This window comes from Drosophila obscura, unplaced genomic scaffold, assembly GCF_018151105.1.
Source record: "Drosophila obscura isolate BZ-5 IFL unplaced genomic scaffold, ASM1815110v1 contig_181, whole genome shotgun sequence".
Classification (NCBI taxonomy): domain Eukaryota; kingdom Metazoa; phylum Arthropoda; class Insecta; order Diptera; family Drosophilidae; genus Drosophila; species Drosophila obscura.
In genome coordinates this window covers 1311895-1433790 of record NW_024542769.1, presented here as the reverse complement: position 1 = coordinate 1433790, position 121896 = coordinate 1311895, and the positions used below count along the sequence as shown (strand labels likewise).

General features: G+C 45.1%; 25 protein-coding genes and 2 long non-coding RNA genes across 40 annotated transcripts; 17 read left to right on the top strand and 10 right to left on the bottom strand.

Moving 5' to 3' along the window:
• Positions 1–207: 207 nt before the first annotated feature.
• Positions 208–10651, top strand: LOC111067769 (proton-coupled amino acid transporter-like protein pathetic). Of its 2 annotated transcripts, XM_022357070.2 has the most exons (6): positions 208–405; positions 5576–5650; positions 5734–5798; positions 8878–9124; positions 9204–10118; positions 10185–10651. In XM_022357070.2, exons 2-6 carry the CDS (start codon positions 5636–5638, stop codon positions 10350–10352), a joined length of 1410 nt encoding a protein of 469 aa, XP_022212762.1. In that variant the 5' UTR covers positions 208–405; positions 5576–5635; the 3' UTR covers positions 10353–10651. The 2 variants fall into 2 exon arrangements, with proteins under 2 accessions (XP_022212762.1, XP_022212763.1); XM_022357071.2 differs by lacking the exons at positions 208–405; positions 5576–5650; positions 5734–5798 and adding an exon at positions 8743–8813.
• Positions 773–2612, bottom strand: LOC111067770. Its single transcript, XR_002607140.2, has 3 exons — positions 2527–2612; positions 2257–2423; positions 773–1261 (listed from the first exon to the last, which is right to left on the bottom strand). It is a non-coding gene; the product is annotated as an uncharacterized LOC111067770 (long non-coding RNA).
• Positions 10652–14177: 3526 nt separating the features above from the next.
• LOC111067803 lies at positions 14178–15958 on the top strand. Its single transcript, XM_022357112.2, has 5 exons — positions 14178–14684; positions 14748–14900; positions 14979–15228; positions 15303–15490; positions 15586–15958. The coding sequence occupies exons 1-5, from the start codon at positions 14583–14585 to the stop codon at positions 15652–15654; spliced, it is 762 nt and encodes a 253-aa protein (XP_022212804.2). The 5' UTR covers positions 14178–14582; the 3' UTR covers positions 15655–15958.
• Positions 15959–16255: 297 nt separating this feature from the next.
• Positions 16256–17241, top strand: LOC111067900. The gene is made up of 3 exons (XM_022357241.2): positions 16256–16466; positions 16741–17078; positions 17142–17241. Exons 1-3 carry the CDS (start codon positions 16407–16409, stop codon positions 17239–17241), a joined length of 498 nt encoding a protein of 165 aa, XP_022212933.1. The 5' UTR covers positions 16256–16406.
• A 1220-nt stretch (positions 17242–18461) lies between these two features.
• On the top strand, positions 18462–19839 carry LOC111067880 (F-box only protein 28). Its single transcript, XM_022357214.2, has 3 exons — positions 18462–18630; positions 18708–18835; positions 18892–19839. Exons 1-3 carry the CDS (start codon positions 18544–18546, stop codon positions 19601–19603), a joined length of 927 nt encoding a protein of 308 aa, XP_022212906.2. The 5' UTR covers positions 18462–18543; the 3' UTR covers positions 19604–19839.
• Positions 19840–20720: 881 nt separating this feature from the next.
• On the bottom strand, positions 20721–29800 carry LOC111067871 (serine/arginine repetitive matrix protein 2). The gene is made up of 4 exons (XM_022357202.2): positions 28965–29800; positions 21449–28226; positions 21215–21373; positions 20721–21150 (listed from the first exon to the last, which is right to left on the bottom strand). Exons 1-4 carry the CDS (start codon positions 29084–29086, stop codon positions 20839–20841), a joined length of 7371 nt encoding a protein of 2456 aa, XP_022212894.2. The 5' UTR covers positions 29087–29800; the 3' UTR covers positions 20721–20838.
• Positions 29801–29807: 7 nt separating this feature from the next.
• LOC111067879 (ubiquitin carboxyl-terminal hydrolase isozyme L5) lies at positions 29808–31394 on the top strand. Its single transcript, XM_022357213.2, has 2 exons — positions 29808–30025; positions 30131–31394. Exons 1-2 carry the CDS (start codon positions 29950–29952, stop codon positions 31027–31029), a joined length of 975 nt encoding a protein of 324 aa, XP_022212905.1. The 5' UTR covers positions 29808–29949; the 3' UTR covers positions 31030–31394.
• Positions 31395–31483: 89 nt separating this feature from the next.
• LOC111067872 lies at positions 31484–44627 on the bottom strand. The gene is made up of 7 exons (XM_022357203.2): positions 41770–44627; positions 36489–36658; positions 36343–36416; positions 33383–33882; positions 32917–33086; positions 32782–32861; positions 31484–32720 (listed from the first exon to the last, which is right to left on the bottom strand). The coding sequence occupies exons 1-7, from the start codon at positions 43093–43095 to the stop codon at positions 32488–32490; spliced, it is 2553 nt and encodes an 850-aa protein (XP_022212895.2). The 5' UTR covers positions 43096–44627; the 3' UTR covers positions 31484–32487.
• Positions 43411–46069, top strand: LOC121404045. 6 transcript variants are annotated; one of them, XR_005967670.1, is made up of 5 exons: positions 44845–44990; positions 45050–45247; positions 45332–45662; positions 45751–45819; positions 45882–46069. It is a non-coding gene; the product is annotated as an uncharacterized LOC121404045 (long non-coding RNA). The 6 variants fall into 6 exon arrangements; XR_005967666.1 differs by having other exon boundaries at positions 44850–44990; positions 45050–45289; positions 45356–45819; XR_005967665.1 differs by having other exon boundaries at positions 44851–44990; positions 45332–45819.
• Positions 46070–46289: 220 nt separating this feature from the next.
• On the top strand, positions 46290–47775 carry LOC111067876 (queuine tRNA-ribosyltransferase accessory subunit 2). The gene is made up of 2 exons (XM_022357209.2): positions 46290–47435; positions 47503–47775. Exons 1-2 carry the CDS (start codon positions 46375–46377, stop codon positions 47693–47695), a joined length of 1254 nt encoding a protein of 417 aa, XP_022212901.2. The 5' UTR covers positions 46290–46374; the 3' UTR covers positions 47696–47775.
• On the bottom strand, positions 47713–49145 carry LOC111067877 (GDP-D-glucose phosphorylase 1). The gene is made up of 2 exons (XM_022357210.2): positions 48677–49145; positions 47713–48611 (listed from the first exon to the last, which is right to left on the bottom strand). The coding sequence occupies exons 1-2, from the start codon at positions 49055–49057 to the stop codon at positions 47757–47759; spliced, it is 1236 nt and encodes a 411-aa protein (XP_022212902.2). The 5' UTR covers positions 49058–49145; the 3' UTR covers positions 47713–47756.
• LOC111067878 (germinal-center associated nuclear protein) lies at positions 49088–50546 on the top strand. The gene is made up of 4 exons (XM_022357212.2): positions 49088–49287; positions 49339–49512; positions 49572–50108; positions 50163–50546. The coding sequence occupies exons 1-4, from the start codon at positions 49220–49222 to the stop codon at positions 50530–50532; spliced, it is 1149 nt and encodes a 382-aa protein (XP_022212904.2). The 5' UTR covers positions 49088–49219; the 3' UTR covers positions 50533–50546.
• A 671-nt stretch (positions 50547–51217) lies between these two features.
• LOC111067873 (polycomb protein PHO) lies at positions 51218–53765 on the top strand. The gene has a single exon (XM_022357205.2). The coding sequence runs from the start codon at positions 51218–51220 to the stop codon at positions 53327–53329; it is 2112 nt and encodes a 703-aa protein (XP_022212897.1). The 3' UTR covers positions 53330–53765.
• A 477-nt stretch (positions 53766–54242) lies between these two features.
• LOC111067882 lies at positions 54243–55235 on the bottom strand. The gene is made up of 3 exons (XM_022357216.2): positions 55060–55235; positions 54936–54981; positions 54243–54804 (listed from the first exon to the last, which is right to left on the bottom strand). Exons 1-3 carry the CDS (start codon positions 55123–55125, stop codon positions 54659–54661), a joined length of 258 nt encoding a protein of 85 aa, XP_022212908.1. The 5' UTR covers positions 55126–55235; the 3' UTR covers positions 54243–54658.
• LOC111067881 lies at positions 54910–56086 on the top strand. The gene has a single exon (XM_022357215.2). It carries the CDS (start codon positions 55367–55369, stop codon positions 56084–56086), a length of 720 nt encoding a protein of 239 aa, XP_022212907.2. The 5' UTR covers positions 54910–55366.
• A 103-nt stretch (positions 56087–56189) lies between these two features.
• On the bottom strand, positions 56190–60157 carry LOC111067874 (TOM1-like protein 2). Of its 3 annotated transcripts, none has more exons than XM_022357207.2 (6): positions 59987–60157; positions 58428–58879; positions 57607–58361; positions 57403–57544; positions 57091–57141; positions 56190–56872 (listed from the first exon to the last, which is right to left on the bottom strand). In XM_022357207.2, exons 1-6 carry the CDS (start codon positions 60051–60053, stop codon positions 56657–56659), a joined length of 1683 nt encoding a protein of 560 aa, XP_022212899.2. In that variant the 5' UTR covers positions 60054–60157; the 3' UTR covers positions 56190–56656. The 3 variants fall into 3 exon arrangements, with proteins under 3 accessions (XP_022212899.2, XP_022212900.2, XP_022212898.2); XM_022357206.2 differs by having other exon boundaries at positions 56191–56872; positions 57394–57544; XM_022357208.2 differs by lacking the exon at positions 57091–57141 and having other exon boundaries at positions 57394–57544.
• Positions 60158–61239: 1082 nt separating this feature from the next.
• On the top strand, positions 61240–62917 carry LOC111067757 (NADH dehydrogenase [ubiquinone] 1 alpha subcomplex subunit 9, mitochondrial). Its single transcript, XM_022357052.2, has 4 exons — positions 61240–61389; positions 61497–61938; positions 61995–62360; positions 62419–62917. Exons 1-4 carry the CDS (start codon positions 61350–61352, stop codon positions 62810–62812), a joined length of 1242 nt encoding a protein of 413 aa, XP_022212744.2. The 5' UTR covers positions 61240–61349; the 3' UTR covers positions 62813–62917.
• A 216-nt stretch (positions 62918–63133) lies between these two features.
• LOC111067736 (C2 domain-containing protein 3) lies at positions 63134–74430 on the top strand. Of its 4 annotated transcripts, none has more exons than XM_022357009.2 (5): positions 63229–64376; positions 70604–71413; positions 72281–72726; positions 72793–73368; positions 73435–74430. In XM_022357009.2, exons 1-5 carry the CDS (start codon positions 63443–63445, stop codon positions 73996–73998), a joined length of 3330 nt encoding a protein of 1109 aa, XP_022212701.2. In that variant the 5' UTR covers positions 63229–63442; the 3' UTR covers positions 73999–74430. The 4 variants fall into 4 exon arrangements, with proteins under 4 accessions (XP_022212704.2, XP_022212701.2, XP_022212702.2 ...); XM_022357010.2 differs by lacking the exon at positions 63229–64376 and adding an exon at positions 69904–70009; XM_022357011.2 differs by lacking the exon at positions 63229–64376 and adding an exon at positions 70183–70536.
• On the top strand, positions 65099–66502 carry LOC111067738 (hippocampus abundant transcript-like protein 1). Its single transcript, XM_041592552.1, has one exon. The coding sequence runs from the start codon at positions 65103–65105 to the stop codon at positions 66468–66470; it is 1368 nt and encodes a 455-aa protein (XP_041448486.1). The 5' UTR covers positions 65099–65102; the 3' UTR covers positions 66471–66502.
• Positions 66631–68014, top strand: LOC111067740 (hippocampus abundant transcript 1 protein). The gene is given in 2 exon segments (XM_022357013.2): positions 66631–67476; positions 67478–68014. Coding segments are annotated over 2 exon segments (1314 nt in total). The 5' UTR covers positions 66631–66639; the 3' UTR covers positions 67955–68014.
• Positions 74431–75210: 780 nt separating the features above from the next.
• LOC111067741 lies at positions 75211–79316 on the bottom strand. Of its 2 annotated transcripts, none has more exons than XM_022357014.2 (5): positions 78833–79316; positions 76534–76805; positions 76379–76455; positions 76140–76316; positions 75211–76070 (listed from the first exon to the last, which is right to left on the bottom strand). In XM_022357014.2, exons 1-5 carry the CDS (start codon positions 78870–78872, stop codon positions 76019–76021), a joined length of 618 nt encoding a protein of 205 aa, XP_022212706.1. In that variant the 5' UTR covers positions 78873–79316; the 3' UTR covers positions 75211–76018. The 2 variants fall into 2 exon arrangements, with proteins under 2 accessions (XP_022212706.1, XP_022212708.1); XM_022357016.2 differs by lacking the exon at positions 78833–79316 and adding an exon at positions 77782–77812.
• Positions 79317–80497: 1181 nt separating this feature from the next.
• LOC111067778 (transcription termination factor 3, mitochondrial) lies at positions 80498–81719 on the bottom strand. Its single transcript, XM_022357084.2, has 2 exons — positions 80840–81719; positions 80498–80775 (listed from the first exon to the last, which is right to left on the bottom strand). Exons 1-2 carry the CDS (start codon positions 81624–81626, stop codon positions 80498–80500), a joined length of 1065 nt encoding a protein of 354 aa, XP_022212776.2. The 5' UTR covers positions 81627–81719.
• LOC111067779 (vesicle transport protein SFT2A) lies at positions 81711–82935 on the top strand. Its single transcript, XM_022357085.2, has 4 exons — positions 81711–81950; positions 82131–82300; positions 82370–82487; positions 82581–82935. The coding sequence occupies exons 1-4, from the start codon at positions 81879–81881 to the stop codon at positions 82710–82712; spliced, it is 492 nt and encodes a 163-aa protein (XP_022212777.1). The 5' UTR covers positions 81711–81878; the 3' UTR covers positions 82713–82935.
• Positions 82934–86034, bottom strand: LOC111067777 (phosphatidylserine synthase). Of its 2 annotated transcripts, none has more exons than XM_022357083.2 (6): positions 85346–86033; positions 84681–84939; positions 84049–84614; positions 83774–83984; positions 83625–83706; positions 82934–83098 (listed from the first exon to the last, which is right to left on the bottom strand). In XM_022357083.2, exons 1-6 carry the CDS (start codon positions 85639–85641, stop codon positions 83061–83063), a joined length of 1452 nt encoding a protein of 483 aa, XP_022212775.1. In that variant the 5' UTR covers positions 85642–86033; the 3' UTR covers positions 82934–83060. The 2 variants fall into 2 exon arrangements, with proteins under 2 accessions (XP_022212775.1, XP_022212774.1); XM_022357082.2 differs by lacking the exon at positions 82934–83098 and adding an exon at positions 83138–83232 and having other exon boundaries at positions 85346–86034.
• Positions 86035–86431: 397 nt separating this feature from the next.
• Positions 86432–87930, top strand: LOC111067790 (cytosolic Fe-S cluster assembly factor NUBP2 homolog). Its single transcript, XM_022357096.2, has 4 exons — positions 86432–86637; positions 86712–87154; positions 87233–87490; positions 87780–87930. The coding sequence occupies exons 1-3, from the start codon at positions 86527–86529 to the stop codon at positions 87465–87467; spliced, it is 789 nt and encodes a 262-aa protein (XP_022212788.1). The 5' UTR covers positions 86432–86526; the 3' UTR covers positions 87468–87490; positions 87780–87930.
• On the bottom strand, positions 87509–99378 carry LOC111067788 (spore coat protein SP96). The gene is made up of 2 exons (XM_022357094.2): positions 99273–99378; positions 87509–89785 (listed from the first exon to the last, which is right to left on the bottom strand). The coding sequence occupies exons 1-2, from the start codon at positions 99334–99336 to the stop codon at positions 88377–88379; spliced, it is 1473 nt and encodes a 490-aa protein (XP_022212786.2). The 5' UTR covers positions 99337–99378; the 3' UTR covers positions 87509–88376.
• Positions 94206–96100, top strand: LOC111067791. Its single transcript, XM_022357097.2, has 3 exons — positions 94206–94291; positions 95030–95374; positions 95893–96100. Exons 2-3 carry the CDS (start codon positions 95105–95107, stop codon positions 96049–96051), a joined length of 429 nt encoding a protein of 142 aa, XP_022212789.1. The 5' UTR covers positions 94206–94291; positions 95030–95104; the 3' UTR covers positions 96052–96100.
• Positions 99379–121896: the final 22518 nt, after the last annotated feature.

Genomic DNA, 121896 nt, shown 5'->3' with positions numbered 1-121896 from the left:
ACTACCAGTCAATGTTTAAATACTAATATATATGCTATGTTATTCTAGAAGCTGTTGGGACATTTTTCAATCACAAAATGGAAAAGTTCCACAACATTTTCGCTGTTACAATAGGTTTTGAATTCCCGCAGTAAAAGAGCTAAATTGGTATCACTATGATGGCTATATAAAAGCAACTCACTATTGAGCTCTTTTGAGTTGCTCTTCGGCGTTTCGCGCGTTATTTTCCCGTTTAGAGTGGCGTGGCTGGCAGTGCTACTTTTGAACTGTTGGCATTAATTGAGTCGCGAATTCTGGAAAATATTTTATATTTATTGAAACAAACATATTTTCGTGCAAGCCGGTCAACCAAATAAAAGTGTTAATATCTCTGTACAGTACACACGGAGAAAAAGGAAGCGCAAAGTAAGCAAGAAAGAAGGCTGCGTGTTCATGAAACCAGAAAGTCTATACATAAGTTGGGAAGAAGCACATGGCAGAAAATTGGGTTTGGTCTGGTCTCAAAATAGCAGGGTGCAATAGAAAATGTTATGTATTCGTATTCGAAAGAATTCAGAAAAGAAAAAACCGCTGTAATGTCACACAAAAAAAATGCTTTACAACCAACAAAATATAATTATAGATAAAGGGCTTCAGCAGTGGCCCAATGTCAATTATAATTAAAAACCCTCGGAAAGAACCAAAACGGAGAGCAGAAAACTGAAAGAATCATTTTTGTGGGACACGCGTGCAGTCTTGGCGTAGACGTCGACAGCGACGTCAATTTGCCAACGTTGCACCTGTCCCGTTATTTGCTTTACGTTTATTTTTTGAATTTTTCATCTGCATCCCCTGTCAATTCTCTTAAGTTTTTGGAAACTATTTCCTTAAAAATCATGAATGGAATATAATCATTATCGTAATTGCGCGCGCTTTCTAATTACTCCAAGTTGTGTGTGGTGCTGTTGTTGTTGTGCCTGCTTGAGTGTACTATAGTTCAATGGCTGGGAATAGGTTTTTCCCCATTTGACTTGCTGATGTTCCACGTTTCTTCTACATAGGAATACGTAATTTAATAGTAATTGAGCATTTAATCCAAGGGAAAGTTCACGCGATGTGTGTGGAACGGAGAGACAGGCTGACTGGTGACTATGATGGTAAAGACCAGGGCCAGATCTACCTAACTGCGTCAATGCACACCCACGTCCACCCACACTCCCTGCCATTAGGGCTGCTGACTCATCCAAGGACAAACGAAATGCATAATCAACCTCGAAAATAGCTGTAAAACAAAAACAAAAATAAAAAGGTTAGAGTGCAAAGCCTCCTCTAACAGAGGTGTGAGTGTGTGTGCGTGTGGTCCTTATCTCACCCGTAATGTGCGATTTTTTTTAGTCTGTTATTGATTTTAGTGTTTCTGTGCTGTTGTTGTTGCGTGTAATTAACAAAACAGAAATTTACAAGCCTCAAAGCTAAAGACGCAGTATAACTGTGACATCAGAGACTGGAGTCCAACCAAAGAGCGAGAGAGAGGAAGTGTGTGGGAGAAGAGAGTGCGTAGGCCGAGACTGCAACTGTTGCTTGCGTGGGAGCAATGTCTTGACAGTTTGACATATTTATGCAGACAAAAGCGAGATGGAGATACAAGATCCTTTTCTAGTGAAATTTATTCCCTCAATATTCCATTTGCTTAAAAGAACTTCCATTCGAAGCATGGCAAAGCTTGATGTAAGGGCATTTAGCCCTCGGTGCCTATCACCCTTTGTTTTTTACCTCTGTTCTTGTTGTCTGTCTGTCTCTTCCTTTCGCTAGTGTTTGCAATTTGCGCAATTTGTTACACACACACATACAGGCACTACACTTGACCGCCTTCTCAACGGTAAATGTCGTGGCTACGACAGAAGAACCCACCCAGAACTGTCGGAAATTGATTTGTTTTAGGCATAACCAATTTCCGTACCACACACCTTAAAGAAGGTTGAAAAACTACCGGAAATCGATTGAACCATTGACCATACGGTTAAAAAAGTACAGTTGATACAGTTATTTCCCATCAAACGGAATGAAACTGCCCAATAATATGCGAAAGCAATATGTACGATTGTAAATGAGCATTATCGAAAACGATAAAGTGACCTTTTCATATACAAATGTAAATATGTATGTATATAATGTATTTGTGGACTGTTATCAGAACCAGAAGTTATGCAAGGACCACACGCCACACTTCAACATACTGCATTTAGTTTTGCGGCCTTTTCAGATAACACTACTTACTACTTATGGCACTATCTACGGGGACTTGCCAGAGGCCTTTCCACGTGTCTGTATTGGTAATAATAATTTGTACTTCCAGTAGTAGAATATTTGAACAGCAGTTTTTGTTTGATACATTTTCTCCAATGACGTCAAAGCTGACAAGGTGTACATATGTGATCTTTGAGCTGCCACACAATAGAAATAAGCTTCTTAAATATTTTTCGATCTCCAAAATGGCATCATTAAACTTTGGGACATCCATCCTCTGATAAAGGCTAAAATGTATACCTTTGATAACATAAATTGCTTTTAAGCAATGTGTTCTATGCCTCAACCTTGTCACCTTCCAAGAACCAACTACAAGTTCACTATCTGGAAAATTACTACATAAAGAACCACAAACGGAACTTCAAGGTTATTATCACATCGCAGTGCTGAAACGTCAAGCGTGTCGTGTTTCCCTGTAAAAATCTCCAGAAATAAAGAAGAAAGATAGGAAATACAATACTTTTGTTTGTTGATCAGCAGATAACATAAAAGACTCCTGCAATACCTTACGTTTGTTTGCCAAATGCATTCCGTCTGTAATCCTAAAATAATGAAAAAGGGGGTTTTCCCCCCTGTATTGGCTGATGAAATATTAGCTGTGCTTTTCTCTATGCCGCTGACTGATGTTGAACTTGATATAAACACATGTTGAGGAGTATTTTCTAAGAATAGTACATATCGTATTAGTGCTGACGCAGAATTCGCGTCAGACTGAAAGGGCGGACAAATTCCCCCATTCAACCGATTACAGAGCAAAAGTTTATATGAGTCAAACACAACGATATCTGGTATCTTGTAGGGCCAACAAGTTTTGGGGTGCAGCTTTCAGGCAAATAATTTCAGTGGGAAAACCACTTAACACGTGGTTGCTTTCCGTCTGTGAGGGGCTCGACCGGGTGGTTTTATTAAATGGTCATCTCTACAGCGAGAGAGAGCAAACTATATTTATGCCTATTATTTTTGGCCAGATGTACATACGAGTATTTGGCATGCGACTGCGCCTTGTTTTTCTGTCTGGCGGCCTTTTCTCAAATATTCTCACGGTACAAAAATTCGTTGCCTTCGTTCTTGCACAATAATACCCAACCACTCGGACGGAATCTTAAACCCTATTTATAATAATACCTTTGTTTTCTCGACATGCATATGTACATACATATGTATGTACATATTACACATTGCTAAAATGTCAATTTCAAGGTTTTCATTCGAATTTTAGTGATCTATCACGTCTTAACGAGACAGGTGATAATTGGCTGAGTGATCTTCAGGCAGTTCTAGAATAGATCTACAAAGAGAGGGAGACAGTAGACGAAATGTAGAAGTCTTAATGATGCTAATGAGAGCTTTAGCAGAAAAGAGAAACAATACATTGTATTTATTTTATCAGGGTAAAATGAAGTCTATTTTCTATAACAACAAAAAATATAAAAAAAGGAAATCAACAGACACAGTAAAACAATACAACAATACTACATCAATACGACATACTATATCAAGTTATGAATCTTTATAAACGAAACATATGTACCTCTTTCTTTATTCCTTCCATTTACAATGTTTTATCAATCAATTCAGTGAAAAAAATCCTAAAAATAGTTGGATTAGTAAATAGACACGCACCCACGCAGCGAAATTTCAATTTAAATGATGCAATCGGTATACATACATATATATTTTTTTTGTAATTTTCGATATAGTCATTGCCCTCGAATGTAGGATCAGTGGTCTGGTCTTTTCTTGCTGTTTGTTTGTGCTTTGAATCGATTGGCTTTTGGCGCTGTCATGCTCTCTCCCTGCTCTCGCTCACGCAACCGAAAGGAATGATAATACTTGTATCTTTCGATCAATCAGCATGTAGCGAAAAAACCAGTTCAGACTGGTTGAAAAACTATGCGATAAGGGCAGACAGACTATCACTAAAAATAAATACATGTCTCAAAAGTAAATCACACACCCAAAAAATAAAAGAGCACAAAACTAAACAAAATGTGTGCCAACTTTTCTGTGGGTGCCGTGCCGCTCACTAGGTGAAGGTTCTTTTCGACCAAACTGTGTGTGTGTGTTGCCAAAATATGATGTTCCTCTCTTCTGGGAGAAATACTCAAATTTTAATTCATTCATTGAGTAGCCAAAATATTGGGTAGGAGCTGGTTCTCATATCTTATCGAGTTGTACGAGTGCCATGTGCGTGATTTGATGACGATGTTAGATAATAAATAATACCTACATACATATGTACATATATGTACATATATAAAATGTGAATCGATTTCAATGTCAGATTTTATTGCAAGACAATGTAAATGGCTGGTTCAGGGAATGCAGCTTCCCAGACAGACTTCTCGCTGTGCGGGCGACCCCTGGGTGAGAGGTCAGGCCAGTTCATTCAACCTTGTTGCGAAATATACCAAATATGCGGCATGAAACGTGGAACGTGACGACAAAAAATGGCTAAAAACTGTTTACGAAGCGTCTGAAGAGAAGGGAAAGCAAAGCCAACACCTAACACGGGAGCAAGCCGCAAATATATGCACATAAATATATCATTTATCTGATCCGACTCGACACCGACTTCAGCGTCGCAATTTAACCCTTGAGCGGGGCTCCTCTTCTGTTCTGTTCTATTCTGGAATTCTTGGCAGCAATTTGATGACAAGGCCAGACCACTTAGAACAGAAGTCGATTTTTGGGGCGAGGGCAAAGTACAGGCCATACGACACGCCACTCCCACCCACAAAAAAATATCTTTGCATATGAAATGTGAGTGTGTGTGCGTGTGTGTGAAAACTTGCACATGTGACCGGGATTTGACGGATGAATAATAGATCTATTCTATCCTAGGAGGCCCACAACAACCTGAAAGAATTAACCGAAATGTGTCATTGAGGAAAGCAAACATATTGCTAGATCTAAAAATAAAGACTCATTAGAGCAGCAGGTTGAAACAAGAGAAGAAACAGAAATCTAGAGAAGAAAAATAAAAGAAAGGCTCTTCCATTTTTATACTCGTACAAATTTATTTGCATAAATTGATTCAAACTGCATCGAATTGAAATTGAGCAGCACAAAACAATTAATCGGGAGGGCGGGAATGCGAATGGGAATGGAATTGTAAATAATTTAACGACACGAATCGCAGTCAATCAAATCGAATCAAGTGAGAATGTCTGGCTCGGAATTCTATTAGTTTAAGGCTCGGCGGCAGTATCTTGTCTCAATTAAAATTCATTATTAAATCAATCAACAAATTGTGTTCTCAAATCGTTCTCCCTTTGATTTCTTGCAGTCTCTGTTGTACACTGAGGAAAAGCCACTTGAAGAGCAGACAGACAGCACAACACCCAAAATGGTGAACATTGTGGTAAGTAATTTCTATCTTTTTCCATTCATTAATTGTCTACATTCATTCAATCGCTTGAATTATTTCTTTGTGCTGCTCTACAGGATAGCGGCGCCAAGCATGCGCCCCAGGAAATGGAGCAGTTCCTGCCGGGCGAGGGAGGAATCAAGTGAGTTTTGTCGTTTGCTAAAAATAAGCAATGTATTAAGCGATTGCTCATGTGGCATGTGTTCGCCAATTAAGGGATAGTCGTGCTAATTGGTTCATAATGCCGCCATAGGCAATTGACTAAAAGCTGCTGACATGCCCTGGCTCCGACTTTGCACCGACTTACTTTTGAAGCTGCTGGAATTTTAGAAGCCACGCAAGCGTGCATCAGAGATTGATTTCAATTACTATCTGCCCGCTTTAAAGCGGGGGCTTACATCATGGACTTAGTGTTAGTTACACATTTGATAACGAGGTTAGACCCTAACTAACTGTATAATCAAATAGTCTCTTGCCTTTTTAATAAGCAACAACTCACGTAAGAGCCTCGACCGTAGCCCCTAACGAGTACTAAAGTCAATATAATGGAAATTGCAACGGTAGTACGCACATAGAGAAATAAATCACCTTACATGAATGCATACGAGTGATAGGGAAGTTCAAGGGGTCTCTCAAAATATAGGTATACCATACATTGCAGGTACACTGGCATTATCTGCAGCTGGCAAACGTTTATTGGGTCGCTTCTGTTTGCTGATCTGCCTACCAGATGCAAATGAGATTGTCATGTAAATAAACTGAGAGATATACATAAACTTTAGTTTTGCTCGTTTAGATCGTTTAGATACCCTTCACGAGTCCAGGAAGATGCCCTTCACGATGAACTTTGTTCAGGGGAATTGAGAGATTCTAAAAGAAAAAAAACACTTATACGATTATTCTATGGTGTTTGTTTGGCATTTGCTTGTTTGTTGTTTGGATGACGCTGCTGTATATAGATTCGTATTCAAATTATATAGTATATAGATTGAATCAATGAACTATAGCTGATAACCCCAGAGACGTTAGCACTTCAACTGATAGGTATAATCATATATTAATAATATACGAAAGTAATGTCAGTCACAAATATACAGACGTTTCAGACATGGTCAGTCACGAATATCAACATACTTACTCGTATGTATATCAGTTTAAGTTAGCAACTGATGGCAAAAAATGTGCCGTCATTCAAATTACTTACATCCGGCACTTAAAAATATGATTACTATAGAAATATACGCAGCTGTCATGGAAATTGTTTATAAATTTAATATTAGCATTAACTATTGAATCGCTCTGAACAGTCCGTGTCTGCTCACAGGGCCATGAACTTGGATTTCTTTCAATTGTAATCTAATTTCTAGTTGAATTATGTCTGAAGATTCTATGCTCCATACATAGACACATATTAACGTGTCTGTTCATGTGTTCCTGGGCAATGAATGCCAAGAATTAACCATTCAAAAAAATGTGGCATTACTAGCGACAAATCTCCACAGTTCCGAGTCTATTTCTGGCTACTATCCTTAGGATATTTAGTGAAAGATCATTCTGAACAATCAAGCAGATTCATTAGATTAATAAAAAGGCAGGCCACGCCCAGTTTGGAAAATAGCAAAGGCCAAGAAACACTCAAATGTTGATGCTAACGAGAAGGAACGTGTGAGTCGTTTCTGGGGACACGACTCTACTTATACCCGTACTCAGTCAGTATATACGTTATTGAGCTTCTGATTTTTTAGAATTTTAGAAAAAAAAAATTTTACATTTTACATTTTTTTGCTACATCTGATATCTACATATACATATACAATGTCAATTCTACATCTAACATGTAGATTGTACATGTTCCATTCATATTCTACATCTCCTCCGCTAGGGGTTGCTCGCGCACTGAACGCGGTAGAGTGTGCGAGCGAGAAGGAAAATAAGTTGCGTTGTCGTTTGCTGGAGGGGGCAGGGGAAGCGACTGAAAATTAATTTCTTCATTCTGGCTATAATTATGATCCGATCTGATTCAGATTCGGCAGTCTGGTAGAAATTGTCATTCTCTACGATAGTGCGTTTTTAGTTTTATCGTATCTTTAAAAATGTGCCTGCTAAAGATTTTCGTCTTTTGTATGGGCGGAAGGGGGCGGGGCGAAATTTTGAAATACACTTGTAGCAGTGGGATATCACATGAGTCTGGAAACCAAATTTGGTTACCCTAACTCGTATAGTCTCTGAGATCCAGGCGCTCAACAAGACGGACGGACGGACGGACAGACAGACATGGCTATATCGACTCGGCTATTGATGCTGATCAAGAATATATATACTTTATGGGGTCGGAAACGTTTCCTTCTCTGCGTTACACACATCCACTTTTACCACAAATTAACTTTTTTAACTTAACTCTTTTTTGAGTACGGGTATAAAAATGAATTTGACGTCCTACTTACATGTCTCAGTGGCGACATCTGACGGCGCCTGCATTCGAATTCTACAGCAAAATAAATATGACATGTATTTGTACATTGCCAATGTGGCGCCACCTAGCGGCTTAAGAATGCCATTTAGGTGGGGGGTGGTTTGTGGGTGGATGGCTTATCTCCTCTTTATTCTGTGTGGAAGAAAACCCACCCACACCATTTCTTTGAGAGGACTAAGAGGAGTACAGCAGCTCAGAGAGTGAGTCGATCGACCTATGCGGTTGCTGCTTGACGCTTGACGCTTTCGTTGGCAGTTTTCTTTATGGCTGATGCAATCGAAACGGCAAAGCGAGTCAGGCGTGGAATGGAATGAGATCCCATAGATTCATGCGATCAATTGGCCCAAACAACGCCAATCAGAAGTTGCCTCACCAAATTCGGGCCGACAACAACAGCAGCAGCATTTTTTGTACCCGTTCCCCTTCTTCGGTCCCCCGACATTAAATTACAAGTGTAGTATTATGAGCCCCCCCGTGACATACGAGGCGAGAGGCGGCAGTTGTAATTGCAGACGCAGCAATTCCGTTGCAAGAGAATTTCACTGTCAGCATACATATAAGAAAACGCGACACTTTCGAGGCGAGCTTCAGTCGGGGAAGACAACAGCCAAACGATCCACGATCCACGAATAGCAGCAGCAGCATGAGAATGGACGATCAAGAACTTACGAATGTGGAGATGAGGTTCCCCACGAAACAAATTTGAAAGTGCAAAAAGCTAAACGCTGCTGTTCTCTTTTAATTACAGATACCATATACAGCCACGGAAATCGGACAACGAGCAGGCCCTGGGCAACACTGAGTTCGATCCGTTTGCACATCGCGACAATGAGCATCCCACTAGCGATAATGAAACGCTCACGCATTTGCTTAAGGCCTCCCTAGGCACTGGCATCCTGGGTATGCCCATAGCCTTCATGTACTCTGGAATTATCATGGGTATCTTTGCCACCATCTTCACCGCCTTTGTGTGCACGCACTGCAGTTATGTGCTGGTAAGTGCTGGCAGGCAACCCGACGGTTGTTTCTTCATTCGTTCAGCATAAATCATAAATCGAATGGTACATCTTTCAGGTTAAATGCGGCCACAAGCTGTACTACAAGACACGTCGCACCAAGATGACATTTGCCGAAATTGCCGAGTCTGCATTCCAGAAGGGCCCCAAGTGGTGCCGGGGCTTTGCTCCCGTGGCCAAGTTCTCGATATTGTTCGGTCTATTCCTCACGTACTTCGGCACCTGTTCGGTGTACACCGTGATTGTGGCCAAGAACTTTGAGCAGTTGATCGAGCACTGGACGGGATCGGCGGTTTCCTCGCGTCTGCTCATCTGCGCCCTGTTGGTGCCATTGATCCTGATTGCTTGGGTGCCGAATCTCAAGTACTTGGCCCCCGTCTCGATGGTAGCCAATGTGTTCATGGGCCTGGGACTGGGCATTACCTTCTACTATCTGACGCAGGATCTGCCACCGCTGGAGTCGCGCAATTATTTGGTGCTGGGCACCTTGCCGTCCTTCTTCTCCATCACCATCTTTGCGATGGAGGCCATCGGAGTGGTGATGCCGCTGGAGAACAACATGAAGACGCCCCAGAATTTCCTCGGCCTCTGCGGAGTGCTCAGCCAGGGCATGTCCGGCGTGACACTCATCTACATGCTGTTGGGTTTCCTTGGCTATCTACGCTACGGTGAGGACACGCAGCAGAGCATCACCTTGAATCTGCCCGTCCACGAGTGGCCCGCCCAGGCGGTGAAGGTTCTGATTGCCTTGGCCGTTTACTGCACATTCGGACTGCAGTTCTATGTGTGCCTGGAGATCGTCTGGGATGGCATCAAGGAGAAGTGCACCAAGCGGCCGATGCTGGTCAACTATGTGCTGCGCACTGTCCTGGTGACGGCTGCCGTGGTCCTGGCCATTTCCGTGCCAACAATCGCACCCTTCATGGGCCTCATCGGAGCTTTCTGCTTCTCCATTCTGGGACTGATATTCCCCGTAAGTTTTTCACCGAATTTAGTTGAAAGTTCTCTTGATCGAACTCCGTTTATTCCTTTGTTCAAGGTGCTTATTGAGATGGTCATCCATTGGGACACTGGATTCGGTAAATACAACTGGATTCTGTGGAAGAACATTGTCATCATCATTTGCGGTATTGCCGCCCTTTTCTTTGGCTCCCTGGCCGCCATCCGAGATATTATTGAAGTCTACACCCAAGTGGCACCGCAATAAGCGCCGCCCCCCACCCGCCAGAGGAGGTAAAGGATTTGAGGAGGATCAGGATGCCATGCCCCGTACTATACCAATCGGGTATAGGAAGAGCCGAAGCAGCGGCTGTGGCTCCGCTTCCTAGAAATCATCTAACTATTGTTAGATGTAAAACCAGCGCCCACATTTTGTACATTTTTCGTCTGTTGCTTAGTGTCTGTTGATTATTTCGGGACCTGTGGAAGCGTATCTACAATACACTGAATAAGTGCCTACTACAACACATACACAGCACCAACTATGCCGTTATAGCACGTTTAGAACACTTGCAATTATATAGAGTAGAGAGTCCAGACCACCCACACCAAGTAATCTAAGGTAGTTGATAGGTCTCGAGGCAAGGAAATGCCATTTAGCATGCATTTAGTACACATCAGATTTCAAGTGATCTCATAATGTACCACAATGTTGCAGAATCCACTGAAAACTGCACCAAAATGTACTAAATGCACTTGATGAGCAAGCAAACATTTTCGAATTGTTTTACGTACGATTTAGTACAGAGCTAAAAAGATGAAACAAAAGCAAAAAAAAAAAACTTATATAGCCCTGCAATCTCTTCAATTAGTTCCTCCTTGCTAGCCCTCACTCCCTCTTCCTCTCACTCTCTCTCTCACTGTTCTAAAAAATGAGTATTACGAAAGCAAGAAACCAAAATTTTAATTCATCTTTCACTCCCCCCATTTTTGTCCTATTTTGCCCCCGATTTTTTTATTTTGTTGTAGCAAAAAAGACGTGCATGTTGCCTACATGAGTTCTTAGCATGTTTTAGTTTGTAAGAAAGCGTAAGAAATACGTTAGTTAGCGAGAAGATGGATGCCTTTGGCAATCGGTACGAAATATTGCATGATCCGCTGCTAAATTACTCAGAGAATACCCATTTCGATACAAAGCAAAGCAAAGCCTGGCGCATAACAGAGTACATACATACAATACATACATAATATTCAATTGCCTCGATATTCACTGTACTACAATATTTTGTTGTTGATGCATACAGTTTTTTTGTATTTTAATTATAGCTTTACAAAATCAATTACGTTAGCGAGAACCGAAATCTAGCGATTGAGTAAAAATAAAAGTTGAAACATTTTTTTATATAAAAATCCGATTTTATGTCGCATTTAAATTCCTGTGAAGGCAACGAAGCACATTCATTTGTTAGCCGTAGACTTCTGTCTGTCAATTGTTTATGCATATGTTCAAGGAGCTCCAAGTACATATGTATCTGCCCCAAAAAATAAAAAGTATTTAGAATTGAGACTTGTCCATATTACATAATCGGAACAACAAAAATATTGATATGAAAGTTTACTTTTTGAAGAGTGTTCAAATGGAAAAATAAATTGAAAATTGAATATACAACGTAAATATACATACATAAATTACAATACAAATAATGTAAACTTAAAGCAAAACTAACCTTTGATTTTATTTCTATGTAAAGTCTAGTATTTCTACGTTAAATATTCGCACGCCCTTGAATTTTTCCTGTCAGCATCTGAGCAGAGAGCATCCCAAACCTGCCCCCCGGGTTCAGCGCGTGGCTCTTGCGCGTATCGTTTTGGAATATCCGTTCATACACTGCCCGAAAAACATGCTCGATCAACTTCAATTGCTAATGGTTGAAAAGTCATTTGTTAATTGGTATTGAGTGGACTGGACAATGTGCTCGTAGAGGGGCGCAACGAATTAGTTTTTGTATTTGCTGGCCCACAAATTGAATTGCAATGGAATTGCTTCGAATGCCTAATCCCACACACCATGTCCGAGGGCAAGCCGAGCCGAGTTCAAGCGGAGAAAGAGAAACAGCGAACATTGCGGGCGCTTGAACTGTACTGTACTGGACTGGCCGTTTGGGCCAATTAGGTAACCTCCGATGGGTCGCTCTCAATGCGAAGCATCACTCTTCAGAGACCAGCACAGACACAGACACAGACAGAGGCACTCTGTCAGAGATCGTGGTCGTGGTTGTTGTCGTGGTATTGGCTTGTCATCTTTTGTGACAAGATGCAAAATGGAAAGGCATGCCAACGTGGGAATACGGGGTACGACACTGTCTGCGGCCGGAGAGGGGCCGCATCGCATCCTTGACATCGCATTGGACCATTTGTGATGGGTTCGATGAGATGAGAGATGAGATCGAGCGAGCGAGCCCCTCCAGGAAGCTCGACTTTGAGCAAATTAGTGGAAGCCGAAAAAATACAATAGTTGGCGGAGTCCACAACGCCTTTTGTCGAGACAAATTATTGGTTGGGGGTGCCTGGAGTTGTTTGCCGCGTCCAAGGCTGGCGATGATTTAAAATAATTAATCTATGCCCTGCTACGAGTATGCTCTGCTCTGCTCTGCACTTGGTCTGGTCTACTCAATGGATGGGACGATGATGATGATGTTGTTGCATTTTGATTGAGCCAAGGTCTGACTGTTTTGACTGCAGAAGTTGGTTTACTTTTGATTTTCTTTTGTTGCTCTGTGGTTTTCATTTCGGGGTCTTGTAATTTGTATTTACTCGTAATGTAAAACCGTTTGCTGCGCCGATTGTGCAATTACATGTTTCTTATAGGCTTGTAGGCTCTTTTGTGCCCTCTTCCGCGTAGCCGTTCTTATCGGTACACCCTATCGCACTGGACTCGTAATGCTCGAGCTCGGGTACTTTCTCCAACTTTCGCATAAAGCATTTATTATGGGTCTACTTCTGACACGCTCGTCCCATAGGAATTGTCAAATTTTATTGAAAAATATATGCAAGGTGAATATCTAATTGATGGCAAACAGAAGCGTGGGAATGTTTCCGGCTTCAGTCAGTCCCTGTTGGAGGCCCAAAAAGTGATCCAATGCAATGGATATATGGACCCTATCCAGCATTCACCTAGTCCTCGATGACTTTCACAACACCTTCAAGGCCCCCGATGCCAATTACCCTTTCTGAACACCGAAAAGAAAATAACAAAACCCCCCCATTGAGACCAATTCAAGAGCAAAATGGCAGTGCAAAAGCAGGCAGAAACAAAAATTACACAAATATTTACAATAATAACTGAACTGAAGAAACAATCAATAAAAATATGAAACGTTTAAGAAAAGTGTTTTGACTTGAGGGCGCCCAATCAGCTGAGCAGCAGCAGCAGCATCAGCAGCATCAACAAAAAAAAAGGCTAAAAACAAAAGGTTCAACAGGCAACCATTAACCCATTCACTTTCAAAAACAAGAAAAAGGTTGACTGCGATCTTCGGAACAATGAAAAATCGCCCGTGTCCAAGGGAGCATTGTAATTATGTATAACAAAGATGTTTTTGAGCAAACCAAACTGTAGTGTCGTGTTAAAGTTTCAACAACTAACCGTAAAACAGAAATACTTTCAAGTCAAGTAGTCCATCCATCTGCGGGTGGGCAGTGGGGGATGTGATCATCCATTGGGATTAGGTATTCGCAGAAACAGAGGTCAGGTTCACCAACGAGATTAATTGAGGTAATTTTGGCAAAATGATTTTGCTGTCACTTCCAGCTAAAAACCGCAAATAAAACTAATCCAACTACCAAATGTGTGTGCTGTGTTCGAAACTAAAGTAAAAGCAATGGCAAATCATTCAAAGATTGCCCAGAGAGTTCACATTCACAGTCTTTTGGAGTGATGCCCAGAAATGAGAGGATGATGATAATGATGATCGTGCTAGACGTTGGCAGCAGACGCCTCGCCACCATTGCTGCTGCTGCTTCTGCTGGCAGAGGGCACAGGCATAGTTATGGGCACCCGCCTGATGGAGATCGGTGTTTTGTGCATTTGCATTCATTATGTTTGGCACCGTCGACGCGACCACAACGCCACCGCACAACGCAAATCGCTCACCTAACTGCTCATCGAAGATCGGAGTTCGGATTCGGATCTAGGCACTTTTTGGAGTTGTTGCTTCAACAACCGCAACCTGATCGGTTCGCTGTCAATCGTTCTTTCTGCTCGTCATTCATTTGCTGTGCTGTGGTTGTGCTTTGTTGTGCAATTTCTTGTCGAAAAATGCTTCCAATTTGGATTTGTGTACCGAGCTCTTAACGTTTGTCTTCTGTCTGTGCATCGCGTGAGTGGCCTGTTGTCTCGATCAACTTGACCTTTCTGCGCTCTTCGATCGTAGATCGTAGCTCGGGAAATTGCTTAAGTTCTTTTCAAATTGTGTCTGCCACCGAATTAATTCGGAAAATGCCATCACCATATGTGATCGCCTTGATCACGCTCCTCTGTCTCTGTTTGAGTCCGGCCACCATTGCCCAAGACTCGCAGTTTGCGGAACGCAATCATAAGGTGTGTACATGGAATGCCCTCACCCCACCCCCTTTGTAATTCTTTCGTAAAACCCATTTCAAGAAACGTCAAATCTATCGCGAGCAAGTTCTGCCACATGCGGGTGGTAAAGTTCCCGAAACCGCCTTCGAAACGGATCGCCTCTTTCTGAATCGCCTACAAAAGGAGGGCATAGCGGTTCCCGACGGAATTGTGCCCGAGCAGCGTAGTCCGCAGGTAATTGACAGCACAGATCCCTTCCTGGAAAGGATATCTATCCATCCATAAATCGGTATCGTTCTGTTCCCTTTGAAGGTCTATCAATACTACAACAAACCCACGCGTACCGTCTTCCACATCGCCCTCAGCTCCGATGGAAGGTATACGCCCCGTGAGGGTCGCTATCAGTACCGAAATGTGCCCACCGTGGAAACCACGTATCTGTACCCCCAGGCAGTGGGTCGTCAGCACGTGCTGGTGCCCCCAAAGCACGCCCTACCCGTCTACAGGCAGCTCCAGCTGCACAATCCCTTGCTGAATCAGGTGAAATTGCAGCCCAAAAAAAGTGAGTGCAAATTAGGGGGTCATTTCTTTGCTTCCTTCATGCTACATGATTCTTCCCCTTCCGATGGCTCTTAGTGCCCAATTTTCTTGACCTGGCACCCACCGTAGGCAAGAGCCACTACTCATCACTGGCAGCCGGTTCGGCCAAGGCACAGTCTTATCAGAACGTAAATCTTCTGCATGGTCACAGTCCAGTGCTGACCGCCTTCAAGAAGACCGCTCGCGGGAGCAAGACCTACGTGGACAGCTATGGAACAACTCATGTGAGTAGAGGGCTCTTGGGCTCTTGGGCTCTTGGGGACTTGTAATCGCTGCTTAAATGATGTAATCCTCTTCATATGCCTGCCTCTCGTTTCAGCTCTTCAGCGAGTTTGACGATCTGTTGAACAAATTGGATTTGCATCAGACGGCGCAAAAGATTTATTAGGATTTTAAGACCCACCTAACTTTAGTAGAATTTCCCCATTCACAAAATGCAACATTCCCCATTTATCTAACTGCATATCATTTCAAAACATTGGCCATATAAAAATGCATACATAATGCCACACTCCGCCCCATACACCGATTCCCAGCCCAACCTATCCAGCCCAGCCACCTCATACCACCTTATGCTTAGTGTATTATAGTGTGTAAGCCCAAGCAGCAAAAACAAAAAACGAAATGGAAATTGAAATTCATCGTTTTTCGCTAGTTAAGCGTAAACAATTTGTTTCTTGCAAAATAAAGTTAGCCCGAGCTGCATATTGTTCCCAGTCATCAGTCAAACCTAATACTCGTACGAGTATATCATCATCAGTGGCGGCGCTGTGGTGGCTCCTACCTATCGTTTCGGCGTTTACTTTTGGACATAATGGTAGCGGAGCACAGCCACAGCACACAGTAATTTGCCAATTTTGGGGGAAAAAAAAGCTTAAGCAAACAGCTTCTCCCCCGAAACGAGAAGAAACGAATTGAATCGAAAGTTGCCACGAACAGAAAACCGTTAGCAGTACGAGTGCGAGTGCCCGTATTAGCGGTTCGCGTACCCTTGAAAGCTCTTGGCCCCCACTTTGAAGTGGTGTACGGTTGCCTGGCGGAAAATTGCATTTCAGTTTGATTTTCAAACCCAAGACGGGCGGTTGTTACTCCAGATCCAAATTCCAGCTAAAAATCGTAGGCGAATTAGTTGCTACCAAGATGCTCTCCCTCTCACTGATGCTGATCGTACTGGGGGCCGCTGTGGCCATTGAAGTGCAGGTGAGGATCATCCGCGTGACTCGGGGGACGCTCTCAAGTGTAATTATGCTGAGGAATCAATTAAGAGGAGCGTGTGCCACCCAATTGACAAAGCTTTTGGGTTATGTTGGTGCTGTGCTCTGTACTCCGTTCACTTTTGACCCAAAAATTGTAACATAACATGCAATTGTGGCACTCACACGCGTCTGATGCCGAGGGGAGGAGGCTGGGAGGCTGTGAAACCGGTTGGGCCACGAGCTTTCTTATGCAATCTCCACATTTGATATGTTTACAGAAATTCGGATATCTATTTAATCCCCCTCAACCGGAACACCATCAGCGCCACGAGGAGAAACAAGATCTGAACAAGATACCAGGAGTCGCTGGCGTGGATTATCCCATCTACCACGAAGTGCCGCACACCCAATTTAGTTGCCACAATGTACCCGCCGTACCGGGAATGTACGCGAATGTGGAAACTGGCTGCCAGGCCTACCACGTGTGTCACGATGGGCGGGAAGGACACCAAGGTGCAAAGTTCCTGTGCACAAATGGCACCATTTTCAACCAGAAGGAGTTTGCCTGCGATTGGTGGTACAATGTCAAGTGCGAGGAGGCCATCAGTCTATATCAGTATGTTTTTCTATCTTTATTATGTTGGATAATTTTTTACTTACCTTTTTTAACTATTTACAGCTTGAATGCCGATCCGGAGCATAATCCTTACTTTCCGAAAAAGAAGCCCGAACTACATCATCTGGACCATGAAGCTGGAAAGTTTCTGATCCAAGCCTAATATACTTTTCACTTTCCTCTCATTTTGTTGCACATTTTTCACATTGTAAATAAAACTGAATAAAACTAAAACTCCTGTCGTTGTAAGAACCTATCTCAGGCTGGGATATGTCCAGTCTGTCCAGGGTCCTGAATTACAAGATAGTTCATAATTCACGAGCACTTCACTGGGAAAACAGAGACTTTGCCAGCTACTGACATAAAATGGTTAGCGAAATCACAACACTTTTGGTTCCTTGATTTTTAATGCGTATCTTTTTTTCCTTATTATTATACTACCGGGTTGTTATGAATTAGGTTATGTTTATTTGTCCTACGACGCGTATTTTCTATTTGCCTGACTGCTATGGCTGATGAACTGCCCAGTCTCCATGCCAGGCAGTGCCTTTTATGGATCGGCCGGCCCTCGATTTTCCCACCAATATCTTACAGATATCTTATTTCTATTTCGGAATGTTGGAAGGGTTCTTAAATAAATATATATTGCTGAATTATAGTCTGCGCGTGCAGACGGGCTGATCGGTAACAGAAGGTTACCTAATCATTAGCCCTCCAGTCAGTGTCCAATATTCTCGGTAAGGGAAGTCGGAGACTGCTGACTGGCTCGCTCGTGTGAGTGGATTGCTCGGTAACAGAGGGTTCACCTCCCAACAAGTGTCCAATGTCCCAGGTAAGGTGATCGGTGTGCACCGGTACCGTGGGAAAGGAATTTTGTTGGCACTTCGTGAATATATTCTTAGGAATATTTATTTATTTAATATTATTTTAGGTACTCATTGCGTAAGCCCCCTTGTGCCGGTCTCCAGTCTTTTGGCTTGTGCTGAGTTTTCGTTTTTGCTGGGCGTTGATCTCGTCATTTGAGAGCTTTGGTTACTTAGGTTTTGCTGTGGTGGGGTTTGGTTATATAATCTTGATCAGCTCCTTTCCGTCAATTGGCCGCGGGATCCATGGTTCGTTACATCGTTTACGTGAATTTGATTTTTTTACCGTTGGTTCTGTGCAGACCTGTTGAGCTAGTTCATATTGGCGATGGCACTTCAATAGTGAGTACCTCCAAATCGTTTTTGGCGATGAGTTCGACAGAAAATGGATAGCAATTGTACCTATTTAATATATATTCAATAATAATTAGGTAAATAATTAATTAATAATATGCTATCGCTTCATATTTATCGCACAAAAGTATCGATATATACCTTTGCATACCTTGCCCAAATTTTGTTGCTCGAAGTACCCCTAATATTTCCGGGGCCAAACAACGAGATTTAAGAACAAAATTAGGGGAAATTGATACAGATTTGAGATGATGAACTTACTTGACCTACCACAGACAGTGTTGATGGACATATTCGAGTATTTACCCTACGACGAAGTGGCGAAAAAGCGCGAGGTAAGCAATTAAAAGAGAAGTGCGTCAAATCCGACCCGTGACTAACTCTGGATGGTTCCACCAAATTCTCCTGCCAGGTTTGCACTCACTTTAATTATACGGGCCAGCAAGTGCTGAACCTGGGATTCACCAAGATTATCCTAGAACATGCCAAGATATTCAAGCGCATCAAGTCCATGCTGCCGCGTCGCGAATCGGAGCGAAGGTAAGTCACGGGAGCAGCATCGAGATCTTACTGAATGCATCTGTACTTGCTTGCAGGAACCACCCCCTCTCGCGGCACTCCGACATACTCACATCCATTGAGACGCGCATATCCATGCTGACGATGACCTATTCGAAGTTTATTGACCTCAATATGTGCTGCTTTATACCAGGCCGTGTCCTGGACGAGATTGGTGAGATTTTGAGGCTGCTGCTGACCACCTCAAAGCCATTGCGTCCACACGAAGTGCTGCAGGAGCTTCGCGATATCTCCTCCATGGCCATTGAGCACTTTGATGAGAAGATTGCCACGGATTTCAAGCAAGAGCACAGGAAGCAGCTGGCCGAATCCACGGGGACGCGACTCCTGGTCTGCGGCCCCCTGGGTGATATTAGCTTTAGTGGCGTCAAACGGGAATGCCAGCCCGTGGATCATGCCATTGTCCAGCAGGCGATAGTGCAGCTGGCTCCTCTCACTGCCGGCAATCAGCCCACTTCCAGTCGCACTCGCCTCAACTTGCTGCTGCAGAGGCAATACCAGCAGCAAAGGCTGCTCTCGGCCAAGGTGCGCAATCTAGAGGCTGCCCGCAAGACACAGGATCGCCGCTTACATGAGGCGACGGGCTGCATAACAGAACTGACCACCCAGGTATCGGAGCTGAAGCGTCAGCTGGAGGATGTGGTGGCCAACACGCCCAGTGTTGCTGCCAAACGCCAGGCGGTGACCAGCTCCGATTGCCTGCCAGCCCTCAAGAAACCCAAGGTCTAGCCAAGAAATTAGAGCAAACAAACATTTAAGCAGCTTAGACTAGAAACGTAATAGTGTCACCCTCTCTCTCTCCCTCTGACAAGTGAAGTGAACTTAAGTGGGAAAAGTGTGTGTAATGTAGCCCATAACTATAGACAGTGCAGTGCAGCTCTGATATATCGCGTTAAGATTTATTGTTGCACTTGTTACTTAAATATTGTATTATTTACTACTATATAAATACATTGAACATCTAATGAAGTGTTTTTCTTTCTCCTTTTTCATTCATGAAATTGCCGCTTCGTTTCTCTTTGTTTTTTTGGTTGAATGAAAAGTACTCGTACTGCTTGTAATGTTGGGGGGTTGTGGTGTCCTGTAATGGGGGCTAGTTAAATGTTTCGGTTGCGATCCATCGTTGATAGTAACTTTAGCTTTCGTTAGTTTGTTTTATTTCCGTGGGAGTGGATGTGGCGGATCCATTCTGCGCTATTGTGATTCTAGGACTACGGCTGCTGCTGCTCTTCTATGCGGGAGGGGGGTAGGATTTTGTCTGAATTAAAGTTAGCTTAACCGTATAAAAGGTAGTATAAATTGCAACATGTTAGCATTATCCATTCTTTGAGGGCGGTTCTCCCGACTTAATCCAAAAAGCTAACTACATACACATATACATATACACTAGGGGCTGCTCTCTACTATATACATATACAATAACACAATAGTAGGGTGGGGTATGGGGGAGGTATGGGTTAATAACATTTCTCAGGGTTATGGCTGGGGTGGGGGGGAGGGGGGCGTAGTACATTGCATAACAAAAAGACTAAATATTCAAAATGGAAAACACAAAAATTCATTGCAAACTTCTTATATCGTTATCCTCTCACATATACATAATATATAAACTAGATAAATTGAAAGCATTGCCACACATTGAAATGTAAGTGGGGGGGGAGTTGGCGGATCCAAACTGATCCTATATCCTCTCTCTTATATTACAGTTAGTAATAGTCAGTTAGTGTCTGCTGTTAACTGGGAGATAAATCGTATATGTATATCCGTATATCAATGCGCTACGCATTATGTACTCCTTGGCCTGTGCCTGAGCCTTTGCCTGAGCCTGTGCCTGGGCAATGGCGAATCATCATTTTTATCGTTTATATAGTCTATGTACAACACAGCGTCTTTTCCTTTTGCCGTTTGGATTTAATAATTATCTGTGGGGTAGCGCCGCCAGATTAGTAACGACGCCGACGGTGCTACTTTTTCTTCACGGCCGCCTTGTGGTGTATCTTCTCCTGCAGCTGGCGTATCAACTGCTGTATGTCGTCCACGTTGTACGCGTAAATCAGCTTGCATTGCTTCGCCTGGATGTTGCCATTGTTGAGGTTCTTTAGGGCATGCTGCAGACAGTAGACGTTCCCGTCCTCGGTCCGTACCATGGATATGTACAGATTGGCACGACAGAGATCGCATTCGCTTTCGATGGACTTGTGCGGCGGCAGTTGTTGCTTCTTGGCCTTTTGGCCCTTTTCCGCTTGCACTTTTTCGGTGGATGTCACGCCAGCGGCCTAAAATTATAAATTATAATGCATGATGGGGAAAACTCAAGAGATCTTTGATTGCAAGACTCACTCTAAGCTGCTCTCGCGCTGCAGATTCCTTCTCACAGACCTCGTTGAGCATGGGCAGCATTTGATGGAGGGTATCGGAGTTGACGCGCTGGTCATAGCCCAGGGCGAACAGCAGCTGCTCCAGCGAGAACATGGCTGGCTCGCAGCTCTCATGGATGTCCTGATCAAAACGAGATACAATAAAATTGATTAGCCTTGGTGATTGGTGAATGATATTCCGTTGGGCGAGACTTACCCTGAAATCATCTTTGGCCAAATCTAGCCACGACATTGTGGCGAAATAGACACTCTCCGAGACCACATAGCCGGTGGCCAGGCTGGAGGTGTAGGCCCGGGGGAAAACCACAATAAACTCGCCCGGCTTCTGCTCGATGCGGCACAGAGACACCCCTCGATCCGTGAGCATATGCGGCGGCACCATCACCGTATCGCAGGGCAGCCAAATGGTCTTGTTCTGGCAGTGCGTTGGAATCAGCGACGTGAGGGCGGACCTAAAGTTGGCACTCTGATCGTCGGGTATGCCGTACCACAGCTTGGAGGCACCCGTGTGGAGGTATTCAATCCAGGAGAGACCGTGCGGATCCCGGTACCAGCAGCAGGCCGAGAAGAGCATGCCCACGTGGAGAGTGGGCACGGTGACGCCCATCACGGGCCCCAGCGAACGCAGCACCGAGCCCGCATTGTTGGTGAGCACCTTGAGATTCCACGGATGGCGGGCATAGTTGGAGCCCTTGCCCTTGGGACCGGGACTGGGGAAGCCATAGCCCCAGCCAGAGCTGTCGATGGATCCCGAATGGACACACACATGACTGTCGCGGACGGCGACATGGCGCCAGAACTCCGCCTCCACCTCGTTGACGGTGGGATCGGTGCTCTTGAACCACAGGGCCATGGTGTTCCTGGCGATGCGATAGAACTGGCTGAGGGGCATGCTCCTGCCCTTGACAATGCACTCCATGGACACGCCATCTATCTCCTCCTCCGACTCTTCATCCTCGTCGCTGCTCAGGTCATCCTCCTCATTCGAGACGCTCTCCGTGTTGACAAACCGATCCGCATTGCGTCGGGCTCTGGCCTCCCGCTTGGCCCAGTCCGCTTCGACCTCGTCGAAAAGCTTCTGGCGCTCTGCCGGCGACAGGGTGTCGTAGGGCAACAGGTACTTGCAGTAGATGTCATCCAGCTTGGTCACCCGGTCCTGGGCCAGCTTCGGTATGCACATTTCCTCGGCCACCCGCGACCACTTCTTCTTCTCGATGACCTCCTTGAGGCCGCCCAGTTCCTGGACGGTGTGATAGAGTCGCGGCAGATCCACCTCCATGCCCCCAATCCAGGGCGGATGATTCATCGTAATGCTCTGGGTGGCCAGGTACTTCTTGATGGCACTCAACTCCTTGGCACTGGGCCCCCACCGATGCAGCATCTTGTGCACGTACTGATTGTACGCCGTGAACCGCATCTCGTCCGATATCCGACACTCTGGCTTGAAGCTAGCTGGTGGAATGATCTTACAGATCCCAAACCTGGCCGCAATCGGTGTGATCCGCTCAATGAACTCGATGGGATCGGCAAACTCCTTCTCCGTCGGACGGAAAATGGGTGCCTCCACCATTTGGGTGGGATCATCGTGCCTGGGGAAGGCCGTATTATTGGCCATCTTGATGGGTGTATCATCCTTGTACTTCTTGGCCACGGCCGCCGCCGTAGAACTTGTCTGGGCCGCTGTTCGTGACTTGGCAGAGCCCGAGAAGAGCGACGAATTGGAATTGACGCGCACCAGACTTGATGAGGCACCCACTCCGCCGGTGACTCCGCCTCCACCTCCACCTCCAGCTGCCGCTGAGGTGCTGGCCTTGGGCAGGCTCTTCAGGCTGGTTGTCGAGGCGGCATCATTGTTGGATGCCGCATGGAAGAGCGTCTTCACGAGCTCATTCGTGTTCAGCGACTCGGGCAGCGGCTTTGAATTGGTGTCCATCTGGGCCTTGGTCACCAGCGTCGCCTGCATCACCACTTTCTGGTTGGGTCCGTCGGGGCCCTCGCGTCCCAGCTTGACGGCCACACCCTGGATGCCGCCTTCGCCACTGCCACCGACCCCCGCTCCCTGCAGGGGTATGTAGAAAGTAGCTCCCTCGGGATCCGAGTCGCCGCTCGGCTCCACTGCTGCAACTGGTGGAGGAGGAGCCACCTGCTGCTGCTGCTGTTGTTGCTGCTTCTTGGCTGCCCTGGCTGCTCCTGTCTTGGGTTTCGATCCCTCAATCTTGCAGTTCTCGGTGGGACTGAGCGTCAGTTGGACTGCTGTGGCCGCTGCAGCGGCTGCTGCCCGCTTCTTGGTCGGCGATCGCTCACTCAATGCATTCGGCACTGGTGCTGGAGACGCTGGCGGTGGCGTCGGAGTGGGCTCCACGCGACGTCGATTGCCTGGCTTGGTGCCCGAAGTGGTCTCCTCTTCCTTGCCGAAGGCATAAATAGATTCGCTTCCTCGCTTTGCTGCCACGGGCGCAGCCACAGGTGACGGCTGCTTCGTCTCCGCCTGCTGTTGGGCCGTGGCCTTGCTCCCCTTCTGGTTGTACACTGTCGTCCGCTTGGGCGTGGGTGGAGGTGGCGGTGGGGGAGAAACTGCTGCTGCTGCTGCGGCTGTGGCATTCTTTTTCCCCTTGTTGCCTTTCTGCTGGCTGCTAGCAGGCGGCGGCGGTGTTGGTGGCATGCTCTTGGTGGGGGTGACGGGAGTGGGCGTTGGCGTGGGCGTTGAGGGCGTGGTAGCAGCACTGCGTGGCAGAGGAGGGGCTCTGGATCGGACAGATTCCTTCGTCTTGCGCTCGATTAACGATTTCTTGTCAGCAGCCGCTGTCTTGTCCGCCGCTGACTCCGATTTCTGCGTGAGGTTCACGGGCGTCGATGATTTCTCGCAGTCCAGGACATCACAGTCGGCCTGCTCCTGTTCCTTGCGACTGGAGGGCGTCACCACAACGGGCGTGGCCTTCAAAGAAGGCCCCTTGGCCGACCAGGCACTCTCGCTCTTGCCGAGATCTCCCCCCCGCGTGTTCTTCGACGAGGACGAGAAGCTGGCGCTCAGCTCCTTTTCATCTCGCGTCGGTGGCGGCGTGGTCGACTGCTGCACCCGCATATTGTCGTCGAAATCATCGTCCAGATCGTCTTGGAGTATCTCATCCGGATTGGAGGAGCACTCCATCAGCCACTTCTGGATCTGCTCGTGCGTCATATTCACCTTGGCCTTGCGCCGCTCCTTGCTGGTCAGCTGGTCCCCAAAGTACCCCTCGGTGGGCACCACTGGGCCCAGCACGGGCTTGTGGATGGATCCGCACTTGCCCAGCGTGCACTTGGTGTTGTCGGGGCCAGAGCTCTGGGCCAGGCTCACGCTGGCTATCCCAAAGATCTTGCCGGACTCCTCCTTGCTGGGCATCAGCGTGGCCTGCGCCAGGATGCTGCCAATCTCGTCCTTCAGGGGGTCCCCACTGCCGCCCGCATTGCTGTTACTGTGGGCAGGCGGTGGCGTTGGCGTTGACGTTGGGGCGCCTCCTGCTGCGCTGGCTTGCTGTGCGGCCGCCGCAGACGTTGAGGCCACTGGCGCTGGTGCCGGACTTGGCGTCGGGGCTGTCGCTGTGCTCAAACTGAGGCTGGTCGTCTGCAACACCACTGGCTGGCTGGCGGATGTGCCGACTGGTGGCGTGGCAGGCGTGGGCGGTGCCAGGGGACTTTTGGTGGCCGACGAGGAGGCGGTGCCCGTACCCGTGCCCACCGTCGTGGACGTTGGCGTGGGCAGAAACTTCACCGGCGAGGGTGTGGGAAAGTTGCTCGAGGCCGAGGATCGGGGTGGCAGTGGACTCCGCTCGTATTTCGGGGTGAGAAAGTTCGGATTGATCTTGGGGCACTGGTAGGCCTCAATGGGTGGTGGATAGGTGGTGGGCGGTGTCTGGTATTTCAGTGGCGATGACGTCGACGATCCCTGTGCAGGAGTCTTGCTGCCAGAGGGTCCTCCCCCAGAGCCAAACGGATGCGAGGGCGTCGGTGGAGGACGCACATAGCCGGAATGGTAATGCGGCGATGCCTGCGGCAGATACGAGGATGTCTTTTGGAAGCCCACAGCCACTGCGGCTGCTGCACTGCCTCCGGGCAGGGCATAGGTGGCGGGTACATTGAGAATCTTTGATGTCGGCACCGGCGACTTCTTCTCCATGGCCTTCAGCGGGGTATAGTTCAGCGGGGGAATGGAGATGCAATTGGCTGCGGCCACCTGGATGCCACTGGGCAGGGGCAGTGTTGTCAGCGTTGGCGTTACCATTGGGGTCGCCGCCTTGGTGGTCAGCGGCAGCATCGCCAGCTGCTGTGTGGTCAGGGGGGGAATTATGGGCGCCTGGATCTGCAGCTGCATCGATTGGACGACCACTGAGGGAAGAACCGCCGCTGACGTTGTCGCTGTCGCCGTGGTGCCAGATGGAACTGCAGGTAGCTTTGCTGTTGGGCGGTGGGGGGCGGTGGTGGATGATAGCTTGGCGGCCACTGGCAATGGATGATTATCCTTCTCCTGGCTGCCGCCTTTGGGCACGCAGGGCACCTTGATGGCCAGTGGCTCATCATCCGAGTCGCTGAAACTCTTCTCCAGATTGCGTTTCGTTTCGTTCAGCTCCTCGTTGATTAGAAAGTCTTCCTCCTCGTCGGAGTCGACCTTTGACTGTTCGGACTTGGCTTTGGGCTTCGCCTGTTCGCTCATCTTTGTCAGCGAGCCCTTCTTCACGAGCATCCCCTCGATGGGGGGTTTGGCGTGGGCGGGTGGCGCAGCAGCAGCTGCCTTTCCCTGCTTTGGGGGTCGACCGCGTCTGGCCGGAGGCGGTGGCTTCTCCTCCTCCGACTCGGGTGGGGAGGGCGGATCTGCTCGGGCCACTTCTGACACAGCGGCTGATGCTGCTGCCTCCCCCTTTGGAGGTGGTTTGGGCGACGGCTTTCGCGATTGTTTACCTGCCGTTGGCACCGTCGTTGCCTCGGGCACGTTCAACTTTCCCGCCGCATTTCTTTTGATCTCCTTCTCCATTTTCTCCATCTCCTTGACGTTGGGTATGTCCGGGAAGCTGCTCAGCGACAGATCATCATCGTCGTCGTCGGCCATCTGCAGCTTGTGGCCTATGATGCCCATGTAGATGGCCGCCGCCTCCTTGGTCTTCCGTGAGGGTCGCTGCGATCGCTGTGGCTGTGGTTCCGCCTCAACAGCGGCTGCCTCTTCGACTGGGACTTTGCTCTTGGCTGTCTTTCGTCCCGGGCGGGCTGTCGTCGTGGCTTTCTTTGGGCAGGGTGGCGCCAGCTCCTGTTCATCGGCTGGTGGATCCTCGGCTTTCTTTTTCCCCGCCTTGGCCGCACCGCGTTTGTTTGGCTCCGCTGTCGCTGCGATTGTGGCTGCCACTGGAACCTCTTTCTCCTTCTCCTTTTCCTCCTCTTTTTCCTTCTCTTTGTCCTGCTTCTTGGTGGCCGCTTTGCGACTCCTGGCCGTTAGTGGAGGAGGAGCAGCTGCATTCCCCTTCTTGGGACTGGCCCCCTTGGCGCCCTTCTTCAGCTTTATGGACTTGGCGAGCGGCTGCTCATCGTCGGAACTGAAGTCGAAGACGTTCAAACTCTTTTTACCCTTGCTGCCGGAGCCATGTTGACTGTCGCCGTTCTCCAGCTGCTGCTGCTGCGGCTGCTGCTTCTGTTTGGCTTCTTTGGCATAAATACTAGAATTTGTCTTCTCCTTTGTCTCCTTCAGCTGCTTGGCCGGCTCCTGTTCTGCATCTGGCTCTCCCTTTGCTTCCTTGGGCACCTCTGAATCCTTCTCCTTCTTCTTCTTGGAGTCTTCTTTCGCCTTTTCCGGCTCCTCTTGCTGAGGTGGCACCTTGACGGGCTCGAAAAAAGCCCGCTGTCGCGTCATTCGGCCAGAGGACTCTGGCGAGGGTATGAATATGGGCGATTCCCGTTGCCTCACCCGCTTCACGGGACCCTTTTCCTTGAGCGCAATCTCCGCAACGGCCACGGACGAAGGCTCCGCTGATGGTTTCTTGGCTGCTGCTGTTGCGGGTCGCCCCCTTTTGGCAGGCTCTGCCTTCGCTGGCCCCTCCTTTGAGGTCTCATCACCATTACGGGAGGTGGCATCGTGGGCTGAAAAGTATTCATCGTCATCCTCCTCATCCTCATGGCCATCCTCCTGCTCATCCCCATCCTCATCCGCCTGATCATCGATTATGGCCTTGCTCTCCTTGGTGCTGGAACGGTTTGAACGGCGCTTGTTGGTGTCTGCTGCTGCGGTGGATGATGTGGCGGCGGCACCCTGGCTGTTGCTGTTGCTGGTGTTCTCAGGTGCTGCCCTGCCCCTGGCGCCACGTCGATTGCCATCGGTAACAACTTCGGCTCGCTTCCGTACAGCTCCGGGAAGCAGTGGAGTTGTCGTCGTCGTCGTCGCTGTCGTTGGAGCCCCTGCTGCTGGTATGAGATTGGGTTTATCACTTGCTGCTTTGTCTGCTGCTGATGTTGCTGCTGCTGTTGATGATGACTTATCAGCCCCCGCTGGTGGCCGTGGGTCCAGCTCAACCTCTGGCTTCTTCTCTGCTGTTGCCGCCGCTCCCTTGGCCGGCCTGCCGCGTTTCTTCTTGTTGTTGACCGCTCGACTGTTCTGTGCCTTCTTGTTGCTGTTATTGTTGTTGTTGTGGGCCGGAGTTGTAGTCGTTGCTTCGGATTCTTTGGAATCCTTGGATTTACCCTGATTCAGATAGTCGAGATGAGCGGGCAGGGCGGGTGTGCCGCGAAAGCATAGAAACGTGAGGAAATCCTGCGGCTTGGGACACTTGTTGGGCAGTATCTCGATGGGCGGCTGCGAACTATCCGCACCCGAAGTGCTTGGACCAGTGCCTGCTCCTCCGGCTCCCGATCCAGCTCCAGCCGCTGCTGCCACGACGCTGCTGTAGGCCATGCCACTCGATGAGCTGCTGGGCGCACTCTGTCCCTGGGCGAACTTCCGCTGGGCCTGCACCTTGGTTCTGCGATAGAGAGGGGAAATGGAAAATGGAAAGAGTGTGAGTGACTTTTAATTGGGCACAAATGCAATTTGATATACAATTACGAAGGCAAATATTAAGTTCAGGCCAAAATCAAAGAAACAAAGCATTGAATTACACACGCACACGCAGGTACAGTGAACACAGGCAGCATAGAAAAACGGATTCAGGTCACTCAGGCTCACATTTATCCAATCTAAGGCTAAACAGCTGTTCAACAAATCAATTTTCCACTGAATTAGATACAGATACATCCACTACATTTGAATTGTGTTGCTACTGTTCCAGTTAGCGACTCTCCACTGTCCCATACACCTGCATGGGCGAGACTTACTGCCTGCCCCCCCTACCAGTCACCCAGAGCGATGCGAAACACCCCTTCAGCAATAGCTAGACGGCAACAACAACGCCACGACACGATGTTGACGCTTTTGCTTATACAACTGCAGAGTCCAGGGCCCCCTCCCCTAACCCCAGGCCCCATCTACGCCTCATACTCTCCTCCCACTCCCACTCCCGCAATGGTAGTGGCATCCGCACACAATCTCACACCACTTCCAGGGGCCCTGCGACGTCATCTCTATTGGATTACACACGCACAGGCACACGACATTGACGTAAATACATACGAACAGATGTATTTATGATCAAACTCAATTTGCAACAACAATAGATAGAGTGCTGTGGCAGCAGCAGCACCTGATATAGAGAGACACTCACCTCTTGGGCATTTCGGGTGACGACTCCACAGCAGCAGCAGCAGTGGATGCCGTTGCCGCGGCAGCTGGTGGCGGAGTATCCGTCTCCTTGCGGCGACGCTTGTTGTCTTTTGAGACAACCATTTTGTTGCGAATTTTTCGCGCCTCTTTCTCTCACCTCCTTCACACTTTTCGTGTGTGGCGCGCGGGACTGGCTTTGAATTAATTTATGCACGCGATCGGAACTTATTTGCGGGGCGCTCTGTAGTTTCTCATTTGCATAAACGCAATTGCCAATTTTCCGCCGGACTCTCTTTTTTATTATGTATATATTTGTACATATATATATACATGTATAGCTACAACAAACACAGATTTTGTTGCTGCTTCTGCTGCAGCACGCAATTGATATCGTATTTTCGCTTCATCTTTTCACGCATTCAGTTGGTTGTGGGACAAGTAAAAATTGCACTAAAATACGTATTATTGTCTCGTCTCCCGAATACACATATTTTGTTTACATTTCACAAACTGCAAGTGCAGTAAATTTCATTTTCTTTCGTGAGATTTGCTTGCACATATTTTTTTCGTTTCGCTGCTCTGCTTCTTCTTCCACCGCTTTTTGCTTTGTGTCATGGCGGACAAGCATCGGTGCTGCCACAGCGTCGGAAAAAGGCCAGATGTTCAGCGGTGGGAAAGTGTTCGATGTTTTTAATAAAAAAAACATTTGTCATTTGTTTAAACAATAGCAATAAATTAGTATTTGTTGAGATTATGAAGGCAAAAAACTGTCTGTTTTTTGACACTATGTGACAAGTTCGCAGACCAAAACTTAGACTGCTCTGCTTTCTTCGCACTCCCCTTGAAACGGTATTCGATATTCGATGTTCACATCCCACCTCTAACATACACTGTGAGTTGACAAAAATTGCTGGCAGAACAGAAGTAGCAGCATTTTATGTGGTAAATTGGCAGATAAAGGAAAGTAAATAAGAACAAAATCAAACATGGGCGAAGGTGCTGGCAACTGGTGTCTCATTGAGAGCGATCCGGGCGTGTTCACGGAGCTGATTCGCGAATTTGGTAAGTTGTTCAGTTGGCCGCGCTTTCCGGGACGCCGCGGATGCATACCGACGCGCCGGCAGGGCAGCGTATTAAGTATTAATTGCCAACTTCTCTGAATGACAGGTTGCGATGGTGCTCAGGTGGAGGAAATCTGGAGCCTGGACAGTGAATCGTTCAAGAACTTGGAGCCCATACACGGCTTGATATTTCTGTTCAAATGGGTGCAGGAGGACGAGCCCGCTGGCAAGGTGGTGCAGGACAAGGATGAGATATTCTTTGCCAAGCAAGTGATCAACAACGCCTGCGCCACACAGGCCATTCTCAGTCTGCTGATGAACCTGGAACACGAGGACATCAAGCTGGGCGAGACGCTGACCAACTTCAAGGAATTCTGCCAGTGCTTTGATCCCTACAACAAGGGACTGACGTTGAGCAATGCCTCCCAGATACGCACAGTGCACAACTCGTTCGCCCGGCAGACCCTCTTCGAGCTGGACATGAAGAACCAGAGCAAGGACGAGGATCTCTACCACTTTGTGGGCTATATCCCCATCAAAGGACGTTTGTACGAGCTGGATGGCCTCCGCGAGGGACCCATTGATCTTGGCGAGATCAAGCCAGACCAAAACTGGATTGATGTGGTGCGCCCAATCATTGAGAAGCGTATGCAGCGCTACAGCGACGGTGAGATCCACTTCAATCTGATGGCCCTGATCTCGGACCGTCAGCGCATCTACGAGAAGCAGATAGACAAGCTGCTCAATCCAGCTCCCGATGCCATGGACACGGAGGAAGATCGTCAGACTGAAATCAGCAGCTTGCGCTCCTACATCCAGTACGAGATCCAGAAGAAGAAGCGCTACAAGGTGGAGAACGTGCGTCGCAAACACAACTACTTGCCCTTCATCGTGGAGCTGCTGAAAATGCTGGGCGAGACCGGACAACTGATGCCCATCTACGAGAAGGCCAAGCAGCGGGCGCTGGAACGCGAACAGGCGCAACGCAAAAAGGAGTCCAACTAAAAGCATTTAAAAGTACTATAACTTATCTTTCTTGGATAGGAGTCGCGCATTAGACAGAAAAGAACAGCCAGTTAATTGCAATTCAAAATTGCTGCGATTTCAATAAACACACAAACACACAAAACAAAATATAAACAATTAAGAATGAATGAACGCAACATAAGAGAGCACGAGCACCTACATACACTTACATCTAATGCTGGATAGTAGTTGGGGTCTTGAACTGCCTTGGACTGTACTTTAATTTTTATAAACGCCTCATGCTCCAGAGCTATCCTATCCTGACTCTCTCTTTTCTGCTCGTAATCGTACAGTAAATACAGCCCGTTCCAGGGTTAAGCTAAATATATAGTGAAAAATTTAAATAAATCGCATAAATAAACACAATCTTGGTAACGTAAATGAATGGAAACAACAGTTGTATTGTTTGCCTTTTCTCGTATAGAATATATTTGGTTTGGTATTTTACGTTTCTGTATATATATTTTTTACAATTGCTGTTTTTTGTTTTTGTTTTTTTGGTTGTATTCTGCATTTGATTCTCGCGTTTCGTTTCCCTTTTTTGAAATTTTGATGCTGCTTGTTGTATATATATGTATGTATATGTATATTGTATGTATATAGGAATATTTAGTTAATCATCTGTGCTTCCACTCGGTCGTAATCTACTCTAAAAATTTGTCTCTTCTTACCAGCTACTGTTTGATCTACTTGTTACTCGTAGTTTGCGTCGTATTTAGGAAACTTTCATTTTGGGAGGAGGTCTTCATCTTTATCATATTTTTGTTGGTGTTTTTTCCTTTGCACTTAGAGACTAGGCTTAAACCTTCCACTACTGCTAGACAGGATGCTGGGGGGCAGAGTTCATAGGGATGAGATGCTGGAAACCGAAGCTAATATGTATGTATGTATATATTGTACCGATTCGGGTATAGTTCACTTCACTTCTCTTCTGTTCTGTTCTGGACAGAATTTGGCTGCATCCAGAAGCGCTATGGCAACTACAGAAATATATGTATGTTTTTATGTATTTACTATATATAATATGTGTGTGTGTATATCTTCTGTATACTCTCGTAAGTATGTTGTATAGTTTGTTTACCTTGAGTATAAATAATCTTACATCTTAGTGTTTAGTATTTCCATTTTGCCTGTTGGTGTATTTTGGGGTTTTGGCTTAATTGAATTTCATTCGATTTAAGTTTAATGTTTGTTAACATTTAGTCTAATTTTACTAGTGTCTCTGATACTTAATTTCCTTGGTTAATTTTAAACATTTTTCGTTTAATTTAGCACTTAGTTTTCAATGATTTCGCTTAACAATTCTTGTTTTTTGTTTTTTGTTTTTCTTGTTCGTTTCGAAGACACAACAGTTACTGGTCCAGTTCCAGGAAGAAGTATTTATTTATGTATGTATATGTTTTTGATGGTTTAGTTGCGGTCGTATTGGGCCCGACTTTACCGTGGTCCATTTCCGTTTCCGGCGTAACTGTACTGCAAGCCTCCGGGAGTCAATTCGTTGCATACTTCACTGCGCTGTGTCGCCACATTTAGGGCGGCAAAGGCATGATGCGGGCGTGGCGTGCTCAGGGCAGAGTGATGCGGCAGATGTGGATGTAGCTGTGGCTGTGCTTGTGCTTGTGCTTGGGTATGTTGGGCCGCATCGTAGACGGTTAGATCAATGCTGGGAGCTGTAAATGTATAGAGTTTTAAATATAAAAGGATCGGGTAATGCCTTCCTTAAAGCATTACCAGCCGCATGCATGCGATTGTAGAGATTCTTGCGCTTCTTCTTCAACAGGGCATCCAAATTATAGCTCTCCAGACCAGCTCTGAAAGAGTAATCAAATGAGGTTCAATATATTTCCAAACCAATGAATAACTCACTTGTCGGGCCTGCCGTTGCCCAGCAGGTCCTTGAAGGCCACATATATCTTGTTTAGCGTCAAATTGGGTAGCCCCTGGCCCAGATATCGTACAAATTTAAGTTGTTCACATTTGGATAAAGCGCTCTCGTGGAAGTCCAAAAAGGGTCGATGATCGGATATCTGATATTCCTGTATGGAACGAAAAGCAAATCGAAAAGGGAAACGAAAGCAGAAACAGAAGAAGGATAGTACATGTTAGGATAGTCGTCTGCTTTGGTAGTGGGAGTGGGGGGGACAAGAGTTTTGTTCAATGCTCTCTAAGATAATGATGATGCAATTTTGATCTACACAAGTGTAATTCCAATCTCTGGGTTCAAGCCAATTCGGGAAAAGAACAAAGCTCCGCTGGACAACAGTAGTTCCTCCCTCCTGTTTTTAGTGGAGGCTGGTGGAGGCTGGCCTGGCGCCGATACACTTTTGCTCACATTGCAAAACTTGATGAAGTTCTCGATGAGCATGTACTTTTCATAATTGCTCAGACATTGCTGCCCACTACTCTGTATACCGAACTGTTTCAATAGCTCCTGTTTCTTGGGCGGCAGCCGGCTGATGTGCGTGCACACCCCGTCCTCGATGCGGTGCGTCTCGTGCACCTCAAAGTTCTCGTAGATGATCATCTGTTCCAGGGAGCGCGGCGGTGGCCCCAGAGCCGGCGGTGGCAGCAAGCCCGTCGTCGGCGGTGCTCCACACACATACCGGGGATCCATTGTGGGCGGCAGCGGCGCTGTAACATAACTGCTGTTCACATTAACAGCCAACGCTGCTGACGCTGCCGACAGGTTGACAGTGCCGCTGCTGCTGCTGCTGTTACTGTTGCTGTTGATGAGGTTGGTGCTGGCGTTGGTGCTGTTGCTGGTACTGCTGCTACTGTTGGCGGCTGCGAATTCCAGAGATCCGTCATTGGCGGCCGCCATGTTCTTGAGGTCTACAAGAGAGAGGGGGTGGGCGATAGTTAGAGGGCGATCGGTCGCGCCGTCTTGGATCTGAATTTACGGGACCTTGGTTCCGATTCAGATCAGATGTAGAGCCTTACAGCACTCGCTTGGAAATCAATGGAAATTACAAGAAAACGACCCGTTCCGTTTTCGCCCCATTATTAATGGCTTAGCGCAAATGCAGAGGCTCGCAATGGCAGGCAATAAATCTCAAGAAGAAACAACAAATTTTCCAATCGATTTTGTTCTCAATCGCATTCCGCTATGTATATATATTTTCAGTGTGTGTGTGTGTGTGCTTGCAAACAATTTCCATATATGTACATACATACATACATACATACATGTGTATATATGGTACATTGTGAGTATACATATATACATATACACATACTATAGGGGGCTTGTATATAGTTAGGATTGGCTTTTGTTTAACATACAATACAATATATTATCATTGTTCTTGGCTTACTATACGTAAAATATATATACTCGTATATATAGGTACGATTAATCGTAGTTATTCATATATTCATATTAAATAGCGTTATCTTGATTTCCTATTTGTTTTCTTGTGTGTTGTGTATGAGTGTAAAAGTGTGATTGTGTAAAAGTAATAATCTCTTTTCAAGGAATAACATTGCATAGTTTTTTGTATGGGGGGTGGTGGTATAATGCCATAATGGGGTATAATGATCGATCGTTGTCCAACAATTTCCTCGTCGTCAAACATAATACAAATTTCTTGTATAGTTTCAATAAAATTTGGCAAAAAGCTTTTAAAATTATTCTAAAATAAATGAAACAAACATAAAGGTGTAAAAGATTATGACGCGATTTTCTTATAAAAAGGTTTCCGGCTAAAATTTCTACTCGATGGTGGGATGGGGGGATCGGGGATCGGGGATTGGGGATTGGGGAACAGGATAGCTACTAGGAGTGTGGTCTGCAACAGCCTACGATTGTCAACAGGTGGCGCCTCCTCCGCTGCCCTTGGCGCCACGCCGACCCCAATCTCACATGGACACTGGCGGCCCGGCTCCTCCTCCTCCTCCTGCAGCTCCAGCGCCTGCCGCACCACCACCTATCACCGATGAATGCGGTGGCGGCGCCGGACTGTAGCCCATGGCTGCCATGTGCTGGACATGTGTGGCGTGTGGGTGCGGTGAGTGCGGATAGAAGTGCGGATGATGCTGCTGCGGATGTTGAGGATGCTGATGTTGGGGATGCTGCGGATGGGCATAGGCAAAGTGATGAGAATGGGGATGTTGTAGTGCATGCGGATGGGGATGTGGCGGCGGATAGTGGTGCGGATGTGGGGCATGTGGATGCTGCGGCGTCATCGCTGGGCTACGTGTCGGTGTGCCCGGCTGCAGGTGATGCGGATGTGGATGCGCGTGCGGATGCTGGCCGTGCGGATGCGTATGTTGATGCAACATATGCTGCTGTTGCTGTTGCTGTTGCTGTTGCTGCTGCTGTTGCTGTTGTTGTTGCTGTTGCAGATGTTGTGGAGTCGTTGGCGGCGGCGCCGCTATTGGTCCCGTGGGCGTAGCTGGTCTTGGAGTTGATGTTGCGGCCATTGTGCGTGGTATTGGTGCTCCTGCTGTTGCTCCTCCCGCCACTACGCCTCCTCCCAGCTGCGTGGGCGTGGGTGTAGATGGCAGAGCGGCGGCTGTGGAGGCAGTGGGTTTCGCTGGCGAGGCGGGTGCTGACACCAGCAGTTGGTCGCCGCCTGGTGGTCCCTGCTCTCCTTGTGGATGTTGTGTGTTGTTGTTGTTGTGGTGGTGTCTGTTTGACCGGTGTGGATGTTGTTGCTGTTGTTGTGTTGGTCTTGTTACTGTTACTGTTGTTGCTGTTGTTGTTGTTTTGGATGTTGTTATTGTTGTTGGTATTTTCGCCTAGTGATTCAAAGCGTATGCGTGGATAAAGAAGAAGAAAGAGGAAACACAAACAAATTGAAGTCAAAAATAATTAAAATGATTCTTGTACGATTTTCGTGGCCCAGTGGCACAGACAGAAATTGATTATTTTCTAGTTTTTGAAATTTTTTCGCAAAAATAGGCAGCCAATTCCGAAGGTATTTTTTTGTTCTCCCCCTCCCCCAGATTTTTTTGTTCATTTTGTGAGCGAACCGAACCGAACCGAAAACGGAAAGTGCGCGTGAAATAGAAATAGAAACAGAAATGCAGAAAATGCAAATGTGAATGAAAAGTAGAAGTAGAATTGAGAAGAAATCATAAAGCAGAGAGAAGAATGTAAGCACTTTTAGTTTTGAGTGTATTTTTAAAATTTAGCACATTCTGTTTTCTTTTTATTAATTTTACTCTGCCCGAGAAACACACACACTTTTCTATGTGTGCTATGTTATTCTTGGGCTGCCTTCTGCTGCATTTGCACTACACTTAATACATCTATGTACATATGTATGTAGCTATAGGTTTACTGCTTACCAGCTGTTGTGTTGGCCAGGAAGCGCTTGGTTTTGTCGAGTATATAAGGCAGATTGTAGCCGTCCTTCGTGTAGCTAAAAACGTAGGGATAATCGGTATAGTTATAGCATGCTTTTGGGCGTGTTCCACAATCGATCCACACTTACATTTCTGTGCGTTTTGTGCAGAACAGATTCTTATAATTGCTATAAATGCAAAAGAGCGTAAACGTGGGCAGACCCTGGCCCAAATATCGAGCGAATTTGATCTGTTCGGGCTTGTTGAGGCCACACTGATTGAGGGACAGCCAGGGCCGATGATCCTTGATTTCATATTCCTGCAAATAAGATCGAAATATGGATTTAGTCATGAGAATGATGCATCGAATTCCATATGAAAATGCTTCTGGCTTACATGTCACCCCACCATCCAACCTAAGAACCACCATTTCCATTAGTCTAAAAAACACCTTTTTGCTTTGTGCCCCACCCCCATTACACACACCCCTTTTCAGCTTGATTTCTCTTAGTTTTAGGCTTATTCCCATGACTGCGCTGCACATATGTATGTATGTATATATTCGGGGTTACATAATGTACATATGTACATATATACACACACAGACTCGTATTGTACCTCTCTGCCACCCCTAGAGAACTTATAGACACACACACACATGGGGCTGGGGCCCGAAAAACTTTACCCACTACTAATCAAAACTTATAATTCGTGTACAACGCAAAAGTTTAAAACGAAAATTTTACACAAAAGCCAAAAACTTGCTAAAGGAAAAAGGAACGAGAGAGAGAGAAGAGTGGCATGGGGGGATGGGGAATGGGGAATGGGTTCCTGAATAACATGCCAAAGCGAAAGCCCCACCACACCCACACATCCAACCATCTATCCTTTACAATGTATATTTTATAGTGTAAAAATATAGAATAGGGCCAGAAAAGGGAAGCGGAAAAGGCAGCAAAGCAAACCCAAATAGAAAAGCAAACAACATTTTCAATGAAGCCATTTCCCACCACACACACCCTGCACCCCCACTCCCACTACCATCAAAAAGGGGGTGGAGGTTGGAGGATGTTTGAAAAGTCCACCCAATCCATACCCCCCCTCAAAAAAGGGTTACCATACGCCAGTGTGCGTGTCTGTGTTTGTCTAGCTTTAGTAGGCGCAGCAGCTTAATGGAGGTCTGTGGCTGTGGCTGTTTCTGTTCCTATGCCCTGTGTGTGTGTGTGTGGGTGTGTGGGTGTCAGTTAGGGGGTCTTCGGGTGTCCTCGGGTCGGCCCTCGTTGAAACTTATCAACATCCTCATAATCAGCACGATGGCAGCGTCGCCAACCACCCACACACCCCCAAACTAAACCCACTCACTCTCTCACCCACTCACTCACACTCCAAAGCGCACACATGGCAACGCTGTCGAAATGCTGACTGAGCTTCAACTCTCCTCTGCAGCAAAGTACATATATGTACATATGTATATATGGCTGCCTCTCTTTGTATTTGTGTGAGTGTGTGCATACATTTTGGGTTTTGATTATGTTAAAAATCAATAGAGCAAAAAGGAGTGACGTCCAAACCAAGACCAGGACCAGGGACCAAAGTGTGAGGAGAAAACTTTAAATTTGCAAGAGGACAGGCAGCCGGGAGAGTAAGTAAGACACACAGAACAGAGACAACTCAACACTCTCTTTCCGTGATGACAGGCAGCGTGACACCTGCAGGACAGGGGGGACGGACGCAGCAGCAGGCGTCTCATTAACAAGCACACAACTGTGAAGGGTGAGGGGTGGGTGGGAGTGGTGTGCTGACAAGTGAAGCACTGTTGCTGCTGCTGCTGCTGCTGCTGTCAAGTGTGGCCGGTCGCCGCTTAACTGTTTCGCAGTCAAACAAACAGAAAAGAAGAAGCACAGAAGCAGGAAAACGACAAAAAAAACGAAGGAGGAAGAATAAAAACAGAACAAAAATGGCAATGTGTTGCGGTATTTTGTTCTTGCTTTCGCTTCTGTTTTCTGTTTCTGTTTTCGTTACGTTTCTTCTTTTTTTTTTGCAAACTTATTGGCAGACATTGTTTTTGTGTTTGTGCGTGACGTAGCCATCGGAACGTGTGCGGCGGGGGTATGTACATATTTGTGTGCGGGTGTGTGTGTGTGTTAGTGTGGCGGGATTGCGGTTGTTGTCTGTGGTGTGTTGTTGCTTTTGTTGCATGTTTGTATTGAGACAAGTGTGAATTGTTTTCCCTTTTTTGCTGTTGTTGTTGTCTCTGTTGTGGGTGTTGCTTGTGCGTGCTGTGACTGGCAAGGGAGGACAGTGACAGGGGCAGGAGCAGAGAGCAACAACAACAATAACGGTTCGTGTTTTGGCTGTTGCTGCCATGATTTTTTGATTCTTTTTCGAGGGGTTGCCCTGCCCGACTGCCTCCCGACTGCGTGCCTGTGCACTGTGTGTGGCGCACAGGGCGTGCTTGGGGGGGCGGAGCTGATTGTGCGAGGGCAACAATTTTCACACTTTCACTCTTTCCTTCTGTTCCTGTGTCGATGTGTCTGCCGCTTAACAGGTTTTTTTTTTTGTGTGCGTGTAATGAGCAGGTGACAAAAAGGGGTGTTGAATGCGTGTCAATTTCCCACTGTTTCCCCGTCCTTTTCATTAGGCAACTAATTTGGCTGGAAAACGGGAAGCGGCAGGGACGCTTCCACCTCCACCTGCTCTAAAATACACATATGTATGTACATAGGTATGTACGGATGTGCAAACAAACCGTTAGCCAACACTAATTTAATATGTCCCCAAATGTTGCACAAAAGCTAAATATTTTATACGGTTGTACATGTTAGAAATACGTAAATATGTATGAGCCATGTACAGTTATGTTGGCATATATCCACACATGTATCTAAATATACATTATATACTGTGTACATACATACATATGTATGTATAATTTAAAATTATAATCAATGGCCCATACATGTGTGTGTGTTGGATGTGTGTGCGCGTAAATTGTGCGAAGCCGAGACATTGTACCTGCCCTGCTGCCACCCATTATCACCCCCCACCCCATGGCGCTGCCACTCCCGCAGTAAGCTGTCCTTTACCCACACATACGCTTGGCAGCACACAAAGTTATGCGAAAGGGAATGCACTTGTGTGTGTAAAACTGACTGCATGCGCACTTAGTAGCCTTCAAACACCATACCATACACCATACACCAAACACCGACCACCCGTTCCCCACCCACTCCGATAGAGACATGTATAAAATGTGTTGATAAAATATACACACACACACACAAGGACAGAGAGACTTTGGGAGAAAAGGACATGCCCAAGCAGGCTGCGGACAGTCCAACGGAAGCCAGCCCCACGGAATCCCCTCAAGTAACTTGATGATGGTATGTGTGTGTGTGTGTGAATGTGTACGAAGAGTAGCGGGGGCATTGAGGGGAATATACAATTACTCAATAGCACCACCCACCGCATGGCTGCTGCCTTGAGCTTTTTGGGGGTTTGCCGTTTCCCCCCACACTCAATCACACCCACAGACCCCCACAGACACACAAAGAGAGACACAACTACACATACCAGAGGCGACTTGGTAGTTTGAGCAGCAGCAGCAGCAGCAGGACAGCCTTTCTCCAAGTAAGTTTTTGAGCGTCAGCCAAGGAGAGAGAGAGAAAGGGCAAGGTGGGTGGGTGGCAGAGAGCAAGAGAATCCTAACGTGAGAGAGCGTCACAAATTTTGAGTTAGGGAGCAGAAAAGTAGGTGGAAGAGCGAGAGCGTCTTAGAACTAAAATGTTGTAATAGGCGGAGACCCCACACCCTCCCGCAGCCCACCCACACCATGTTGAAATAAGGTTAGAGCTCTGCTTCCTCTACTTCTTTCTCCTCCACTGCTCCTCCTTCACGCCCCTCTCTCTCTCTCTCTCTCTCACTCTCTTTTCGTAGTTGTTGTATTATGCCATCAATGCCATTTTGTACATAGTTTGGCGAGTGTTTCTATGTAGATGTGTGTGTGTGTGTGCCCGGAGGGGGTGGGTGGTGGTCGACAAATCTAGATGGGCGCTTTCTCTCTGTTTGTGTGTGTGCCTCTGATAAAGCCGAGCGTAATGAGCATGGCAGAGTGTTTGTGGGGTTGACTCTGGCATAGTGTTGAAAAGGGCGCCAAATGTATGAAGAAAGGAGAGAGGGCCGGGGCGGCCACGGCCACCATCCAGAGCATGTATAGGTGTTTAGAAGAGCTTACACATACAAGCACACCAGCCAACCACCCACCCACCCACACAGACATACAGCCATACAGCCATACATACGTACATGCATTGGAGCACACATGATTACAGTTGTATGCGGAATTTGTGGTTGGCTGAAGTCGGCGTCGACAGCGACGCCAGCGTCCCTGCTGCTTCTCCTGTTATTACAATTTATAATGACATTTGTGTGAGTGTGAGAGAGTCCTCTTTGTAGGTGGGGGTGGGGGTAGTGGTGTGAGTGGGTGGTCCACATAATGGGCCGAGAAATGCGCCTGTGTATTGGGGATATGGACAGGGTGCATGTTTATATTATGAATATATCCACCATTTGCCATGTATATTTTCGGCGTATTTTGGGTACCTGCAAATGGTTGGATTTTCGAAATGCACATTGTGGGGATCAGTTAGGAGGCTGAACTTAAACAGAGTTAAAACTAATGCCACATTTCCATTACCTGAATTTATTCACATTCCCTGGTAATTTTTCCACCAACTGGAATCAAGCATCCAATCCCCCACACGTTCACACGTGAGTGAACATTTTCCGTTTAGTTAAATTACCCAAAAAAATTATTAAATCTACCAGCTGCAACCAGGGAATTTTTTAAGGAATTTTGGATCAGTGCAATCTTCAGATCAGGGAACATAAAAATGCTGACAATTTCTGTTAATTTAACTAAAACAACTATATTAAATTATATATTAAAATTGTAAAAATATAAGTGGGCTTCACTATTCATAGGGGACCCCTATACTAGGTCTGGGAATAGTATCCATCCAACGTGTTTATGAGAAAATGCCTAGATTTTCAGTAAGGGGACATATGTAAGTAGCATGGCTCCATGTGGAAATATACGAAAAATCCAGCTTAAATAGTTACGTTTAGGGTGTGAAACCGTGTTCCCGATGGTTTCGCCATCATAATAAATGCGTATATACGAGTATGTGCAAATATTTAAATTGCATATGAAAATGGGGAGAACGCTGAAAACTCTCTATATACACGAACAATCCTTCCACACTCACGCATACCTACACACTACATATGGATGCCAGAGTTGGACGAAATTTGACTCGTTCCCAGCCCAACCCCAAGCCCAATCACAGCCCCACATCCGCCAAACCAGGAGACCACCCTACCATCCCATCCCCCCATTTCCATTTCCATTTCCCTTTTACATTTACTCACCTCGCAAAACTTGATGAAATTCTCGACCACAATCGATTTGTCCGTCAACGTCATTTGGCCCGTGAATCGGACGCCCAGCTGCTTGAGCGTATCCTTCTTCTTGGAGGGGAGCTTGTTCATGTGCTGGAAGATGCCCTCCTCCACCTTGTGGGAAGGATGCACCTCGAAGTTCTCCTTGATCACAAAGCTGCCGAGCAGCTTGGGGGCGTGCGACGAGGAAGATGCGGTCGATGAGGAACTGGCGCCCGTCAGTATGCCGCCAAACTCTCCGGCACTCCCGCAGGCAGCGCCCTCCGACGAGGTATTCGAGTTGGAGGCATTCAAATGGGAGTTGGGGAAGGCGAGCAGCTCCAGCGAGGACTCGTTTGAGTTGGAGGACCCGTTGGAGGCCATGTGCTGCAGGTCGAAGATGGTCTGCTTCGAATCATGATCGAAGACGTCCAGCGCGGAGGAGCTTGTGTCCACCAGGCTGTTGGAAGCGCGCGAAACGGAGGAGAGAAGTGCGGCCACCTTGCGGGAGGCGGAGCGCGACTTCTGGGAGGTGCTCGTGTCCAGGTCCAGGAGCCCTGCACTGGCCACGGGAGATTGTGCTGGCGGAGGTGGTGTGCCAGCGCCTGCTACTGCCGCTAGTGCTACTCCTGGTCCCTTGGCGATCTTCTCTGACGCGGCTGCGCCTGCTGCAGCTGTGGAGCTATCGCTCGGCGTGGCACTGGCTGTTCCCGGCGTAAAGTCCGTGGAGTGGCGCAGATATTTGATAAACTCAAAGGAACCATCAAAGTGCTGGGGCACCGATACCGATCCCCCATTGGGGGTGGCCACCGCCGTGGGCCAGCGATTGCTGCCGGGGGATGGTCCTGCGACGGATCCTCCTGCTGCCCCCGCTATCGCTGCTGCTGCTGCTGACGTCGGCGCTGCGGCGACGCCCGCCTCTGCTGCGACATAGGCGGCGGCGGCTGGGTGCGAGTGAGAGCTCGACGTCGTCGTCGGATTACCGCTACCTGAGCTGCCGGCGGCGGCCGCACCACTCAGGCAGGTTTCCCGTTGCGTATGGGACGATGACGCCGCCGCTGCTGCCTCGTAGGAGAAATCCGTGCCGCAGCCATTGGATAAATGTGTGTGGGAATACTGTAGTTGTTGTTGTTGCAACTGCTGCTGCTGCAGCGACTGCTGTTGCCCCGACGATGCGCCTGCGCCGCAGCCAAATACTTGAAATTCCTCGAATTGAGTGCATTTCAGTTCGCCATTGCTCAAGTACTTGGAAAACTCCGAGGGATCGTTGAGCGAATTGAGGAAGAAGGAGCTGAAATTGCTCGATATGCAGGACATGTTGCACGCGCGGGGGGTATATATTTGTGTGTGTGTTGCTAATACTGTGGCGTCTTATGGATATAGTATGGTGTATATATCCCTTTAAAGCTTTTCCCAAACAATTAAATGGCACATGAATACGATTATAGCGATAGTAGCAGCTTTTCTTTGAAGCAGTTTCAATATTTTCACTCAATTCTTTTCCTTTGCTGTTTTTTTTTTGTGGTTTTCCAGTCGATTTCTCGTTTTACTGCCGCTTCTCTTCCTCTCTTCCTCTCTCTCTCTCTCACTCTTTTCACACCGCTCTCCGCTTCCTTTGCTAGCTGCGGTTCATATTTTATTACAATTTTCCACAAGCAGCGCAGCGCACACACACTCACACGCCAGCATTACTTGTGCACATGTACGCCTGTACGGCTGTGTGTGTATAGGTATGTATAAATTTTTCTTATTATAGCAAAGTGTAATTTATTATTCTTATTGCTTGCTCGCTGCCGCTGCCTTTCCGCTCCTTGAACGGCCTTTCCCTCCTCGTATGTGGTCTCTTCTAGCCCACACACACACACACAAACACGCAAATAACGAGACACAAACACGTACAATACTATCTGGCGGCGGCCCTGCAAATAGGCTTTTTTTTTAAACTGGTCTGGTTTTTTGGGGTCTTGGTATTACTGGTCTTTGTTTGGGGTCTTTTTGCCTATTTTAATATGACTTGGCTTTCTTTATTATTATTATGCGGGGGCTCTTTTTGCACTATTTTCACTTCCTTTTTGGCTTATATTCGTCTACACACACACACACACTCTCTCACGCGGCACATTAAACACCGTTTGGATTCAGGCGAGGCGCGGTCTTTCGTCGCTGTCGGCGTTTCTTTATATTTCGTTTTTCTGGCTCGCTTTTGCTTTACTTTCAAAACAAATGCCGCCGCTGCTTCCATACGGAAAAACGGAAAATCTTATCTTGTTGTTGCTGTTTTCACCGTTCCGAAACACGACATTGTCGGAGCACACAACGAAAGAAAATGAGCGAAGAGCGAAAACCGTACAATGCCCGAACCGAACATGTCTGCGGCAACGTTAATCTGTGCATTTTAGCTCTCTTTCCCACTCACTGCTCTCGCGTTTTTGCTCTCCCTCTCTCGCTGGCTTGCATGAGTTGCGTGAGTGTGTGTGTGTGTGTAATCAGTGTAGGTGTGTAGTTGTTGCTGCTGCCGACTAGGAAACGTGTATTTCTCTTCTCTCTTCCTGCGACAGGCTCTGCTGCTAACCCTTTCCATATAAACCTGATTTAATCTTTGATTATTATGCCTGTTGTTGCTGCTGCTGCTCTCCTCTGGGCTCTCGTTGTAGGATTATGGATATGGCTGGGGCTGCTGCTGGCTTTTCTATTTTTGAAAAATCCACTAAATTATCCGTTGGTTGCCCTACCACAGTACCCCCCTCGCAGAAGCAGCGACGCGCGCTCTGTGTTTGTGCAGGTAAAAACAGTTCATTTGCCTAGAGTTGCCACATCGTCGGGTTTCGGCAGGACCACCTGGACAGCGTGTAAATGTGAAATTGTATTGCTGTCCATGTCATGTCCAAGTGCATGAAGTTTACAATTATTTTACGACACTCTGGCCATTAAACACATTTAGATTGTTCGGCGAAGACGAACAGGTAGCAATGACTCGGACTGCGATCTCAAGGCCACAACCAGCGAAGGTGTTGGCAACCCTAGCTGGTCGCCGTAGAACCGTATGTTTTCGCGCCTCCGACACCGTCCCCCACCTTCCTTCGGAATAGTCAAGGGAATAATACTTAAGCCGCAATTTACGGCTGTTTCAGCGTTTTGTGCCAGGAATTTGTATAGTTGTATTATGGATACAGAAAAGGAAGCATCGCCTATAGTTTTTGTGGAAGAAATATGTATGTACATATGTACAAATAATTGCCATTGCAGACGCTTTTAATTTGTTTAAATATAGCCAGCCCAGCGCAAGGAAGTCATCAATTAAACAGACGGGCTCTGCATCATTGTTGTAATAGTTACCTCTACGCTAGTTTTTTGGCACAGTTTCGTTTTCAAATTCAAAAGCGCTGCAAACATATTTTCATTAATAGAAATTCTCACACAAATTTTTGTTGTTACAACACGGCGGCAACAGGGCAATTTACATAGATTGGTGTGCACATGTGTACATACATGCGCTTATGCATGTGTGTGTGTGAGTAATTTTTCAATTAATTTTAATTATAAACTTAATTAGGAAATCAATGAACGACGCGAACAGAACGGAACAGAAACACACACAAATTGAGGAAAACGGCAACATATGAATGTATTGTATTCATATGCACATGTGTACATTCAGAACAGAACAAGTGCGAGCGAGCAAGAATATCCATAACTGAAAAACAGCAAAAACAATGACAACAATTCTCATCAAGTGCGCTGCGCATACAACATAAAATCACCCACTCGACGCGCCAACAGTGGAGAACAGAAGAGCGCAAAGAACAGGCCCCAAAAGCTAGCAAAAGCGAAACAAACTGGAGAGCTGAAACGGGGGCGCCAACTGCCAGACTGTCTGACAACTGGTAGCTATGACACTATTAAAGCTGACTGCTACGACATGACACTATTAGATAGACTGGCATCACCTTTTATTTATCACCCTGTTTTTAGGGCTCTAAAATCTCTCAAATTGAAACGATGTACATACATATGTATCAATGGTTGTGCAGCTCTAATACAGTAAGTATATCAGTATATAAAAGAAGATACATTTAATCAAGTTTAAATCTACCTAAATCTAGGTATATTAAATTACTTTTCAAAATGACCGCAAACTTCATTCGTGCACAAAAATAGCGAAATTCTTCGGGATATAAAAGTATATTTCATCTAGAGATGAACAACTCATACATATCAGGAATCGTTTTTATCGTTTTCGATTATTTTTCCAAATCCTTCAACTCTTGAGTTGACCATCTCAATTAAGACCAACAAAACAGCTGTTACGTGAAACAAAGTGGAAACAAATTCAATACAATCCGCGAAACCTTATTATGTAAACAATCCAATAAAAGGAGTTCTGAAAACTAGCCAATCTTGTTTAAAACTTATTGATGAATTGGATAACATTTTTTGTTTAGGGCTGAGAGGGCTAACTAGCTAGTAATAATAAACCGAATATATAAGTCGAGGTACATGTTATATTTCGGTATATTGGATCGATAAATCCGCTGGCCACACTGGTGCGGCTACTAATTTAAAATAAATAAATGTTATAAAACAAAGGAAACCGGCATGAAATTCGTGATAGACAGCATCACCAAGAACAGTGGACGTCTGGGCCAGCTGCACATAAAGGATGGAGCACCGGAGCAGCGGACACCGCTGCTCATGCAAACAACAAAAGGCGGCAGTATTCCGTATCTTTCCGGCGACGTCTTTGAGAGCCATGTGACTAGGAAACAACAGGTGCTGCAGCTCACCCTGTCTACCATCGACCAAATGACGGAGGCGCTGGCCCAGTGGAACAGTGCAGAGCGTGGACTGAGCGATTATGTAGGATTTCCCGGACACTTAAACGTGCTACTGCTGCGGGATCCTTGCGAGATGACGCCCGCAGGGGGAAACGACCGGGACATACAGCCGTTGTTCACGCGCCGCGGCAAGGAGTCTCTTTCGCCCCAGCGATACATGGAAATGGTGGCTAGCCTCAGGCCAGACATATACCAGGGGCTCTGCGACGCCGACACCAATGAGCTGAGCGCCAAGAAACGCGTTCAGAAATCCGTGGATCGCACCGAAAAGTTCATGCACTACATCTACGAGCACAAGAGCAAAGTGGATTCTGCCCTGCTGGCCCCCATTGTGGGGGGCTACAACACCTTTGCGCGGACGCAGTCTATCAAACATGCCCGCGAACAGCCATCAGGCAGCTATGGCGGCTACATCTTCGAGGGATTCCACACGAATGGCTTGACTGCCACCACACTGGACGCGTCCAAGCTGCTGCCCATTGTCGAGCATTGTGTTGGGCAGCTGGAGGAGGACAAGCCGCGAATGGTTCCGGGTGCCTATACACCATTGACCACGTTGGAGCTTATCGGACTGGGCATGGATCTGTTCGACACCTCCTATGCCTATTGTGCTGCAGTAAACTTTAAGGCCTTGACGTTTACCTTTGTCCCGGATGACGTCGTGCACATACCCTTCCTAGACATAACAGACGATGCAAACAAGGAAGATTTCACGCCACTGCTGAAGAGTTGCGACTGCCTGACCTGCCGGAAGCACACGCGTGCCTACGTCCATCATCTGTACAAGACCAACGAACTGCTGGGCCCCATTCTACTGATGGTGTAAGTGAAATCTATAGTTATTCATCAGATAGCAATGCCAATGATTACCCCATTCCCTTCCCGCCAGCCACAATCTGCACCATTACATGTCCTTCTTTGCGGCTATAAGGGAGAGCATAGCGAGGGATGGCCTGCCGCAGCTGACGGAGCTGGTTAGGCGGCAGAACGGCGACTCCCAGGTGGACTATGGCATCGCACCGAACAGCAAAGTGATTAACAAAGCAACAATGGGCAAAGGATTCGCCGCAGCTGCCGTGTGACGTAAATAAGGAGTAGATTTAGCGTAAATAAATAGCCTCTTGGCCTTTATTTGCATCCGTTTCATAACGTTAAAGGCTGATCCCAAACCGACTGATCCTCTCCGTTCACTATCTGCTTCATCCGCGTGTATACCGCCTGAGGGGCCGTGCCGGTGACCTCACGAATTCGGTTTATAACCAGCGGCTCTGTAAGATTCTGCAATTTGTCTGAATCTCCCACGGGAATGTATCCAGCCAACTCACAGAATCCCACATTAAAGTCGGCCAAGTCTTTGTTCACGCAGTAGTGGGATCGCGCAAAGACAAACACTTGCACATTGCCACGCTTGCCAGGTCTACGATCGTGCGTGATGAACAGATTGTGGGGTATATTTTGTCCACACATCCAATCGGCGAGCTTGTGCAGATTGTTGACCTTCGTTTGCACCTCCGCCTCGTCGTCATTGGGCTCGAAGATGACACAGATTGCCTCGGTGGGCATAGACTGGCTCAAGCGATACACATAGCCACCGACCAGCTCCTCGAGTTCCACGTTGTTTATGTACAGATTTTGGGGCAGGTGCAGCAGATGGAAGTGCAGGTGATTCACCGAGGCCAAGGCCCCAGGACTGTTGTAGCCCATGCGAATGTTCATGTCGTCGAGGCCACGCATGAAGCTGATGCAAAATTTCAGCGAATGAGCAGTGATTCGTTGCACCAGATTGTTCTTAGCGTCGGGACAGACGACCGTGTGGAACCTGGTGAGGGGGCTTCTGTTGATAATCATCTGGACGTCGGTTTTGTCTACGTCATCGATAGTCAACATCACCTCCAGGGCGTCCACCTTGTTGAAATTGAACTGCTTTGGCTTGAACGTTGGATTGAGGTTCTCAATGGTCTGTGGGATGCGGCGCTTGAGCGTGCGATCCGGATTGAGCTGCGCATGGATATATCAAAGAGAGATGTAACTATATGCTTATTTAGTTTTGGTTTTCCATTTACCTCTGAATAGAACTGGTACTTTCCTGGCAGTACACGATTTGGGCGCGTCTCCTGCAGTTGGTAGGCAAAGATGCCGGGAATCTCGTGCAGCTGCCCCCATCTCACCTTGAGTGAATCTAGGTAGTGTGGCGCCTTCGCCTCCAGGCTCGTCACATACTTGGCCTTGCTTTGGGTGCGTTTCCTCTTCGGTTTCTCCTCCTTCTCCATGGCCGCCTTGCAAGCAAAAGAGCGCGCAACAACAAATACTGGCAGGGCTACCAAGCTTCTCCAACAACGCCGCCTCTGAACCAATTCAGTCGCAGCAGTTCGCTTAAGGCTGCTGAAAAGCTTCCAAGCATCGCAGTTGAATTGCGCTAATTTTCTAAGAGTGCGCGCGTACATACTGGGTGAATTTTAAGAGGAATATTTATTTACATTTTAGATTTTGCGCCTCTGACAACTCTAACCGCTCGGACACAGCTGTTTGTAAAGTTATTGGGATTCGAGTAGTTTTTATTTCAGATTTTTAACCAAACTCGGTTGGTTTTCTCTTGCCTGAAAATTATGCGGAGCATTATGGCCAAGATTCAAGGCACCTGTGAGGAATTCTGCCCCGATGGCGAGATTAAAATGTAAGTTCCATGTTCCAACAGGTTAAGATTTACAAATCATTTTGCTACCAGGCGGGTGCGCGAGAGAATGCTTCACTTCTTTGAACTCAAGAATGGCCAGAAGAACGTGCCCGGTATCCTGGTCAAGGAATTCACCCGCTCTGCCGCTGACGTCAAAATGCCCAAGAAAGAGGATATGCGCACCGTGCAGTGCTTGACTCGGACTGTGGAATATCTCCTTAAAGAGTAAGGATTTGAATATAAGGATTAGATTAGCCCGTTGACCACTTGTCTGCCTCTTACAGGATTGTAATGGATAACCGAATGCCTTACCGCATGGCCTATGATTTCATTTTCGATCGCCTGCGTGCCGTGCGCCGCGAGATTGTCATTCAGATGTTGGATGCGAAACAGACTGCAAAACTTCTGGAGCCAATTGTCATGTTTCTGGCGTATAGCCGGTACCGTCTGTGTGCCGAACCAATTGATATGTTCGATGCGAAGATATGCAATCAGCATCTGCAGGAGTGCCTCACTGGAGTGCTCTGCTGCTACAAGACCTTTGACGAAGATGAAACGGCCAAGAGTCCTACAATTCGTGATCTTCAACGGCGCTGCTTCATCGAGTCTGTGTATCAAGTGTTCAATTTGGGCTGCCCGGAATCTCTGGAGCGGGCCCTTACCTTACCGGATCATGTGCGCCAGGATCCGACGTTTAAGCTCTGCTTTCAGATGAGTCTTTCCTACCATCAAGAGAATCTCTATCGCGTCCTAGTAGCATTGCCCAAACTGCCGCACATACTCTGTGCCCTGGCCGCCACAAAGTTGCAAATGATACGAAGGTAATGTACACTATGAATGAATGCTGACATCCTTGCTTACTACTCTACTTGCAGAAGGATTCTTCAAATGTTTACGCATGCCTACAATAAGCAGTTCAATGTGCCGGGCTCGTACTTGTTGCGTGTGATGCTAATCGATTCGCCGGAGCATTTGACCCAGCAGTGCTGCCATTACGGCCTGGAAGTGAGCAAGGAATTCGAGCGCGTTCCGGTGCTGTGTAATAGGTCTGTGTTTAAGAACCCCGCCGAAACAAAGCTACTGTATATACCCGGAGCTGGCAATGTCCCCAAGGCGGTGCGGTTTAATAAGTCTGATTTTATAAACTCTGCTGAGACAATCAAGGAGCAGCATGAACAGTTTGTTGATTCCAAACTGAAACGAGTTTATTTGCCAGAAGTTTTACTTCTCAAAAAATTCGTTTGAGTGCGTGTAGTGGGTGTAAATAATAAGCTACATTATATCAAATAGTTTTGTTAATTTATTTTTAAGAGAAAATGTGAATTTAAATATATTTGGCAACCCTGGCCAAAGGAGATATCGCTATCGAATACGCGAACATACATATACACAAAGCGCATATACATATACGCACAGGGTTGCATTCGAGGCGGGTGTCGGACGCTGTCTAACCAACACCAACAAAAAGTGTACGCAAGAGAAAGTTTTTGGAAAATACAATTCCGCCATATTTACCGGCAAAATTCAAAATATTTACATTGTTGCCAAACAATTGATCTAGCCGGATCCTATTTGTGCAATAATTAAGTGCCAGGCAACAGCGTGGAGATCGAAACGAGCAACAAAGCCAAGCGACGTCTGCTGCTGCCGTCGCGCAGCCCCACGCAGCACCAATGACAATAGGGAAGTCGTAGAGGAGGGAAAATACAAATACCGACAAAAAGAAGCCCAGTCCAGTGCAGCCTGGTACGCAATCGAACGGGTATGTTTTCTATATTCTGCGAATAGACACTGGAAAATTGCGAAGTACTAATTGCCCATTCGCAGTGGCCACCAAACAGCGCACACACAGACGCGCGCCAACACACACACGCACCGCACCGCGCAATATATACACACACACAGAGGGCCCAAGAAATACGGAACAGCGATGACAAGTCATCACCACAGCGTCGGCGTCGGCGTCGGTGGCGGCAACTTTCAGCCCCAACTCCAACTGCAGCATCAACACCAACTCCGGGCACCCATTGTGAAGAACCTTTCGCTGGCTGCAGCGGCAGTGCCCCTGCCAATGACCTCATCCTCCTCGTCTGGCCACAGCACGAATGCATCGTCGCTGTATTTCACACAGGTCCTGCAGCAGCCCCCGACTGCAATCGTGGACCACGAGCCGTACACCAGCGTGCTGCAGCCAGCGGGCGGCGGAAGCGAGAGTTTCCTCATCGAGGAGATAATCGACGACTATGAGGATGAGACCAATATTGTTGTGGACACCGGAGAGTTTTTCATCTCGGGCGATGTCTACGAATACTACCCGGCGGTGGATCGTCTAGGTAGGTTTACCTCAGGGGCCGTGGCCGAGGCAGATGCCGTGCCACCGCCAATTATAATGCAGCAGACCAGCGAGGATGAGGACTACATAGATGAAGATGCGATGCGAATGTCGTCCTCCTGCGATGGCGACGAGGAGGATGTGGACGAAGAGTCGGATACGGTGCCGGCCATGACGAATGCCTTTGAAATAGCCTCGGAAGTGTTGACCACCCTCGAGGCCACCAACATCAAGGAGGAGCAGCTGGAAAGCGATTTTTACATGAAAACAGCGGAGGACTCAAACAGCTCCAATGCCCAGGACTTTAAGGACCTGAAGCTCTTTGGCAACAGTAGTCGAGTGGAGCGACGGGCAAACGCAGCCACAAAGCGCTGGAAACAGACCAAGGTCCCCATTCGCATCACCCAGGATGAGTTCAATGTAACGCTCTGGTCGTCGCTCAACTCGGAGGACGAGGAAGAGGAGGAGGACCTGGACGATCCGCAAGTGTCTGTGGTCCATCCCGTGGTCTCCTCATCAAGCAGCGCTGAAGCCTCCTCCTCCAATATGCCAAAGCTCATCATCGATGAGCACATAATCAGCAACAACATGCACCACGATGTCCTCAGCGATGGCATCGGCAACGAGTACGTTATCCTGCCGGATCCCTTCAGCGCATCGGCGGTGACGGATGTGGAGGAGGTGGTCAATGCATTTATGGGCGATGTCAAGGGCGAGGAGGACAGCCAGCCGCTCAGTGAGCAGTTCATCTACGCGGATAATCATCTGGATGAGGCATACGGCTCAATCGAACTCATCGAGAATATGCCGCACAACGTGGAGTTGATACCAGTCCCAGCCGCAGCCCCACCACCTCAGGCGATGACAGGCGGCGCGAAGACAAACCGCTGCCCAACAGCAGCCCAGCTGTCGCTACCAAAGCTGGTGCTGCAGAACAGCAGCACCAACGTGCGGCTGAAAAGCAGCACAGGGGGCCAGGCTAAGGCCTCGAAAAGGCAAATCAGCAGCGTCTCTACCGCTGCAGTAGGATTGAATGCGACGCCACCGCCGTTGGCGCCTCCCAACATTTTGGTGCGCTCGCGAGCCACCACCGTGACCAAAACTGCAGCCAGTCTGGCCAACCAAGTCGCCGCCAGCAATCAGACGGCAGTCGCCGCGGCCGAGGAAGAGGAGGAGCCCAAGTTTCGGTGCACCCATCGTGGCTGCAACAAGGAGTTCAGGAATCACTCGGCCATGCGTAAGCATATGCATACGCACGGTCCGCGCGGTCATGTGTGCAATGTTTGCGGCAAGAGTTTCGTGGAGAGCTCCAAGCTGAAGCGCCACCAGCTGGTCCACACTGGCGAGAAGCCGTTCGAGTGCACCTTTGAGGGGTGCGGCAAGCGTTTCTCCCTCGACTTCAATCTGCGCACCCACGTCAGGATACACACCGGGGATCGGCCCTACCATTGTCCCATCGATGGCTGCTCCAAGTGCTTTGCACAGTCGACGAACCTCAAGTCACACATGCTGACGCACACGAAGCCCAAGCGCAAGTGGCCCCGGGCACCGCAGGTCAACAGCAAGTCATCGCCGCAGGTCAACAACAAGACGCCTCTGGTGGCACGGTACGGGCGCTTGGAGTTTGGCGAGGATCCTCGATTGGTGTACGTGGAGCAGAACGAGGAGATGGCATCGGTGCTGCTGGATGGTGCGTCGACCACATCCTAACTATCAGTGACCATCAATGTGTCCCTGAATAGAACCGTGGCCTGAGTAAGAAGACTGGCCCCAGTTCCCGGGCACTCTATCAAGTCGCGACCGAACGTGTATTATCTGGCTAGATAACTGGCGGATAAAAACCCAACCAACCAACCAACCAACCCATATGTACAGTTAGTTATAGAGCAGGGCCATTAATCTATGTATGGCGGGCGGAGTTTAATCTTGTAATCTATGAAGCGGAGAGCCTGTGGAGCGTGCGACGTCGTCCGCATGCAGCCCAACCCCCTAAGTAAGTTCTTTTCTTAAATTGGATATGTAGTAGGTGTAAAGCCATTGGCATGGATGGATAAATGGATCGATCAGTCGACAGTTTAGATTATAAGAATAATTTTAAGAGTCCTAAGCCCCGTAAAACCACCCCCCCCTACAAAATAGCTACTATCACTATCACTATATAAACATATATGTGTATATATATATGTACTACTTTTACTACCGTCTTGATCCGAATGCATGTGGCATCTCAGATATGGATCGATCTATTCGTGTGCAGTCTCCACTCGAATAACAAAACACTGCACACACACACACACACACCACACCACACTTTTTCTATACACAACGCCCCTTCCCTTACCACCCTACAATATTTAATACGCATAAACAAACCAACCCAACCCAACCCCCCATAGGCTATCTACATATATTTTTGTAATGAATTGTAACATTTAGAGCATTGAACTGCAAAGTAACGTTTAAAGTACGCTGATAAATAGAAGCAGCAGAGTAAATTTTTGTAGCGCCTAAACGTAATTCACAAAATGGAAAACACTTCAATTCGATTGTACAAGTTAACCAGAGTCGGCATAAACAAGGGAATACCTCTTTCAAAATTATACAAATAAAAACACGAAAAGAATTCAAAAGCAAAGTCCTCTCTCTTTATTATTATGGTTGACATTCAGGGCATTCTTTAGCATTCAGTTTTATTCTCTAACTATTATTTAGCATCCGACAAGGAGTACGTGTACGTGTAAACTAGGGCTAGCTTAAACAGTGCGCCGATTAGTGGATGGGATGCCATTTGCTTTTGTCCACTTTAGGGTGCTGCTTATCCGCAAAGCAAACGATTAACATATATAGGAACACCAACCTTCTGCTGTGATTGATGGTGTATGTGCTGTGATTGCTTGATGTATGTGAACATGTGGATTAGATAAAGCTGCCGCGCGTGGATAGGCACAATTACAGACACGCAGCAGATATTCAATTATTGGAAAATTGGAAGTAAACACAGTGGTGACTCAGTGGCGGCTCAGCTCGACTTCGCTTTGCTTATATGACTTTGACACCTTGTCCTTGATGCGCGCCAGGTAAGATATCCGCAATAAGTGTGTTGGGTGAGATTAGTCCGGCAAGAGAGAGCAGCACCGAGTAATTGAAGTACCAGAACACGCAGAAGAGCACCATAAAGAGCACGTCTGTGAATGAGAGCAATAATAGAGAAGGCGTCGGGTTGGTCGTGATAAGCCTCAAAATTCGCACTAAGTGTATGACGAATTGAATTGGACAATCCCTTGGCTAAAGAGAGATGGTTTTCCCCAATACTTACGTATCGTTACACGTTCCCATTTCTCCACCATATAGAGCTCAGTAACCTGGGGAAATCGAAAGAGAATGAAGCCAATTAACGAATACAATACCGACTTGACTTGGCTTCCCTGTGGAATACGCACCATGAGGTATCTGAACCACCAGTAGCTGGCAAACTCCACAACATTGTCGAGAATCATGTTGCTCATTTCGATAAATTCAAACAATAAAACGGAAAGGGGCAAATTAGCGCGTTTTAAGTGGTCGAATTTAATTTCTCCCCCTATCTTTATACTAAATTAACAGAGTTAGACAACGCAACCACACAGAAAGAGAGAGACACAGAGGAGTTCCAGTGTTGGACAGTGCTTAAATCAGAGCCATCAGCTGTTGCTAGCCACATTGGAAAATTGTTTACAAAACATTTTGAAATAATTCATACAAGCAGAAATGACAAATTTCGTTGTTAAGCTGCTGCAACGCACCCAACTGTCCCACAGCCAAGTGGATGTAAAGCCCTTCATCTATGCCCGGAGCAACTGGCTGGACGACGAGGCCGAGTTTCACTTTTTGTCCACATTCAACAACCAAAATTATAAAGGCAGCCTGAAATATACGGAAATACGAAGTGCCGCCAATGATCTCGAGCTGGAGTACGAGACATTCCTTACCGAATGCAAGAACGCCCTCACGACACACATGGGACTGACCGGATTCGATTACGAGATATCCCAGGACGACGAGCAGCAACAGGTCTTCAAACTGTACAAATGCGCCGGCTATGAGACGCTATACCTGGACATCCCGCTCAAAAAAGTATCCAACTGCTATCAGCTGCTGGATGCAGCCATTGATCTGGGCCACCAGCAGGCAACGTCGGCTCCTTCCACAGATCTTGACCCGTTAACAAAATGTACGGTCGAAGAGTACGAGAAATACGTGACGTCAACGAAACTAAAGGAATCGCAAATGCTCAAAAAGTTTATTCTGCTTATAAATAGCAAAAAGGCACACATCAGAGATCTGAAGAGACAACTGGAGGAGCGACCCGATAAGCATTCCAAGCAGAGGATAATCTCTGACAATGAAGACACCGATGAAGACGGTGAGGAGGAGGAGGAGGAGTTTGGGGCGGCCACGCAAGCAATGGATAGTGAAAAGGACTCGTAGGCACTAGCAATGCCCCTGGAACCTACACATCTTTCATACGCACCGTCCGGTGCTTGAAATGTATTTCTCTGTTTGCTTTGTTCTCATTTCGATTGTTTTGATTTTGTAAAATAAATTAGCTTTATAATGTATGTATATATGTATAAATAAACAACAAATAGACTTTAAACATAATACATTAAATTACCAGCAATATATGCAATAGACGTGTATGTGTGTGGTTTGTGGCTTACAATTAGACCAACAGAAGATCGTTTTGGAATAAGTTACAATACAAGTACATGTATATGTAGTTATCGTTGCAGTTGTTGGAATTTCCACAGAAAATAAAGTCATTAAAACACAAAAGACAATACCATTTGAAATTAAATGAGAAAAAAAAAGGAAAGCCTGGTACACAATGTGTGTGTGTGTGGGTCTGTGTGTTAATATGTATATGCGCTATCATATAGACGTTATGTATATAAGAAGTTATGTTTAGGTTTAGGGTGTGGGTAACATTTGAAAGAGTAAACAATTTCGAGCTGATGCTGATGGTGAAGTAGAGTGCAGGATCCGGCCGTTGATCACTCAGAGTGCAAGCAGATCCTCATCGGCGCCCGGTTTCTTTGGTGTCTTTCGTAAGCTGTCGCCACCAGGTCCTGTCGTATTCGTGTTCGTGGCACTGGCACTGGCGGCAGAATTCGATGCATTGATCGTTGGAAGATTTTCAGCGGCAGCGGCGCGTTCCTCAAGGAATTTGTCAAACTCTGAGCTGGTCAGCTCCTCAATACCATCAACGTCCTTCTGTTGTGGGTGGAAGCAGAAAACAAAACGCTCATTAGCTCAATATGATCCACCGAATGGGTAAAAGATGTGAAAGAAGCACAAAAAGCAAAAGTAAGTCATGTAATCGAAGAACCAAGGACGAATGTGTGAATGTGTGAGTGTGTGTCTGTAAGATGAGCTTAGAAAAAGTCTATATGCAGTGTTTTTGTTTTTTTGTTGTTGTTGTTGCTACTTACTGAGCTGCCCAACCACGCCTCCATTTCATCGATCTCATTCTCTTTCGTCGACTGTTTGGGCGCGCCACACAGAATAAACACAGAAGAAGAACCCAAAAAGGGGAGCAAACGAACGAACGAACGAACGAACGAAGAACGAACCAAACGAAATTTGCATAGAAATAGAACCAAGAAACAAAACAAAACAAATGTTCGAAATTGGTAATCAATAAATGAATGGCCAAACGAGGATTAAATATCAAAGTAAGGGAAACAGATCGAACGCCATTAGTTAGATCGCTTGCCGGCGGCATTATTACTCACTTTACTTACCACCGGCGGATCGCCGGCTGCCCGTAGTGGTTGCTGCTGTGGCTGCTGCTGCTTCTGTGTTTGTTTGTAGGGGGAGGCAACGGCCCCGACACTGCCGGCAGCCGCATCCACGGAGGGAATATCGCGCAGCAAGTCCGTTTTGCTAAGCAAAGTAATACGGTTTTAGTTGATACGCAAAGCAGGTGCAAACATACTGAAACTTACTGGTTGCCATCGGTGCGCGATTGCGCCAGCATATCGAACTCGTCGGCAGCGGCTGCTCCTCTTGGTGCAGCTGCAGCTGCAGCTCCAGCTCCGCTTCCGGCCGCTAGGCTGAGCTGGCCAAAGTTTTGGGATAGTTGCTGCTGTTGCTCCTCGCTGCTCTCAATCAAATCGATCAGCAGCTGATCGCTTTGCGGGGTATTGCTGACGGCAGCAGCAGCAGCTGTGGCAGTGGGCGGCGGGGGAAGCGAGGCCACAACTGCACCCGTTCCTGGGGCCACGCCAGGCAGACCCATGGCAGCGCCCAGCACTGCCGAGGGCGAGGTGACTACAGCTCCGCCACCCAGTCCCTGGGAGCGTGTCTTCTCGTAGCGCTGATGGCGCAAGAACAAGTTGTTCAGCTCGTCATTGATGCGCAGAAACTCGGCTGTCAGCTCGTCGTCCTGCACACGTCCAATCAGATCCACAATGCGCGACTGCATCTCCTTGCAGGTGGAGGTAAGCTCGTTAAGCAGAGCATAGTCGTCGGTGGTCTCCTGGCCGGGCTTCAGGACGCTCAGCATTTCGCTCAGTATGGACATGTTGTTGGTGACTATCTCCAGCTCAGAGCGCAGCTTGGCCCCCTGCTCTGGTGTCAAATGCAATGGACCGCTGCTGGGTGGAGCAGCGGCGGCAGCAGCAGCCACGGCTGCCACATGCTGCGGCGATACTGTATGGGCAGCCATCAGCTGTGGATGTGGATGCACCTCCGGCACACTCTACAAAGGGCAGGCAGTGAAGCATAAGAAAAAGGACTCTAAAATGCCCAGTGAAGGCGGACTCACCCTCTGTGGCGTATAAATGGGCGCCATGGCATCCAAGTCAGCTACAGGAAACTCAATGCCCTTGTTCTTGAGCTCCATGTACATCTGTGTGACCCCATTGAGGTCTGGCTGGTTCTTGAAGGCATCCGCCCATATCTGTATGAGGCTGAGGACCTTCTCCTGCATGACAGCCGGCGGATCGTTCTTTGGCCCAATCAGCTTGACCAGTTCGTTGATAAAGTCCTTTTGGGCCACCAGTACATGGAATGCCTTGCCGCAGTTCTTCACGCATGTCTCCAGCACGGTCAGCGTGAACATAACCACCTGATTGTTCTTGCCGGCATTCTGTGAGAGACGTTTCCGTATGGCGCGCATGGCATCACGGGCCGTGTCCGAGGATTCGTTGATCATATCGCAGATTTCCATATTGGCGGCCCAGTTCTCCGAGGCAAGGTTTGCATCGGTGGCAGCCTCTGTGGGGTAGACGGTCAATCAAAATTATAGTTTATTTGTAAGCAGAGTGGAATACCAGTTTTTGTACTAATAAAAATTGATTCAGACAAGAGAGGAAGGTCTCCTCTCCTCTGAGCTCTCACTCACTCACATTTTAAATATATTTTTTGAGTGCAACGACTTCATTGGAGAGCAACGCATACGCAAATACAGGTGGGTGCATTCCCATATATGTATGTATGTAGCAACCGCAAAATAATAAATATAAAGCAACAAAAGCGCAAAGCCATTGCACAGTCATGCTGTTTATTTGTTTGTTTGTTTGTGTGAGCGTAGCGGGCAAATGGAAATGACTGCGAAAATGCGAAGCAAAGGAAAAATGAAACCAATTAACACATCTATTTTATGTAACTATGGAAGCCGCCAAAGGCAAACGCCATTAACCAAAAAGGTTGGATGTTGGATGACTAATTGCCATTACTTTTGGAGCAGAAGTATAAGATAGACAGAGAGAGAGAGGAGGGTACATAGAGTAGGGAAGGCATTTCAGAGAAATGCGTTGCCTATGCCAATAATAATTCTGTGTAATAATCGCAAGCAACAAATTGCCATACTGCTATCTGTCGCACCTGTCAATGGCCCTCCTTTGATGACAAAACAACCAACCCCAACTACCCATCCCATCTGATGTCTAATCACTGTCTAATCTTATCAAGAAATTTCGCCATTGCCACTGTGTTTGGGGTGTATTATGTGTGCATGCTGGAGTGGGGTGATAACCGCCTTTGCCATAGTAATGGTGTGGCAACAACAAATCAGTTTTCATTGCCTGTTCGTGCGAACCGCAAGAAAGTGACGCAGAAAAGGCCAAAAGAAAGTTGTGAAAATTCAATTTTCCAGTGCCTCAGCTTCGCCTTTGCTCGACTCTGACGCTGCTCATCTGATATGTTTGATGATTGGGCCTATAGGTAACGCTGGCAAATGCGCAAATGTACCCACATATGTTCATTTGTGTGTGGAAAATGTTACGATTTAATCATATACACACCCCCACATCCGGCTGTGCAGCGGAGGGAGGGGTGGGGGTGGTTCTGCAGCAGCCTTTTACGTTTTTCTTTTTGACTCACCTATGCGCTGTCCAATTGGTGTGGAGAAAACATTTCCCAGAGCGCCAACGTTGAAGAATGAAGCCATTTTAGTGCGCTCTCTCGCTGTGTTATTGGTTTGCTTAAGATTTTGCAGTATACAATTTTATTTACTTCTGTGACACCTGAGAATTAGAGGTGTCAAACCATCGAGGGAACTTTCGATAGTATCGATGTTTTGCTGCTATCCGCTACCATCGACGGTTTTGCGACTATCATGATAGTATCGAGCTACAGTTGTTGCGCTTTTGATATGTTTGGCTTGGCTGCTCTTAAATACGAAGACAAATTTGTAAACAAATCTACAGGTGGCATCTAATTTTTACAATGGACAAGTTCCTAAAAGGTTTCAATGGTTTTTTAATAATTATTTGAGCCCCAAACTATTACGATAGTATCGAATTTTTTTTAACATTCTAAACTATCGATGGCTCAACTATCAATTGTTTGACAGCTCTAGTTTCCCGAGGGACAGATAGACCCACCAGATTTATCAATAAAATATACCGCCTGACCCACAGAAATATACCTAAATATACCATTATCAAAATATACCGTAAATAAACTGACGGACACGACAAGACGTTGATATTCCTCGATTTTGATATTCAGTTAAATATTACTAGCTAGTCAGCCCTCTCAGCCGTAAAAAAATATTTTATCCGAGAGATACATCAATTTCCTACAAGATTGGCTAGTGTTCAGAGGTCCTTTTTATTGCATTGTTTAAGGTTCAAACAAAAACGACCAAAGCATAAAACGTAAATGTTGACTATATGTGACGTCATTGTTGCTGGTCAACCAAGGTTCTTCTATGCGTATGGCTTGTGTATACCATATTTCCTTTAATTGATGTTAAATTTGTTGTTCCAAGCTGTTTTGAAACATTAATATTGCATTTTTCTTAGATTGAGATGTCTTTTACCCATTAATGCATATGTTTTGTGTTTTATAAATACATATATCCTGGTTATGATACCTATTATTGGTACCCGTGAGCTGCAAAATTTCGTTAATATTTTTAAAACAGAGTTTCTGCATTAATTGGAGCCTGAAATTTCTAACAAGAATTCTATAATATCCTTATCCCCAAGGATAGCAGAATGTTGTTATTTTCGTGCCCATGTTTCGGAACAGTGCTGTAAAAATATGAATATCGGTAGTTTTGTGCGATTAACAATGCAAATATCTCATCAGCCAAAAAGATATATATATCGATATATTACTGTATCAATATATCTTCTCTAGGAAAAGTTTTTGATGGAAAACAACGATTGAACCAAAAAATTCTGCCTTTAAACTAGGAAATTAGGAATTACTTGCACTAGTTATAGTCCGGTGCAACATGACCGCCTTAGTACTAAGCCGGAACATGCAGCTGGCCAGTAAGTGAAGCGGCGAGCCACACAAAAAGTGTCTGGCCAAAATTATGTAATGACGGAATTTAGTTTCATTTGCTAACGTTGTTGTTGTTCCCTGTTCCCTATTGTAGAACACCATGGCAGTGGTGTCGTGAGCGTGCTCTGCCTGCGGGGCTATGCCGCAGCCGCTGAGGATGCGCCACGTCCCCTGAAGACCACCAATCCGGCTGCCATGAAGCGCGGCACGGGCGGACGCAGCAGCTTCAACGGAATCGTGGCCACCGTTTTCGGAGCCACAGGCTTTGTGGGTCGCTATGTGTGCAACAAGCTGGGCAAGTCCGGCTCACAGATGATTCTGCCGTATCGCGGTGAGGACTCTGAGGTTATCCGCCTGAAAGTCACCGGCGATCTGGGTCAGGTGCTGTTCCACTTTTACAATCTGGAGGATGCCGCTTCCATTCGCAATGCTGTCAAGCACTCGAATGTGGTCATCAACTTGGTTGGCCGCGACTTTGAGACCAAGAACTTCAAGTTCAAGGATGTCAATGTCACTGGCGCTGAGAGGATTGCCAGGTGGGTGTCGCACCGAGAATTATAGCCCTTCAATGATGAATGTCTCCCTCTTGAAGGATCTGCCGCGAGGCTGGCGTGGAGAGATTAATTCACCTCTCGTCTCTGAATGTGGAGGCCAATCCCAAGACGCTGTATGTCAAGGGCGGCAGTCAGTGGCTGAGGAGCAAATACGAGGGAGAGCTCCGCGTGCGCGATGCCTTCCCCAATGCCACAATTATTCGACCAGCCGATATCTACGGCTCGGAGGACCGCTTCTTGCGCTACTATGCACACATCTGGCGTCGCCAGTTCCGCTCGATGCCGCTCTGGCACAAGGGAGAGCGCACCGTGAAGCAGCCCGTCTACGTGACGGATGTGGCCCAGGCCATCATCAACGCTGCCAAGGACCCGGATACCGCTGGACGCATCTACCAGGCTGTGGGGTAAATATCCATCCGGAAGTACTCCAAATCAGACTGCTGTAATCTGTGTGTCCCTTAGACCCAAGCGGTATCAACTGAGCGAGCTGGTCGATTGGTTCCATCGCGTGATGCGCAAAGATCAGAAACGTTGGGGCTATCAGCGTTACGACATGCGCTGGGACCCCACCTTCCTGATGAAGGCCAAGCTCACCAGCTTCATTTGTCCCGGTGCGCCCATTGGTGGTCTGCACCCGGAACGCATTGAGCGCGAAGGCATCACCGACAAGGTTCTACCCGGTGTGCCCACTCTGGAGGATCTGGGTGTTCAGCTGACCACCATGGAGCAGCAGGTGCCCTGGGAGCTGCGTCCATATCGCGCTGCCCTCTACTACGATGCCGAGTTGGGTGAATTCGAAACACCGGAGCCACCAAAGACCATTGAGGCGCGTGAGGAGCTGCGCTTGTTTGCCTAATTAATGGAATGAGTGTTGATTGGAAATTCTTAGTAAAACTTTAACAAGGCGATGCGTCAATAAAAGAAAGTCTACAATTAAAACGACTACAGATTCTGATAAAAATGAGACTAAAATGAGTTTGAATTAAAATTTCTTCGCGCTTTTGGGTGTTGCCACTATGTCAAAAATAGTGCCGAGAAACATGACAAGGGATAAACTAAGTGGCCACATTTCTCCGCAGCACTCTGGCGCAACATTCATTTGATAATTTGTATGACAATTTCAAATTCGCAACATTCTCTGCAACATCCGGCATCTAAACTTTTGATGCACAAAATCAAAACAAAGTTTTCGCGATGGGGTGACAATACTTTCAGATTCCTGAGGAAACTAAATGGTTTTTCCTTTTGACGGTGAGCTTTTTGCAGCAGTTTTTCCTCAACCACAAGCCCGTGAAGATATTTATGGCCGGATAGCTATATACTACGGAAAATTCGATTGGTCCGATTGTGTGCATACATAGTTGCAAGGAAATTGTTCTGTTCTGTGTAAACCGTGCGGTGCGGCTTAATTTTTGCTTGTGTTTGTGAGTGCAGCGTGTGTGTGTGTGTTGTATGTGCAGGGCACGAAAATGGCAAGTGTATAATTATGCTAACGGATTATGCCCTGACGCCGTCGAATGTGATTGTGAAAAAGCCGGAACAAGCGAATAAGAGTGCGGCAGCAGCATTAGCTGAGAACCAGCAGTCCCACCGATCGCCGCTGGCGCATCTAGGAATCGAAGAGAGCTGCAACCGTTTCATAACCGACAAATCGATCAGAGCGAAGGGCTGGTACTACTGCCACCCATCGGGCATTACAGCGAATATTGTGTGGTGGGGAGAGAATCCCGAAACAGCAGGCAGCATCATCAGCTGTGACGCCTGCACCGCCGCCCACATCCGTGGCAGCGGCAGAGACAGGAACGGCGACAAAAAGCTCTGCGCAGGCAAACACAGAAATCAGAAGCAAAGGTCAAGTCAGCAGCAGCAGCAGCAGAGGAGCAAGAAGCAGCAGCATCATCCCCATCAGCAGCATACCCATACTAATACATGTACCACCAATAAACTACGGTACAGCGTACGGAGCAAGAGCCTTGCATTATTTTTAGACTATCTGCGCGAGTGTCCCTCTATTCAAATTGTCGCTGCCGGCAGTGACGTCAGCGACCACGCCTACGATCATCCTCTCGGCAGAGGTACAGCAGCAGCAGCAGCAGCAGGAGGAGCACCACTTGGCCGGACACGTCTGCCCGTGCCGGCGTCACTGTTGCGTAAATACGCCGCCAACTACGTCAACGGTTGCCATTTCGAGCATAAAACCAAAATTTATGCTTTATATCGTCACCTCGAGATCGGTGCCCCGTTCGAACAAGTGCAACAGCAACAGCAGCTGAGAGTCGGAAAGATTCAATTGCGTTTCAAGATGCTCTTTGCCGAGGCGGCGCCTCCTAGCGCTGCCCCCAGCGTCATTTCTGCTGTTGCTCTTGCTGCTGAGCCGCCGCCAGCGCCGTCGCAGGATCAGCCGGGAGACCTTATTGCAGGTGAGTCAGAGCAATGCATGCAGAATGTGAGGCTGTACCCAGCCGTTCGTTTTTCTCCCATAGTGTTGAAGTGTTTTAGGACGTTAGGAAACGGGACAGACTGAGAGTTCCCTTTGCATACCCTTTGCTTGAGTATATTGTATGTTTGATTCAGATCAAAGCCGAGAAATTCTGCGTTGCAAGCATTTTATGCCGGCTATCCCTACGTGCCTCAAGTGTGGCACCAGATTTAGCTCTGCAGCCACTGCTTGGTTCGTAGTACGCACAGCAGAGTCAGCATTCTGTCCCCCAATCCCCAATCCCCAATCCCCAATCACATCCGGTCTGTACAGCCCTCCGTTTCGATGTTTGTTTTTCTTTTGGTCAAAGAATGCACTTTGCTCTCTCGTGTGTGATTCACGCCTTTCCTTCTTTGGCCAGATTATCATTTCATTTCGCCTTTTAAAGCTGAATTGTTATTTTTCTATTTACAAAATTTATGAATAACAATAGCGGGGGAGAGAACGGCAGTCTTTAAATCGAAAGATTTCTCTGGCACGAACTTGCTTCAAGCTGCACTCTCTCACTTTGTCTCTCTCTCTCTCTCTCTGACAGTTTAAAATATTCCCCTAATCCGTAATTATTAGCCTGGCTAAATCGCCATCACTGGCATATTTATGGCCCAACAAACAAGCAAATGTAGAGCGTAAAATTTGCATTTACGACTAAAGGGTTACAGCTTTTCCTATGCCATTTTTCGTGTTAGTCGGTAACTGCAGATCGTTCACAATGTTTCGATCCAATTGGAAGAAACGCCTGCTCGGTGTGAGATCGAAATCGAGTTTGGGGGAGCCGTGTCTTGGCCATGCCCTCATCGTGACATTCGTGCATTACTTCTCCTGGGGCCTGCTAACCGTGCCCTTTATGGTGAAGCTAAGCGAAACATTTGCGGAGCGAGCCTTTCTCATTGACGGTGTGATCTATGGGATCAGGGGAACGCTGGCGTTTATCGCGTCCCCATTATTGGGCGCCCTCTCCGACACTTGGGGACGAAAGCCGCTGATGCTAATGGCTGTGGTGACCACCTACTCGCCCATTCCGATGTTGATTATTAAGGATTCGTGGTTCTTTGCCATGATCACGATCAGTGGTGTCTTCGGCACAGTCTACTCGACGGTTCTGGCCTATGTGGCCGATGTTACCTCACAGGAGGAGCGCTCGAAGGCCTATGGTCTGGCCTCGGCCACCTATGCAGCTGCCATGGTACTCTCACCGGCCCTGGGCAGCCTCCTAATGGACAAATACGGACTCCCTGTGGTCGTATCTCTTGCTGCAGCTACTGGTCTGATGAACATCCTGTTTATAGTGCTCGCAGTGCCGGAAAGTCTGCTCATGCAGAAGGAACACGATCATGCCATGGGCACCGCTTGGTGTGGAGCACATCCATTCGTGGTTCTGCGAAAGTTGCGAAAAGACAAGACCTTGCTCCTCATCTGCCTGATTGTTTTTCTTTGCACCTGGCCCGAGGCTGGCGAGGAGTCCTTTGTCCCACTCTACCTTACGCTCAATATGGGCTTTGGAAATGTGGAAGTATCCGTGCTGGTTGGTCTTGTCGCAGTGCTCGGCGTCACGGCGAATGTCACGCTGGGACTCATAATGAACGGCCTGGGAGCGAGGGGGGCCATCCTCACAGGACTGGTCCTGGAAATGTGCCAACTTCTGCTCTACGGAGTCGGTAGACACAAGTGGACGATGTGGATGGCTGGAATAATGGCGGCCACAGGCACAGTCGCGGGCTCCGCCTGCAGCGTCTTCTCATCCATGCACTCTCATGCCCACAATCAGGGAGCTGTTCAGGGCATGATTGCTGGCATGATGGAACTCTCCGAGGGCCTGGGACCAGCCGTCTTTGGAATACTCTTTTATGCCTTCCACCAGGATCAGAACGGGCCTCACAATAGCCAAATCGGGATACCATTTATTGCGGGGGCCATCAGTGTACTACTGGCCATTATTTTAGCCACCTTTATAGTGGAAGATGTAGACAAGTCCTCTGGAATAGGGGACGAGACGAAACCATTGACGGGAGAAGACGCCAGAATCTGTTTATCTTAGGATTATGTTGGAAAATCAAAATAAAATTGTCAAATCTCTTCGGAGCGATAAGTTTTAGTCTGAACATTTGCTCACCCTGTAAACCATGTAAGATACGGTATTCAGAGCGTGCAAATTGATCGGACTAAACCCTCGGACGCCAGTTAGTCGAGATCTTGCGGCCCATGAGATGCCAAGAATCGGACGGAAAGTGGGTGCCGCGCCTACCTACGGGATCGGGGCGGCGAGTGTTAATTACACCCTCATCGTGATACTATTGGAATACTCTGCCTGGGGCCTCCTGACGATGCCCATGATTGCCACGCTGAAGGAAACCTTTCCGGAGGAGCCGTTCCTTATGAACGGTCTGGCCATGGGTATCAAGGGTATACTCTCGTTCCTCTCGGCACCGCTGATCGGAGCCCTGTCCGATATCTGGGGACGCAGGCTGCTGCTGCTGGTGACGGTGACATTCACCTGCCTGCCCATTCCGTTGATGTTTGTCCACAGCTGGTGGTTCTTCGTGATAGCCTCATTCAGCGGTGTCTTTGGGGTGACCTTCTCGGTGGTGCTTGCCTATGTGGCGGATGTGACACAGCCAGAGGAGCGCTCGCGGTCGTACGGGGTGCTCTCGGCCACGTTTGCGGCTAGCCTGGTGATATTTCCGGCTTTGGGTAACCTCCTCATGGATATGTACGGAATCAATGCGGTGGTGCTCTTCGCCACAATTATCGCAGCGATGGATGTACTGTTCGTTTGGCTGGCCGTACCCGAGAGTCTGCCCAAAAAGGTGCGCACCAGCATCAGCTGGAAGCAAGTGAATCCCTTTCTGAATCTGCGGCGCATGGACTCCGACAAGAGCATCCTGAAGCTGTGCCTCATCATCTCGCTGTTAATGCTGCCCGCAGCCGGCGAGTACTCCTGTGTGCCCGCCTACCTCAAGCTCAGGATTGGCTTTGACTTTGTGGAGCTCTCGACTCTGATTGCCTTTATTGCCTTCCTCAGCATAGCCATGAACATGGTCCTCGGGCTCCCTAACACGAGCCTTTGGAGCCAAGCGAGTCATTCTCGTGGGTTTGGGATTGAATATGCTGCAGCTGCTCCTGTATTCCTTTGGCACTGAGAAATGGATTATGTGGATGGCGGGACTTGTGGCCGCCCTGGGATCCATGAGTTTTGCGGCGTTGAGCGCCTATGTATCGATCTACTGCGACTCCGCGAGCCAGGTAGTGGTCCAGGACACGATCAATGGGCTATCCAGCCTATGCAATGGCCTTGGACCGGCAGTGTTCGGCCTTATCTTTTATCTCTCCGACATGGATCTGAGTGAAGGTCCATCCACGAATGTGGACCAATTTCAAGAGCATACTGTGGCAGCTCCCTTTATGTTCGGGGCCATCTGTGTGCTCATCGCCATTCTGGTGGCCATCTCCATCCCCCCGGGCCATGAATCGAAGGGGAAGCAGGCGGATTTATCCGAGATGCATTATGTGATTGAAATGTGATTGTTGCTGAAGCCCCCATTATCCACATAGAAATAAACCAAGATTCGGTTTAGATTTAAATATTGTTTCCTCCTTAATCAAACGATGGGTTTCAGTGGGTTAAAATTTAGTTGTTGTCGTCACCAAATCAGCCAATCTCAGTCGACGACCGCTTCTGTTTATTTTCCTTTATTTTTGGTTTTCCTTTTCCGAGATTTTCAATTTATTTATTTATAAATTCTGCCTCTGCTCTTTATTTTGTGTGTGATTATCGCTATTTCAAAACAGACGGGGGGGCGCCGGGGGCGACCACCCGACGCGAGGAGGCCAGGAAAACAAGACACACAGAGAAGAAGATAACCCCCGCGGGGCGCGCACGACGGGGGGGGGGGGGGGGGGGGGGGGGGGGGGGCACGGAGCCGACGACAGAGGAGGGAGGCGCGGAGAGACCGGCCGCGGGGGGGGGGGGGGGGGAGGCGGGCCGGCGCGACCAGGCGCACGGACAGACGGACGCGGGGGGCGGCGCCGGCGAGGAAGGGGCCCGGCACACCACCCCCCCGGGGAAATTCACAACAGTTTGTTGACTCTTACGTAAGAGAAAGCCGAGGGTTTGTTTTGCTCCTCTTCGGAACACAAAATTTGGCAAAATTTAATTTATTAACAATTGCTGCAGATTCCCAAAATAGTCGCAGATCTATCCAATCACTTGGCATAAAAATACATGCATACATAATACTTTTTCTTGTTCGATTGGTATCTTCAATTGTCTGTTTGAACGGAGCAACCGAAAACTTTCCATTGGGTTGTGCGGGGAGCGCAAAGCAAAGAACCCAATGAATAAATATATACCAGCAAAGAGAGAAAGAGGGCCATAAAAAAAATCACGAAATAGTGTGACATACAAAACACGTGCGGCACATACACCAGTACAAACTAGCAAAGAGAGAACGATGGCGAGAGAGTGAGAACGTAGAATATTATTTAACGATAATCCAGGGACGGATTAGGCAACTAGAGGGTGTAGCTGTGCCACAGCTGCCAGCTTTCCACCAAAAAGTAATTGGAAATTAACATTTTATAATATACATATATATAATATAATGTACAAATAAGATCTCCAATCTCCGCTGTCCCAGAAAAGAAAGTTTCGTCGCACCTATGACATATATAACTGCTTTAACTCCGCTCCCGTCTATCGAAATCCAGAGAGGAGAGAGGAAACATAACATAACACAACTTTTATCACACTTTATGTTTTCAAGCTTAATTCTCTGCAATTTGTTGTTGTTTCTCTTTCGCGATTTGCTTTCTGGCAAAAGTTTAGCAGCGTCGTTGCCGGCTACGTCTGGGGTTTTTCTGGCATTGGCCTTCAATTCGGGACTTACTTAGCAACCAGACAAACATATTGTACATATGAACCAACCATCTGTTTGAAAGCCTACAAAGAAACATACAAAAATATGCGAAACAAATCCATGATTCAAAGAGAAATAGAGGGGAAGAAGAGTACATAAGAGAGAGAATATGTGTGAACAACAGATTTCGTTTTCTCATTTACTGCTTTGCGGATACTTTGTTGCTAGGCGGGCTGGAAAAGGTGATGGGAATGGGGATGGGGATATTGCCTTGATAGGCAAGGGGGAAGAGACCGTCCCCCATCTCACTTTCCTTCACACTCTTTTATTTCTCAGCTAATGCGAATTTCTATGGGTTTTAATTAGTGCTGTAACGGTTCCCTGATGTCAGCAGAAGCCGAGTGGAATAGAACGCCGCAGAATTGGTACTCTCTCTCTCTCACTACTCTCCCCTCTGCTATCTGATCCAATTATGTCGTTGAACCTTATGCCACACCACGCGACTATTATCAATTATCTTGGAGCCAATCGAATTTTTGCGCGTTACCAAGCGCGAAAATCGTGGAACAAATTCGCAATCGCACGGATAGCATGACCTTTTTAGTGCGGATTATAGCTTGTAATGTATGGAAGCACTACTTCGCATGAGGTCTAGTGGATAATGGCCTTGCATTTATTTCAAATTGTCCTTCATTTTGCCACTGAACATTGCCAATGCCAGGTAATTTATACACAAAATTTATTTGGATCTGGTTTTGCTTTTGGTCCATGCGAAAGAGTAGCGATGAGAGAGAGGCAGAGAGAGGAAGTTTTATGGAATGCTTTCTCTGTTTTTTAATGCTCTACGCACAAGTATGCCAGACCCAGGGCCCTCTATCTATACTGGATAAAACGAAGTGGTCTCCCCAAAAGAGTTCATGAGAAAACTGACAAAATTATCAACAAAATTATTATCTTATCAAAATTAACTTGGAATTGAGTTGACGCCATTGAGAAAAACTAAGGCCGTAGAGAGTATTTAGAGTGCGTGGTACTGCAGAACTAATGCGCGAGAGCGGGAGAGAAATGCGAAGCAAAGCATAGAACTCGATTACGTTTCTCTGCCGGCATTTTCGGCGTCTCCCGTCCACACACTGCCTTCCACACGTGCCTTGAGCTTTGCTGGGTTCCGAGACCGGCACTGTCGCACAATCCACATTTCGAAAGCCACCGTCGTGGAGATCGGTTTTGTTTCCGCTGCAAAGAACTGTAAATCCACCGAACACGTGATCTGATAGAGGAAGAAAACTAACGATGTAAATCTCTAATCTTGCAGGCACCACCAACAATCTTGAGCTAATGGAGGCCATGAAGAAACTGGACGCGGATCTGGTGGCTCTCTTTGCCACCGCCGCCGCTGAGCCATTGGAGCAGCTGAAGAAGCAGCAGAAACTGTGGTCGGAGCCGGAACTCCAGCTGCCGCAAACTCCTGCTGATACGGAGCTGATCATCACGCCGGAGATCTTCCAGCGATGCAATGCGCTGCAGCTGCATCTGGAGGCGGTGACCCTGCAGCCGGAGGGCACCCATCGCATGGAGTTGCTGCAGAGCGAGGTGCGTCCCATTTTCACCGTGGAGTGCCAGCTGTCGGAGGACTTGATCAAGTCGGTGGCCCGCTACCCCATGTTTCATGTCATGCAGTTCGAGTCGGAGAAGTTTCAGAGCCTGACGCAGTGCACCCGTTTCGGTCAGACGCAGACGCGCGAGGTGCAGCTGGCCTGGAAGGACAATGGGGATATGGGTCATGTGGATCTGACCATTTGGTGGCGTGAGCCGGGCACCTGTCTCAACGAAATGCTCGGCATGGGCAGGCTGCACCTCAGGGAGCTCTACGAGGCATTGCTGCTGGAGCAGTGCAAGTGCGTGGCTGTCAAGCGGCGCGACGTCCACCTGGGCAGCATCTATGTGAAGATCAGCCTGCGCTTTGACGAGCAGCTGGCGGCCAGGAGTATGGCCAATAAAAATATCTCGAATATGGTTGGCCAGGAGCCGAACCAAAACCTAAAACAGATTCCCAATCTGAATCAGAACCAGAGCGAAAGTGGCAACAGCAGTGGCAGCACCAATCAGGCAGCAACCGCCCCAGGTGAATATATATGACTAATGTCGTGTGGCTGCCACCTACAACAACAACAACAACAGATACCCAAACAACTAAAACAACAACCAATACAACCAGAACCAAACGATTATCACACGCACCACCACAACCACACAGCTGCTACAGTGTCACCACGCCTCCGCCTCCTGCAAAAAATCCTCCACACCCTATTGGCCGCCATTGTACAAGTGCTGCCCACCATTCTGTTTCAATTATTAATAAACTATTTTCATTTTACCTGCGAAAAAGATGCAAAAAAAGAAACCAAAACAAATCAAACAACAACAAACAAACAATTTCTTATGTGTTTTATGTTTATTTTTTCCACACACTGTATTTATTTCGTTATTCCAGAGCTTTTGTTGGCCGGCACAGTGGGTTTAGATGGGCACAAATACATAGATCAGAAGTAGCTGGGGAGGGAGGGAGGGTATACAAAAGGACAAATATGCTTGAAATCATACTGAATAGCTGAATAGGCACTTAGGCGTATATATATATAGTATATAGAGGAGGATACATGTATAGAAATTCCTTAGTTTTTGTTCCACTGTGCTCCGTTGTCCATTATTACCAGCAAATTCCAGTCGATTCCAGTTAACAGTTGTCCGTTGCCCACTGTCCGATGTCCGCTGTCCGATGTCTGCTCTCCGCTGCTTTCCAGTTGCCGAACAGATGGGCACGTGCCATAACCCAATCGACTGACCAACTGTCGTCGAGGTGATAAGGTTTTGATTCAGATCTCCGTGCTTTAATCAGGGAGCGGCTGGGTGGAGAGGGATCAAGGTCCGTTGAACTATGATTAATCTGTAGATGGCTAATCGTCTCCTGGACTCTGCCGCTCTCTTGCAGTTAACTACAATTCAAAGGAAGCTCCGACACCCCCTCAACCACCACCACCGCCACCGCCACCACCCCAAGCGAACAACAACAGGAAAGCCTCACTGGCCAGCGTGAATTTCATGGCAGAGACAACCAAGGTCCGGCTGCTCCGTGGCTACATCTACGCGGGAGAGTTGCGGCAGTTATCCCCGACAGACACGGCCGCCTGCCAGGAGCTCTCGCTGCAGCCGTTCTGGCAGCCACAGCCACTGGTAGCAAAGCTCAACGATGTGGGCTCGTTCCAGCTGCAGGAGCAGTTCGCCATCATCAACGATGAGAAGTTTCTGCTGAGCGTTGATCGTCAGCAGCTGGTGCTGGAGCTGCGTCCGCTGGGCGGACTGGTGAGGCTGCCGCTCCACCAGTTCTACATTGCGTACAGGGATGCCAGCATTACCAATCATCTGTGCAAGGGAAAGGTAAAAGATCGCATCAGATCGAACTGATCTTTATGTCTAAAAGTGTCGTTTTTTTGTTTTTTGCAGCTACCTGTCATCTCCATCGATGGCTGGACTCCCATTTTCCATCCGCAGACGCAGGCGCAGCTGGGGGAGCTCAAGGTGCTTCTAGCCATTGGCAGCGAGTCGCAGATTGCACAATTGAAGCAGCAACGTGGCTTTGACCAGGACAACAATCAATTGCCAACGACCAGTCGCACCACAGATCTGCTGGACATGCTACAGAACGCACTGACTGCGCCTCCACCACCCGCGAGAGCTACTGCCGTTGGGCCAGGTCCGTCTATCCCTCGAGCAGCTCCTTCAGCAGCCAGCAAATTTAGTTTCGACTTGCATATTGTGGGAGCAACTGGATTGCCGCTAAATCCGGGCTATGGCAAATCGGGCAAGAAGCAGGCCAAGCGCCAGGCGGCGGCCAGGCAACGATTCCCACCCAACGAATCGCCCAACACCTATGTGACCTTCCAGGCCCTGAACAGCAACAGTCCGACCTACAAGTCGCACGAGGGTCTGGTCTATGCCACGTCCGTTGTGCAGAAGTCCACCACACCGCAGTGGCGGGCCAAGTTCCGAGTGGAAGTCAACTCGGATTACCTAAGCAATGTGAGTACAAGTTATCAACGAGTCTGCACTCAGTTCCCAACTCTCTCTCTCTCTATCGGCTTGCAGCCCCAGAAACTCTTTATTCTGAAGCTGTGGAAGAAGGCAGCCTTAGATGCAAGCGGCATCGCCGAACCCACTCCGTTAGAGGATGCCATCATAGGGTTTGCTGCCTTGAATCTTAGTCACAAGAAGCCAGGAGGCGAGCCATCCTTTCCCAGGGGCTGGCACAATATTGTGGATTTCAATGGGCGCGTGACCGGGGGCCTCGAGGCCCATGTGGAGCCACTGCAGCCGCCCGGTGGCACCAGTATGGATACCGTGATAGATCAGTTCGAGCAGTCGATGGAGCTAACCCACCTCCATCTGGGGCAGGCCATCAAGCGCAAGTACACGGAGCTAGAACAAATCTCTCAGAGATTGCGCACTCGTCTGGTGGACGTCACGGAGGAGGCTCTGACCTCACCGGAGTACGATGTGGATGCAGCACTGGATAACTGGAAGATGCTAGAGACGGATGGGTATGACGACGAACTGGTGGCTGACTTTGAGCGGGCCCTGCGTACACCCACGCCCCCCAATTCGCCACCGCCCACCGTACAAAGTCCAAGCAAGGAAACTGGCCGGGAATAGCCCAGGCCTGGGCCCACAATTAGTCAGGCAATATTTTTCCCCTCGCTACATCTCGATGTTGTCGTTGATAAAGGCTCAACGCTAGCTCTAGTTAACCACCTAGTTATACACTATATATTATATGGATCTTGATCACACACCCACACACACGTATGTTGTACTTAAATTGGCATCCCACTTTTGCCTCGATTAACCTTTTTATGGCTGTCTATATAGCATAAAATCAAACCAACCAACCAACAACGGTCACCCAGCGATCGTTCCATTGAAATACAAATTATTGATTGAATATGGTTTGGGGAGAATCGCGATCCCCAAGCCCCACATGCATTATTATGTATTAGTTCCGAAACTGTGTTAATCACCTAAGTATTTAGACATTATTACTTAATGAAAATTTAAATAAAAATGCTAACGCAAAGTGCACAGAAACTGCGGGTATTGAGAGTTATTCTTTTGTTAAAGAGGGACACAGGAGAGTCTTTTATCGATGGCTTGTCATAGATTAATAACTATGTATTTTAGCATGCTACTATGGAAATTAACAAAATATTTTAGCGCACCTGCGGGGAAATTCACGCTGACTCATTAATCACTATAGAAATTATCAATATTTATGATGAAATGGAAAGACCTGTTGACAAACATCTATATGACGTCGCCATTCATAGAAATATTATTGCATTCTCAGCCCATATATATATGCAATGTCAGCCAAAGTCTATGAAAGGTAAAGGGAATCTGGAAGATTTCCTGTAAGATGGTATAGCTGTATACTATTCGCCTACACATGCATCACATTCGATTATCTGGCATGGAAACTCTCCAAAAGATTAGAAGATTCAAGCAGTTTGGAGATTGTAGAAGGCTGTACCTAATTTAGCTTATGTTAATTTCAATAAATTGGTGTATATATTCGGATCGTAACTTGCTCTAATCTAAGTAACATCTTTACCTACAAGTTTATCTTGGGTTTGAAATTCAGTGGAAGCACTGGATTATCTTACCATTGTTAAGATGATAACTGAGAACCTTACACGGTATCTTAAGGAGTGAAAGGTCTAAGCCCTAGCCCAATCCAACAGATTTCAGGCATCTTAATCCTAAGAGATAAGGATCTCTCTGTGTAATGAAAAAATTCAGCAGAAACACATTCCTTAAGCCCCCTCATAATCCCATTTCAAAAGGAAACAAAGTTGTTAAACAAAATAGTTTTAAATAGATATTGAAAAATATTTTAATATAAAAATTGTTACAACTATTGTGTGATTTTTTTTTCGTGGGGTTAATAACCCCTCCCTCACATATTAATATATATATATATATACATATATATCATTTAATATATATATATGTATGTTTGCCATATCTGGATTTTCTTTTTTCATCTCTTTTATCGTTTTTTCTATATGCTAGAAAATCAAAAAAACATTTCACGATTGCACAACAGAAAATAATGATTTTGGATATACAATGTGATTCAACTACAATATGTCTATGATATACGGATACGGGGGTGTATCTGATGTAAATGAAATACTTCGAATGGATTGGATTGATTTGGAGGTGTACATATATATGGGTGAATCCTAAGAGCGAAACAACTACAGAAAAGCATATTGTATATAGAGGCTATATGCGGCTTTTCTGTACTCAATTTGCCGCCTAGATACATATAACGTGTTAAATATACATATTTAAAACTATAGAATATGTAATGTAATAAAAAAATCTGTTAATCTGTTGTGTGTTATACCCGCTCCTCGAGGCTTGCCCTAGCTTGATGGCTTACAAATTACAATGTTATGTTACGAGAAAGTGTTACACAGATTGGTCTCTGTCGAAAAATACAAATGAGCTGGAATACGTTTGGCGATTGTTTTGTTTTGTTTTGTAAATGGAACGCTTCGGGTTCGGATTCTGTTCTTCGGTTGATGTGCATATTGATAGATTGAAAACGTTTATAAATCTGTGTGTTGCTGTATCTGTTTTTGTTTTTTGCTTTTGTTTATGGCGTCTTTCAGTCAATGACCACGCGGGTGAGGAGTATGCCGCGCTTGCTCAGCCACAATCTATAAATACACCAGTACATAATTATTAATCAATGCCCAGAGATTGTCGACTGAAGGGGATATGCTTACCCAAAGCCGGCACCAAGCAGCAAGGACAGGACATTGGTGAACAGCAGCGAGTAGAGAATTTCGCGGGAGAACAACGATTGGGCGCCCAAACGCTTCAAGCGTATGGAGTAGCCGCCAGTAGTCTTCTTTTTCTCCTCCTCGTCGCCAGCCTTATGGACAGATTCGAACTTCCAGTTTCTGCGATACAAAAATATATCTTTAATAAATATTGTTCCACAAATATTAATTCTTGGTCATACTTGGGTGGCTGCTCATCTGCGCCACGATTCCAGTTCTGCAGCCAATCTCCATTGTCTGTATTCTGTTTTTCTCCAGCCTGCCAACAAAAGAAACGTACACCAGTATAGTATCAAGTTCTGTTCCAAGGTTGAACATCCGTTTTTCTCTGACTCACCTTCGTCCAATAGTTAATGTAGACGTTTCTCAGCTCGTCGTCGGGACAGAGTTCCGTTTGAGGACTGTTCGGTGGGCTCTTGGGGCTGTCTCTGGGCGTATCACGACGAGAGCTGGCCAGCGAGACCACACGGCTTGACTGGTTCGATTCGCGCTGTGCCTCGCGCAACAAGCGCAGATACTCCTCCCCATTGTTGAACGGCAACGGTGTGATTCTGTCGGGGCTCTTGATACCGGCCATGGCAGCTGTTGTGCTCAGTTCAATCCAAGATTCTGCAACAGTAAATAACATGAAATTGGGTTATTATGATGAAGCAACAAAGAGTAGGACAAATACAGAGAACCGAATGAAATCTGTAGCCAAATGGTGTGAAACTATCTACATATTGAGTTGTTTGTATTGGTTACTGGTTAAATATGGCCTTCGTTTGTTTGTCCAAACTGTTTTGAGCTCAATTTTTCATTTAGTGAAGCAAATACTCTGCCAAAGTATCGAATTATTGACGGACCGAAAATACTGTACATAGTAGCCTAAACTGGTCAGAAATTAGCCATAATTATCATTTCGAGAGTTATATTGACCTTTCAGAGAGCAAAGCCTTTTGGGGTAGTATTTGTTAAGAAAAACCGTCGACAATTATGACTGGAAAAGCATCAAGCATCAACTGCTAAGAAATTCGTGAAACAAAGAAGTTTGAAATTCACTTGGATCGACACCACAGTTTGACATTCACAGTAAAAAAGCCGTTCAACGGCCGCTGTGCTGTGGCTCCAAAAATACAACGGCGTCACCCCCTTTGCAGGCCTTTGTTTTTGTTTGTTTAAACGTAAATAAAATCATTACCCCGTGCGCGCGCGCCCTAATGTCTGTGTGTGCGTGTCGGGTACGTGTTCTCGTGCCCCATTGATAAGGCAGACACCACACTACATTACCCTACCTTCCCCACACAATATCCGTTTCATTTATTGGAGTACGAGTTCACACACACACACACACACACACACTAACACATGTACGTTTGTGTTTATTCCAATGCTTATCAACATGACGAGAAATTATAGTTCCAAAGCGATGCAATATGTCTGTGGGGAGAATCGTGTGCAAATACCACGCGAGAGATGCTTGGCTTGGCTGGCTGATAAGGAGCGTACAACAATAACGGCAACTAATTTAGTAAAAATTTCACAGACCGAATCAATTAGGGAACAGCCAAAAGGAGGGGGAGAAGCAAAGTGCAGGTTCACTCACGTGGCAGACCAATCATGTTGACAAACGAATACTAAATGATAAGTCTAGACAGGGTCTCAAAGATTTATTCGTAATAGTTTTCGCAAACCCTAACACAGGTAGACCACGGATTAGGGCGCACATATTAGTTACCGGGAATACCCACTGTATAGGGAACAGGTACGAAAGACAAAAGCGTGTTTAGGGGTGGAAAAACATGGCTTGCTGACTCACGGCACGTAGGCCGACAGCAACAGTGTATGCGTGTGTGCGGTCTCCCTCTCTCTACGTTGTTGTTATTGTTTGTTTGCATCTCTTGATGCGCAGCTGCTGCGGCTGTCCCTGAGCCCAAGTCCCATTGAACCGCCTTTTATTGGATGACTCCTCCATGTCAAGAATGCATTAGTGGTAGTATCGCGTCTGTGTGTGGAGGATGATGATAAGTAAGCAGAGCCGAAAAATAATTGAGGCCAAAGCCAAAGTCGCAATTTCTGGAATATGTGAGAAATCAACAACAATCATGGGAGCATAGGGAAATGCCCTCCTACAATTGCTGGCTTCTTAAAATATTTATTTAAAAATTATTTTAGCAAACAACAATGAGAGGGGGAGCTGTGGGGGTAGACGTAGGCTGTTTGACGTCAAACGGTAAAGTGCAAAGTAAAGAGACATGGCATGGGAGGAAATGGCCATGCACTCTCTCAGTGCAAAAGGGGGGGGTTCTTTGTTTTCACTCTTTTTTTTGCGGCGAAGTTGTGTCTCTTTGTCGCCATACTGCTGCAAGGGGGCCGCAACAAAGCAAAGCCTTGAAATAGAAGATGCAGGACGGGGCGGATGCAATTGGAGCACTGGAGAAGAGACGAATAAGCGGATACAAACAAAACACAAACACAAACATCTATTTATAACGCGTCGCACAACTACAACTACAGCAAATAGAACGCATAGTTCCAAAATGGGTTAGAAAAAGGTATATTAAGTAGAAGCTAATGCGCATTGTTATTGTTTAACGAAGATAATGAAATTTCACAATACACAGAAAATAGCAATGCATAAGCAAACCAAAACTTACCGCCCAGCAAATCTTCAGTCGATTTTGGTGTCGTAGACATGTTGTTTAGTTATTTGTGTGTGTGTGTGTGAGTATATGATAGGGCTTTCTGTGTTCCGAGTGTTCAACACTTGTACACCAAAAGATAACTCGTTCTCCGCTGGTATTTAGTCAGATTAAATTCCACTTTAATTTATTCGACTAGTTTTTGCCAGACTACCGTGGGCCCTTTATTATTATTCGCACGCTCGCCTGCTTATGTGTGTGTATTCGCTTTTTGTGTTAGTGTATGCGTGAGAAAATGCGTTTTACTTTCTGTTTGGCGCTGATTCTCCGTCTGTGCACTGATTGATCGATGCTATTGTTTTTTGTTATAGCCAAGCTAACAACTTGCACTTTACTATATTGCAACTTTGTCCAATGCTTAGCCGAAGCGCTTTCTTTTAGGACTAAATTAAAAACACGGAAAATATATTCTACGCGCCAAGCTTAATGCGTAGTAGAGGCGTCAAACCATCGAGAGCACTATCGATAGTATCGATATTTTACTGCTAGCCTCTACTATCGACGGTTTTGCGACTATCATGATAGTATCGAGCTACAGTCGTTGCGCTTTTGATATGATATATTTGGATTGGCTGCTATAAAATACGAAGACACATTTGTAAACAAATCGACTGCCACCAATCCAAACATATCACAAGCACAACGACTGTAGCTCGATAATTTCTAATCTAATCTAATTTTTACAATGGACAAGTTCCCAAAAGGCGCGTACTATCACGATAGTATCGATTGTTTTTTTCAAAACATTCAACGTTGATATTCCTCGAATTTGATATTCCGTTTAATATTACTAGCTAGTTGGCCCTCTCAGCCCTAAACAAATAATTTTATCCAATTCATCAATAAATTTTGTTCAGGATTGGCTAGTTTTCAGAACATTTTTTCATTGGATTTTACACAATACACAATAAGGTTCAAACAAAAACGGCCAAAGCATAAAACTTAATTGTGTACGAAATGTGACGTCAGTGTTGCTTGTCAACCAAGTTTCTTCTATGCGTATGTACTTTTGTATACCTTATTTCCTATAATTTATGTTAAATTTGTTGTTCCAAGCTCCATTGAAACATTAATAATGATTTTATCCTAGATTGAAATGTTTTTACCTATTAATGCATATGTTTTGTGTTTTATAAATATATTTATCCCGGTTCTGATACCTATTATTGGTACCCACGAGCTGCAAAATTTCGTTAATATCTTTAAAACAATAATTGGAGCCTAAGATTACAAACATTACCTATATTCGATTAAATCAATTTTCCCAAGGTATGCAGATTGTTGCCCATTCCGTGCCAAAGTTGCAGAACAGTGCTGCCAATTCATTTCCCCATTTTGCTGAAAGTTATCCCATACAAATCAAATGTATCTTACGGGAAACGTACGGAACGTTGCAACAATGAATTTACATTCAATACGCGTTCCCGTTAGGAAAATGCGGCCTCACACCACGAAAAAGAGGGAAAAGTCACCAAGTCTCTTCACCTCGACAAAGAGAGCAAACAAAATTTTAAAAAACCACCACGATTTGAGAGCGAATGGTGTGACCATGCCAGGGCGAACGGAACCGATGTATCGATAGGACCACCAAATATATTGCAATGCACTCGACGTTTATTGCTATCGTGTTTTTAAAAACAAATCGAACGTCTCCAAATCACTTTTTGCCACATTTCGCACAAAATAAAAGTTATTTCCCTGCACTATTGTCCTGGGCGAGATGTACAAGTCCTTCTGCGGATCGTACTGTGCACGGCCCAGTAGTTTGAGAAACTCGTGACGTTCGCGCAGCCGAAATTCGCGTGAGGCCAGTAGCTCGGCGCACTGCACTATCTGGGAATGCGGCAGGCCCATATCCTTGTGAATATAGCTGAATCTCTCGACCAGATCATCGGGAGCTGCAAGGATACACATTTGTTAGCTCATAAGTGCGTGCGGAGAGGATTGGCCAAGTCCACTTACGTGTCATCATCAGACGGGGCTTGCGCACGATCAGAGATTGCAGCTCCTTGGCAGTGAAACCCATTTCTTCCCGGAGGGTAAACACAGATTTACGCAGGTGTTCCATATTATAGGTGATCAAATTTGGCTCCTTGGTGGCCATCAGACGCAGGTCGTGCCCACTCAAGCGAAACTCCTTTTGGAAGTAGCCCAGGCGGCGATCCACGCGCTTCGTGGAGAACATCAGCCAAAACGGATTCTGTGTGAAGATGCGCTGTCTGGCCTCGTCCGAGAACCTTTTGCTCTTCAGATACTCCACGCGCGTCTGCAAATCATCCAGATCTTCTTTGAAGAGCAGCGGATTCTTTGTGATCATCTTGCCAAAGTCATCGGGAGCAATGCCTTGGTCTGCGAGAAATGACAGACACGGCTTGATGTTCTTCTCAAAGTCCAAGCGCAGCACGAACTCGCCCAACCCCTTGCGCCTCTCTATGCTGTGCAGATCCACGCCCAGGCTAACAAGTTGCTGCAGTGTGCTCGAGTTGTTGACATAGGCTGCCAGATTAAAGGACGGCACGTGCGCTTCCCGGCTCCCAAAGTCCAAGGCAACTTCACTGGCATTTTGAGGCGTCGGCTCCAGTTCCTGGACATTGGGTTTTGTGGGCACGTCTATGGATATGAGTGTATCCGGCTCACTTTGTATGCTTCGGTTGGCGCGTATATGTCGGCATTGTGCGCCAATTGCTTTGAATTGCGCTGCATTCTGAGAACTTTTTATAATAAAGTTACGTATTGTCGAGCCAAACATGTTAACATATCGATGTATCGCCGAATCTGAGCCATATGTTCTCAGTGCTGGAAAATGATTAAAAATAACTGCAGCTATTCGATATATATTGATATACATCGGAGGCTGTTTGTCACATTCCCGATCTTGATTTTTCTTTATTATTTTTACGCCGAAAGACGGTGACATATTTGTGAAATTTTTGTGTGGTATCACTCGCGAAGACATTTGACATTTGAAAGACGTTTGGGTTTGTTGGACAAACTGGACACCATGGACAAGTTACGCCGCGTTTTGAGTGGCGATGAGCCCACACCTGAAGAGGAGAGCAGCATAATAACACAGGTGAAACCCATTGTTTATGGCAGCCTCCATTAACCACTGATCCCATTTGCAGCTGAAGATGGAGGGGGTCACGCTTTCTGCCATACACCCCCACGATCACATGAAGACCGAGCAGCTGTGACTCAACGCTTATCAGCCGTATTAATTATTGACCCTCCCCCCATTATTTACAAAATTCAGATTAACGACATGTCCACGCTGAGCTGGTCCACACGTATCAAGGCATTTTGCATATGCTTTGTCTTGGGCATCTTCCTATCGCTGTTGGGCTCTATTGCTCTCTTTCTGCACCGCGGCATTGTGGTCTTTGCGGTCTTCTACACATTGGGAAACATCATCTCAATGGCCAGGTGAGGCGTTCTGTTTGACATCTGGCTGTTTCACATGAACCAGCTAATGAGTTTATCTTCTCCTTCTAGTACATGTTTCCTGATGGGCCCCTTGAAGCAGATCAAGAAAATGTTCGCCGACACGCGCCTGATAGCCACCAGCATTGTGATCGTGGCCATTGTTATGACATTCATTTCCGCCATAGTGGTACAGCATGATCCCATTTTATCCCATTTAAAATTATAATTTCAGTTTTGATTTGTATTGTTTTTTGTTTTTGTTTCGTTTATCCATTTTTAGTTGAAAAAGGCTGGACTCACGCTTATATTCATAATCATACAATCGTTGGCCATGACCTGGTATTCCCTCTCTTACATACCCTATGCTCGGGATGCGGTCAAGAAGACCGTCTCGGCATGTTTCGAGGTTTAGAAAGAAACGTTCTCACTGCGTTTCGGTATTTGTACATAACTCGAGAAAATTCAAAATACGTCTCTTAATTTAATTAACAGAAATCGATTAAACAACTGTATTAATCTAGCATTAGCACGTAGATATTGATTTTAAATGTACTATTACTTTACTTTTGCCCATTAACAAGTATTGCCTTTGGTTCTTCTTTTCTCAATAAATATATATATATATTATATACATATATTTACATATGTTTTGTATTTAATTTAATCAGTACAGTTTTCATTGAGTGTATGTACAACGTGTGTTTCGGTTCTTTGATTTGCTTTTGTCTGTTCCACATTGTTCTTTTATTTAGTTTTTCATTTATTTCACCTTCTTCTCCTTCTGCGGCGTCAAGTTACCTAAAAGAGCGGAAACGAAGCGGTTTTTAGATCGTTAGGAAAGTGACGGTGAAAAATGAGTTAAACTATTTTAATTTTAATGTCGTAGTGCGCAGTGCTTGGGGCATCAATGGATTTACTTCTCGACACTTGTGCTATTTATTTATGGTGGCAATGCAATCCAAAAAGAGAAATAGAGAGACAAAATAGATAGAGAGAGAGAGAGAGAGAGATGGCAGGGAGAATTCAAAGGTAGAATCATGAGTTCAGAGAGACGGCGAATTTGCGATTAAAACAATTGAAAGAGAGCCAAAATTAACACAAAGTCAAAAAGTGCTGAGCAAATAATTTGTTAGTAATAAATCTGTGACAACATTGGAAAAGTGAACAATGAAAATTGGTTCATAAATTTAAGATTTTCTACCACCAGTCAAAGACTGAATTGATTATCACTTTAAGCGTACATTGTTAATCTTATCTTTATTCCCCATTTTCATTTGTTTCTAACCAATGTTGCCTGCTGGCTTAGCCGCAAACCGGGACATACCTTTCGATGGCGATAGCGGAATGGCAGGACTTTGGTCTTTTCTCTTGGTGGGCGAAGGGGTTTCCTTTTTCAGCTGGCGTTGCTGCAACAAATAAACCAAAATCATTTAGCATAATGAAGCAATCAGACAAAGTTTCTAGGCCACAAACCTGCCATAAAACAGCAACTGCCACAAATGCCACCGAGATGATCACTTGAATCGACAGCCACAGGACAATGTTGATGGCTTGCGTGCGCTCAAACAACTCCTTGCCATTCTTTATGCAAAGAATGGCCTCAGAGACCATGATGGCGCCGTAAACCCAACACTGGGTGCCGACTCTCTTGCAGCGCGTATCAGTGACATATACATAATATTGCCTGTGAAAGATACAAATTTAGGAAAGGTTTTTGGGGTTGGGCAACTAAGAAGATGAAGACTCACCTAACCGATGGCGCCACAAAGAGACCAATGAATATGAGACGTCCAATGACAATAAAGTGATCCGGTGGCATTTCGAAGATATGCTTCAAGAAGAACGTATTCAATTCTGTGACCTGCCAGAAGATGACCAGCTGTATGACGGCCGCGAATCTCATTGCTGTTGACTTTGGATCCAGCCAGCGAATGGCCGTCCAGCTCTCCGGAGTAAACTGCAGCATGGCACGCTTTATCTTGCCCGTTGTGGTGGATATATCCTTAATGCTGGCCCACTTGTATTCGCGCATTTCGAGCATTTTGCATATCCATAGGCCCACATAAATGCCCAAGCCATTGCAGATAATGACATCCAGGATGAGGGCATCCCACCAGCATTCAATAAAGTTGGGCAGCAGATGGGCAAAGGTGATTTCGGTGATTTCCCACATCACCGAAATGGCCCACAGAATGCCCATGTGGCGGATGAGGATGGCCTTGAAGGCCCAGCCCAGGAAGTGACCCCAGGCGAAGACATCCAAATGTCCCTTGACACGGTCCCAGCTGATGTCCGTACAGTTGACACCGTATTCCTGAGGGAAATATACAAACAGATATGTAAGTACTAGAAGCCATAGCAGTGCCATTGGGATTATTACCTTCTCCATGTCAATGTGAAAGTTCTTCAGTTTGGGATCGATCCAATAGAATATGCTCCGTATGGTTGGATAGTTTTGGAACATCAGAAACTGCAGCGTTAGCAGATACAGCACCGAACAGCCGAACAGTATCCGCCAGAAGGCCGGATGCGGCCTCGTAAATGGTCCATTGGGTAATGCCAGCACCGAGATGATCAGAAAGAAGAACACAATGCAGAGTAGGCCGGCCCAAAGATTGTCGTCCACATTCGTCTCGTTTCTGAAAGGATACAGCATGGGCATACGCATACCCAAAGGGTAAATCAATGGTTCTCTCGAAATGCTGGTGAGTGGTGGTGCTGCTGCCTGGTCTGATAGACCATTCGCATTCCTTATCAGCATCGTCGCACGTTTTGGTTGGGGGTCAATGATTCGTATGGATGTTGTATATAGGCGTAGTGTGTCGTTGCTTTGTTGTGGCTCTCTCTATGTGTACTATGTGTACATATGTACATATGACTATATTATTTTAGTTTTTCGGACCTTGAGCCGACTGAAATGACACATTTGGCAGTGCGTGTGCATGACATTTACCCGTTTGCCTCAAAACACACTTTCGATACAAGCAAGGTCCGACCACACAACACAATCATGAAACGAAAGATCAATAGGTGGTTGCTCCTTACCTGACAAAGGCGGTGTACATCACGGCCAGGACGGAGACGGCCAGCAGGGTGATGGTGTGTGGCTTGTAGAAGAAATCCAGCGATATATCATCCACAGGACGTTCGTTGACGATGACAAAGGTCTGGGCGATTTCCTCCTTGCGGATGCGCTGCGCGCCAGCACTGTTGTTGCCATTGTCGCTGCCCTTGCGCTCCTTCGTTGGTGTGGCAGGAGCACTGGCTGCTCCCGATTTGTACGCAGGTGGATGATCGCCATCGGCCGACGGCGCGCCACGTGAGTTGGAACGCTTCTTCATGGCGCCTTTTAACAAGTCACTCTAAATTCGATTATATTATCAGATGTAAGCGGATGGCGTGAGGTGGTGGCACTGGCGCTGGCGGCGTTGTTAGGCGGTCTGATTTCTGCTGGTGGTAGTAGTGGTGGTGGCTCAAATACATGCGGGGAGAGCAGCGGGTTGCGCAACATTCGTTTGTCGGATTGACTTCTACGGCTTTGCCGCTGCCAAAATCGCCCTGGTCCGTGTCCTGTGTCTGCTGTCAGCAATGCCTCACGCATAGATGACCGATTCCCGTTGAATTGAAGTGATTTTATTTAATCTTTTGCCAGCAATGTGTTTTGTTGTTAAATTAACATGCGCGCGGCGCGGGCAGCGACTGAAAATCGACACTTGCCGGCGGTGGAGTGACCGAACCAGTGCTGCCAGAATTTCATAGTCAATATAAGCTTCGCAAACGAAAATAGCTAAAAGCAGCTCAAATCTGAAATAAATAAGCTAAAAACTAACTAAAACCAAATACACCCCAAAAACAGAAAATAGTTTTATTGATTTTATTATACAAGCGATAACTTCAATAATTATTAATTAAAAAAACCTTATGTTTAAGATGGCATTTAACGTTTTTGTATGCAAACTGCTGCGCAATTTAGATTGAACTATATTCATTTGAATACTCGCGCCACGTCGCATTTTAAGCTGAATTTATATTCCCCCATTTAAAACAATGCTAGATCTAGCCGTAAATAGGCTAAACTGGCAGCACTGGGAAGTACCCGTAATGTGATAAGATAGCGTTGCCAGACGTCCGGAATTCGGAAAACAGCTGATAGCTCAGGCACTTGTTGACGAAAAACAACTTCAGGAGTTTGTTTCCAATTTTAACGTTTAAATTAATGCAAGATAATGTTGGACAAAGTTAAGAACGTGATTATAGTGCTCTCTGGAAAGGGTGGCGTGGGCAAGTCAACTGTGAGCACACAACTGGCGCTGGCACTGCGACACGCCGGACACAAGGCAAGTGATGGGGCCAACTATTTCACCACAAGCCATGGCAAGAGGGATGCGTAATTGTTCAAGTCTCTTTATAGGTGGGCCTGTTGGACATAGATCTCTGCGGTCCCAGTGTTCCCTTCTTGCTGGGCCTCGAGGGCAGCGACATCTATCAGTGTGACGAAGGCTGGGTGCCAATTTATCCGGATGCGAGCAAAACGCTGGCCGTAATGTCCATTGGATTTCTGTTGAAGAGTCGCACGGATCCCGTGATTTGGCGCGGTCCCAAGAAGACCATGATGATACGCCAATTCCTCACCGATGTCAAGTGGGAGGAGCTGGACTATTTGATCATTGACACGCCGCCCGGCACCTCCGACGAGCACATAACCGTGATGGAGTGCATGCGGGAAGTGCCCTGCAATGGTGCCATTATTGTGACGACGCCACAGGGTGTGGCCCTGGACGATGTACGCAAGGAGATTACATTCTGCAAGAAGACGGGCATACGGCTGCTGGGCATCGTCGAGAATATGAGTGGGTGAGTGACGGGCCCTCCTCTTGCTTCCTTTTCTTGTTTGATCAACTTATCTGAGACGCTTTCGTTTGCTTTTCACAGCTTTGTGTGCCCCAATTGCACCAACTGCACCAATATATTCTCCTCGAACGGTGGCGTTGAGCTGGCTAATCTTGCCCAGATCCCGCATCTCGGCACTCTGCCCATAGATCCACGCGTGGGCGTGCTGGCAGGCTCGACAGCTTCTGTGCTGGACGAGCTGCCCGATTCGACAACGGCCCAGGTGCTGAGGGGATTAGTTCAGCATTTGGATGGCCTAACAGCAGCCGGCCCATAGATTAAATAGTGATTAGATTGTTGGTAAGTTTTTCATTAACTTTGGTTTTATTTTTTTGCATTATTTTGCTTTTGCGTTTTACGACAAAATTTGTGTAATAATAAAATGAAATGAAAAAGGGAATGCAGTCAATGCGTTTGAGGGGAACAAACAATGTATATCATATGTATGTATCTATGTATGTATGTATATTTTATATATATAATTTATGAGTGAGAGTAACTGTATCTGTATAATTTACAATCAATCTAAACAGTACAATTTTTTATTAATACTTAATCCAATCTCCAATATCCTTTCCGTTTCTTGCAGCTCTCTTCTATCTTTTCTTTTCGCTATTTAGAGTTATCACAAAAATAACGTAAACTGTCTTAATGGAACTTTTAACTAAATTAAACTTAATTGTTGAATTTGAGCATAGCCTTAAGATCAAGATATACATATAGATAGATATATATATATACTCTATATATATGCGTATGTGTGTTTATAAATATATGAAACTTAATAACCTTTGCAGACTTTTCCAACAACTCTCTTCTCTGATAGAAATACAAAATGAAAGATCTATTGACGGATATTCGGAGAATTTTTCTCCCAAAAATACTGGAACCGTTGGTCTACTTTCTACTTTCCTTCCTTATCGCTTCGCTTCGCTTCGTTTCGGTTTCAATGTCCGTCTGGGTTCGTTTTCGCCTCCTTTGGCGCAAAATGCTTTCTTCTTTCGGTTTTATTTTTCTGATGGATCTGATAAGGTTTTTCTTTCTCTTCATTCTATGTAGTATCACTTTTGTAGCCATGCAGACTTTTTCCACTGTTTTGGTTTAAATGTTCTAGATGGACTGATGGACATCTAGATGGTAAGATCAAAAATCAGTCTGCAGGGAGGATGATAAAGGAACCACATAGCTAATGCTTCAATTCTTCTTTGATCGGCTCGCTGCCAATGGCCGGTAGCAATGGATATAGCCCCGTGTTGACGATAGGTTGTGGATTGCTTTGCGATACCACATGGTAGGCCGGGTTTTGCACTTTGCTGTTTCTTTGCTTCTTCACAATGTAAAGCATGGCAAAAACCAATAAAATACCCGCAACGACAGCGGATCCAATAATCCAAATCCAACGCCCAACACCATCCTTCTCCAGGGACACAACGTTATCGTCGTCGTCGTTATAGACTGTGCGAATGGGCCTACTGTCATTGCTATTGGAATCAAAAACCAGACTGGTCGACACGGGTGGCGGCGGTGGGGACTCCGATGTGCTGGGATAGTCGCTAGCCTTTGGCAGCGCATCTTCAGTGGATGAGGTCTCCTCTGTGCTCATCTCAGCGAGCATCTGTCCGGGGGTGGTCTCTGCATTGAACTCAATTGAATATGACACCGATTCGTGTCGCTGGGTAATCTGATCTATCTCTATTGGGGAGGCATCCGTTGAGGTTTCATAGATGTCTGTGGGGCCGTCCTCATCGAGCGGGGCAGAGCTTGCACTGAGATCGGTGCTTGGCTTTGTGGAAGTGGCATCCGATGTTGAATAATCATCAAACTCGAGGGGAACTAGGGGGCCCTCGCTGGCTGTGGCACTGCCGCTTTCCGTGGAGCTGGATGGGCTATAGATCGTTGTGCCGGAGCCCAATGGAACAACACTTGGCTCGTTTTCAGTTGAGGAAACTGAACTAGTAGCTGTTGTTGTGGGGGTGCTGGAATCATTTGCTTCATCTGGTATTGGGGTCGAGGGATCAATCATCTGCATCGTGTGATCTTCGATCTTCTCAGTAGTGCTGGCATTCAGCAACAGTAGTGGACCGCTGGTGGTGCCCCCCATGGAGGGTCTGATCACTTCCTCTTCCTCTTTGGACGGACAGACCGGACAGCAGTCGCCCTCTCTCTTAATGGGATTCTCACAGTCCGGCTCCAGGCATTGTATGGCCTTGCAGGATCGCTCACTCTGCTGATCACATTCGCACGTGGTGCAGCCGTCATTCTCCATCCAGATATCACCCTTCATTTTGGGCTCCTCATTGTAGGTCAAACAGTTCAACAACTGCTCCGACTCGTTCATTAGGCAGATGGACAAGCAGATGGAGCAGGTATGGCACTCAATGCACGCATTCGGATAGTATCGAATGGGAGGGATCGACCGATCACAGACGGGCATTTCGCTGACGCATTTGTAGCGAGAACAACAGCTGCCCGGCTTCCCGGTGCCACGCACCACCTCAACGAGCACCTGATCCGGCTCACATTCGGGCCTCTTCTCCGGACAGCTCTGGCACTTGCCCGTGTGCGGTATAATGTCGTTGTCCAGAATGGGTATGGCTGCAACGGAAGAGAAAGGTGTCAATAAATGGTGCACATATTTGCTGTTTTATTCTATTAATACTCGGGCATAGTTATTTTGACAAAGCTGAAATGTTTTGCTAACAACAAACGACGATGGCTGGCAGGTGGAAAAGCTGCCAAAGTAAATATTCTTTACTTGTTGGAAATCAATGCAACGACACGTATTTGGCCGCATTAATTATCCATTCTAGGGGATTCTCAATGGGTTTCGATGTTTGGGAAGTTCAAAGTTTGTTAAAACCTGAAGGAATACAACAAAAAATGGGAGCTTATACGGATATACAGCTGGAATCGGCATCTCTGCTTTTCCATTCTCGCTCCCTCTCCATTTGATTTTCTGATCGCGTCGACTATACACTCGGAGAAAAATGGCATAGTAAATGTCCATGTACTCGTGAATATCAACAAAAATGCGATAAAGCCTTGAACTAGAATATAAAATTGCTCTCATGGCCACCGATCACATAATTATAATCAGAATTTAATGAATTGTTCAATATATATTTAAGCAGCAATCAAGACTATACCCTTGGGCTAGGATATACATTTCCTAAGACCACAAAAAAATTCCAAAACTGATTTGAATGCCCTTCAAGTTCAATACATGCTCGTATTAGCATATCGTCAGAACGATCTTGAATTCCAGACTCTAGCACACAGCTAACATTCTATAGAGTCACTGAATAATTCAATAAATCTGGAGGTAAATTTATAAAAATTGCAATTTAATTAGGGGAGAGTTTCTCTCGCCAAAGGAAAGCCAAAGCAAAATGAAAACAGAATGAAATTTATTTTTGAGGGAATCCAAAGTACGCGAGTGACAATCTCGTTTATCATTTATTTATTGTTATTGATTTTTGACATTTTATCATTGAATTAGTAAGGGGAGAGGCGAGAAGGCAGGGAAGGGGGCTGTGGAGCGATAAAATTTTGTTTGGGGGAAACGGAAAAACAATTGCAATGCAAAACAAAACAAAACCAAACTGAAAGATTTCTTTTTGGATCGATTGAGTCAATTTGTTTTGGTGGCGGGATAGCTCCAATTTATTTATGTTATTGATACGAATATTACAAAATTCCATCCCAAAGAGTTACAACTACAGACTCCCTCCCTTGCTGCCTTGCCCCTGTCCCCTGCGATGAACGATCAATGATCACGAAGGTTATGTGTAGAGAGAGTATTTTTTCGATATTGACGTCACTGTCGAAGACTTTGTAGGTGAAGCGCAGCGCAGCGCATTTAATTGAACGTAATTTAAAATAGATATAAGTTGTTGTAGTGGTTGCTGCTTTGTTTCGATTCTTTGGCTATCAGGTTGAAGCGATCTATATGACAGCCACCAGACGATTCGACGGGATGGAATGGGGTGGTGGCAATTATTTTCGCTGTGTGCGTGCCACACGTTTATTTTTTTTTTCTGATGGAGAAGCGCATAGAAGGGCACACACCACAAATATCAGGGGTAGAGCCTTGCGTGCGATGATCAAAGCGGTATTTTTAGTTTGGAATTTACATAAACCGTCATGTGAAAAATAATAAGGATAAAATAATGCAATGCAAAATATAAGACGCTAGAGCAAACACCTGAAAATGAAATATATTCGAAAACAAAAACTTTCCCAGCCTTTTTTTTGCGTATAAATATAATTTTGTTAACTCCACGCTTAGTGCAAAGTGATGGGGCTCATCGAGTCGCGAACGTACGAAAAGTACGTACGGCCATTTGGCGGATATGCCCATGTTCTAAAAATATAAAAAAGAATTTCTCTATGACGGGTATCTAACAATAAAAATTCCAAAAGATCACGTAAATTTCCTTATCCATCGAGAGAGCACGGAATCCAAGGGGGTAAAGAAATATCTATAAAGAAAACTTTCTGTTTGCTTCAGTTTTTACCTGCAAAAAATACCCGCGATAAACAAGCAAAATACCCGTAAATAATTTCATTCTGATTTAAGTCTTTTGGGGTGTAAAATAATTTTCCAAATTATATTTAAATGCTTAGCTAGACAATAAACTTTATGTGGCGCATGATTATTGCTTTCTTTTCTCTAGATATTCATTATATTTTTCGTCGTTTTTGCACTGCCCCTTGGGGCTGGGGTTTATTGACCCAAACCGTATGTATGGTATAGTAATTCTTTTTATCGCCTTTTGGGTCAGTCAGCAGAAAGTAAAGAAACAAAAAAATATATTTATATACATATATATGAAGAGAGGAGGAGAGTTCCAGGTTCCAACGGTTCCAAAGGTTACTAAAGTGTAGATACAAATTGAATGCAAATTACCTAAGCATATATCCGCCTCATAAATGGGTCGGCACTCATTAGCAGTGAGATCTCAGATGATTATGATGATTATAGGGGATCAGAGACAGAGACAGGGAGAGAGAGAGTCACAGAGCAACCAGCAGAAGTGCGACTACTCACTTACGTCACCTCACAGCCAGCACACAGATACAACAGATACAACAGATACAGCAGATACAGCAGATACAACAGATCTTGAGGCTACACAGGCGCTCAGGCGATCCATATTTCTTTTTGATTGATCTACAGTCGAAGGTTGGCATGCAAAAATGCAATTCAGGGAGCGAGGAGAAGCCTCACACACATAAACCAGATACGCTCCGAGTCTCTGACGTTATACTGACGCGCTATGGCGGCGGCGTATCTCAAAAACGCAAAAATAAATTCCAGTACAATTAGCAGTCGGTTATATTTTTTTTTGACACGCTGCCTGTCAGCGCCGGCTCGTTGACATGCAAAGTTACTTAAACACAGCGCTTGGAAAAATCACACAACACACACACAAAACAAACATTACACGACAATATATACGTACTACTAAAAAACAAAACAAAACAAAACCAAAAACAAGTGGAGGAGGTCGTCGTTTATGTCAATTTCATATCTTAAAGGTCGAGTCTTTTCGTCTGAGAGAGGCGTGTATATACCTGACTGAAACTAGCCATTACATCCTCACACATAAATAGGTTTTTTGTTGTTTTGTTTTTTGTTTTCTGCAGTTGATGGAGTAATTAGAGACGAATGTTGTCGTTCAGATTCTGTTGAAATTTCGTGTGTGTTTCCATTTGGCAATCACGTTGAAGCCTTTGTGGAATTGTCGCATTTTGTTTGTGGCGAATTATCATATTTATGTACATTTTATCACATTTGATGGGGACAGCAGATACTCGGTATGGGCATTAGGGGAGTCATAAAACTGTGACCATGAAGGGAATTACTTGTTAAACTGTGATTTATCAACAGTAATGTGGTAGCAATTAGTGATCAGTGAATGGTAAACTGATGACGGCATGAGAATTAATGTTTGATATGTCAGGGAATTTAGAATTTTCTTTTAAGATTTAAAATAACTTAAATATATTTAATTTGAAGCTTAATAAATTTCATATTTATATTAAATTTTATATATGAAATATATTTAAATAATATATTTTCATATTTGAATTGTATCGCTTTATTCTTGTCTGGGTGTAAGTAAATACAATTTGATGAGTTCTTCGCCTAAGGAAAAAATAAGAAAAAAAACAGTGTCTAAATCTTAGCCATATTCCTAGAAAATAATTTACTCAATCCCATTAGCAATATTTTAAGACCCAAAACGATTTGTTTCAAAAATACAAATTACTTTCATAGACCGAATGACTTAACTCTCCATGCAAATAGTCACAGGTGACGCCACTGCCACTGCCACTGACACTGCCACTGATCAATGAACTATGACAGTGATTTAGAGTGATTTAAGTTCCATGACATGCCTATAAAAATGTGACCCAAAAGCTTGAGCAGCAGTAATCAGTTTTTATAGTTTTCACAAATGTATTCTAAATACTATCGTATAACTGAACTAAACTCAAAGGCAATTAATCTTCATGTGTCGCCGTAAGTAACCGTGATTTATGCGATTTAGAGCATACACGCATACATATGTATGTATGAATGATGTATGTACTCTCTCGCACTCCAAAAGGCGCTCCGATCTCTTTCCGCATAGTCTGCCAATTAAGTGGCAAGGCAAGACATAGACCCCATGATTCCTCTATGATTCCTCCGTGATTCAATGATGATTGTCCACCTCTTCACGCTAAGCATTAACATTAAACATTAGCTAGCAACATTAACGTTCTTTCCTTTGGCTAATAGTATTTCTGGCTTTGCTTCTTCTGTCACTTAACGGACAGAAGTGTAGAGTAGAATTTATGAGTGCTCTGCTAATTCGTTGGAATTGCGTAAACAAAAACATTTTTCGTATGCCCGAGGAAAGCTTTCTTTTTTTTGTTTTTGGTGTGGTACCGGACCCGTTTAAGCCCGCGGCGACAGGCATAATAAACCTTATCTTAATTATAGATCAATTATAGTAGTGGGTAGCCGTCACACACTCAGGACAAAAATATAGAACAGAACATCATTAATTATAAGTGCAAATTCGGTCTAACAGATGTGTGCGAATAGAGGTAGGTAGGCCTTTGGAAATGAACTAATGATGGGGATATAGGTATGTCATATGTTGCTACAACTTAATTTGGTTACCCTCTCTGGGGGTCATATACATATGTTGAATATACATATGTATGTTGGAAAAATGATTTCAAAAAGGGAAGCTATAAAAGTTCTTTGTATTTACTTAACAAACTAATACAATCGATTCCCAAAAGAAGTGAGAAATAATATACATATGTACGTGCCTTGACTTTAATTGGGTTGGAGGCGTATGTGGGCTTCGGGGGACTACTGATGATTATTTCGTATTATTTTTTACAAATTGCACAATTACAATTAAATTATACGCCAAAGCGTAAAATGTCTGATTAATGACAACTGGGTAGGGGGGGAGGGGATAGGTCTCTCCTCCTCCACTGCTCCCCCTCCTCCACCACTCGCAAGAGCGGAACAGATGTGCGCGCTGATATTCAATTTATATATTTTGTATACAAAATAATAATAATAATGGCAATAATTATGGTTTAATAATTACTGTATTGGGGCCCCACAATGTGTCCCCCACAAGCATTCAGTATCATGACTGACGCCTTTCTGCTGGGATTATTGGTGTTCTCGGCGTCGGTTGCCGTTCTCTTGGAGCCCCTGCTGGCCACAGTTCGTAACAGATGTCCCCACTATATAGATTCGCATATATACTACACATAAAATATATGCATGTATCATGTGTGTGTTCTCTCGCCTACTTATAGCGAAACTTTGAGATACGTTGGCGCGACATCAACTGCACGGCCATTGACCTGGCCACAACGGCCGCCTTTCACTGCATGATCGTTGAGCTGCCCAAGCGGCAGGGAAACTTCCTGAACACTCGACTCCTGTTCAATCGACCCGTGCCCAAGATGTGGGTGGAGCTGAGCGTGGGACAGATCAGTGGCAGTGGCAGCTCCAAGGATCGACCTATTCCGAACCTGCTCAAGGTACGCGTGGATGCCTGTCAGCTGTCTGGATTTCGCAGCAAGAATCGCATTCTGAATGCTGTTCTGGGCAAGCTACTCCAATCGGGCAATTATCCCAAGAACTGTCCGCTGTTGGGGGTAAGTTTTGTGCTTGTATCTAACTATCTGAAAATTTGGGTTAATCCTAAAACAAGCAGACACTGATCTGTAGAAGTTCAAGGATTACTTGAGCTGCATTAATGTTTGTTTCTATTGCAAAAAACATTCAAAATAGTTTCCAAAAAATAAAATTTCCGACCTAGGCATAGACCTCTATTCAGCAATGAAATATCCTAATAATTTATGTACACAAAAATCCTCCAAAAGGCCAAGAATTCGGGCAAAAAATATGCTGGCAAATAAACAAGACAAGGCTATATACATATGTACGATTGTTTAAAAATTCAAACATACACACACACACAGACGGCAATCATTAAAAAACGCGAATGAAACAGATACAAACAGAATATATAATCGTATATAGAAACACATAAAAATGCGTATTAACCGGAAAATAGAGCAATTGCAAACTGAAGTGACCAAATCGATTTCTAACTATCATTTCCATTTTGTCTGTCAAAGTTGTGCAATGGCTAACGAGTTTTTTTCAACAGAATGTCAACTATACGTCCACACATTTTGCCCTCAATCCGGATCACTTTCCAGCCTACATGCCGGACATGAAGTTCAACACGAAATTGGTATTCTATCAGAGCAAGAATATTACTCTGATTAGGGCCAGTGTGGATGCCGAGGTAGTGAGGCGATCGTAGAGATTCCTCGACACACGGATTTAATAATTTAATAAAGAGAAAATCCAAAGCAAAAGCCATGACTAACTTGGGGGGTTGGAGAGTGACTAATAGCTTTGGTATGTGTATTATCCATGGCATATTCACTTGATTAGAGGCGTGTCTAAAGGCTAAAATAAATAATAAATCTAAGGAATGTCTTATTGATATACATACATACATATATATAGTTTTATCAGTCTTTAGGCTTTGAGATATGGCTATGCCCCTGGAATTTCACCTGAATTTCACATTGTGTGTGAGTGTGTGCTATAATCCAGTGGTTCATGGCATCGGTATGTGGCCGTTGCTCAGCTTCCCTTCATTTTCGTTGGGAGTGTAAGCGTATCTGCTTGTCTGTGTTGGCTCTTTCAACTCTTTTTCCCCGTTTCGTATTTATTCTAAGCAGCCAGTCTCCCTCCGACTTGTTGTTGATAATGCGAGTGCACAAAAATAATAGATTAAGCGCTAAGGCACCGGGTTCTGCCTGGGGCGGACGGACCCCGAACCGGCAATCAAATTAAGAAATGACGTGAGCCTGCGCTGCTGCTGCTGCCCACCAGAGTAGAGATTTAGCGGTGAAAAAGAGCACAAACGACGGGAGCACATGCCATTGGCTTTCTTTCGGATCACAAAACAAAACCGTCGTCGTCGTCGTTTGCAATGTCATGGTCTGGTCGAGGTAGGAGGAGATTTTGAGATTCTTTCTTGAGTTTGTTTCAGATAAATTCGACGCAACGTATAACGTATGTAGTGTGAAGTTCAATGCGATAAAGTTGATTCATTGATTTACGGCAGGCTTCTTATCGGGGGAATTCGTCATGAGTATTTGAGAAATGTGCCAAAAAAAAAAAACCAAAAGGGGGTTTCTATATATTTTTTGCTATATTTGTATGGAAGTATCCCTATTTGTTTTTGTGGGTCAATGCCATTAGCATAAAAGCCACAACAAAGGTCACCATGGAGAGGGAGAAAGGGTGGTGACAGACCAGGTGAAGACCAGGAAGTCAGAAAGAGAAACACCCACCCTAGCAGCTCTAGCAAACAGGCGGGAGGGGCAAATGTTCGAAATAGCTCACTTAGTGGGTTAGTCACAGGAGGCCACCACATGCCTTTGGCTGGTGGGGGTTTGGGTTAGTCAAGGCGCGAGAATGCAGTGCAGGCCGCTATTCCGGCTGATTCGATTTCATTTCGGTAATGGAAAACTGTTTTTTTGGGGTCATAAAAAACAGGAATGGAGCGGGGTAGAAGTACACCCCAGGTACGACCTATTGGAGTGTAGTTTCTCCTCTATTACCGCTTGAAGAGAGCGCTCACAGAGAGTGGATGCAATAGGTATAGGTATAGAATGTGGTATACTACTCGTACCGCTACTTATGCCTTCGCTATTCCGAAGTTCACTTTATCGTATTCATCTGGATGGAATTTATTTGGCAAACACTGGCACTGCCAGGCCACCAGAACAATAACAACAATCAAATGGGTGTACGAGAAGGTTTATACGTAACAGAAATGTTTGTGTAGCATGCTCGGCAAACTATCTGTAGCTGTAGCTGTAGCCTGTGGCTGTATCTGTATCTGTAGCCTGTATCTGTATCTGTCGTTGTGTCACTCGTTCGCACCACTTTTGATAAGAATTCCACAAGATTAAGATGGAATTCCGAAATAAAAGTGGGTGCGTGTGTGTTTCTTTTTGTGTTTGCACTTCTGTTCCTCCGCCTTCTTCTTCTATAAAGAAATCAAGACTCCACTCCAGCCCTCCAACACTCCAAGGTTAAGTTCATTCGATTCTTGTGGTTGATTAAAACACATGTTCCTTCAGATACAAATCATTGATGGAGTCAGGCGGGTGGGGGGAAATGTGTGCAGGGTTTCGGAGTGATCTGGGAGGAGAGAAACTGCTTGGGAATGGATATTGTTTTTCTCTAAGAGTTTTTCATTTTCGAATGCTCTGACTTTATTTTAGCGTTTCCTGTATTAGATTCTTCATAAAATTTAATTGTGTAGTTTATTCCTTCTCTACTCTCTTTAAACTTTCTAAAACTATTTTATAACACTTTTTAGAGCATATATTTTATGGCTTAATATATTTTAGTTAAATTTTCGAATTTATTGACTGGATACTCGGTAGTTCTATATATATAAGTTTTATAAACTTTCCCTTTCCTGACCCATTTAATCTTTTGCCCCCTCCCACGCACAGCCTTCCCCCTTTGCCCATTCTCTGTGACGATCAAGGGCATTCCGGTTCATAGAAAAACAAACCCAACATGCCAAACGAAAAACCAAACAAAAACGAATCAAATAAAAAATAAACAAAAAAGAAATGAACAAAAAGAAAGAAGAAAACGAAAATATAAATATAAATAATACAATCAAAAATACAACTAAAAATACAACACACATACTACAAACGGTTGCGCCGCCTTTTTGAATTATCAATGAAATTCGAAAACACAACAAAACAAAAACACAACCAAAACAGAACCAAAACAGTAAAGCAAAGAAATAAAGAGCTCTCTATAAACGATATTCCGACTATCAGATACCCCTGCTATTCAGATTAATTTATGATTCAGCGATTGCAAAAGACACAAGAAGATCCGAATAGAATGGAGTTCCTCTGCCCACAATCAGCACAAAAAAAGAATAAGTAACGATCAGGAATAAGTAGATTTCTATACATATAACCATAGATAATAACCTACATATTCTATTCTTCTAAAGAAAAGATTAATTTATGCGATATTTTGGATGCCACAAATGATATTCAATGGTGCAATGGCGTGGGTCTGCCTCGCGCATACCCTAACAGAAACGGGGGTATTACGACGCAACATGTGTTTGCGAGAGAAAACCAAAAACAAAAATCGGGTATGCTGAGAAGAGAGGAAGAGAGCCAGAGCCAGAGCCAGAAGAAATGGCGAAAAGCCAAATGGAAATAGTTTTAGACACGTCATAAGATCCCCACCGTGGGGGTCTATATATAGCCACATGATGCTGCTGCTGTGACGTAGTTCGGGCCCATAAATATTTTTGTTGCTTTTTAAGAAATATCTTTCCCAAAGACCAAACCAAATCTCGATGAGTAAACAAAATGAAATGTATTGAAAAGCCACTTGAACCGAACGTATGAATCAGCTTCATTAATGCCCTGAATTACGCGCTTTTTTATGGAACTATTTTCAGTATTATTCACTCACCTAATAATCCACCAGCCATCCAGCACATAAGGAAGCAGCAAATAATAATGTTTAAATTGGCCATTTCACACGTGATACGTTTTTATATATATCGGATGTATATATATATATATTTATATGAGATATGTTTGCACTATCTTTTCGATTGTTTGTTTTTCTTTAGTTGCTTTCGCTTAAAAACACTAAAACTCTGAAATTACATTAAAAGAAATATTAAAAAAATTAGTTTATTATTGAAAAAGTTGCTGTGTGCTTGCTGTTGCTTGCTTTTTATAATGTAATTAGCTTATACATTTACTTTTATTAGAAGTCAACGTTAACTGTTGCCAACAATTGGCAGATATGGTGAAATATTTGTATATTTAGGTGTAGAATTTCCGCACACCGCAAAAAGGCGCAACCAGCAGTGGCAACTGCGCGACAGCAACTGCACGGATATTTGCAATGCGCTTTGGTATTTATACTTTTCGAGATCCGTTCTCCGTTCTCTTATCTCATGTCTCTTGTCTCATCATATACACGTGCAGGTACATATTGCACTTTGGACATTTGAGGCAGAAAATGAGAAGAAGAGAAATAAAGTCGCCAGCTAGTCGGCCAGCATGTCTGGAATCTGTTTTATTTCACTGCCACTTGCAGAGAGTGGCAGCACAGCTTCGCTTTTCCCTTGCCAATAATATTCGGATCTCATCTATTGCACTTTGGACATTTGAGGCAGACAATGGGAAACAAAGTCCCCAGCTAGTCATGTCTGGTATCTGTTTCACTGCTCACTCTTTTCCCTTGCCAATAATATTCGGATGTTTCATGTTAAGTGCCCCGAGTACATTCTGATTAAAATGTACACACGCCTTTCCCACCTTTCTTATTGTTGTGTGGTTTCTTTATACCCTATAGCCCATGTAGATTAAGAGGGTATGTTGAATGGATATGACAGGGTGAATTGATATATAAATATTCCCGATAAGAATCAGCAATCAAGTAGGAAATATCTGATTCTTAAACTGCATTTTAGCTGTACATTTTTGCAGCTATTTTCCATCTATTTCCCAGTCAATCAACCGGCTGTTGTTCACTTTCCTCTTACTTATTTGGATTTAAGCAAAGTGTCGTGCGGGGTATCAAAATAGTCGTAATACACCCCTCTTTTCGATTTGGCGACCGATAAGTGCCATAACATATGCCAAAACTGATTGCTGATAACTCTTTACGTTTGATACCGAGCCCCAACACGCGGGCTAAGTAAAGTAAACCATACATGTTCGAGTATTGCCTTTTTCTCTTTTTCATTTTCTACATTTTGTGGGCGAGCGGGCTCAAGCACAAGCAAATTGAAACTTTTCCGAAAAATGTGTGGTCCGAGGCAAATACCAAGGCCAATATACACAATTTTTTCCCTTATTTGGCAGAAAAGAGTGCACTACAGATACACAGACAGACAGACAGACAAACAGCGACGCGACACACACACACTCCGACTCAGAGAGGCGGCAGTGGCAGGTATGCATTTTGCAGTTATGTGTATGTTGTTCATAAGTAGTGCTCCTCGATGGTTACATCACACCATTCGGTTGCCATGCGCCTGGGCTTTTTGCTCCTGTTGCAGTGTAGGCGCATGTGCTGCCGGTCCATCAGGCAAGTCTATGATCGGTCACCACACACACACATATAAGGAAATAGCTCTGACGAATGTGGAGTATTCGCACCATTAGTCATAGTCATTCACTTTTTTTTTTTTCGCCCGCACCATTGTAAAAAAGAAATTGCGCAGATTGGTTAAAAAACAAGACAAATTCGCATAGAATCGCGAAATTAGGGCGCTTGGCCTACACAGATTATATACCTACATACGCATACAATACGAGAGCACAACATATAGACAGAGACAGACAGTCAATGTACAGATTTTCTCGGTTTTATATACCCGTAACGTGCCGTACCGTACCGTACCTTTATTTATTATTTGCCAAGAGTCCAACTGATCCAAAAATAAAACGTCATTGTATTAATGTACTTTTTCTTCAATTGCCTTTTTTTTGTTTGTCCATGTTTTTTTGTGTGGTGTTTGTTTTCTTGGCGTTTTTTTTAATGTGCTTTTTTTTATGGCTTTGGCCTGCTCTGCTCTGTATTTTGTTTTGTTTCGTCTTGCCGTCTAATGATAATATTTCGTTTTTGTTTTTGTGGAAGCACGCACAGATACACAACCGGCTTCAATGAATTTTCAAAACGGTATGCGCAACGAAAAGCTTTTTGCAAACAAAAAGAGCGCACATCACGTTTTTATGCAGCGCTTGGCTCTCTCTCACCCATCTCGATCGCAAAGCTCTCTCTCTAAGCAGATCTCGCATGTGATCTTGTTTTTGTTTTGATAAACAAATGTTGGCAAGTGCGTAATTTCCTGCTGGGTTTGTATTTTCGCTTACCATTTAGCAGCATTATCTGCAACTGCAATGTTTGCTTCGTGTAGTCCTTTTTTCTCTTCGTTTCTGGTTTTACGTATACTTAATAAAATAAAACAAAACTTTAAAATCAGACGTTAAACAGCTGATGGGCGCTGCCAGACAGCTGAAGTTCATCTTTTTCTACCGATGTGGCAGCACCTTTTTGTGAGAGTCAGTATTTAATAACAGCGAGCTTTTGTCAGAATGTGTTTTCGAATATGTGTGTCATCTCTAATGTTTTTCAGCAGACTGGCAACACTTAATCCAAAAATTCATGTAAAAATCCTGTAGTTCTGCATAGTTCATGTAAATACGTACAGATGGCACTGCCATTCAGCCAAATATTAATTTTAGATTTTGATATTTTTTTTTTTGTAAACAATTTAAAAAAATTGTTTATTGAAACTAATTGTTTAAAAAATTACGAAAACTTATAAAAAATTGATTAGTTTATCGTATACAAATATATTTTATTTTAAAATTCATGGAATACAGTGATATGGAATTTTTCAATCTATTTCTTTTATTATATTGGATCCCCCATTTAATCGATCGTTTAAATTTTCTATGGTTTATGAATTTGAGCAATATGTGAAAAATGGATTTTTTGAAAGAAAAATATAATACGGGAAAGAAAATTGAATTCAATGGAAGATATCTTCCGTAAAATATCTTGCATTTAATGCTCATTGAATCTAATTGATATTTCATCCAACATCTCGCAGACGCTGACATGTTGACATTTTCCTGGCCTGCCTGCGTCGCTTGGGGGTTTCTCTGCTGGTTGTGGGACTACGGTGGCAGTGGATACTGGGGCTTCTACTGTCACTGGTTGTACGAGTGGAGTAATCTTCCCTCCAACCGCCAACCGGCATTGGTAATTAGCACGCGCGCTGCTAATTAACACTTTCTGGAGAGGCCTCTCCGTGTGTGTGTGTGTGTGTGTGTGTGTGTTGTGGTGTGGTTGTGCCCCTGGCAATTCCCCGATGGCTGCAAATTGCACGCGTGGCACCACCGCTGGACCGCTGCGCGGCATTGCTTCTGGGTTTTTGTGCGCCTCAAAGCGAAAATGCCGCCGCAAATGTAAACCCAAAAATGGTCAAGTTGTGCTTTTTTTTTTTTCGGCTGCTGCCTAGTTGTCCGATTTTGGTGTCCTGGTGGTACTGCACCGCAACTCCTCCGCCCGCTGCTCCGACTGCTGCTGCTGCTCCTGCTGCAGCTCCTGCGCTACAAAGCGTGAAATTTTAATTGTGCCTTTCGGGGCGTTGTCGTTGCTGGTCGATCGTTGGCCTGGTCTGCCTCGACCCGAAATAAAGATCTCTGTGGCGGTGCACACAGCTCATCCACAGGCAGGTCTCCCTGCTGCTCCCTGCCGCTGCCTTGATGGTGCTGTCGCTGCCCCCAAAAGTTGTTCATGCCAAAAAGGTGCAAAAGGCCAAATAGTATTCTGTAGTTTATGTTGTTACATGCCTCGTTGTTGCTGCTGCCGCTGCTGCTGCTGCTGTGTGCTGTTGCTGTGTGTCGTTTTGGATCGGACAAAAATGTCCGATGGAATTTGGTGCCACAACTGTTGAGCTTCTCTATTATGCTCGTATGATCTGCCCCGCTACTCCTCTGGCAGAAGATTTCCCTTACGAGTTGCAGTATCTGCACCTGATGTCATCTATGGAACCTGCCAGCCAGCCAGCAGCAGCAGCAGCAGCAGAAGATGATCATCAAAGCAGCTTTAGGGTTATTTCTTTGCACCGTCTGTTGGCTCAGTGGCTCTGTGTCTGTGGCTGCTTTGTTGCTGTTAATGGTTGCTGCGGGCCAAATCAATTCCAGGCCCAACATGTAAGCCTTGTCTGCCATTTTATTGGTTGACAATAAAAGTGAGCCAAGTGTCTGCTGCTGTCCGAATGCTGTCTGCATTCCCTCCTCCCTTTGGCTCATGCATAATAATTATAATCCATTTAATTTCTGCAGACTCTTGCCATGGCAATTCCATCGATCATTTGGCAGCGCGTTGTAGCGTTGCCAGCAATGGGGTCACGTGTGTGCGCTGACCCCTTGCTCAGAGAGTTTTCCTTTTTGCATTGTACGTCAGTCAGGCCCAGGCAGCGGCAGTGGCAGCGGCAGTGAAAAGCAGCCAGAAAATGCCAAATATCTAATACGCTTCCACCAAAATGATCAAATTCATGGAATTTTCGCATAAAGCCAAGGCACAGACCAGGTCGTATCTTCTGCTGCTCTGCTCCGCTCCGCTCCTCTCCTGCTGCTCCATCAACATTTCTTCTCCTTTGCGTAAAGCAAACAAAACGACGACGCGACAGGTGAATCGGCCGCCCGTTGACTCGCCCCATACGGGGATATTGGACAGACAGACAGACGTACGGTCAAGCCGTATGCCACGACGCGACGTTCCGTTCCATACTTGATTTCGGTTATGGGCCGCAGACGAATCTCCCCAAACCATTCCGACTGGGTCTTGGGTTTTGCGGCTGGGACTCTGCTGGCTGGCTGGCTGCCTGGCATCTTTTTTTGGTGTTCACATGTGCCAAATGATGTCGATGGCAGCGGGCGAGGCAAATCGATGCTACAGTGGTTTGAGTTCTGTTTAAATAGAGTCAAATTTGGTGTAAAAAAGTCATATTTTTTGTGTGCTTTCACTTGATTTTCAATAAGGCAACAAAGATTCAATTCTTCATACTGTAGCATACCTTTATGTTCCTTATGTTTCCTGTCCCACTGTCCTGATTTCTGTATGCTGACCTGCGTATGTGTGTGTGTGTGTGTGTGTGTTTTGGCCCACCCGCCTTTGACTCCTGCCTCGCCTGCGTCACCCACTTTGCTGTTGTCCATGGATCTGCGCTTCTTTGGTGGATCTTCGGATGACTCTGTGGATGCTGCTGCTGCTGCATCATCTAACGCAGCGGCGGCTGGCTGCCAAGATCGATCGTCCACTGCCTTTTGCCTTCAGACTGCTTCCAGCCCCAGCTTCAGCTCCAGCTTAAGATCCAGCTTCAGCTCTTTGGGGCGCGCGTTGTCGTTTCGATCGATCGTCGATGGTTTTGGGTCTCCCAGGCTGTGGCCTCCCGTACCCATCTCCATCTCCATCTACCGTCCCCAGACTGGGCTGTGACCGACCATTACCTGGCTTTTGGTCAATTGATGACCAGTTCGATTAGTTGTTGTTGTTGCTGCTGCTGCTGCTGCTGCCGCTGCCTTGGCTCTCGGTTACAGCCTTTTAGTCTTTACACCTTCTTTTATTATTTTCCTATTTTTCGCCAACTGCTGTTGTTGTTTCCATGTATTTAAATTGCCAACATAAATTTTATTCGCAATATTTGCTTTAATGAAGTTTTTTCTTTTCTTTTCTTTTCTGTAATTTCTGTTGTGGTTGTTTTGTTTTTTTTTTTTTCTTTTCTTTTCTTTGGTTTGTGATGCTGCAATTGCGAATCATAAAATTGTAAATTGGTGAAAATTGTGCACAATTTGTTAGCTCACATATATACGACTATATATCTGTAGGGATCAGGGGAGAGCCAGAGCGAGAGAGAGAGAGAGAGAGGTAGGTTCATCTTCTTTTTTTTTTTTTGAGTTTCACTTATTTGAGGGGATTTTAATGCCTTAAAACTTATGTACTTTTTAGTAATTTCTTAACCCTAAGAAGGAACTGAATTTAGTAACATATTTTATTTCATATTTGATTTAAAACTAAATTTAATAAAATTAAATCTAAAAATTAAACTTAATATATTAAAATAAATATATTTAAAAATTACAATTCAATAAAAACTATATACAAATTAAATTAAATAAAAACAATTACTTTTGGTAGCTAATTTTTCTTTAGCTGCCGTACCAGGTTATGGGCTAAGAAAAATATTTGGGATAATTATCATATAAAATCATATTTAAATCATGCTAGGAACTACTTAACGGTGTGGTTTTCTACATTTTCTCACATTTACTTTCTAAAAATGTGTCAAAAATTTCAGCATTTTCGTACATTTTCCCTCCTTTATTAGTTTTTTCTAATCATATTTCTGCTTGACGGCAATAACTGCCTGTAAACCATCAAGGGGTTAAATAAACCGCAAAATGTGAGACACACAAATAGAGGGCGAGAGAGATAACTGCATATACAATAAGAGAGTGTGAGAGAGAGAGAGAGAGATAGCTAGCCAAAGAGACGCCATTTGTGAAGGCAGGCAACTCCACACCTGCCTCCCATCCAGCTATGGGGGTATGGGAATTTCATCACGTAAGACTAATTAACAGCAAAATAACCCAGCGCACTTGTTTGTGGAACTCTCCATCTCCATAGTATAGTGGTAGTATCTGTGGCCTTACACCCATCCTCTTATCCTAGTCTATACTCCCATCAGCCCTCCCCCCTTGAGCGACCACAGTCATAATTAACTTGCTGCTGCCTGCAAAATTTTTAGTGGTTTTAGTGGTGCTCTGTTGTGTTTTTCTTTAGCATCATCGTCGTTCGACCTCTGTTGGTGAAAAATTTAATTTTCAATAAATCACCTCCTCGAACGAACCAACGAACGCTCTGATCTAGTATGAGCAGCGGTGGGTCCGATCGGTTGGCGGTCTATAGAATATATGTATAAGCGGAGATAGACACAGAGAGGATGGGGCGGGAGGTGGAGGAGTGGTTGAGTGGCAGAGAACCTGTGCTATTAGCATTATGCTTCCACTACTCCCCTCAATACTCGTACATACGTATCTCCCACCCCACACACAAATCATGGAAAATGTTTATAATATATGACATGTGCTCTGCCAGTACCCCTCCCCCTTCCACCATGCTGTTGTTCTTGTTGTTGTTCTAATTATCCAGGGTATCGTATCGTATAGAATCGTAAATTCCCCTCCTCCACACATGTTTGGTTTACACCCACAAAAGGCATACTTCTAGCGGAAATACTCTACAGAATGGGAGCATATACAGTTCATGTTTTAATTAAATATATTTCATATTTAGTACAACTTTAATATATTAAGTAGCTATATATATAAATCGTATAAATTCTTTACGAAATTATAATAAATTTAATACATTTATACTTTAATCAAATTTAAAATTATTTAATAATGTAAGCAATGTAAAAATTGTAAACAAATAATATTTTAGATATAATGATTGCTTTGGGATGTCAACTACGACTGGTTCTGGCAGTATTCAAAGGCTTTTAAGTTTGCTTCGTATTAAATATCATTTTAGTTCCATTGATCAATTGTGATCTGTGACTGTACCCATCAAACATATTTTACCTAAAAAGTGGAGCTCATAGAATAGAAGCACTATTTTGGTGTATCTATTGCAACTATTTTTCACGGTATAACATTAAATTAAAGGTTCCTTCGGCAAATACAATTTATCCTTTATATTCCATTGATATATATTGACTTTCAGACCAAATGGAACTGTGGTGGACCCCTCAAATATCTTAACTTATTTTTAACAATTCCCAAACATTCCATAGAATCCATAGGGGGGATTGATACCCTAAAAAATCTTTCAGCGAAACCACTTAGACCATTTTGGGCTGAAACATTTCAGCCTGCAAAAAATTCCACTTTGTTTCCTTCGTTTATTTCCTAATTTTATTGTGATTGGAAAAACACTTGACTTGCAACTTAAATTACATTTTCGATTAATTTTCCCGTTTGGGCAATCGTTTTAAAGAGCATCAAACGTTAATCCAGCCCATGGTCCGGATTCCTTTCGTTCGTTTTCCCAACTGGCCAAAGCAAATTGTTTTCTTTTTTTTTTGTTTTCTGTTTTTTTTTTTGTGGGTTGGTGGGGCCTTTGTCTTGTAGACTTTTATTGGCCCATGACTGCCATGGAGGATCGGTGGATCCGGTGGATCCCGGTGAGGATCCGTTCGGGTATGCAGCGCACATTGCGCAATGTGCGTCGTTCGCACAGTGGGGCATCGACGCGTTTTATTGGCAATGCAATTAATTGCTACATTTTCCCAAAGGAAAATTATGAACTAACATCAATTAGGATGCGGATGGACAACGGTGCGGTTCGGTTCGGGCCTGTGAGAGTGTTTTGGGTTGGGAGTGTGTCTGGGCTGGGCAGCCTGACTGGGAAGCAAAAAAAGAAAAAGAAAAGAAGAACGCTTAATGATTCAGGCTTTTTAATAGGCCATAAAATCCAAATATCGGTATAGGACGATGCATAGCATCGTATCGTATCGTATCTCTGCCCGAACATATTTCACATGTTATTTTATTTTTTTTTTTTTGCTTTGCAAACTTCATTTTATGGCTAATTCTCCTTTTTTGCCATGCTTTTCATTAGCCTTTGCGCTTGGCCTCTGCCTCTGTCCTCCTCCCATGCGGTTTTATTTGGAAGTTGAGACATTTATAATTGACACATGTCAACAGTTCGCTAGCTGGGTATGATGCTCTGGGGATCCTCTGGGATCTGAACATTCGATAGAGATCTAAACAATGATGTCAGTCGAGTTTCTGCATGCAACTTTGTGTGTGTGTCACATGCAGAAAGGTCTGTTTGACTGTTCTTTAGGTTTCATATCAGAATCGAATAGGAATTTTATACCACTGATATCTGGGTGTTGATGATGTATGTACATGCTATATACATACATTTTTAAGAACTGTTATACAACGATTTTACTAATGTTATACGCTTGCTAAAACACTATTAATATTTTTTTTTCAAGAATTTTTATAAAACTATAATATGTATGTATATGTAACTGGTTTAAATAATATTGTTATAGAACTGTCATACGTCTATTTTTAGATGCAAATACTATTATATGGTTTTTTTTTTTATTTTTAGAAACTGGAAATTTTAGAAATACAAATGTATTAAAAAAAAAATGTTGGTAAACGTTAACGATTTGCATATAATTTTTTTACAGTTTTACAGCAGGTATTGGAATAAAAAAATATTGTTCCGTCAAATGCTCATATTCACTGAGCCCCCTACCCCACACATCTTGTAAATAAATGTTAATTTTAGAATAAATCCAAATTTCAAGCCTCCAGCACACGATAATCGATACGAAATTGATTCAAAACAAATTTCATGGCAACACACGGCAGCTAAAACTAAAAATAAAAACAATAAGCTAAAAAGCAACCAGAAAGAAACCGCTAATCACTTGGCGGGTTGTGACCCGATCCGCAAAAGGCCAATTTAGATAGGTATGAATTTTGGGGGCAATACAGCGAAAATTATGAGCTCACCTCATAAAAATAACGCCACAAGGAATTTCCGTATACATATGTATATATTTACGTGTTCATGTTTAAATGTATGTTTGTAGTATAATTTGGAGGGAGGCCCAGATTCCGTTTGATCGGTGGTGCGTGGCAAGTACCGCAAAACGCCAAAAACCTACTAAAAACAACATTTGCATACTTAATTAATTCCAAAAACCACACACACACACAAAACCGATAAATATGCAGGCGAAAAAAGCCAAACGAGATGACAACAACAACAACAACAACAAAAAAGATCAGAAAATCCACACACAAAAAAAAGGCAAAAGCAAATACTACGATATGTACGAATATGTACTCTAATTTGGTTGTCAAAACGACTTCAGTTTTTTAAATGAATTCCATTTAAAAATGTATTTCGGTTTCGTTTTCTGTTGCTTGTTTTTGTTTTTTTGGTGTGTGTGAGTCAAACACAGGCGCCAAATGTTTTGCCTATTTAAAAGTTAATAAAATCATATTATCAATAAGATTTATGGGTTCGGTTCGGTTTCGGTTTCGGATTCGGGTTCGGGTTCGGGGCGATGGGGAAAACACAAACGGAGGAATGGCAGAGATAGAGATAGAGAGAACTCTCAAACGAGAAACTATGCGATGCGCCTTTAAAATATATAAATTTTAATTAGCCCGAACGATATTTCAGAGATCAAGATCGAAATCGAGATCTAGTTGGGGACGTCTAGAGACGGGGGTTCTCTGGATCGTGTCCAAGTCGTAGCTGTTTCTTCGGGGCTTGTTTCACTAATTAAGCCAAAATGGGCGCGTGTTTTTCAACAACAACAAAATCTCTTCTCTTATATATATATATATTTTTTTTTTTTGGTCGTCTTTGCATGATCTTTAATAATTTCGAAATATTTGCTGTGGCTGCTGTGACTGCTGATGCTGCTGTTCCTGGAGGCTGCAGTGCAGTGCTCTGTTGATCTTGATCTTCGGCCTGATGATATCCCGCAGTGTGAAATATTTTTTTGATGAGAATTTATCATTTTTGTATGCCAACACCCCATTGCCTCCGTTTCGTGCTGCAAGTCTTGGCCTGTGTTATACCCTTTACTCCCAGAGGAGTATGCCACTTTTTAAGGGGGCCTTTGGTGTGTTAGAAGTTCCATTGGGAAGAGACTTGTAGGGATACAATCTGTGGCTCTTATTTGTATGAGAATGGATTTTCTTTTGGCACATATATCCTTCTTTTCCTTATTTTTCACGCCTTCTTTCCACAACTTAAATCGCATCTAAATCGAGCTATAAAGCTGTAAATATACAAAGAAATATCGTCACAGAGAAGTTATTGAATCACTTCTTACTCTAACCACTTTGAAGAGCATCTACGCTTCCTTGTGCCATTGACACACCTTTTTCTTTGGCTTGTTTTTGGTCTTCTGTCGATCATAAATTGGTGCAGAGGCACAGGCAGTCAGGCAGTCAGGCACTGGCACAGGCACAGGTCCCTCTTGGGTTGACATGCCAAACTGCAGTCAACAGTCGCCAGTTTCTGCAGGTCTTCAGTCTTCAGTCTCCTGTCTGCTGCTGATAAGCATCTTCTGCAACTCCAACTTCAGGTTGGAGTCTACTTGGGTGCTGATTACTAGCCTGGCATCATAATGATGTTGATGTTGATGCTGATGCTGATGATGATGATGAGGAGGTGGATTCTTGCGGATTGGCGCTCAAATTTCATGAGCTGATTGTGCTACTTATTGCAGGAGTACGAGGCAGTACGAGGCAACAAAGTTTAGTTATTGATGATCTAGAGAGATTGTAATTGCTGGGCTGTGGGAAGGTGACGGGAAAACTATATAAAATGGAGAGAAAGTACGACGTGTATCGAGTGTTCGGAGGCTGGGAAATGGTATTGCCAGGTATCCATAATGATCCTACCATCATATCATTCGCTAAGCTGCAATCCCAATCCAACCAGAAATAGGCTGAGAAAATGCACACAGTTTCCCCCTCCCCCTTCCCATCCCACTGTATGTATGTACAATCTACCACTCCCATTGTTCTGTTCTTTAATCGATGATATTCATTTTACAGCAGTTGCAACTCCATTGAAAACTATTTAAGCCAAATTGTTGCGCTATTTTGTGCACATGATTGTTACAAATTGTTCAATTAAAGGCTTAAAAGAGGAGAGGAAAGCCAAGAGCCAATGGATGCTGCTGCGCCTTGCGTCTGGGTCTTGGGTCTGGGAGCCCACGGGGCCAGCAGACCAACCACTAACTGGAGTCCACTCCACGGCCTCCTCCTCCTGATAATGGATGTGCGTTTAAGCAGGTCCATGATAAATTATAGCCCGAACAGCAGGTGTCGCCTCATTGTATATGTGTGTGTGTGGAAAACTGTGTGTGAGAACGCAGGGGAAATCTTTCTCTCTCTCTGATTTTTCCTTTATTTTTCTTATTGTGTGAACAATTTATTAAAAGCGAAATTTTACCTATAAATAAACCACAAAAGCCACACCACATTTCTAGCAAAAAAAAACTCACCAGCCATGACCTAAGGCAATCATTTTTTAGCAGGGGAGAAGCTGAGGAGATCTCCCTCATTGTTGCTGCTGCATCTGCTTCTGCTGCTGTTGTGGCGAGCGGGCAATTAGGGGCGTGATTTTCCAACAATTTGTGCATTTTTAGCATAATTGAAGTGGCAATAAAAGCGTTAATTAGTTTTTGCATTTTATCCAGCACCCACCCTACCCCTCCCTTCCCTTCCCACCCATCATTTGCGCTTGATTTAGTGCAACGAGCCGCATAATTTATGACCAAATTGTATGGCATCCCACTGATTGAATCGCACTCAGCCAGCAGCAATCATACATGCATATTTTTATTCATACTTTGTATGCAATTAAGCATAAATACGAATGCTGACGGCAAAGTTTAATTTTTAAATATTGTGCAGTAATTTACTTTTGGGAGTTGTCAGTGGGTTAGAGGCTTACTCGTTTGGGTTCAAGGAATTTGTTCCAAAGACGGATTAAATTAAGAACTTTACCTGTTCCAACAATCACAAAAGGACACTCTTCTATTGTGCAGGGAGAGGGAGAAGAACGCAAGCTGAGAAAAAATCCAAATATCCAATAAGCAAATGTCCATTTCGAATGATGAAAAGAAGCGGAATGAGAGACGATTAGGTCCGTGCTGGCAAAGGCAAATGAAACATGTGAGCAATATATTTATTGTATGGATAATACGCATAAATATGCATACATATATACATAAGTATGTAAAAACATATAGAAAACATATTCAGTAATCCATTTAATAACATTTTGCTGAAAGCATCGAAAATTCTAACGGAGCCACTTCCGTTATGACAGAGTTCACATTTATTCGTTTGGTCCTGGGAAGAGAGAGAAGAAGGGAGCATAAAACTATGCCAATTCTATTTGGTTCCACCTACACCGCAAAATCTCATTCACCCTTCCACTCGACCACCGCCAGAATGAGAGCGGATACGAGCGAGCAATAAGGAATGTTCTAGAAGGAGAGCGGAATCATGTGAATTGGAACGGCAACTAAGCCACGTACGCATTTGTCACGCTCTCCCTTTCACATTAATTTTTTCATCCGGTTCAAGCACGCATTTTCAAGAACGCTCCGCGTTTCGGGACGCGAAAATCAGGGAAAATAAAGAAAATCTAAACGGAAAAATGTGTAGTATAATATGGTGATGTGAAGTGAGTGTAGTGCTGTGCAGTGCAGTGATTAAAAAGTGAAAACGTTGCAAAATTCCCCAGTTCCATGAAGTGTCTCAATTTTTTTTTCACGTGATGTCTTACAATTGTGTTTGTGTGTGTGTAAAAAAAGTGCCCAAAAAGGCGCGAAGTTATTGTCCCTGTTCCACTTCAACATAAAATTGGCGCAGAAGGAGCGAGCGAGCGCTCTCTTTCCAAATGTATGAAACGTATAAGGTGATGCTCTCCAAATCGAATTTCTTGATCTCTCTCTGTTGTGCAAAAGATCGCACAATATCGCGCGTAGCAAAACTAGATCAGAGACGGAAATGTGTAAAATGTGCATTACATTTTTTTTTTGCGTTTTTTAGTTCCGTTCATAATATTTTTCCGTCGTAAAACACAGGAAATGCAATGTAACGGCATAATACTATGACAAAAGGTAAGTGAAAAAGAGGATATTTATGTATTTCTGTACTTTTTTTTTTCGGAATTTTAGCACTTGCTCTTCTTTCTCTCTCTACATTTTTACACCCAAAGAGAATGTTAGTTGCTGTTAAGAGAAATGTTGGTAGACTTTTTTCTTTATTTCCCATTTACCGGAAACTCTTCTTTTTTGTCTCCTTTCTCTCCATACTTTTCGGGCTAAATTTCCCACTTTATTTTATTTTGTTTTCATTTTTGGATTGGTTATATTTAAGAGGGTAATTTGTAAGTCTGTCCCAGGGGACTCTCTCACTCCATTGCCAGTGCCCCCATCACTTCCCTACTGTCTCTCTCTCTGTCGGGAGAGTTGAGTAATTGACAGCGATAAGGTATCGCATTGCGCTGACATGTTTCAAGCATTACAAAAGGCACTCGCACTCGCACTCCCCTCCCCCATCCGCTGCGCTTCGTCTGACAAAAGACCACACCTTTTGGTGTCCGCGGATCCGCGGGGATCCTCGTGGCATTCTGGCACGCGAATTTCACACCAATTCCAATTACAATGAGGGAGGGAGAGAGCGGCCTGAAGATTGAAGCACTTGTCTATGTAAACATGCTCCACCTACTTGGTGCAGCCCCTAAAACCATTTTGTGAATTTGATTAATAAAAGCCAACACCAGCCCCAACAGATGCAAGCTGATGGCGGCTGATAAGGATGCTTGCCTTCTATAGAGGAGGTATGCCCATGCCACACTCTTAGCTCGACTCCACACTCTACACTCTCCACTCCACACTCCAGACACCAAAACCAGACTCTGGAACTTCAACCGAGTTGCCGCGCGACGTGTTCTCATCGTCAACTTGTTGTCGGTTGTAGCTGTTTCTCTGGTGCTGATGTTGTTGCTGTTCTGTGCTGCTCTGTGGCCTGTTTTGTTGCCTGTTCTCCGTGTGTGTGTGAGGAAAGCTAATCTTTCAATTATAGACAATTTGTCAAATGACTGGAAAAGGAGACTGAGAGATGGAGAGACGAAGAGACTCTGACGGGAGTGTAGATATGGTGGGAGGGAGGGAGGTAGGGGGATATGGGGACACTTTGGTATAGGGTGCAGCCCCCAGCACAACGACAACGACAACGACACCGCCTGACGTAAACGAAGTCTTCTGCGCTCAATCATAGACCCATTTATAGGCGTCGAATTACAAGAACAAACTAATCGAAATCATTTATCACGTCACCATGCAGGCAGCCAGGCAGGAGAGCCTCTTCCCTCCTCTCCCCTTCCTGTATAGATAGTATAGTATCGCCCTCTCCTGTTCCCATTTCTGTTCGGGGGGGCAGAGCAATCAGCACCTATTGTCAGGCCCCAGAGAGAGGTCTCTTCTTGTGTTCGGTCGGTCTGCGTGTGCGCCTCCGCTGTGAGAAGAGATATCTCAGTGGCCAAAGGAGATGTTGAGTAATATGATTAATTGGTAAATTATTGGAACTAAAAGGTGGCCCCCTTTGTTGTTCGCTGTTCGCTGTTCACTGTCTGTGGAAAGAGGAAAGACGACTCTGGAAAAAATGTAAGGGCGGACAGGAGGTGATCGAAAGGAGATGAAATTACATTTGCTTATCAAAAGCTATGCTGAAAGCTATGGATGGCGTGTGGGGGACACAGAGTTAAGTGATGAGGTTATATGGGGGAGAATTCGTGGTATGAGGGAGAGGAATTCCTGAAGCTAAAGCGAATATTTCTTGGAAGTCAGCAACCTAAATATAGAGACCGTCGATAAACATATGTAATAATATGGGAATAATATAAAAAATTGTTTTACAGAAAGATTTCTTAGGTTTGTGGCTCAGAATCATCGTTACAGAACCAATGGAGGACCATTAATAGGGCCATTCGATAATTAATAAAAAAAAAAATAATTTTTGGTAATTTACATTAAAAATCATTCACAAATTTAAATCTGAAAATTGCCGTTTAATCGTAAACTGCCAAATCGATTGCTTTCTATGCACATCTCTGTGTGCATTGAGAACCGTTAACCAGCAATTAGCCAGGAGAACAAATAGTAGATTCATTCAGCAATGGGACTGCATTCCCACAATCCTGACACCTAATGCGATTTCTATTTGGATTTGGACCCAAATGAATCTGCAATCCGTATTCCACTCTCAGGAGGGGACCGGGGACTGACTGGACTCGACTCCTCTAAAACCGATTCCACACTGATGCCCGCGCACTAATTGCTGGCAATTTGTTACATGTCCGAGAGGTTGGTTGGCTGGATGGGATTGGATGGTTCGGAGCCATAGAGGAGTCAGACAGAGCGCGCGCGTTTGGCCAAGTAATGAAATTTAATTATGTTGTATATCAACTTATTTGCATATCGCGAGCCACGTGCAAAAAAGGTTTCCAGAGTCAGAGATAACTCCAGACTGGAGAGCGGAGTCCGGGCGGGGGAATCCAGCAGAAACGAATGAGTTTCCTTTTCTTGTTCCCTTTTAGCTGTTTTTCGCGGATTCTGTTGCTGTTTTTTTTTTTTGCATACATTTTTTCGGAAAAAGATCCACAAAAATTCATTTTAATTGCTAACAGAAAATAGTTTTAGATTTTGTGTGTGCGCAAAAAAAAAACTTTAAATGTTAGTTTGCAAAAATTTCTGTTCTTTAGCCATGAATTACGAGGGCCAAGGCGGAAATACTCGGTACGTAGTTTGTAATCGTAGAGGAAACACACACAAAACAGACCAGAAACCAACACCAACTGTAACAAGATGATGATGAAGAAGCCCCAGTAACAATCCAAGTCCACAGCCCCAATCCCAGTCGCACAGTTGGCTATAACTGTGCGTTGACCTTTTTTTTTCGGGTGATTGTCTGTCTCTTGGGCCTCTTTTGATAAATGTGCAACATTTAGACGCGATTTGGGGCCAAGATAAGAGCGATTTTGTATACGAATTGCGTGTGGGGTATCAGGGGTATGCTGGAGCACTGCGTGTCACAAGAATTGTAGGTATTTGGTTCGGTATAGAGATTGGGTTTCGGGCGGGAAATTAATGGAGCTATCAAAAGAGGGGGGGCTTTCAAAGATTAAATTTAAGTATTAAGATGTAAATGAAAGAATGAAGTGTTTATCAATCCTTTGTCATCCTTTTCCCCATTTTTTGTTCTATTAAATTTCCCCCCTGCAGACAGGGTACACCCTAGTGCTGTACTCCCTTGTCGAGACTTTCCCACCTTAAAGTTTGCCAAAAAAACAAAAAAGAGAAGCGGCAAAAAAGGAAAACAGAATCTTTTCTGTTCAAAACTGGCGCTGCTTGTTAAATGTTTGTTTTAGCGTTTTTAATTGCTTTAATTATTTATTGTTTGGCTCTCTCTCTCTCTATCTGAGGTGTGTGTGTGAGTGCTAGTACTGCTACCAGTTTCGGTTCGGATCCGCAGATCTAGAGACTGAACGCGCGACAGGGCGCCAGACAAAACGAATGACTTAGGCAACGAACTTGGTTCCGAGCAATTTGTACGCCAAGAGGAAAAGCTGCCTGGCACTGTCTGCACTCTACTGTCTGTCTGTCTGCAAAGATTTCAATCAATAAATCAATCAATAATTGTGAAAGCTGAGCTAAGAGAGTGTCCAACTGTCCATCGATGGCAAAGATGTTCTCCTGCATCTCTCTCGCTCTCTCGCATGCTGTCTCTATCTCTCTGTCGTCCATCAGTCATACGCATATTTCAATTAACATTCATGCGAGGCACATTTTTCCCCTCATTCCCATACGATCCGTTCCGTTTCGATCCGGTTCGCACTACAGTCTGGTTTTTTTTTTTTTGTATTGATCGAACACCATTTTTGCGCCTATATAACAATTACATTTTGTCAGCTTTTTTTTTGATGCTGGCGCCATTGTCTCTAAAGAGATCTCTCGAAAACGGTAGCCCGGTAGCCGATCGAACCGCTGGTTTGCCCATATGAGGGGGGCACACAGCCGGCGGGCACTTAAGGCCACAAATACATAAAAAAAGAAAAGAAAAGCAGCAGCCACCCACCTTCCACTCCAACTCCATCTCTATCTGCAGCTGAAACCTAGACAATGTAAGTCCCCTACTTGGCAGTCACATGTGTGGCTGTCTGTCTGTCTGACGGGTAGGATAAAACCTTTATGTGGCAAAACTTTGCATACTCTGTTGGTTGATTGGGTAGCAAGGGTTACGGATAGGTTTTGGCTAAGAGAGGAAACTTCTGGGGGCTCTTCCAATTAAATAATACGTTGAGGATTCTTAAATATGTACTGGCATGTTACCTAAAAGCTTTGAAAAACTATGCAAAAAGTTTCTTTATATCATATATACGAAAAATGAAGCCAACTATATTTATATTTTATTATTTACATATGTGTATTATTATGTATTGTTATATCTTGTATTATAAACGAATTTTGGATATTATGGTGAAAGCCATTGAATTCAGATTCATTTAGATTTCATAAAGTTTCTGTTTAATAATATTTAGAATTTCCCATATTTCTCTTTGGGGATTAGAAAAGCTCTTAGAATAAAGTATTGAAAGTAAATAATCCCTTTAATTTCACCTCTGTTTTCATCCAGTAGTTCTTTAGAAAGGTGCAAATATATCCCTTAAATGTCAACTTGGTTACTCTTAAATAAATTCAATGATTAATATCTGTCTTTGATTGTCTTTACATTCTAGTCTTTTGTATTTAATATATTTAAATTTATACATTAAATCGATTCCATATCGATTTTTGAAGCATACAAAATTATATGCAAGGGCATATTAAGGTCGCCTTTGGATTTGACTGCCTCCCTGCTGCACGCTCTGTCCTCCCTTTTATCCCACTTAGCCTCCCCCCGAACTTCTCATCTTTTCATAGTTTTTTTTTTGACATTTTTGTTAAGTCATCAACGCACACGGCGGGACGTCGCCTTCTTCTCTGGGATCCGGAGCTCCAAAAAGCTCGAAGATCTCGGAGTCGGAGCCAAGTCGAAGTCTCAGAGTCTCGTGTTGTTACCTGTGACTGATTAATTTGGCTATTATGGCATTTGGCTTTTATGCGCACAGTTGCCCCTGCCGCCTGCACCGCCCTCCCCCCGACTCCTAATCTGCCCAAAAAATCTTTGATCGTTTGCATTATGTATATTTTGTTCGGGGTTTTTGCTGATGGGCGTCTCTTGGGATGGATTCGATCGATTCGTTTCGATCTTCTTCTGCCTTGTAGCATGTCAAATAGATTTTTGTTTTCGGATGCCTGCCGCCTCATCGGTGCCTCATAATAGACCCAGTTAATTGCTAATAGCCAACGGTGCAGATTTCTATGTCAGTCCCGAACGTCAAGCTGGTGGATGGATGGTGGATGGATGGTGGATGGCTGGGAGATGCTTATTAAAGATATTTTTGGAATGTTTTCAACCAATGTGGCTGTCTGTTGTTTCATGCAAATTGTGCATGACGTTTCGCTTCGGTTACAGTTTTATTTTTATTTTTAAACAATCATAAACCATTGACCCATAAATTGGTTGGTTCCCAAGCAGCAGACAGATCGGATCCGATCCGATCCCCCAATTATTGAACAGATTTCTAATGGTGAAATCCACTTTTGATTTAAATTTTTTGGGGAGCGGCGGCTACTTTAACCATCATTAGCATATGTATATTGCCTGCCATCCATCCATCGCCCCCCTTTTTTATGCTCTGAACTGTATAATTAAATCGTTTGCAAAAATGTGCAAAAATCACCAAAAAGAAATGAGCGAATAAGCGAAAATCTCTTCATTTGTCAGACTGAGAGAATGTCTCTCTCTCTCTCTTTCCTGTCTCACAGTCGCAGTCGCACAGTGCAATTATCATAAAATTTTATGGAACTGCTCCACTTTATCTGTGTCTGTCCATCGCACCTCTGCACCCCTCGGCACTCCCTACTCCTCCTCCCCCTCCTCGGTGCGCCTCTCTTGACCGCCAATCTTGGGGGCATCTTTTGCTTTAAGCACTGAAATTATTGCAGGCAAACAATAAAAACGCATAAACCTCAAAATAATGCGACTTATAAACATTTTCGAAATGCTCTACCATAAAGAGTTTTCGGTGTGTGGCTACATTGGTTTTCTAATGGTGTTTGTTTTCGCAGTGGGAATAATTTTTCTTCACATTGCAGGCAGGAGTAAATATCCCCACTTGTTTTAAATTTCCCTGGCTCGCAGGCGCATTCAAATAAGAAAACACACATTCAAACACAAAACGCACACCTGCATTCAATTCTTCATTTAATTATTACAGAATTTTCGGCTTTATTTTTTAGCCAAAATCTCCTTTATTGGAATCTTGAGTACGCCCTTGACTTTGCTGTGCATATTCTCTTTTTTCTTTTTTCTTTTGCGATACATTTTCCTAGGTTAGATTGGACATTAATGCAATGCTCTTTATTATTAATCAACCAAATATATATAGGTTCGGTCTCATTTCCTTTGAGAATTTCTTATATGTATATATTTTTTTTAGTGTATTCCCCTCTTCGGCTTTGCCATTGTTAAACGACAGGCTTTTCTTGTACGCCAGCCCGTAAATCTCGACGGGGCACAAATATTTAGTGTTAATATCATAAATTGTCACAAGTTGGCCCCAATTTGCCTTTCGTATTATAAATTTGCATTCCCATTCCCCGCCCACCCCCCCTGGAAGCAGAAGATCGAAGATGTGGCTGGCAGAGATGATGGGGCAATGGGGGTACTCTGGGGGGGGAGGGAAAAAGATATGCGCGATAATATGAACCGCTTGTGGGCGATGCACACTGCACACACGAGAGTTTTGCTGCACAAATTGAGTTCTAATGGGAATGAGAACTCATTCCAACTCGTTCCAATCTTTCTCTCTCTCTGTCTCTTAACACTCTCAATATTTTTAAGGTTTTCCAGCATTTTCAATTAGACCTCTGAACCCGCGAGAGTTTGACTTGAATGCAGCAGCCAGCCAGTGGCCGCCACGCACAGCTGGGCCCCCACAAAAAAAAAAAACAAAAAAACAAAAAAAAAAAGAAACTACTTCAACTCGGAGTCCAAGTACAAGTCTTCCACAGATGCTCCTCTAGAGTCTCCAGTTTATAGCATCGTCTCTCGCTCTCTCTCTCTCTCTGTCTGACAAGTTTTCGGTGTTTAAACTGCTTGTGTTTCGAATATTTTAATGAAGTCCATTGAGGTTTTGTGCGAACGCGAATTGCATTTATAAGCTCCAGCCTCAGTCCCGGCTTAGATATTTTTTTTCCCGGGCTGTTGTTGTTGTTTCTTTTTATGTTACTGTCAGCTTTTGGTTTTTTTTTGTGAGGGGGGGGCTGTAACCGAAGAGCGTTTATTACAATCTAATGAAGTCGAAAGCCTGGCACTTAACGGTACGAAGAAGAAGCCGCCGCCTGCCTATTGCCTGTTGCTTGTTTGTTGCCCGTTGTTTGAAGCTGTTTGTTGTTGCAGTTGTAGTTACGCAATTATCCATGCCACATGCCACATTTTACGGGGTCTGATACCGAGAGGGGGGATATCATAAACATTTTGCTAGACTGAAAAATATGATCGTTCAGTGGAAAATGATGAAAATTCTGTCTGATTGTACAAAGTGGAAGTAAAATTGTTAGCTATGGTTTTTGGGATTATAATTAATAGATTCTCAGGGTTTTCTGGCACTGGAGCGAGATGCTTGCTCCAATTGAGTAGAGTCTCGTGGTTGTGTCTCGCTTTTAAAGCTAATTTTATTCCATATGTAATCCAAATTTAAAGTTCTAATCCTCGTGAATCGATGCCTGGGAGTAACCCACATCCGTTGGCTACTGCTTTCTGCTGCTGTTGCTGCTGCTGCTGTTGCTTCTCCCAAATAGAATAGCCCAAGACATAATAAATAACCGCTGTCATTCATAATGTCAACAGTGCTGCCAACATTTTGTGCTGTTATCTGTTGTGAGCTGCTCGCAGACTCGCAATTCTAGCGAGCTCCGACCAGCGGAGCGGCGACCACCGGACTCCACATTCTCCGTATACACACATACACCTAGTATGTACTGGGGGTCTGGGAACCTCGCAAGTGGAGTTGGATTGGAGTTGGAGTGGAGTGGCGTGGAAGAAGCAAGCCACTGCCGCCCAGACAAAGTGGCTGTGGCTGTGGCTGGGATGCTGCAACATATGTGTGTCTGCAGAAAGATGGGAATGGGAATGGTGATGGGGATGGGGGATGGGAAGAAGGAAGGAAGGTGGGACCGAAAAGCCAAGAGCCAAAAGCGACCTCCCCACATTGGCCATCCATTCTTTTGTGGCTCTTCGGTCGTCGTCTGCGTCTGCGCTTTGACATCTTACAGATCAATTCATGATAATCGCTGGGACCACCATGGACCCACAATGGTCCGTCTGCTGCTGGTCCTCTGCTGGGTTCGCATGGTGGAAACGTTTTTCTTTTTACCGGAATTTAACTGTTTTCGCTGGAAAAATTGAGAATTTCCAAAGAGCGAAAGAGCAGCGAAGAGCGAACCTGGGAGTCTAGCATGTAATCGATATTTTTCGAGTCACAACGACAGAAAAAACAGACACAAAAAATACAAAAAGAAAAAAAAAAAAAGACGCAAAAAGGGGGAAAAGAGGGGCAGAGGTATCGCGGAAAAAGGGTCAACTTGTGTGTGTGGTGTGCAACATGTTCTAGCTTTTGGCGACATGCCACCGCGCTTCGATATCTCTTTTTTTTTTTTTGAGTTGGGAATCTGTGGGGGAATCATAGACTTTTATTATGAGAGTGGTGCGGTGCTGCTGGTGCGGCTACTGGTCTTTTGGTTACCAAATCCCCGCGATTA

Bases quoted from the DNA above. Each gene is read 5' to 3' on its own strand.
- LOC111067769 (XM_022357070.2), top strand. The intron at 5,799-8,877 runs GTGAGTTTTGTC...TTTTAATTACAG, and splicing joins CCGGGCGAGGGAGGAATCAA to ATACCATATACAGCCACGGA. The intron at 10,119-10,184 runs GTAAGTTTTTCA...CCTTTGTTCAAG, and splicing joins TTCTGGGACTGATATTCCCC to GTGCTTATTGAGATGGTCAT.
- LOC111067803 (XM_022357112.2), top strand. From the start codon at position 14,583: ATGCCATCACCATATGTGATCGCCTTGATCACGCTCCTCTGTCTCTGT. The intron at 14,685-14,747 runs GTGTGTACATGG...ACCCATTTCAAG, and splicing joins TTGCGGAACGCAATCATAAG to AAACGTCAAATCTATCGCGA. The intron at 14,901-14,978 runs GTAATTGACAGC...TTCCCTTTGAAG, and splicing joins CCGAGCAGCGTAGTCCGCAG to GTCTATCAATACTACAACAA.
- LOC111067900 (XM_022357241.2), top strand. From the start codon at position 16,407: ATGCTCTCCCTCTCACTGATGCTGATCGTACTGGGGGCCGCTGTGGCC. The intron at 16,467-16,740 runs GTGAGGATCATC...ATATGTTTACAG, and splicing joins CTGTGGCCATTGAAGTGCAG to AAATTCGGATATCTATTTAA. The intron at 17,079-17,141 runs GTATGTTTTTCT...AACTATTTACAG, and splicing joins GAGGCCATCAGTCTATATCA to CTTGAATGCCGATCCGGAGC.
- LOC111067880 (XM_022357214.2), top strand. From the start codon at position 18,544: ATGATGAACTTACTTGACCTACCACAGACAGTGTTGATGGACATATTC. The intron at 18,631-18,707 runs GTAAGCAATTAA...TTCTCCTGCCAG, and splicing joins AAGTGGCGAAAAAGCGCGAG to GTTTGCACTCACTTTAATTA. The intron at 18,836-18,891 runs GTAAGTCACGGG...ACTTGCTTGCAG, and splicing joins CGTCGCGAATCGGAGCGAAG to GAACCACCCCCTCTCGCGGC.
- LOC111067871 (XM_022357202.2), bottom strand. From the start codon at position 29,086: ATGGTTGTCTCAAAAGACAACAAGCGTCGCCGCAAGGAGACGGATACT. The intron at 21,374-21,448 runs GTAAGTCTCGCC...CGTTTTGATCAG, and splicing joins TGGCCAAAGATGATTTCAGG to GACATCCATGAGAGCTGCGA. The intron at 21,151-21,214 runs GTGAGTCTTGCA...TTATAATTTTAG, and splicing joins CAGCGCGAGAGCAGCTTAGA to GCCGCTGGCGTGACATCCAC.
- LOC111067879 (XM_022357213.2), top strand. From the start codon at position 29,950: ATGGGCGAAGGTGCTGGCAACTGGTGTCTCATTGAGAGCGATCCGGGC. The intron at 30,026-30,130 runs GTAAGTTGTTCA...TCTGAATGACAG, and splicing joins GGAGCTGATTCGCGAATTTG to GTTGCGATGGTGCTCAGGTG.
- LOC111067872 (XM_022357203.2), bottom strand. From the start codon at position 43,095: ATGTCCTGCATATCGAGCAATTTCAGCTCCTTCTTCCTCAATTCGCTC. The intron at 36,659-41,769 runs GTGAGTAAATGT...TCTTATTTGCAG, and splicing joins ATTTCATCAAGTTTTGCGAG to GAATATGAAATCAAGGATCA. The intron at 33,883-36,342 runs GTAAGCAGTAAA...TCTCTCTTGTAG, and splicing joins CCTGGCCAACACAACAGCTG to ACCTCAAGAACATGGCGGCC.
- LOC111067876 (XM_022357209.2), top strand. From the start codon at position 46,375: ATGAAATTCGTGATAGACAGCATCACCAAGAACAGTGGACGTCTGGGC. The intron at 47,436-47,502 runs GTAAGTGAAATC...CCTTCCCGCCAG, and splicing joins GGCCCCATTCTACTGATGGT to CCACAATCTGCACCATTACA.
- LOC111067877 (XM_022357210.2), bottom strand. From the start codon at position 49,057: ATGTACGCGCGCACTCTTAGAAAATTAGCGCAATTCAACTGCGATGCT. The intron at 48,612-48,676 runs GTAAATGGAAAA...ATCCATGCGCAG, and splicing joins AGTACCAGTTCTATTCAGAG to CTCAATCCGGATCGCACGCT.
- LOC111067878 (XM_022357212.2), top strand. From the start codon at position 49,220: ATGCGGAGCATTATGGCCAAGATTCAAGGCACCTGTGAGGAATTCTGC. The intron at 49,288-49,338 runs GTAAGTTCCATG...TTTTGCTACCAG, and splicing joins CCCGATGGCGAGATTAAAAT to GCGGGTGCGCGAGAGAATGC. The intron at 49,513-49,571 runs GTAAGGATTTGA...TGCCTCTTACAG, and splicing joins GTGGAATATCTCCTTAAAGA to GATTGTAATGGATAACCGAA.
- LOC111067873 (XM_022357205.2), top strand. From the start codon at position 51,218: ATGACAAGTCATCACCACAGCGTCGGCGTCGGCGTCGGTGGCGGCAAC.
- LOC111067882 (XM_022357216.2), bottom strand. From the start codon at position 55,125: ATGAGCAACATGATTCTCGACAATGTTGTGGAGTTTGCCAGCTACTGG. The intron at 54,982-55,059 runs GTGCGTATTCCA...CGATTTCCCCAG, and splicing joins GGTGGTTCAGATACCTCATG to GTTACTGAGCTCTATATGGT. The intron at 54,805-54,935 runs GTAAGTATTGGG...TCTCATTCACAG, and splicing joins ATGGGAACGTGTAACGATAC to ACGTGCTCTTTATGGTGCTC.
- LOC111067881 (XM_022357215.2), top strand. From the start codon at position 55,367: ATGACAAATTTCGTTGTTAAGCTGCTGCAACGCACCCAACTGTCCCAC.
- LOC111067874 (XM_022357206.2), bottom strand. From the start codon at position 60,053: ATGGCTTCATTCTTCAACGTTGGCGCTCTGGGAAATGTTTTCTCCACA. The intron at 58,362-58,427 runs GTGAGTCCGCCT...TGCCCTTTGTAG, and splicing joins CCATTTATACGCCACAGAGG to AGTGTGCCGGAGGTGCATCC. The intron at 56,873-57,090 runs GTAAGTAGCAAC...CACCCACAACAG, and splicing joins AGGCGTGGTTGGGCAGCTCA to AAGGACGTTGATGGTATTGA.
- LOC111067757 (XM_022357052.2), top strand. From the start codon at position 61,350: ATGACCGCCTTAGTACTAAGCCGGAACATGCAGCTGGCCA. The intron at 61,390-61,496 runs GTAAGTGAAGCG...TCCCTATTGTAG, and splicing joins CCGGAACATGCAGCTGGCCA to AACACCATGGCAGTGGTGTC. The intron at 61,939-61,994 runs GTGGGTGTCGCA...TCCCTCTTGAAG, and splicing joins GGCGCTGAGAGGATTGCCAG to GATCTGCCGCGAGGCTGGCG.
- LOC111067736 (XM_022357009.2), top strand. From the start codon at position 63,443: ATGCTAACGGATTATGCCCTGACGCCGTCGAATGTGATTGTGAAAAAG. The intron at 71,414-72,280 runs GTGAATATATAT...GCTCTCTTGCAG, and splicing joins TCAGGCAGCAACCGCCCCAG to TTAACTACAATTCAAAGGAA. The intron at 72,727-72,792 runs GTAAAAGATCGC...TGTTTTTTGCAG, and splicing joins ATCATCTGTGCAAGGGAAAG to CTACCTGTCATCTCCATCGA.
- LOC111067738 (XM_041592552.1), top strand. From the start codon at position 65,103: ATGCCATTTTTCGTGTTAGTCGGTAACTGCAGATCGTTCACAATGTTT.
- LOC111067741 (XM_022357014.2), bottom strand. From the start codon at position 78,872: ATGTCTACGACACCAAAATCGACTGAAGATTTGCTGGGCG. The intron at 76,806-78,832 runs GTAAGTTTTGGT...TTACTGTTGCAG, and splicing joins GACTGAAGATTTGCTGGGCG to AATCTTGGATTGAACTGAGC. The intron at 76,456-76,533 runs GTGAGTCAGAGA...TTTTGTTGGCAG, and splicing joins ACATTAACTATTGGACGAAG to GCTGGAGAAAAACAGAATAC.
- LOC111067778 (XM_022357084.2), bottom strand. From the start codon at position 81,626: ATGTTTGGCTCGACAATACGTAACTTTATTATAAAAAGTTCTCAGAAT. The intron at 80,776-80,839 runs GTAAGTGGACTT...GTATCCTTGCAG, and splicing joins GCCCCGTCTGATGATGACAC to CTCCCGATGATCTGGTCGAG.
- LOC111067779 (XM_022357085.2), top strand. From the start codon at position 81,879: ATGGACAAGTTACGCCGCGTTTTGAGTGGCGATGAGCCCACACCTGAA. The intron at 82,301-82,369 runs GTGAGGCGTTCT...TTCTCCTTCTAG, and splicing joins AACATCATCTCAATGGCCAG to TACATGTTTCCTGATGGGCC. The intron at 82,488-82,580 runs GTACAGCATGAT...ATCCATTTTTAG, and splicing joins CATTCATTTCCGCCATAGTG to TTGAAAAAGGCTGGACTCAC.
- LOC111067777 (XM_022357082.2), bottom strand. From the start codon at position 85,641: ATGAAGAAGCGTTCCAACTCACGTGGCGCGCCGTCGGCCGATGGCGAT. The intron at 83,985-84,048 runs GTGAGTCTTCAT...TATCTTTCACAG, and splicing joins TTTGTGGCGCCATCGGTTAG to GCAATATTATGTATATGTCA. The intron at 83,707-83,773 runs GTTTGTGGCCTA...TATTTGTTGCAG, and splicing joins CAGTTGCTGTTTTATGGCAG to CAACGCCAGCTGAAAAAGGA.
- LOC111067790 (XM_022357096.2), top strand. From the start codon at position 86,527: ATGTTGGACAAAGTTAAGAACGTGATTATAGTGCTCTCTGGAAAGGGT. The intron at 86,638-86,711 runs GCAAGTGATGGG...GTCTCTTTATAG, and splicing joins TGCGACACGCCGGACACAAG to GTGGGCCTGTTGGACATAGA. The intron at 87,155-87,232 runs GTGAGTGACGGG...TGCTTTTCACAG, and splicing joins ATCGTCGAGAATATGAGTGG to CTTTGTGTGCCCCAATTGCA.
- LOC111067791 (XM_022357097.2), top strand. From the start codon at position 95,105: ATGATCGTTGAGCTGCCCAAGCGGCAGGGAAACTTCCTGAACACTCGA. The intron at 95,375-95,892 runs GTAAGTTTTGTG...TTTTTTCAACAG, and splicing joins AGAACTGTCCGCTGTTGGGG to AATGTCAACTATACGTCCAC.
- LOC111067788 (XM_022357094.2), bottom strand. From the start codon at position 99,336: ATGGCCAATTTAAACATTATTATTTGCTGCTTCCTTATGTGCTGGATG. The intron at 89,786-99,272 runs GTGAGTGAATAA...CTTCCGTTGCAG, and splicing joins GATGGCTGGTGGATTATTAG to CCATACCCATTCTGGACAAC.